The sequence below is a fragment of the Gymnoscopelus microlampas genome, assembly GCF_963454915.1.
Source record: "Gymnoscopelus microlampas genome assembly, chromosome: 20".
NCBI lineage: Eukaryota > Metazoa > Chordata > Actinopteri > Myctophiformes > Myctophidae > Gymnoscopelus > Gymnoscopelus microlampas.
In genome coordinates, this window is record NC_139957.1 from 35,015,756 (window position 1) to 35,130,400 (window position 114,645).

General features: G+C 43.0%; 3 protein-coding genes across 3 annotated transcripts; all 3 read right to left on the reverse strand.

The window, feature by feature from the left end:
• Window positions 1–2,418: 2,418 nt before the first annotated feature.
• Window positions 2,419–14,982, reverse strand: xgb (x globin; the record flags this gene model as incomplete). The annotated part of the gene is made up of 5 exons (XM_084043903.1): window positions 2,419–2,535; window positions 5,546–5,626; window positions 6,994–7,114; window positions 9,379–9,486; window positions 14,798–14,982. The coding sequence occupies 5 exons, from the start codon at window positions 14,980–14,982 to the stop codon at window positions 2,419–2,421; spliced, it is 612 nt and encodes a 203-aa protein (XP_083900029.1).
• A 19,268-nt stretch (window positions 14,983–34,250) lies between these two features.
• LOC311036108 (pleckstrin homology domain-containing family G member 3-like) lies at window positions 34,251–90,899 on the reverse strand. The gene is made up of 20 exons (XM_084044630.1): window positions 90,817–90,899; window positions 85,401–85,468; window positions 66,121–66,632; window positions 60,702–60,802; window positions 49,109–49,178; window positions 48,960–49,006; window positions 48,174–48,324; window positions 47,165–47,296; window positions 46,634–46,816; window positions 45,736–45,828; window positions 45,381–45,467; window positions 45,228–45,261; window positions 44,906–45,007; window positions 44,370–44,402; window positions 42,436–42,446; window positions 41,626–42,135; window positions 39,946–40,047; window positions 39,175–39,189; window positions 36,362–37,895; window positions 34,251–35,956 (listed from the first exon to the last, which is right to left on the reverse strand). The coding sequence occupies exons 2-20, from the start codon at window positions 85,447–85,449 to the stop codon at window positions 35,163–35,165; spliced, it is 4,560 nt and encodes a 1,519-aa protein (XP_083900756.1). The 5' UTR covers window positions 85,450–85,468; window positions 90,817–90,899; the 3' UTR covers window positions 34,251–35,162.
• A 6,100-nt stretch (window positions 90,900–96,999) lies between these two features.
• On the reverse strand, window positions 97,000–112,209 carry spint1a (serine peptidase inhibitor, Kunitz type 1 a). The gene is made up of 11 exons (XM_084043898.1): window positions 112,127–112,209; window positions 111,296–111,881; window positions 109,365–109,522; window positions 109,050–109,191; window positions 103,372–103,539; window positions 102,379–102,426; window positions 100,803–100,931; window positions 100,617–100,667; window positions 99,958–100,128; window positions 99,785–99,844; window positions 97,000–98,872 (listed from the first exon to the last, which is right to left on the reverse strand). The coding sequence occupies exons 2-11, from the start codon at window positions 111,777–111,779 to the stop codon at window positions 98,685–98,687; spliced, it is 1,599 nt and encodes a 532-aa protein (XP_083900024.1). The 5' UTR covers window positions 111,780–111,881; window positions 112,127–112,209; the 3' UTR covers window positions 97,000–98,684.
• Between the last annotated feature and the right edge of the window lie 2,436 nt (window positions 112,210–114,645).

The following is a 114,645-nucleotide window of genomic DNA, read 5'->3' on the forward strand; positions in this document are numbered from 1 at the left end:
CTAATGTATCCGGTAGGAGACACAAAGTAGAATCTTTGTGTCTCCTACCGGAAATACACCCGGGCATCAAATTATTGCGACAAAAAACTAAATATATCCATGTATTCAAGGCTTCATGGGGGTGTGCAATTAATAACTTCTCAGATTTTTGGTGTTTGCAAAAAGACTGCTTTCCATAAGCTTGTAAAAGTTGACCCTCCTTCGGTCTAGGGTGGTCATAGCTGAATGGGTAGAGAGTCCCCTTGGGAAACTGAAAGGAGGAGTTCACCCAAAAAATTATTTATTTTCTATAAATTGCACACCCCATGAAGCCTTGAATACATGGATATATTTAGTTTTTTGTCGCAATAATTTGATGCCCGGGTGTATTTCCGGTAGGAGACACAAAGATTCTACTTTGTGTCTCCTACCGGATACATTAGCCGGTAGGTAGTGATAACTGCCATTAAGCTACAAGATTGGAAGGGTTATCATACCAAAATATAAACTAGAGACATGTAGGAAGACAAAAATACAAAAACTTTACGGTCACCTTAGGTGGTACCAATTTGTGAAAATATCAGTGTTGGCCCCTGGACTATTAGCCCTATACTTTAGTTGACCGGGGTCCCCCAGGGTTCTATACTTGGTCTGCCCCTTTCTCCCCCGACACCAAATCTCTGTGCTAAAAATAGCCGATCTAGTTGAGCTTGTAGATCTGCCATTTTTTGCCAAATATTTGCCCCAGAATAGTGACTCTAGGGTTCATATGGTTAATACAATATGACTAGAATAAATGCGGTGGTTGTAGTTGGTCTACTTGCTCTTCTATTGAAGAATTTTGGGTTGAGGTTAGTCTCCTGTAGACAGACACATCTACCTACCAATATGTCTGCTGACGTCTAAATTCAATCTAGGTGCTAGAACTGGGTGGAAACTATGACTAAAACGCTAAAAATAACTATTGCTTTAGCCAATGCAAATACTTTTAAGGCGGTACTTCATACTGGGACAGAAGGACCACAATCGAAATAAGCTCTCTTTGTGTTCTTTCCTTTTGACAGATGTTTTATGTATATGCATTTAGATGTCAGCAGAGGTATTGCTTAGCCTGGAATATAGACTGAGGAGCTCGTTCAGCGTTTGCTTTTTATTATTTTCAATTAACTTATTTAGATCAGTGGTTCTCAAAAATAGCAGATATACAAGATCACAGTGCGTCACTTCGTGCAAGCTTGTACATCTGCCAAGTCTTTTAGATTTTTTTTACACATCGTCTCTTCTGCCCCCCCCCCCCCCCCCCCCCCCCCACACACACAAATTGATTTTCTGGGGGTCCCTGGCACAACATTTTCAGATGGGGGTCCGCGTGGCCAAATACATATCATTTTGGCGGTCCTTGGCACAAAAACGTTTGAGAACTACTGATTTAGAAGGCATGCGTAGAATCGGCCTCAGGTCTTGATGGGTTAAAAGCCAAGTAAAAAAAGAAAACGCAAGCAAGCTCCTCTGTCTGTATTCCAGGCTAGGTATTCGTGGGAGTAGATCCCCCGCTACGTGAGACTAGTGATTGTGTAGGAACACTACTGATTGACAAGAGGTGTCGCATGGAAGATCAAAGCGGAATATATCCTCCGTACAAACAGGCCGGCTTCATGTCTCAGCAGTAGAAATGTTGGCGCTCGCGCACAAGACCTGGGTGAGACATGAAAGTTACCGATTGCAGCTTTAACTCCCAGATGGATTTATTATTTTAAGGCAAGCTGTAAAAGCATCCCACTTAAAACCTCTGTGAAATTCAGTGTTCAGAGTTTAGGATCACTGGTTGTTTCAAATGTAAATAGGTTAACAAACTGAAGTCTGAATTAAATGGAGAAATTCTAACTAGTAGATATCCTAAAAGGCATTATTTGATTTAAGCTTATAGAATCTGCAAAATATTGAGATTAAGTATACTATATATTCTGTTTTACATTTTACAAGATGGGTACAACTACAACAGACAGTTCATCCATTTGTTGTGATTCATGTTAACAAAGAGGAATACAGAAGATGATAATTTAAGAAATAAAGTGCTTTGTTAGAAATTTACTGCAGTTTTGTTTAAATCCGAAGAACTTGCAAAAATGTGGAAAAACGTGACTCGGGGCAATTTCTGACATCTGACTTGGCTGGCAGTAACAAATGTGTCTTCAACAGGACCAATGTAGAAAACGAGGATAAATACACCACAGCAAAAACCTCAGTGTAAAGTAATAGTTACATGAACGCTGAAGATTTTCCTAATATATACTGTATAAACAACTAAGCAGCATGTGCCACATGTCCGTACTATGCTTGCTTGTAAAAAGTCTGGTGCTGTAAAGCCTAATTTGGACTAGGTTGTTCGTCTCTCGCCAAATAACTTTATTTTTGGCGAGCAACGCTTTTCCAGGGGTCTCAAAGGGCAGTGTTCTTCTTGTCTGGTCTCTTGTGAAGCGAGGCTGTGGTGTGACGGTTCCTCTCCTCCTCCTGGTATCCTTGCTTCATGTGGCTGGTCACATACAGGAACAGAGCCTGGACCAGGAAAAAAATACAGACAAGTGGGTCAAAATACAACAGTATAGTGAAAACTAGGGAGAGGAAAAAGTTTAGTTAAACAAAAAAAACACAAATGTCTTAGTTTTAGTCAACATACTAAGCCTAGTATATTGGCTGGGTATGACATTTTTAATCACTTAGAGCTGCACTCAACTTCCATGATGAAAGTTTTACCACAGAGCTAGCTTGCTCAGGTCAACCAGCAGTGGTCATACTCTACCACAGGATCAAACTTTCTCACTTTCTTATCACCTGACAGGAGGGAGTTTCCCCGGTAGGGCGTAGCGCGTGGAAGGAACACGTTATTCCAACCAGTTCCTTTCCCCTCCATCAGGCGCCCCGGCTGTCATGGGGGAGGCGGTATCCCCCAAACAAATACCCCATATTACAATACAATAAGAAACTAAACTAAAACGTATATACTAAACTAAACTAGCAAACCAACTTTAAAAATGTACTAAACTGAAATTTAAAACAAACAAAAATACAAAGACATTGAAACTATAATAACCTTATAAAGTCGAGAATCATCTGAAAGGTAAAGAGAAGTAGAGAAGACCAACCCCTGTCCCCATGTGGGTCAATCTCCCTGGACAATAGCTGTCCACTCAACTGACCAAATTACTTGATTACCTGATGATGCTGGTTTTAGCAACACTGATATGAAACAGGCATACATGGCGAGTGGACAAGATAAGCTGGAAGCAGTCAGAAGGTTCCCCGGCCAACATCGGTCCTTTTCAATTTTCTCATCCTTTCATATTACCTGGGTTGTAAGTAGCATGTCTACTAAGTTAACCCAGAGAAATCAGTTTATAAGTGTTTTTTATAGAACCTCCTGCTCTCCAACCTCAAAAGCAACAAATGGATTTTAGAAGGCATGTATTACTGTCAGAGGCCTGTTCCAAGGCAGATATTTCGAATTAATATCTATTACAGATTTTTATATATAAATATATACACACACACACCGATATATATTATAATGATTTTAAACCGATACTGAAAATAGCAGACCTACAACCTCACAACGCAATGTGAGCTTGTAAATCTGCTATTTTTTGATAATTTTGACATAAGAAATAAACAATTACCGGTATCCAAACAATAATAATTCTACATTATTATATTGGTTATTGCCACTACAGGGCTGCTACTCTATTCTGAATCTAATTCAAGATGACAGCGGGATGGTGTATTACAAAGATTCTCATTTTAAACGTACAGTTACTTAAGTACACTAAAATATGCATCTGAAAACATTTGAGATGAGAAATAATAAGAAATTATAATAATAAACGTGCTTCAGCACTGACTCACTCTCTCTCTGCCTCGAGCTAGAGCCAATCGATCCCATAGTCCGAGCGGACGGGACGGGACAGTCGGCTGACACTGTGATTGGCTGAGAGACAACCAGCCAAAACTCACCAGCAAACTTCAAAACAAAGGTCGCAAAAAAGCCACTGCAGCTGGACTTTAAGTGGTTAATTTTAATCACCTCCTATTTGATTACAATCACCTGTTTGGCACCACCATAAGATCTCTGAGATTGAATTTGGCTTTTCATTCACATATTAGATTCCTACTTTGATTGGTACAGGGTCAACCGACCACAAGAACACTGCAGCTTTTATTGCATTTTATTTAGTTAACTATGTCTGTGTGTGTACCCTATCCAATCTAGGTGGTTCTCCACATTATGCACTTACGGCCTATATACGAATAGCGTAAATAGATACATGATCTACAATCGCTTTCTGGTTATTCTGCCCGGGGCGCCGGCTCTGAGGGAAAGTGGGACATGATTTTGTTTGCCTGTTAGATATGGTTGTAATGGTCGAGAATATTAGTCAAACTTGCACATTGTCGGTAGAATATTGCTGACAGTAACGTCAGGAATGCCAGCTCATAATACTTTTAAATCTCAACACTGACTGAATATTTAGCAACTACCTGGAACACTGGAAAACACCGCAATGGGTAGCTTAATTTCATCCCAGCTATGTGCCAGTTTACTGCCTTTAAACTAGAGACCAGAGAATTTGTAGAACCAAATCACTGACTTTGTGAACCGTTGCACTAACCAAAAGCTTCTTTTCCCACAGCCATATTAGCATGAAATTGTAGGGTACACACAGGTGTTACCAAAGATAATAATTAAGTTCGGGTCAAATGTCAGGGTGCTGCTATTGTGCATGTTAGTTCACTGGAAAGACAATGCTACATTAAATTAAACAGAGCCTTAGTATCATTGGTAACACCACCTGTTAAGGAAGTAACATTGCACAACTTTTTGATGTCAAAAAGGTCTATTCAGACTCTTAAGAGAAACAGCTTTATTTTCAAGCACTGCTGCATAAATAACATTTCAGGGATCCTGGGCTGTGACATGCCAGGATGTGACATTTCTGCTTCAATGACATGTAAATTCTCACATCAATCAAGGCCATGTTGCACTGGGTTGCATCTTGACATGTCTCACGGTGACTCAACAGAACTCTGGCACAAACAATCACTGGCTGTTGATTACTACTGACATGAGGATTACACTCATGGAGCCTATTTCGCAAGGCAGAGTGGATTCCCGGAAGGAATGTCTCATGATGACAAACAGCTACACATGGGGCCCCAGATGTCAGCTAGAGCAGGGGTTCCAGAAGTTTACATGCCAAGGACCCCCAAAAAGCCATAGCCTGATGCAAAATGGCTTTTTTTCTCCACCTTTTTTTAAATGTATTTTATTTTGCATTGCGTTGTGAGCATGTACATTTAACCTTGCGTCACCAGACTTTCCCCAGTGTACAGTATATTGGCTATTTTTTATATTTTTGAAGATTTTTTAAAACATTTTTAACTTATTATTATTTATTTAGTCATTTAGTTATCATATCCCTCTCCATTCCAAATGGCCCCACTGGCGCCCCTTGGTGGCATCCAGTTTGAAAAGCTGTGAGATACTAAGGGAGATTGAAAGATGCCCTCTTACCTTCCAGGCCTCCTCCAGCTCTGGGGTCCATCTGTCTTTCAGGATAGGCTGGACGGCACAGATGAATTCTGCACCAACGTACTGAAAAATAATCGATGTACTATATGAGGAATATAGTTATTTTAGAAAATATGTCCCGAATTAACCCATTAACCCATTCAAACCGGGAATGCATCGGTGTAACCACTTTATCCATATTTTATACTTTAGCTTTTCAAAAATATCAACATTTGTGCAAATCTTTGAATACATATATTTTTTTAAACAGCATTTGTAACTCAAATCTTTCAGGGAACTGTTAGGATTTAGAAGACATTTGTAGAGTCGGAACCTCAGGTCTTAGTTTTCTGAAAAACTGTTGTTGTGTTGCTTGCTATATATCGTCTCTTTATTATGTCCAAAACTTTGACTTTTTAGGATTCAAATTCAAAAATAGCAAAAGCAGCAGATCCACAAGCTCAAAACTTGTCGCTTTGCGCCACATTTCAAGCTTGTAGATCTGCTACTTTTGATGTTTTTGTGTGACGCTGTAATGTGATCAAGTAGGGCATTAATTTACGAAAAAACACAAAAACGTAGAATATGGAAATGATTTCTAAAATTACACAGATGCTTTCCCGGATTGAAAGGTACATATAGCCAACATATAGGCTTTCCAGGTCTAAAAGGGTTAATATGTTTAATCTTTTACAGGTAGCAGGACAGCACTCCAATTCATTCAGTTTGTTTTCTAATCTAGAGTGCTACGGAACTTGGTGAGATGAAAAGTGTCTGATCCGTTCAGAGCAGTATGTGTGCTCTACTGTAGCCTACCACAAGTTTCAAATACTTGTGGAATTTCATCCAATAAGGAGAGAGAGAGACCCCATTTATCTGCTTACATTTTATAGTGTTCCAGTTCCAAATTTGTTTGTTTCATCACTTTCAATTTCACTTGTTTATCCTGTATCCTGTATGAATTCTCTCTCCTAATTGGAGGAAATTGGGAACCCAACCTGAAAATGTATTTTCTGTCCACTAAAAGAGCTTGAGAGATGGCAAGACCCCTGTTACTGAACAAACACCCCACAGCAATGATTATTATGGGAATATGAGAATCTGTTCTTTATAAGAAAGATTTCTCAAAGAAAAGAGGTTCAAAATAATTTCAGTGGAATTGGAATCTCCTGATTGGGCCAAACATCTTTATTGTTTTACACTTAGTATTTTATATTTGTTTACAAAGGGTACAGCACTTTGGTTCAACAATTGTTTTAAATGCTCTATGAATAAAGTGGATTAGATTGGATTGAAACATCAACTTACTGTAAGTGAAAGTAAAAGTTTGTGAAGTTTAGAAAGTACTTGAAAATGACATGACAAAGTTACTCAATTACAGTAAAGAGGGTGTTTGCAATTAGTTTCTTTGCACCAATGCTAATCAGTGTATAGATGAGCGGTGGTCTTACACTGTAGTATTTGGGTGGGGCGTTGTATTTATAATGGCTCCTCCCCAGGTCCACTGCCAGAACCTCCAGTCGCTCCAGCTGGTCCAGTCTGGCAACACTCTTCTCAATGAAGGACATCACCCTGAAATTAATTAACTATATGAACTGAACTGAACTATGATTAATGTATATACTCTGTCGTATGACAGAGTCAAGCTCGCAACAAGCTTGTAGATCGGCTATTTTGGAAGTGACCAATAAGCATGATAACTATAATGAACTATAATGAACTATGTCTTCACACACAGTGATAAAGGATATGTTCTGCTAACAGTGGCACCAAGCACCAAGGCCATTTTGTGGTGCCACAAAAAAAAGAAATCCCATAGAGATTTCCGAAAATATTTATATAATTTATTTTAAGCATGGAACCAAGCCATCACGACTCCTGGTGAATCATGACCATAAAACATTTGATTCTGTATCAATTTATTTTATTATAATGACGATAATAACGAACAAAAGGTTAGAGCTGCCTTGGACTCTTGCACACTCTTTCTCTTTCAAACTCACCCTTTCACTCTTTCTTTCTCTCTCTCTCTCAATAGAGCAGGGGTCTTCAACAGGGGGTCCGGGACCCCTAGGGGGTCCTCAGAGCTACTATAGGGGGTCCGCCAAATCTTTGTGTGATAGGATTTCGTTTTTTTACATAAACCACTTGAACCCTAGAATTCCTTTTCTGAGGGGAACATTACCCGAAAATAGCAGATCTACAAGCTCTCACTAGATCGGCTATTTTTGGCAAAGAGGCTATAGGTGTAGAGGGGAAAAAGAGCAGACTAAAAAAAAAAAACTTTAATCTGAAACCCAACACAATGGTATACAATATAGAGTAGGGGGTCCCTGCTTCATCTCTCTCTCAGCTAGGGGGTCCCTGGCCTGAAAACGTTGAAGACCCCTGCTATAGAGAGAGACGTATGTATGTGTGTGTGTGTGTGTGTGTGTGTGTGTGTGTGTGTGTGTGTGTGTGTGTGTGTGTGTGTGTGTGTGTGTGTGTGTGTGTGTGTGTGTGTGTGTGTGTGTGTGTGTGTGTGTGTGTGTGTGTGTGTCTGCCTGAGTAATGACACAGCAAACCTTTTACTTTGTCCCTGAGAGTATTTGAATGGCAGCTTGACCTTATCAGTACATTGGAGGGCAGCTGTAGGCTGGATGATGGCAGCCTAACATACCTTTATGTTCTCAAGCATCATTTGCACCGTTGGCCTTGTGTTGAGTGGAACACAAAGGCCGTCTGCATGTGCATGAAGTGACACGGGGTGCTTGCTTGTTGTAATGCTGCATCCACGCCAAATTGGCAAACAATAAATCCTGCACTCTGTCACACTTGCAATGATCTATTGCAGGGGTCTTCAACCTTTTCAGGCCAAGGACCCCCTAGCTGAGAGAGAAATGAAGCAGGGACCCCCTCTACATATATTGTATAAAATTGTGTTTCAGAGAAACTTTTGCTGCTCTTTTTTCCCTATACACCTATAACTCTTTGCCAAAAATAGCCGATCTACAAGCTCGGACGGATAGGGATGCAGTAATATTAACTCTAATGACAATTGTATGTTACTGTATGGTACTTTTCTCAAACCATGTTGAATTATGATTCTGTAACGTGATTTTTAATTTAGTTAAAAAATGTTACCTCTACACCGAAAATAGCCAGCTCACATTGTGAGCTTGTAGATCGGCTATGTTCGGCAAACGTTTGCCTATTTTCGCCCTCTAGGACGCTAGGGTTCATGTGGTTAAAAAAAAAGAAAAAGCTATATATTTATAGCGATGTTTTTCTGTGCTAGACCTTCATCAGGCAAACTGAAGGTCCACCACAGAAACCAAATAAATATATCATTGCATGTTTGACAGTGTGCAGGATTTTTGTTTGCAGTATTTGATTCATTTGTCCCTCTCTGCTGCAAGCTCACCTCTTATTAAATGATATGTACAATGCATCATACTGTATGTTTGTGAGTTAATTTTATGTCTGTGTTATCATGACTAAAATGGCAGCTGATATTTAGAAAGAGTTATATTAACAAAAGGATTATACATATATTTAAATACAACATTATGCTATAGCCTACCTACACTAAATAAATCTGACAATGACGATTGGCTGAGAGTCTCACAGGCAATTCTGCTCGAGAAGTACAGAAACACAAACAATATCTGAAATTTAGCTTAGGCTCCTCATTGGCTCTGCTTTGTTAAGCTGTGCCATTGTGTCCTCTCTCTCCCCCTCTTTCTCTCTCTCTCTCTCTCTCTCTGTCTGTAGTCTGTAGTCTGTGCTGTCTGTGCTGTGTTCTGCAGGACTGTGCTGAGATGTGTATGAGCTGTAGTGGGCGGGGGGAGACTGACCGCAGGCCGTGTGCCCTCAGCTCTCGGCTGGTCCTCAAGCGCTCCAGGTCCTCCACGTCTCGGAACAGGAAGAACACGTCTTTGCACTCAGGATGGGTCTCAAACAACCTGTTACCAAGACAACAGTAAGCAGACATCTGTGAGTCACTCACTGGTCATTAACAGTAGCCTAACCAAACTGACACCAACCACACACACATTCTCTGGCAACCTTTATAAAGCAGTGGTTGGTTCTCAAACCTTTTAATTTCAAGGACCCCTGTACTCTGAGAGTGTACAAATGTAACTCTCAGAGTGACATACCTGTAAGGGTCCATTTGGAACCCCCTCAAGGAACCCTGAGGGTCCCTGGACCCCACTTTGAGAACCACTGCTTTAAAGGTCTGTACCAGTGGTCTGACATGTTTAGGTCCACTGACTATGTCTCACAGTATACTTGACATTACTTTCCAAAGGATAATGTGGTTAGTTTGACCTTTGAGGAAACCACAGGATCCAATTAATTTCAGTATGGTATGAGATGTCATTTATTACGCTAATAATTGTCCAGTTCTTTATAAGCTGTGGCTCTACAAGCCATCTATGAGAGGGTCTGTGTGTGTGTGTGTGTGTGTGTGTGTGTGTGTGTGTGTGTGTGTGTGTGTGTGTGTGTGTGTGTGTGTGTGTGTGTGTGTGTGTGTGTGTGTGTGTGTGTGTGTGTGTGTGTGTGTGTGTGTGTGTGTGTCTGTCTGTCTGTCTGTCTGTCTGTCTGTCTGTCTGTCTGTCTGTCTGTCTGTCTGTCTGTCTGTCTGTCTGTCTGTCTGTCTGTCTGTCTGTCTGTCTGTCTGTCTGTCTGTCTGTCTGTCTGTCTGTCTGTCTGTCTGTCTGTCTGTCTGTCTGTCTGTCTGTCTGTCTGTCTGTCTGTCTGTCTGTATCCGGAGCTAATCTCCTAAACAGCTTGACTGATCATCATCAGTGCCAAATCTTGCATGCACGCTACCCGTAGGCCACAGAAGTAGCTCCACAACGTTGTGTTCACATAATGTTTTATACTTTTTTAAATATTGAAGTTTAATTTTTATAATGGGAGTCCAGCTGAAAACAGTTGGCAGAATATTATGGCAGCAGCAGGAATTAGGATTTCAGATGTATAATGTCCTCTGAGCTTTCATGGTTGATCGAATACAATTGTGTCATGGTACTTGAATTAGTTTTAAGTGGACACATATCCTGACTGCTTGTCATTTTCTACATTTTTGTCAATGAAGAGGAAGGCAAATTCATTGCAGGCTCAAGTGGATAAAAGTTCAGAGGCTGCTGACAACAGGAGGGTCTGTTAGCCTGTCGACCGTAGCAAACAAGCCACGTCATTATTGTTTTTGGCAATGATGTAAGAGAAGAAGGACCGTCTTCCATTTCTCAGTTTCAAATTATAAATGTGAAGTCTTTCATTATAGATGTCTGATGTCATCATAATGAACACAGAGATTTGCCTTTCTCCACCTGCGTTTAGCTTTTCAACAACTTTTTTTTCTCCTAGCATTTTAATAACTTTGGACAAAGTATAAACAAAGGTGCTATCTAAAAATACAGCCCTTAACGGGAAGAATGTCTATGTTAACGTACAACTTTGTCAAAGCTGTGACAACGGCAATGTATTGACACGGGTATGATCATTTTAATTTGATTTCATAACGGAAGAGTTACACACATGAGCACACGTGTCGACATGATGATTAGCTGTTCGCATCTCATCCAGAAGACATCCTCCCCACTGCTAATGCTTTGAATAGAGATCTGATTGTGCCCTTTTACGACACATGCCGTCTCCATCAAATTCTGCTTCTGTTCCTCATTACTGCCCTCCCCACTGTTTTATACCACCAGCTGCAATCAGCATCAGGACACAGTCAGGGAGCCTTCTCCATGCAACCCATACTCCCATTTCCACTGAGGTTTAATAATTTCTCCTGTCCCAGACACAGGAGCCCTCCTCTTTAACTCCAATCAGCCGTGTAACTACAGAGTTAACCCCGGGCGGAAAGTAACGCATTACAATTATTCTCATTACCATAATTGAGTGTGTACTTTTTTTTTTGTCTATTCTAAAATCAGCAAGTGTAGCAGAGTTGCTCAGAGCCTCTGCCTGAAAACCAAAAGCCTAATACATCTTGCCCAGGAGCTACGACTGACTCCCTACGTAGATCCCCCACAATGTGGATGGCAATCGAAGACCTCAGCAATTAAGTCTCACACTTCATTCGTTTCGGTTTCGTTGTTTCGTCCAATACATCTTCAAAATACAACTCGATTGTGTGGTTCTTTCTCCTATGAAGTAGATGTTTGATGAAGTATTGTACTTAACTACTTCAATCAGGTTGTCAGGTGTTTTAAACTTCTTTTCTTTGAGAAATCTGTCTTGTAAAGAACAAATGCTCAACACTTTGCAGAGCATCAAATCAACTAAGAGTATTGGTTGATAGGATGTTTTCATATTGAAATAGTTATGGAAAAAGTAACTGTTATTCAGTAATGAAAGAGCCACCTCCTCCAATAGAGGTGTTTGTCATTAGTTATGCTGTCATTGTAAACATATATAGCATTTACTCTTTAAGTTGTGTTGTACTCAAGCTGAGATAAAAAGGTTGATGGTGATTCTGTTTTTACTAAACAACATGTGCTGGAGGGAAACAAGAAGAGATGACATTGTCAACAGAACACATTGTTACTGAAATGGGAACCTTGTGGTTTGAGGTAGATGGCTGGTTATCAGTAACCCATCATCAACAATATATAGTACCTTTATGCAAAATGCTTCACAATTTGCATTACAATACATTCACACACCAAGTGGAGGCAACCAACAACAACCTGCTCACCGGAGCAGTTATGGGTTCAGTGTCTTGCTCAAGGAGTCGGACACTTCAACACAAATCCAAGAGAAGCTGGGGTTCAAACCAGGAACCTTCCAGTTTCATTACAACTCTCTAGAGTTTAAGTGTTAGTGGGTTTTTGGATGGATGGAGCTTGTTTGTTGAAAAGTCATTACAGAATTCCTCTTGGAATTAATTTGATGTGAAATTTGCTTTCTGAATTCTTCGTAAATCGAAATGGCTCTTGTCTTCTAAGTCCGCACACCCAACGTAAACACATACACAACACAGCGTAAACACACACAAATAACACAAAGAGACAATGCCACTTGTCATTGTGTATGTCCCTCTTGCAAACCAAAGGCACATATGCAAGCATGCGTAAAATACACATACAACATACACGCATAATTAGTGAAAGTGCCATTTTGATTGGAGCCATTAATTGTCTCTTCTCAGATGGCAGCCATGAAATGACCATGGTAGGTACAGCATGGAAGAGAATTCGTCCAAATGATTTCCTCTACCAGCATTAACATTCCAGAATGCTTGCTGTATGCAAGCTACTATGTGCTACACTGGCAGGTGAGCCAGATTAGGCCCTATAACAGTGGCATCACAGAAATGTGTGGGGGAGGGTATATTGGTATACCGGTAACTTAAATTGGCAGAAAAGGGAGGTAAAACATAATTGGCTAATCTTAATGTATAAAAACATTTATATAAAGATAAAGAAAAACATATATAACAAATATATAAAAACAGAGAAGCTAAACAATGTAGACACAGTCAAAAAAGACTGTATAAAAGTTATAGTTAAATATGGTAATGATAAATAGACTTTATTAACCGGTTAAAAGGCCCAACAGAACCTATAGCAAGTTCACACTTTTAGGTGTGATGTGATAGATATAGATAGATATGCTGGGCAGATATATCAGGAGGGGAAAACGTGGCAATAAAACAACATATAATCTAGCTTTTGTATTGAATGAGAGCAGTGCAGAGAGAAACTGTGGTTCCGTGCAGCAAGAAAGAAAGAACTGAAATAAATTATGTAGGCATAAAAAGGGCACTTTCTCCTATGACAGGCAGGTGCCCAGGAACTGGTTGGCTCCTCTGTGTGCACGTGCCTGGCCTGGGGGCCCTGGGGTGGCCTGTGTCCACAGGAGGCCCCTGTGGTTCTGGGGCTAACATGTTAAGGTCAATCTCCTTAACTGTCTCGGATTAACCCCCAGGGACATGGGCCCCCGAACGGCTTCTGAGCTGTCCGCTGTGTGCCTGGGAGTCACTCTCTCCTGGATCCACCAGCAGCAGCATAACATCTGTCTGTCCTCATTAACAACAAACACCACAGCAGCAGCAGCACCACATAATTCTTAGTATTTCCTATATTTCCAGGCGCAGGCTGGAAGACATTTCAATCAACGTCATTGATAATATGTGTTTACTCTTCATTGTTCTCCGTGCTGAATGAGACCTTAAGGTGTGTATTATGTAATATTGTTAAGATATTGTTAAGATCATGTGATGTACAGTGATGTACGAGAGAGATACAGAGACAGAGACTGTGAGACAGAGAGAGAGGGGGGGAGAGAAATGGAGAGAGATCCCTTGAAAAAACAGTGGATAAGGAGACAGAGGACTGTGGACTGGTGGTTGAAAGGGAAAATCCACCTTAAAATATAATTAATATATGTTCTTTTGTATGCAACGTATACAGGACAGGTCACTTATCATTTTTAGGTTTGGATACGTCTGTCCTGGAGCTAAAGAGCAGAGTGACGACTGTAGTGATGATGTAATTTAGAAATGGACATAAATCTTGGAGCTGCTCCATATTAATTAATAATGGTAATGGACAATCGTGACAGACCCCATGATGGTTTTACTGGGATATGACAGAACCCATGAGAATGCAAGTAATCTATGATCCCACAAAGTCAGTCTCTAATTCAGTGTGAATGGACCAACTCCAAAACATCAACGGATTTAGGCTACATCATATGTTCATATCATGATGCTCTGATTTTCCAGATCAAGGTGACAGTTATCTTTGTTTATAGACAGGCTATTGAGCTACAGTATCTGTGCAAAACTACTGATTAGAATAGTGTGATGTAAATTCAGTTTTAAGTATTCCTTTAAGGAATATGCAGTTCATTGCTTCTACAGTATGTTGTCACAATCACATTGAACCAACTGAACCAAGACTCTTCTACCCTTAACCTTAAGAGGAACCTATATCTATGCTTTAGGGCTGGAAGTGGTACAGCAGGTCACTATTAGTATGATTAACACACAGCTGAATGAATGGGACGTTTTAGTTATTACATCTTCAAGATAAACGCAATGCAGAAATACTAAAGTGTGGGCTATTTAATCTATTCTCTAGCTGATCATTTAGTTTGATCTACAAACTATAACATGTAAGCTAGCTATTGCCGCCTCGAACATGGTTAATCACATTAATTATATGAGCTTAATGCTGTTTTACCTGAAAGCGGATACTTTCTCAGATACTGAAACGTTTTTTTACTTTTCTTTTCTGTCTTATTTAATCTCACCTGACGAACATGATAATTCCAACTTTGGCGATGTCGTCCTGAATAACTTTCCATGACTCTTTGATCATGTGGATCTGGTCCTCGCTGAGATGTGCGGAGGCAGAAGCAGCAGCAGCAGCCTCAGCATCCTCCGTGTTCCGCGCTACACCACCTGGTTTGACCAGACCCGATATTGCGCAGCCCATTTTCTGCAGGATCCTCTCTCAGCGACAGGTTTATAGCAAAGCCGAATGAACCGTTTGTGTCAGATAGAGATCCTGGTGTTCCTGGCATCTGGGTTCAGCTGTGTGGATAATGTGGCTCCTCTGGTGCGGCGCATCAGGTCGTTTCCAGGCAGCTGTGGCGCGCAGACAGCGCGTTGATCTGACCAGTAACCTGTGGTACAGGAGGCGGGGCTGAGCAGTCATGGCAAAAATCAACTAATTTTATTCAGCTGTTCCAGATGAATTCTGTACAGCTCATTGATAAATCCTGAAGATGAGGTTTTATTTTTGCAAAATAATATTGCAAATAGTTTTTTACGTTTTTGGATTTGCCTATGAATTGTATTCACTGCACAGTTCCAGGATAAGTTGATGGTATAGGAACATATCCTTCTTATGTGGTGAAGGAGATAAATCATTGCTGTGTAAATAGAAGGTTCTTGGTTCAAAACCAAGGATGATTTCCCCCCCAAGTTTATCTCTAATCTTTCACTAAAGAGCATGCAAGAGCATTGATTCAGTATGAACCACAGTGGTTAAGATACAGAACTGATAAATAACTGAGACTGGGAGAGGGTAATTGGTCCAAGTCCACCTTTTGTAAGAAGGAGAAAAAATTATAAACTTAACTTAATATTTCAAATGTAGTTTTCATTTAAGTAAGAGAGGTGTTTAAACTCTTAAACTAGCATTAAAAAAAGACAAGCATGCACACAGGGAATTGAACCCAGGTCTTTCATGTCCCCCAGTCCTCGCCTCCCTCCACTGGCAACCTGTCCGCTTTAGAATTGATTTTAAGATTTTAGTGTTTGTTTTTAAAGCCCAAAATGACCTGTCCCCTCTATATTTAGCTGAATTGATCGACCCACATGTCCCAACAAGAGCCCTGAGATCGGCCAATCAATCTCTCCTGATTGTGCCCGACACACATTTCAGGACCAGAGGAGATCGTGCGTTTGCCGTGGCCGGTCCCAACCTCTGGAACGCCCTGCCTTTCCATGTTCGCTCTGCTCGGTCTCTGACGACTTTCAAATCCCTATTAAAGACTAATTTCTACTCTATTGCTTTTAATTCAATTTAATGTAAGTCCACCCTTGTAGCCTATGATCCCATGTAGGCTACTGCTTATTGTATTTTACATTTTGCTCTTTTATATATTGAAACAATGCCAGCCTATGTTATTGTGCTATGTGAAGCACTTTGGTTCGACTTTGGACGATGTAAATGTGCTATACAAATAACGTTTGATTTGTTTTGATTTGATTTCATGTCACTGGCAGCAGCACTAACCAGTTGTCTATAAGTCAAGGCCCACTGAGGGGTTTGTTATACATCTTATACTTATAGGCTACCAAGCTCATGGATACAATGTCATTGGGGAGCCAGGTGTCAATCAACTATAATCAAGGTTCTGAGAGGGGGTGGGACTAAAAAAGGAGGAAGAGGGACAGTCTGTGAGAGTGAGAGAAACAGGTCAAAACAGTGATGTTTAAGTGTTTTTTATAAGTTCAATATTCTGGTAAATTCCAGGGTGAGAATATATCAGCGTGTGACCCTGTTAAAACAAGGTTAGTGTGTTTTCAGTTGGGTTTTCACTCAGTATTTGTACCACCACCAGCTGACATTAATACTACAAGGTTAACTAACTAACTACACTAGCCTGGAGGAGAAGAGAGTGTGTTAGTGTAGTGAATATTATACAATGGGTGTGAATAACACACCTATGCGTGTGACCTTAGTCAACCTTTGACATGTCTCTGAAAATTCATGCACCTTTTCTTATTGTAAGCATAGTAGTGTACTAAATTTAGGGAACTTCACCAAGTTCGTGTCCTTTGAGTTTAGGGAACTTCAGAAAGTTCGCGTCCTCTCTTATCTTAGTCTAATCAATTAGTGTTGAGCAATTTGTGTAGAAACATTGAAATATTTGCAGAAGAACACGGTTATCTACAAGGACCAGATGTTCATCTTCCAGCAAAATCAACGGGGAGGCCATTTTGCACCCTGCAACGCACTTGAGGCTTTAGCGCTTGTGCAAGAAGAAGATGACCACGGCACATCCTGCTACCACCATGAACTTTTGCACCCCAGATCACAATACACATATAGAGAGTCTTCCTTGATTGTAATCAGTTTAAACCGTCCATTTGAGACCGCCTCAAATGGGATGTTCCACATTGAACTTGTATGTATATATATGACTGTCTGTCTTTCAATAAATTAGAACATGTTAACCTTGGACACTTGTTTGAGACTTAATGTGTTCCCGATCGATCGCTCCTCTTCTTTGCTGCTACAACTGAGACATCACCTGGTATTTTCCTATGAACTTCTCTCATCCACATCATCTGGCCAGACTTTGAATGACCTAGAGAAATAAAATCGCTACAGTTAGGCATTTCAACAGGTTTCTGAGTGAGTATGGATGCTATCTGAGTCTGAGAACTGTAATGACATGGACATTTATAGTTGAAGGACAGGGTGTTTAGTAGTGTTGTGGTGTTTTGGATAGTGTGCTTCAAGGCCCTGCTACCAAAGCTGTTACAGTAGAGGTGCTCAGGACTTGTCAGGATCTAGGTGCACACAGACAGACGGGTGGGGCACTGGGTTCTCCTGCACACAGACTGTCTGTGATGATAACACAGTGGTTCTCAACCTGTGGGTCGGGACCCCCACGGGGGTCCCCACATTTTTTTGGGTCTCCTATTGTAAAAAGGAGACCACTTTACTGCATATATAGCTGTATGAGACCATTTAGTTCCATGCTCACAATACTGTACAGCTATACAATAAGCTAACTGGGTCTTTCTGCAGAATTGATTGATTTTATTAGGATTCAGTTTCAAACAGACAATCCTGAGGATAGCCCTTAACACACTTACTATATTTCCAAAGTGGTCCTCAAGTGTAAAACAGATAAACATTACAAACGCATGGAACTAAATAAATAAATAAAATGTATATAATAAACAAAGATAACCACTCTAGTCTATAGTGTCACTTAAAATAACCCAAATGCACCTAAAACCTAATTAAACAGAACTAAAGCAATAAAACAGTCTACAATGTAGATTTCAAAATAATAACATTATTAGATGCATGCTAAATGAGAGCATGCATATAATCTTATATCTATCTATAATATATTATCATATATTCATTTTTTTGTAACCAAATTCAGTTGGTGGGCTGAAGCTCTGAAGGTCGCTGACGTCCAAGCATCATCCCAGGCGTCTAAGGTGAAGATATAGCGCTGAAAGTTTGACTACTACAAGGTTAACTAACACACTAGACTGGAGGAGAAGAGAGTGTGTGAGGCATTTCAACAGGTTTCTGAGTGAGTATGGATGCTATCTGAGTCTGAGAACTGTAATGACATTGGACATTTATAGACTTATGGCATCCATAGGACCTCTAATATAGGGATTTTGATGATCCCAAGAAAAAAAAGTGGTCCAAAGTGTGTTTTTTTCAATGTTTTATTACGCCTATGAGACCTGAGGGATGGCTGGCTGGAACGCCGGCGAGACTGTCTTTCGGAGACTGTGGAACGCTCAAATTTAGACGTAGGCCTAAGATAGAGATACCATTTGATTCTAGACAACCAATGGCCAATGGGACCAATCTTGTCATGCTACCTTGTCGGGAAGGGGGCTAAATACCTAATGATTCAAAGTTAAGACAACATTTTATATGTAAATATGTAATTTGTTTTTTTTATAATAGGGCGGAAATGTCATAATTTTTTACTGCATGCAAAACACTGCATGGTTCTTGCCCAAAACTGCATGAGATTGGCATAAAGTTGGCATGTCTGTACAGGGGAGGCTTGTCACATATATTGAGGTGACAGCTCAAGGGACCATTTGGAAAATGGTGATGGACGTTTTTCCCTCGCCAAAATGTTGTCTTAACTTTGAATCATTAGGTATGTAACCCCCTTCCCGACAAGGTAGCAAGGTTGGTCCCATTGGAAACCTGAGGTTGTCTAGAATCAAATGGTATCTCTATCTTTGGGCTACGTCTAAATTTGAGCGTTCCACAGTCTCCGAAAGACAGTCTCGCCGGCGTTCCAGCCAGCCATCCCTCAGGTCTCATAGGGGTAATAAAACGTTGAAAAAAACATACTTTGGACCACTTTTTTTTTCTTGGGATCATCAAAATCCCTATATTAGAGGTATTATTAGATGCATGCTAAATTAGAGCATGTATATAATCTTAATCATATGTACATTTTTGTGTAACCAAATTCCGTTGGTGGGCTGAAGCTCTGAAGGTCGCTGCCGTCCAAGCATCATCCCAGGTGTCTAAGGTGAAGATAGCTGAAAGTTTGAGTGAGGAGGTGAAGGCTTGCATCCAGTGGTGGAAAGTAACAAGTACATTTACTCAAGTACTGTACTTAAGTACACTTTTGAGGATATTTTACTTCCTGGCCCATTTTCAATACTTTTACTTCTACTCCACTACATCTCAGAGGCAAATATTATACTTTTACTCCACTACAATTATTTGACAGCTTTAGTTTCTAGTTACTTCACAGAAATGATTATTACATTATAAAACCTACATTAACCACTTTAGCCCTATTTTATATCTCGGCTATTTGAAAATAGCCGATCTGCAAGCTCAAATGCGACGCGTTGTGAGCTTGTAGATCTGCTATTTTCAAACATCCAGTTTCATAAGTACCACCAGGGTCAAACATTTAGGTGAGCCACGATGTAGGGCACTGCTGAGAAGGTGGTGACATGTTCACAACCAATGTCCAACTGCTTGTAGAAATGGATCTGTACAATATATTTTCTTCCTCTGTGTTCAAGCACGTGCTGCATCCCGTAAGCCTGGAGCTCCTCGCCACTGCTGTGGAGTCTGGCTCTCATGGTGAGTCACACACCCTGTAAGAATAGTATCATTGTGTAATGAGTTGTTTCACTATATTCATCTAATTAGCAGTGGTGTAAAGTAACTAAGTACATTTACCCAAGTACTGTACTTAAGTACCATTTTGAGGTATTATTACTTTACTGGAGTGTTACCAATTGTAAGTACTTTTACTTCTACTCCACTACATCTCAGAGGCAAATATTGTACTTTTTACTTCACTACAATTATTTGAAAACTTTAGTTATAGTTACTTTGTAGATTTGGATTATTATTACAAAACATACATTACCCTTCAGCCCTATATACAATTCGGCCATTTGAAAATAGCCGATCTACAAGCTTACAATGCGTCGCGATGCAACGCATTGTAAGCTTGTAGATCTGCTATTTTCAAAAGATTTTGTATACATTGTATAGATTTGAAACTTGTGAAATGGGACATTCTGCATAATGAGTACTTTTGCACTTTAAGTATATTTTGATACCAATACTTTTGTAATTTTACCCAACTGCTTAACTGTTTAACTGCTTTAGTAAATCGGAGACTCCTTCCAACCATGTCGTTCACTCATCTCTCCATCGCAGCTCATTTGTCTCAGGAGAGAACCTGTTCCCCTGTCGTCAGACTCCAGCACAGAGGTACGCCCAGTCAAGGAGAACTTTTATTACAGTGTGTAAGTGACAGCTCATGCTCATTGTCTACGAACGTTAAATCCGAAAAAATCACTAAGTTTAGAGGCCAAAATCGTCCCCCCAAAACTTTGTAGTGGAGTCATTTTTTTTTCACCATTGTGTCACTACCGAAACGTTTTTGTGTCACTACCGAAACGAAAGTTAAATTCGAAAAAATCACTAAGTGTGGAGGCCAAAATCGTCCCCCCAAAAACCTGTTAGGAGTACGTTCAGGCAATTTAGAGTTGATTGGTAGTACTTTGTAGTGGAGTCATTTTTTTTTCACCATTGTGTCACTACCGAAACGTTTTTGTGTCACTACAGAAACGAAAGTTAAATTCGAAAAAATCACGAAGTGTGGAGGCCAAAATCGTCCCCCCAAAAACCTGTTAGGAGTACGTTTCTGGCAATTTAGAGTTGATTGGTAGTACTTTGTTGTGGAGTAATTCTTTTTCACCATTGTGTCACTACCGAAACGTTTTTGTGTCACTACCGAAACGAAAGTTAAATCCGAAAAAATCACTAAGTGTGGAGGCCAAAATCGTCCCCCCAAAAACCTGTTAGGAGTACGTTTCTGGCAATTTAGAGTTGATTGGTAGTACTTTGTTGTGGAGTAATTTTTTTTCACCATTGTGTCACTACCGAAACGTTTTTGTGTCACTACCGAAACGAACGTTAAATCCGAAAAAATCACTAAGTTTAGAGGCCAAAATCGTCCCCCCAAAACTTTGTAGTGGAGTCATTTTTTTTTTCACCATTGTGTCACTACCGAAACGTTTTTGTGTCACTACCGAGACGAAAGTTAAATCCGAAAAAATCACTAAGTGTGGAGGCCAAAATCGTCCCCCCAAAAACCTGTTAGGAGTACGTTCAGGCAATTTAGAGTTGATTGGTAGTACTTTGTTGTGGAGTAATTTTTTTTCACCATTGTGTCACTACCGAAACGTTTTTGTGTCACTACCGAAACGAACTTTAAATCCGAAAAAATCACTAAGTTTAGAGGCCAAAATCGTCCCCCCAAAACTTTGTAGTGGAGTCATTTTTTTGTTCACCATTGTGTCACTACCGAAACGTTTTTGTGTCACTACCGAAACGAACGTTAAATCTGAAAAAATCACTAAGTTTAGAGGCCAAAATCGTCCCCCCAAAACTTTGTAGTGGAGTCATTTTTTTGTTCACCATTGTGTCACTACCGAAACGTTTTTGTGTCACTACCGAAACGAAAGTTAAATCCGAAAAAATCACTAAGTGTGGAGGCCAAAATCGTCCCCCCAAAAACCTGTTAGGAATACGTTCAGGCAATTTAGAGTTGATTGGTAGTACTTTGTAGTGGAGTAATTTTTTTTTTCACCATTGTGTCACTACCGAAACGTTTTTGTGTCACTACCGAGACGAAAGTTAAATTCGAAAAAATCACTAAGTGTGGAGGCCAAAATCGTCCCCCCAAAAACCTGTTAGGAGTACGTTTCAGGCAATTTAGAGTTGATTGGTAGTACTTTGTTGTGGAGTAATTTTTTTTCACCATTGTGTCACTACCGAAACGTTTTTGTGTCACTACCGAAACGAACGTTAAATCCGAAAAAATCACTAAGTTTAGAGGCCAAAATCGTCCCCCCAAAACTTTGTAGTGGAGTCATTTTTTTGTTCACCATTGTGTCACTACCGAAACGTTTTTGTGTCACTACCGAAACGAAAGTTAAATCCGAAAAAATCACTAAGTGTGGAGGCCAAAATCGTCCCCCCAAAAACCTGTTAGGAGTACGTTCAGGCAATTTAGAGTTGATTGGTAGTACTTTGTTTTGTTGTGGAGTAATTTTTTTTCACCATTGTGTCACTACCGAAACGTTTTTGTGTCACTACCGAAACAAACTTTAAATCCGAAAAAATCACTAAGTTTAGAGGCCAAAATCGTCCCCCCAAAACTTTGTAGTGGAGTCATTTTTTTGTTCACCATTGTGTCACTACCGAAACGTTTTTGTGTCACTACCGAAACGAAAGTTAAATCCGAAAAAATCACTAAGTGTGGAGGCCAAAATCGTCCCCCCAAAAACCTGTTAGTAGTACGTTCAGGCAATTTAGAGTTGATTGGTAGTACTTTGTAGTGGAGTCATTTTTTTTTTCACCATTGTGTCACTACCGAAACGTTTTTGTGTCACTACAGAAACGAAAGTTAAATTCGAAAAAATCACTAAGTGTGGAGGCCAAAATCGTCCCCCCAAAAACCTGTTAGGAGTACGTTTCAGGCAATTTAGAGTTGATTGGTAGTACTTTGTTGTGGAGTAATTTTTTTTCACCATTGTGTCACTACCGAAACGTTTTTGTGTCACTACCGAAACGAACGTTAAATCCGAAAAAATCACTAAGTTTAGAGGCCAAAATCGTCCCCCCAAAACTTTGTAGTGGAGTCATTTTTTTGTTCACCATTGTGTCACTACCGAAACGTTTTTGTGTCACTACCGAAACGAAAGTTAAATCCGAAAAAATCACTAAGATATTCTCTAAAATTCAAATGGTAGCCGATATGTCCTAAGTAGGCCGAACGTTGTAGAGTTGGAACGGAGTTTGTAGCTAAAAGTATGAAGGACTAGTTAGGGGTAAAAAAAACAGCCGAATACGTAGTGACAATAACGTCAGTGTGCTCGCTAAGTATATACTGTTAGGCACATACGTGAAATGTGTCCTCTGCACTTTAACAACCAACAGCCTCAAATCACTCTAAGATTGCCGCATTGTTGACCTGACCTGGAATCGTACCCAGGACATCCAGGACCTCTGGTTCACCAGGCAGGCCCACTAACCACTCAGCTATGGCACTCTGATTAACATCATGTCAGAAAATGAAAGGAAATAAAAGTCTGACTATACTGAGTCAGAGTCAAGCTTTACAAAATGTAAGTTGTGTAAAAGAAAGTCTGACTATACTAAGTTGTTATTTGTTTGTTTAAGTCAGGCTATACTCTACTCAGAGTCATAAGTTTACAAAATGTACTAAAGTACAGTGAACGTCTGTGCGGTTTGTCTTCATCACTGAAAATAACGTACATGTAAACAGATATAAAACTGCTGTCATGTGCAGTTGGGGTGAAGAAACACAACCATTTCACTCCTAGTAGTACCTATTTGATTTGACATCCTGACTTGCTGCTGTGGCTGAGGCTTGAACCTGTTACCTGCGGCTCACTAGTCAGTGACTCTATCCATTCACCTACAGCTGTTTCCTTGTAATCTGTGGTTCTAAAACGTTTTGTTGTCAACCCCCCAAATTGACATGTATTTGGGCAGTGGACCCCAATGTGAAAAGATGTAGTGTCAGGGCCCCCCATGAAAAAGATTTATATTTATGCTGTAACACATTTTAAAGTTATTTGTCTTGTTTGTTGTTCAAGTCAAAGCACCAGGAAGGCTGTACTTGAGAGCCATCTGTTAGCTCAATGGGTTGAGACACAGTATTCATGATCCAGAGGCCATGAGTTCAAATCCCATTGATGTCTTTCCTATGAGTCTTTCCTTTGCAGACTGGCTTACAGAAGATCAAGTGAAAACCACCAGGAAGGCTGTATTTGTCATCCAACTGTTAGCTCAATGGGTTGAGACGCAGTATACATGATCCAGAGGCCATGAGTTCAAATCCCACTGGTGTCTTTACTGTGATGCTTTCCTTTGCAGACTAACTTCTAGAAAAACAAGTTAAAAGCACCAGGAGACCTGTAACTCTCAGCCAACAGCATAGCTCAACTGGTAGAGCGTCTGTCCAACAACATGACTTGACTTCACTTGAGTGGGTTCGATTCCCACTCGAGTGAAGTTTCCCCGGTATCTTGGGGCAACGGATACATTGACTGATATCCTTAGTGATGCTTCCCTTTGCAGACTAACTTCCAGAAAACAAGTTAAAAGCACCAGGAGACCTGTAACTCTCAGCCGACAGCATAGCTCAACTGGTAGAGCGTCTGTCCAATAACATGACTTGACTTCACTTGAGTGGGTTCGATTCCCACTCGAGTGAAGTTTCCCCGGTATCTTGGGGCAACGGATAAATTGACTGATATCCTTAGTGATGCTTCCCTTTGCAGACTAACTTCCAGAAAACAAGTTAAAAGCACCAGGAGACCTGTAACTCTCAGCCGACAGCATAGCTCAACTGGTAGAGCGTCTGTCCAATGACTTGACTTCACTTGAGTGGGTTCGATTCCCACTCGAGTGAAGTTTCCCCGGTATCTTGGGGCAACGGATAAATTGACTGATATCCTTAGTGATGCTTCCCTTTGCAGACTAACTTCCAGAAAACAAGTTAAAAGCACCAAGAGACCTGTAACTCTCAGTCGACAGCATAGCTCAACTGGTAGAGCGTCTGTCCAATAACATGACTTGACTTCACTTGAGTGGGTTCGATTCCCATTCGAGTCAAGTGTCCCCGGTAACTTGGGGCAACGGATAAATTGACTGATATCCGTAGAATAACTTGTAGGAGTGTGCTGGTTCAAATCCAGTTCAACCCAGGACCAAGCGGTCCTGGGTTCGATTCCCACTAACGTAACCCTGGTAAATTGGGGCAGCGGATAAATTGACTGATATCCGTAGAATAACTTGTAGGAGTGTCCTGGTTCAAATCCAGTCACCACCTTAGTAACTGAGACCGAATCTGGCCAATTCGGTCTCAGTTACTGAGATAGATAGAGGGTGTGTAGAGTGGGCGGAGTAGAGTAGGGGTAGAGTAAAGAGGGAATGTAGTGGGAGGAGTAGGACTAGGGGGAGGATTAGGAGTAGAACTAGGGGGAGGAGTAGGACTAGGAGTAGAACTAGAGTAGGGGGCCAGAGTAGGGGGAGGAGTAGGGCCAGAGTAGGAGAATGGGTAGGGCCCAGAGTAGGGGGAGGAGTAGGGCCCAGAGTAGGAGAAGGGGGAGGGCCCAGAATAGGGGGAGGAGTAGGGCCAGAGTAGGAGAAGGGGGAGGAGTAGGGGGAGGGCCCAGAATAGGGGGAGGAGTAGGGCTAGATTAGGAGAAGGGGGAGGGCCCAGAATAGGGGGAGGAGTAGGGCTAGATTAGGAGAAGGGGGAGGGCCCAGAATAGGGGGAGGAGTAGGGCCAGAGTAGGAGAAGGGAGAGGGCCCAGAATAGGGGGAGGAGTAGGGCCAGAGTAGGGGGAGGAGTAGGGGGAGGGCCCAGAATAGGGGGAGGAGTAGGAATAGGGGCCGGAGTAGGGGGAGAGGCCGGAGGAGTGTAGGGGGGGGAGAGTAGAGGGCCATGGTTTTGGTTTCTGTATGTAGGTGGTGGAGGGAAGGTAGTTAAGGCCAACATTCCTATTTCCCTCTAGTTGTCCTCTTATTGCAAATCTCCACACACGCGATATTGCAAATCTCTAATAAAATGTCACCTCCATACAGAAACCTCTCCTGGGTCCCCTCCCACCTACTCCTCCTACTCTGGCCTACTCCTCCCCCTACTATGGGCCCTACTCCTCCCCCTATTCTGAGCCCTCCCCCAACTCCTCCCCCTATTCTGGGCCCTCCCCCTACTCCTCCCCCGACCCCTATTCTGGGCCCTACTCCTCCCCCTATTCTGGGCCCTCCCCCTTCTCCTACTCTGGCCTTACTCCTCCCCCTATTCTGGGCCCTCCCCCTTCTCCTACTCTGGCCTTACTCCTCCCCCTATTCTGGGCCCTCCCCCTACTCCTCCCCCTTCTCCTACTCTGGCCCTACTCCTCCCCCTATTCTGGGCCCTCCCCCTTCTCCTACTCTGGCCTTACTCCTCCCCCTACTCTGGGCCCTACTCCTCCCCCTACTCTGGGCCCTACCCCTTCTCCTACTCTGGCCCCCTACTCTAGTTCTACTCCTAGTCCTACTCCTCCCCCTAGTTCTACTCCTCCCCCTAGTCCTAATCCTCCCCCTAGTCCTACTCCTCCCACTACATTCCCTCTTTACTCTACCCCTACTCTACTCCGCCCACTCTACACACCCTCTATCTATCTCAGTAACTGAGACCGAATTGGCCAGATTCGGTCTCAGTTACTAAGGTGGTGACTGGATTTGAACCAGGACACTCCTACAAGTTATTCTACGGATATCAGTCAATTTATCCGCTGCCCCAATTTACCAGGGTTACGTTAGTGGGAATCGAACCCAGGACCGCTCGGTCCTGGGTTGAACTGGATTTGAACCAGCACACTCCTACAAGTTATTCTACGGATATCAGTCAATTTATCCGTTGCCCCAAGTTACCGGGGACACTTGACTCGAATGGGAATCGAACCCACTCAAGTGAAGTCAAGTCATGTTATTGGACAGACGCTCTACCAGTTGAGCTATGCTGTCGACTGAGAGTTACAGGTCTCTTGGTGCTTTTAACTTGTTTTCTGGAAGTTAGTCTGCAAAGGGAAGCATCACTAAGGATATCAGTCAATTTATCCGTTGTCCCAAGATACCGGGGAAACTTCACTCGAGTGGGAATCGAACCCACTCAAGTGAAGTCAAGTCATGTTATTGGACAGACGCTCTACCAGTTGAGCTATGCTGTCGGCTGAGAGTTACAGGTCTCCTGGTGCTTTTAACTTGTTTTCTGGAAGTTAGTCTGCAAAGGGAAGCATCACTAAGGATATCAGTCAATGTATCCGTTGCCCCAAGATACCGGGGAAACTTCACTCGAGTGGGAATCGAACCCACTCAAGTGAAGTCAAGTCATGTTGTTGGACAGACGCTCTACCAGTTGAGCTATGCTGTTGGCTGAGAGTTACAGGTCTCCTGGTGCTTTTAACTTGTTTTTCTAGAAGTTAGTCTGCAAAGGAAAGCATCACAGTAAAGACACCAGTGGGATTTGAACTCATGGCCTCTGGATCATGTATACTGCGTCTCAACCCATTGAGCTAACAGTTGGATGACAAATACAGCCTTCCTGGTGGTTTTCACTTGATCTTCTGTAAGCCAGTCTGCAAAGGAAAGACTCATAGGAAAGACATCAATGGGATTTGAACTCATGGCCTCTGGATCATGAATACTGTGTCTCAACCCATTGAGCTAACAGATGGCTCTCAAGTACAGCCTTCCTGGTGCTTTGACTTGAACAACAAACAAGACAAATAACTTTAAAATGTGTTACAGCATAAATATAAATCTTTTTCATGGGGGGCCCTGACACTACATCTTTTCACATTGGGGTCCACTGCCCAAATACATGTCAATTTGGGGGGTTGACAACAAAACGTTTTAGAACCACAGATTACAAGGAAACAGCTGTAGGTGAATGGATAGAGTCACTGACTAGTGAGCCGCAGGTAACAGGTTCAAGCCTCAGCCACAGCAGCAAGTCAGGATGTCAAATCAAATAGGTACTACTAGGAGTGAAATGGTTGTGTTTCTTCACCCCAACTGCACATGACAGCAGTTTTATATCTGTTTACATGTACGTTATTTTCAGTGATGAAGACAAACCGCACAGACGTTCACTGTACTTTAGTACATTTTGTAAACTTATGACTCTGAGTAGAGTATAGCCTGACTTAAACAAACAAATAACAACTTAGTATAGTCAGACTTTTTTTTTTACACAACTTACATTTTGTAAAGCTTGACTCTGACTCAGTATAGTCAGACTTTTGTTTCCATTCATTTTCTGACATGATATTAATCAGAGTGCCATAGCTGAGTGGTTAGTGGGCCTGCCTGGTGAACCAGAGGTCCTGGATGTCCTGGGTACAATTCCAGGTCAGGTCAACAATGTAGCAATCTTACAGTGATTTGAGGCTGTTGGTTGTTAAAGTGCAGAGGACACATTTCACGTATGTGCCTAACAGTATATACTTAGCGAGCACACTGACGTTATTGTCACTACGTATTCGGCCTGTTTTTTGACCCCTAACTAGTCCTTCATACTTTTAGCTACAAACTCCGTTCCAACTCTACAACGTTCGGCCTACTTAGGACATATCGGCTACCATTTGAATTTTAGAGAATACCTTAGAGCTTTAGAAGATGTAAAACCTCTAGAACCGTAAACCTTTAAAACCTTTTCCCCCCTGTTCTGAATTCCCATAGACGTCTTTAATATCGCGTCAAATAAGAACTGTGTTCCAAACATAAACAAATGACCCCGGCGGTTTTACTCTTATGGATATGAAGCATCAACTGACGGTGAGAAAACGCTAATGTTACTTCTGCCGAATTAGTTAAATTTGCCAGAAACTGACTTTTTCAAATATGAGTGACTGACTATCATAAACAATGCCGAGGCTCCTCCCTGACAATATCGCCGAGGCAGTTTGTTTATTTTTGGACCACAATTCTTATGAGACGATTCTATGATGACCCAATGTTATTCTCCATAGGGAAATGACTTTACAACCCAGGGGATGGACGAGTGACGTCAGCACTTCTGTACTCTGGGTTAACATGTGCATGTACAAACTGGATCCACTAGAGGGCAGTGTTGCCCTTCCACCTCGGTCCGGTATGCCTCTCAAGGAACGATCAATTATAACAATTGGGGGTCAGGCAAACGAGCTCGACCATTTCATCTTCAGGGAACAACACATATACAGTATATTATTTTATTCCCAATGTGCAATGAGGTCATTTTTGAACGTCCCATTTTAGTCCCTGAAGGGTGCAGAATGAAAGTTTTAATTGCGTCTTTGTCGGATGTCTTCTGAACGTCCAAACCTCTACATAAGGGCTTATTCTAGTCCAAATGTGGTCATCTTTTCTACGTCAAATTTAGACTAATTATAGACATCTTTACCCCAAACTTAGTTTTTGTTTAGTTGATGTTTAGTCTTCTGTTTGTCCTTTTTGAATTTGTAAGTTTTATTTGGCCTTGTTTTATGTTTTTTATGTTATTATATTGTATTGTATTGTAGCTCCCCATGTCCCCTTTCCCAAAGGACCACAATTGAAACAAGCCTACGGGCTTTCTTGTGTTTTTTATCCTTTTGAATTTTAATATTCAATAAACTAATCAAACAATCCACTTCTTCTAGGCTCGGTGCATAACTGTAATCCCCATTTCCTGTTCATTTTCCTGTAGCTTTAACATAGTTAGTAGTTAACATGCTGCTAAGCTAATCAAACAAAGCTACAGGAAAATGAACAAGATCAAATGGTTATGCCACCTTCTGAAAACTCGGAATACAGTACACAGAGGTTTACAAACAAATCACAATTCAATACACACTTATTTCCTTATCTCTTTATTCTTCTTGTGAATACACAGCTGCGCAAACAAATGTTCCACAATTACAGTATTCCACAAATATTCCATATGATTGTGGAATATTTATGGACTGGAACTAGACCCCCTGAAACGGAATCATAGGACCACAATGGAAACAAGTCCCCAGGACTTGTGTTATCCTTTTAGCCTTAACGTACCTCATGACGTTTACCTATCTGACTAATTAAGTATTCAAACAAACAGCAGATCAAGCCAGCTTTGAATTATTTTTGACAGAACAGAAGCGGGACAGCCACCTAACTCCCACAATGTTGTTCCATGCAGTCTAGCTCAAGACTGAATACAGAAGGTCATACAGAAGGACACACACAAAGCACACACAAAGCAGTCACTAGGGCTGATTAAGCTTGATCCAGAACAGAGCAGTTAACTTCTCATTTTTTTTGTACACGTCAGAATCAGAATCAGGTTTATTGTCACATCACAGGTTTACAAGGTACAAAAGTGGGTGAAATTTGTGTTTGTACATCGCCAAAATGTTGTCTTAACTTTGAATCATTAGGTATTTAGCCCCCTTCCCGACAAGGTAGCATGACAAGGTCCCATTGGAAACCTGAGGTTGTCTAATCAAATGGTATCTCTATCTTTGGGCTACGTCTAAATTTGAGCGTTCCACAGTCTCCGAAAGACAGTCTCGCCGGCGTTCCAGCCAGCCATCCTTCAGGTCTCATAGGCGTAATAAAACATTGAAAAAAAACACACTTTAGACCACTTTTTGTCTTGGGATCATCAAAATCCCTATATTAGAGGTCCTATGGATGCCAAAAATCCAAAGTAGAAAAAAGAATAATCAGTCGCGCGTGGACTCCTCCTAGGGCCTCTACTATCACAGTTGCTTTGAAAAAGGTAGAAAGCTGCTGCAGTTTTCCAACATGATGGGAGTGCTGGAGAACCCAGTACCCCCACCTGTCAGTCAGTCTGTGCCTCTTTCTTATATAATTTGACAATTTGGCCAATGTTTGACCAGTTTACACTGCAACACTACTAAACATCCTATCCTAAATGTCCAATGTCATTACAGTTCTCAGACTCAGATAGCATCCATACTCACTCAGAAACCTGTTGAAATGCCTCACACACTCTCTTCTCCTCCAGTCTAGTGTGTTAGTTAACCTTGTAGTAGTCAAACTTTCAGCGCTATCTTCACCTTAGACGCCTGGGATGATGCTTGGACGGCAGCGACCTTCAGAGCTTCAACCCACCAACTGAATTTGGTTACAAAAAAAATGTACATATGATTAAGATTATATGCATGCTCTCATTTAGCATGCATCTAATAATGTTATTCTTTTGAAATTTACATTGTAGACTGTTTTATTGCTTTAGTTCTGTTTATTTACGTTTTAGGTGAAATTGTGTTATTTTAAGTGACAATGGAGGGGTTTTCTTTGTTTATTATATACATTTTATTTATTTATTTAGTTCCATGCGTTTGCAATGTTTGCCTGTTTTACACTTGAGGATCACTACAGTAAGTGTGTTAAGTGCTATCCTCAGGATTGTGTATGTTTGAAATTGAATCCTAATAAAATCAATCAATTCTGCAGAAAGACCCAGTTAGCTTATTGTATAGCTGTACAGTATTGTGAGCATGGAACTAAATGGTCTCATACAGCTATAGATGCAGTAAAGTGGTATCCTTTTTACAATAGGCGGAAATTACATATTTGTACTGCATGCAAAAAACTGCATGGTTCTTGCCCAAAACTTTATGAGATTGGCATTTGACATGTCTGTACAGGGGAGGCTTGTAGGTATCCATGTAACCCATTTCCATTTACATATATTGAGGTGACAGCTCAAGGGACCATTTGGAAAATGGTGATGGACGTTTTTCCCTCGGCAAAATGTTGTCTTAACTTTGAATCATTAGGTATTTAGCCCCCTTCCCGACAAGGTAGCATGACAAGGTCCCATTGGAAACCTGAGGTTGTCTAATCAAATGGTATCTCTATATTTGGGCTACGTCTAAAAAGAATCCCCCCCTCAAAAAAAAATCATGTGGGGACCCCCGTGGGGGTCCCGACCCACAGGTTGAGAACCATCATCACAGACAGTCTGTGTGCAGGAGAACCCAGTGCCCCACCCGTCTGTCTGTGTGCACCTCCTAGATCCTCTGGTACAGTATGAAGTGACAAGTCCTGAGCACCTCTAATGTAACAGCTTTGGTATCAGGGCCTTGAAGCACACTATCCAAAACACCACAACACTACTAAACATAGTCCTTCAACTATACATGTCCATGTCATTACAGTTCTCAGACTCAGATAGCATCCATACTCACTCAGAAACCTGTTGAAATGCCTAACACACTCTCTTCTCCTCCAGGCTAGTGTGTTAGTTAGTTAACCTTGTAGTATGAATGTCAGCTGGTGGTGGTACAAATACTGAGTGAAAACCCAGCTGCAAGCACACTAATCTTGTTTTAACAGGGTCACACGCTGATATATCCTCACCCTGGAATTTACCAGAATATTGATCACTGTTTTGACCTGTTTCTCTCACTCTCACAGACTGTCCCTCTTCCTCCCTTTTTTAGTCCCACCCCCTCTCAGAACCTTGATTATAGTTGATTGACACCTGGCGCAAGGCCTGTTTCTTCATGATCCACCATGATTCATACTTTCTCTTGTCTCTTGTACGCTCTTCAGCAAAAGATTAGATACAGGTGCAAGAGGCTGGATGAACCTGTGACCTTGCTTGCAGGGGTTGGAATTGAACCTGCACCCCTAGTTGCCGTGTGGTATTATGCCAAAGACCACCGAGGTGTCCACCAACCATCCGCTGCCCTACGGCACCTCCACACATTTACACATGTTTCTTTTAGTGCTTTTAAGTGTTGTCTCTGGATGTTCAAAACATGTCAAGAAGCAGGAGGATTTGAACCTATGACCTTTGTATCAAGTAAATAGTGTCTTAACACAGTGACCTACAGGGACAGCACAGACAACATAGCCTGCACTGTCCCTGTTTTCTTCCTGTTTTAACTAACAACAGACAACGATACAAACAAAATATGTAAAGATATGCAGTTGAATTTATTGTATTTATTATATACAGGTATATTGTTGTTTGTTGTACTGTTGCTTGTCTGGATTGTTTATGGAGCAGTTTTGAACACAATGAAAACAAGCCTCTGGCTTTTTTTGTGATTAATTCATTTGGCTTCATAAGTGTATCAAGTTCAATAGCTCACTGTGTAAAGACACGCTTCATAAGATCTGAAGGTCCTGAGTTCAAATACTTGACCTATATTTTTTCAATACTTTTGAAAGTTTTAAACACACATTTTTCTTATGGGGCCTTATGAGTACGTGTACTTTGAAGCGTTCTCTGGTTAGTCTTCAAAAAATGCTTGGCAGTAAGGACTAGGCTACTCTTGGTAGGATTTGAACCCGGGACTTTGGGAACACACAGAGATTGTCTTAACATGGTGAGCCACCATGCTCCAATTACATAACAATCAAATACTAGCAGTCCAGTTTAATATAAAATATGATATTTGCGGTCCAGGCAGCTCATATTTGATGAGCTGCCTTGACCGCTCCGTCCAGGCCTAGATGTGCTATTTTTAGCGGCGCTAGCCGCTCTATACCTTTAGGTATAGAGCGAATCCTGCTCTATACCTGACTTTGTCCGTGTTCACCGTCAACGTTCTGATTGGTCTGACCCGTCAACGTTCTGATTGGTCAGACCCGTCAACGTTCTGATTGGTCAGACCCGTCAACTAAGTGATTGGTCAAGCTTCACGTGACACATGGCTATAAACACATTATAAACACATATCGATGACATAATGTATCAAAGGCGCCGCTACCTTCACACAGGGTGTGATTTTTGAGGAACATTCCCCCGCAGAATAGGGATAATAGGGCTTAAGTGGGTACTTCTTCCACCACTGCTGAAAAGCAAGCAAAAAACTGCAGTGGTATGATATTGTTTCTCATACCAGAGGTTAGGGGTCCAAACCTCAGACACATATTCATGTGTGCTCATTTGATTAATCAACAGTGCATGTGAACTACAGTACATGAACACATGAGTGCTGTTGCGTCATAATGAACCCTAATCATCAGTAGGTGTATATATCGAGTAGATTCTGCTATTGCCGGCTAATGTTTCCTCAGAATAGGGATGCTAGGCTTCAAGTCCATCACTTGTTCTACTGTATTGTTGCAATGTCATAGCACCATATGACAGCATAAACCTATTCCTGGCCTTCTACATGCTATATCCTGTACTCAGTAATATCGGATATCAGTAATAATCAGATCTTTCGTGACCGTTGTCTCCTTTTATAGCAACATATTCTTCTTCTTCCAATGTTCTCCGGAAGTTGGACTGATGAGTCTTCAGATCCTGTTCACTGTCACTGATAGGCTAGAGCACTGCTGCGTGTATGCAGTTAACAAGCCAATATTGATGTGATCTAAATTGATATGTGGCAGGCTACAAATGGCACTTGCAGGCATAATTGACATTTCTGCTTTTATTCGAAAATGCAGCTTCAAGTATGAAACGATAATCTATTATTTTTCTGGAATGGAAACATAAAGGGAAGCCATTGGTCAGGACTTAAATGAAGACGATCTATTCAAATATACAATTTCATAAATAACATTGAAGAAAATATACAACACATTGAGGAAAGAAAGCTCCAGTGACGTTATGAAAAGCTCTTAAGAAGCAGCGAGATGTGGGAGCCAGATAGTGCTGTAAACACACCAATTAATACTCAGCGAATGGGCAACAAACTCTTTGGTCAATGGTTCAAACTGTGAGGAGCTTTTGTAAATATGTGACGCTCTCTTGTTTATAAAGACTGCAGCAAACCTTTGTACAGAGACACATTTGTTTGTCTCCTACTAATCTCTTGTTTTCCTCCCAAATTACGTGACAGTTTGCACATCATTTCAGTGTCCACCAAGAAGTCGCCAACAGTGGGTGGCCAGCAGTGCACACAAACAAAATATAATCAAGTAAAGAATGTGGACCTATACCTTCCAAATGCCTATTGCAGTATGGAACACAACGGTGCAGACTACTGTATATGGACTATATACACATTTCTAAATAAACATTGTATAGTACAGTGTAGACAAAAACCCCAATATACAAATATTGCATTTACACATTTTCAGAGACATGCTTTCCCACCATGGCCTTGACTGATCACCCATAATATCCCTTGTATGGTACATTTGAACTGACAATGCGTTATATCACCCGGTGTCCTTTGCATTAACAAGAAATTATTGTGCAGACAGGAGAAATTTGAAAATAAAAAGTTGGAAAGAGTATTACTGGCAAAGAACTCCATGATCAGGCTGACAACATATTTGATGATAATTATTAAAAAAAAACATTTTTTACACGATTCAAGTGTTCACAAGCCAGAGCTCAAGCTCTGAAACTTCTCCCGTAAGTTCCTCACTAGGTTGCTCTCCATTTTCTTCCCTGAATTCAGTGCCGCAGAACTTTCGGCACAGTCTAGTCCATCATGGAGGAGTCTGACATTTCCTCTTGACATCAGTTCCTGCTCTCCGTGCATCCCTCCCTCCCCTTGCTTGTCTCCAGAAACCCTTTCCACTATGATGACCTTATTTTCATTATGCAGAGTGGCCTGTCCATCTATGTTGCAGGTCCTTACAGGATCTGGAAGGTTCTGCACCTCATGCAGAGGCAGAGTCCCAAGCATGTGATCCAAGGAGCTCCACCTGCACAACGGAGGCTGGGAGCCATCTTGTTCCACATGGCTACTACACGGCTGTGCCGTGCCAGATTCTGCGTAGGGAGGGTCCGCCAAAACTGTGTGGGGGTCAGGGACGCCGTTGCAGCTGGATGTGTAGTCAGCAGGGATCCACAATGACCTACTGGACATCTCTGTGCAACAGTCTGGCATCTGCTCTGGGTTAGATAAGCTAGAGCCCACTGTCGAGTGGTTGGAAGCCCCTGGGTCCAGCCTAGGGGGGGTGTATTTCGAGCGCAGCTCCTGTACATCTGGCCAATGCAAGGTCACTGACTGAAGTGGGCTGTGGGGGCTGGTAGCCAGGGGCGGACAGGGGGAAGTGACCCGAGAGCTGGCCCCAGAACTTGGGGTCTGGCCTGGGCTTGGCGAACGTAGTTCATGGATGGTCACCTGATCATAAGTGTTCAAGGGCAGTGTCAGGTTGGCTTTACCTGCATTTATACACAGAGGAAGATACAGGTTGGACACGTTTCTATTGAATGATTGTAGGGCTGCAACTAATGATTATTTCCATTATTGATTTAATCCATAATTTTGAATACTCAATTTAAATGGTAAATTAAGTACAAATTAAGCCCATTACAAGTTATATGAACACACACAAAAATGTGTAATACTGTCAGTATTGTACATCAGTCAAAACACACATTTCATGTTATACTGTACAAAGACAAGCATCTTGGTGATATTGTGAAGACTTTTTTCACTGAACCGATAATTTGATTACAAAAAAATAATTTGATTAATTTTCTGTTGATCTCGATTACTTGCTACACTGCATAAAACTGGCACCAGAAGACAGTAAACGGTAAACCTTTTGGACATAACTCACTCACACTTGTCTCTCCACTGCGTCTTCTCTTCATGCACAGCAGGCATGTTTTGGGTGCTGTGGTGATTCTCACGCTCTCGGTTCCTCTGTCTGATGACAGGCCTGTTGTTTTTGATACGTTGGCTGTATTGCCGGGCCAGCTGGAATACTTTGTTCCTCATCTTTCCCATGTCCTGTAGGATGTGCTCCTCTTCTATACCCGATCGAAGGCTAATGATCCTGGGTAGTGGAGCCCGGGAAAACCTTTCTTGGGACCCTTTGTTATTCAGCCATGAATCCCGCCCGGATTCCCCATCCCTAGCTGGGGAAGGTGCTGTAGGTGATGAGATGGAAAAATCTTCTGAAACAATGTCCATTTCTGACTCTTCCGAAATACTTAGCGATTCTTCCCTGGTCGTCACATCTGAGGTATGCGACATGTTTGGCCCCTGCTGGCTCACCCATATCATAGAATCATTTGATTGTTCCTCCACATTTTGTTGGACTTCGTGGTTCTCCTCAAAGCTACTATTCATCTCCATCTCCATCTCCTGCCAAACTTTGGCCATTTCTGAAGATGGTCTGAACACTTCATCTGCCGTAGAGGTGTCACTGACATACTGGGTCTGAGCTTTAGCCTCTGGACTTTGAGGTTCAAGTCTATGACGAGGTTCATTCTTTGGACTCTTTGGTTCAAGCCTATGATGAGGTTCAGTCTTTGGACTCTTTGGTTCAAGCCTATGATGAGGTTCAGTCTGACTCTTTTCTAACCCGGGAAGGTCAAACACAGACCAGGATGTGGGTCTGTTATGAGACGAGCCTTTCCTGTGAACCTGGACAGGCTGGTCCTGAGGAATACTATTAAGCTGTTTACTCAGGTGCCTCACAAGACCGGCTGGAATATAAGAGAGACTTTCCCTGCGCTTGATGCTGAAATCAGCATCTTGATTCTCAGCATGCTCATAGTAACTCCGGATCTTGTGAATGAGCAGGTGGTCCTGTTTGGAAAGAGTAGACCTGCGCTCCACATCAGTGGGGGGTGTTGGTCCAGGTTCCTGGGCTGGTGTTGAGGGTTCAGCATCTGAGAATTGCTGGGATTCTGGGCAAGGGCTGACCTGGATCTGTTCCTGGAGCTCCATGTGGTGGGGGGGTTCGGTGCCAGAGGACTGCCTGTCTGGTTGGGGTAGGTCCTCTGTCACTGGCATCTCCAGACGCAGCAGTCTGGTTTCAAAGTGCTCTGTGATCACACTGGCCTGGTCCAGGACAGAAGAAGGCAGAAAGCTCTTCCCATTAGAACCCACACCCTCGTCCTCCTCTGAGATCTCCCCGTTCGTCAGGATACTGCTGTCGTCCGCTTGCAGACCAGAAGATTCACTCTCTACTTCCTCTCCTCCTTCTCCAGTTCCACTTGAGCAATTCTCCTCCCTTCCTGGAGATGCAACCTCTGGCTGTTCGGGGGGCGTAGGAGTAGGGGAGACGGCAGACTGAGGACATTGGGTGCAGTCCTCCTCTGTCTGTCTGTTTTCCTCTGCGAAAGTGATCAGCTCCTCTACGTTGACCTATAGGAAGAGAATTGGTACAGGAAACCATGTTAACTGTGACATCACGATATGAAATAGACATTGTGATCAGGTAATCATGAGCGTTCTCCTTTTCCATGGAAGATAATGGACCACGTTTTATCACATGTTCTACAGCCTACGGTGTCCTCCGCAGTTAGGTTTTATGGGTCTGTTCCAAAGCATTACACCATCAAAGCACGGTAAAGTTACGACGGCATTCTGAACCCATTTCCAGTTTGATCGCTAATTATTCCTCCCTGAGCCCATTTCCGTTATCGTGGTGAATGTGGCAGTTTTAGTGCATTACACTAACATGACCGTGGTCTGCCATTAATCTAGCCTCATTTACAACTGGTGTGTGTGTGTGTGTGTGTGTGTGTGTGTGTGTGTGTGTGTGTGCGTGCGTGCGTGCGTGCGTGCGTGCGTGCGCGTGCGTGTATTGCTGAAGGAGGTCAGTTCCAAGCTGTAGGGAGGGAGCGACAATAACAACCCGTCATACTTTGTTTAGATTCAAACGCCGTCTCACTGAGCACCCTGCAGTACTAGAATATAAATAATCAGCAATTCTGATATAGGCACATATCCCTTCTCAAGCGGAGTACTACCCACAGGGCACCAGCACGGGCCAGGGAGAATTCTAATTTCCAGGTCTAAAAATACACTGCAAATACTATTGCCCAGGGTACTGTTTGATATAAATAGGCCATGCTTTAAATACTCAGGTCGAAGTCGGGGTTACCTACTCAGTAGAAGACTTCCAGGCTTAAAAAAAGAAGTTTCATCTGGTAGTCAAGACCTTTAGGCTAATAACGGCTTTCATATATTCTCAGAGTCATCATGACATAAATAACAAACTAAGGTATAATAAAGTAATTCAATGCATAGCATGCACACATGCACCTGAGGGCATGTGGGTGGATGGCTGTCCTTTTACGCAGTAATTACATGTCACATGTAACCTCAAAGCCATCAAAGCCTTTAACCCATTAAGACCGGGAACGCATCGGTGTCATTTTAGATTTTTAGCTATAACCATTATTTTATACTTTGGCTATTCAAAAATAGCAGATAGCAGGTGCCATTTGTCTTTTAAATTTGTGAATATTTGTGCAAATCTTTGAATATATACATTTTTAAACATTTGTAACTCTCTGGTCTGTCTTTCCACTGCTCTAGATGGAAAGAACACTTTACCATGCAATGCAATAATACTCCACCTGATGTGTAACACGGATTTTGATGTCTAAAAACGGCACAGTGGCGTTTTAATGAATACCTGACTGTTGGGGGCCTCCACTTTAGCTATGATGAGGTTCAGTCTTTGGACTCTTTGGTTCAAGCCTATGATGAGGTTCAGTCTGACTCTTTTCTAACCCGGGAAGGTCAAACACAGACCAGGATGTGGGTCTGTTATGAGACGAGCCTTTCCTGTGAACCTGGACATGCTGGTCCTGAGGAATACTATTAAGCTGTTTACTCGGGTGCCTCACAAGACCACCTGGAATATAAGAGAGACTTTCCCTGCGCTTGATGCTGAAATCAGCATCTTGATTCTCAGCATGCTCATAGTAACTCCGGATCTTGTGAATGAGCAGGCGGTCCTGTTTGGAAAGAGTAGAATTTGTTTTTAGATATGTATTTGGCCGCGGACCAGGGACCCTTGTTCCAGGGATATTTTGTCCGTCCGCACCCCCCGTCCGCACCCCCCTCAAAAATAGCATATCTACAAGCTTGTATATCTGCTATTTTTGGTATAGGCAAAGAAATCTAAAATGACACAGAGATGCTTTCCTGGTCTTGATGGGTTAAACCAGACTGTGTGGACATGGGTAGACATTTGAAAAGGAGACGATTTTAGATATCATTAGCTGTTTACCCATCAGGTGGAGTTTTTGCAGAATTGGTCTCTGGTCTGTCTTTCCACTGCTCTAGATGGAAAGAACACTTTACCATGCAATGCAATAATACTCCACCTGATGTGTAACACGGATTCTGATGTCTAAAAACGGCACAGTGGCGTTTTAATGAATACCTGACTGTTGGATGCCTCCACTTTAGCCTCATCGACAGGCTGCTCCTCCTGGGGAGACGTCTCCAACTGCTCTCTCTGGGTGGTCCTCAGTCCTGCAGCATCTCCGTTCTCATCACCCTGAAAGAGCAAGTCTCCAGATAAAACAGACCGTTTTCTTTTCCTTTTTTATCCTCTTAGGCAGTGGTTCTCAAAGTGGGGTCTGGGGACCGCCAGGTGTCCTTGAGGGGGTTCCCACGGAGTCCCCAGCTAAAAGATTGATAGTTAGGAATGAAATGGACCCTTATACGGGTCTGGAACTCTGAAGATTGTAAACAATATTCAGCAACAGGGATGATATTCTTTCTGTTGAAATGACATGCATTCATTTATATTCAAACACAGTAATGCTATTATGACAGTTAGTTTAAACAAAAGACTTCTCGATTAGGAATGTTCAAAAGGTATATGTGATAATGAAAGACCAAAGCATTGGCTGTTACAATGTTGGTGTAATTAGATGGCTAGTTGACTACATTAACCTTTGATGTCAAACATCACTTTCTGAGGCCACGTTAAGCCAGTTGTTCTAATGCAAATGTGGTCATTCATCCTTTCAACACCACGATCCAAATCAAATTCAGACTCGCGCGATGGAATACACTGCATTGTGAATGGGACATGGATGAAAACAAAAACTCATGCATAGGTCAGAACACGGCATGCATTGCGTAGTAAGCTCCACCGCCGAGGCAAAACAACATGTGGCCAGAAAACTCCACATGCACCAGGAATCGTGGAGTTGTTGTGTTGAACATGCAGGTTGTCATTAGCATGCTGGGAGGAGCGCTTCAGTCCATGCATTGATTATGGTGTGATCAGTCCATGCATTGATTATGGTGTGGTCAGTCCATGCATTGATTACAGTGTAAAGGTTGTTACACACCGGCGAATATAGCGAATATACGCAAAATTCGGACTCGTTCCGAATAATTAAAAGACGCTTTTTCGCTCCATGTACGGAGCCATTGACTTTATAAGGTGTGTAAGGACCTTAAACCTAAAAGTGAGTCATTCCCCCGGTGTGTAAAGACCTTAAACCTAAAAGTGAGTCATTCCACGTGCACAGCAAACGGTAGTAGTTGTTGATGGATGTTTTTGTTTTTGGGAGAGAGGGAAATGAGACGAAGAGGGAAAGTGAGATATAAGATAGAAAGGGGAAGAACGGGCTAAAAATACGAGAGAGGAGCAGGGTTCGATTTGTTAACCCCACATCACCGGTGGGGTTATGTTTTATCCCTGATTCTTGTCAAGACTGAATTAAATACACGCATTTCCTTTTGGGAAATGTAGACTGTCTGATATGTTTGATATTTATGTTGGATAATACCACAAATTAATACATTTAAATGATCTGTATTTTGGGCACATTCTAAATGTGTGAAAACGTGTCAAAATTTGTCAATCTTCTTTTTAAAACTTCCAAATTGCAAAAATAGCTGATCTATATGCTCATAATGCAATGCGATGCAGCGCTTTCTGAGCTTGTAGATGGCTATTTGTCATAGGATGAAGTATTTAGGGCTTAAGAAGTTAAGAAAATGTTCCCCCTCTTTTGATTTTTACAAATCGAACCCCGGAGAGGAGAGTTGACCATCGAGCCAGAGGAGTTGAGGAAACCAGAAGAAGGGAAACCAGCTGTGTGGCAGAGAGCCTCACCGTTGTGAAGTGAGCAGAAAGCAAAGCCCTCGCCCTATAGTGCCAGCACGAGATGGCCGCCAGCATGGAGCTGGCAAAGTCGGCTACCTGGTCGTCTCCCATCAGTAAATCCTCCTTGTTACACTCTCCCTCCTCTTTTGCCTCCTCCTTCTCCAGCTCCAACCCACCCTCGCTGGGCAAAGAGCCCAGCTTAGGGTCACTGTCGCAAGGACTCAGCTGCGCCGAAGAGTCCCTGCTGGAGCCGAGTAGATCCTCCTCCTCCTCCTCCTCCATGCAAGGCCTTTCAGAAGCCTCGGGGTCGCCTAGACTGGAGGCCAGCGTACTGACACTAGAAGCTGGCTGGAGGGAGCGCCGCTCACCCAGCAGTGCACCCTCACTGTCTGAGTGCTGTAGCGTGAAGTCACAGAGACGTGGGGTGGTGGTTATTGTGAGGCCATAGCCAGAGCGGTGCTTTTGAAGACAGATAGAATCACTAAAAAGCTTGACTTTGCATGAGGTCATATTTTCTTTCTTTGATGATTATGTGGAAAAATCTTAAAATAAGGTAATTCCGTGATGTGCCCATTTTGGGGCAAACAAATCACATCTCCATTCACAGTGCCCTGCAGACCTGAAAACTCCTCTGGTTCAGGGGAAAAACACAAAGCACAGTTCTAGTGAAGCTTAGCTTTGCACTTTCTTTTTGCAAAAGGAAATGCAGTTTGAACTGCTGAGTCAAACCTGGTTGAGCTGCACATTTCCACAACACGCTGAATGCAATCAGTTGCTTTGCAGCACATGAGGGGTCGAAAAACACAATGGAAAGCTTACCTGTAAAACGCCTGCATGATGAAGAAAGATGGAGAAGAGGGGGAGAGAAATGAAAAGAGAGTGTTGTCATGTCATATTCCACTGAAGACAACAACACAAATATAAGCTATTAATTAATAACTTGAACCTTAGCCTCCCTATTCTGGGCATGTCATAATAGAAGAACATCCGGCAAAAAATTACCACTACACGCTCGCAACCTGTGGCAAATACGACACGTTGAGAGTTTGTAGATCTGCAATTGTCGGCAAAGAAATTTGGTGCAGAGGGAAAAAAACGGCTTGGGCCACGGATGGAGCACTGGGGGACCATGTCGACAAAGTACATACGGTTTAAGTGGTTGAGTAGGATGTTCCATTAACCCTTTAAGACCTGAAGCTGATTCTACATGTCTCCTAAATCCCAACAGTTTTCTGAAAAACGTATGTTTCTGTATCAGTGGTGCTCAATCTTTTTCATTTCATGGACCCCCAAAATTATATGTATTTGGCCGTGGACCCCCATCAAAATATGTTGTTCCAGGGACCCCCAGAAGCAAAGATTTGAGTTAAAAATGTTCGCTTTAAAAATATATATATTCAAAGATTTGCACACATTTTCACGAATTAAAAAAAATTGCAGATCTACAAGCTCGTAGCGCGGCACTCGGTGCCGCGCTATGAGCTTGTATATCTGCTATTTTTGAATAGCCCAAAGTGTAAAATAATGCTTTTTAGCTCAAATCTAAAAATGACACAGTTCCAGGTCTTAATGGGTTAATGTAATTACTTGTATTCTGTTATTGTGGCCAGTGCTCTCTCGCTTTATCTAGGCATCAATCTCTCTCTCTCTCTCTCATTTTCTATCTCACTCTCTGTCTGTGTCTCCACAGGCAGTGATCGGTGTGGCAGTATTTTCTGGCGCAGCTAGGTCAAGAGGAAGTTCTTCCGATTAGATAAATACCAAAAGAGGAACATCCTTTCTGTCGAGCCGACCGTGATGCGATTAGCCAGGGCTTGATGACCGACTCCCCCTTCAAGATGGGCGAGTGGGTGGAGCGGTTGGTCAGAAGAAAACTAAATCTTCATTATTATGGGTTAAAAAAATTGATCTGGACATGGGAGCACAGCGGCGCTCTGGAGGAGAATACAGAGGTTCTCTCTTCTATAATGACCAATTAGAACATTGGTTCTCAACGTCGGGCCCGGGGACCACCAGGGGTCCAAATGGACACCTACGGGTCTGTAACTCAAGAGAGTGTACAAATGGAACCAGATGGACCCGAACGGGTCCATTTGTACACTCTCAGAGTTAAGTTAACACTGAGGATTTTACAGTGTGGATTGTGGTCTCAGATATATTTAAAAAAAGGCATCAAAATGCGGATCCGTGGCCTGATCATACGGTCCTTGAAATTCAAAAGGTTGAGAGTCAATTAATTAGATGATAGGAGAAGAGCGGGGCGGGATGCAGATCTGACAAGGAGGCAGAATTAGATGGATTGAATGTTATGGGCCTTGCGTCAATGTGACATATCAGTCACTTCATTATGGGGGAGGCTGGAGGAGCTAGCGCGTGTGCATGTGTATGCGCACCTGTGTCTTTTGATCTTTTTTGGAGGGGTCCTTGAGGCAGAACAAAAGGAGAATTGCCTTGGCGACATGGAGCGTTTTATTTTGGTGATAAACTCAGTAAGGGGCGGAGGGGGGAAACAGGTTTACTAGACCCTGGCAATACCAACTAATAGTACACTAGCAGTGAACTACCAGTACACTACCAGGCAGTATATACTATAAGTAAAGGCTACCAGTACACTACCAACTCACTACCAGTACACTGTACTTTGAAAATGTGAAACTGGACAATCAATCAGTTTACTGTTTCCTCTGACAAATAATGTCCTGCAATTATAAATCCAATAATGGGAGGAAAACATGTGTATGTACAGTACTCACGTTTAGTAGGCCTTATGATCTGCTTTGTTGGTTCTAAAAGGGTGGGGGAAAAGAATCAGAACATATGTAAATAAGTCGCAAATCATAATATGAACATGAGTCTATGGCAAAGATAATATACATAATCAGGGCTCCAGACTTTGTTTTACCACTAGGTGGAGTATTCTCTGATGAATCTTTTAGGAGCACCACTTTCGATCTCGCATCTCTAATTTCGCCATGTGATTATAGCTGAGCATTGCGAAAACAAATCAAAAAACTAAACAAAACATATGTACAAAATAAAAGATGTTCTAAACTATCTTCAATAATAATAATGATAAAATGTTCGTCAACTTTTGATCTGCTGTGTTCTGCACTCTAGTTTTCTAAATAAGGCTTAAGGGGTTAATTGTGATCAGTGCTTAACCCAAATCAATACATATGTTTTCTGGAGCCCTGATCATTCTCTATCATTCTGCGATGGAGGGAGGGAGGGAGGGAAGGAGGGGAGGAAGTGCATGTGCATGCCAGACTGACTAGGGGGTGTCTCTCACCCGATCTCCTCCGGCCATTTCGGCCCGCGAGACAAAAGTCTTCAGCTTGGCAACCCTCCGCTTTCTTCAGCCTCTCTGGACTGCAGCGGAACTTCCCTGCGTCTGGGCAGCGAGGTGACAGTATTTCACTCAAAACAGCAATTACAAAATCAGTCTATTCCAGCTAAATGGAGATGCTATGGGCTGCAGATATTCCTGGTTAATCTATGTCTCTTTTTTAAACAGAAAAGCATTCATGCTGCTTTTCGATGACGGCATCATTTTTGGTTGCTGTGGAGACAGCAGTTAAGTTTGTCCAAAAGTTACTACTTGGAATACTCACAGACAGAATTCATTTCCAGGAAGGATTCTTTTTCCTAAAAGAAAATAATAGAATAAGAAACAGAATAGAATAATAATAAAAAATATATAGAGAGATTTGTACATGATGGTGTTAATGAGATCTAATTCCTGTGAGAAGGCCACTGTTGTTTACCTTCTGTGGAACACGGGTGTGATGGTTCTCCAGAATTAGTCTTTTAATGTGATGGGCCCAGAGACGCTTCTCTTCAACAGACTTGGCCTGCAACAAAAAGGATTTGTCTGCTAGAAAGAGTCCCTTAGATACAGAGCATGCTACATGCTTACAGAGAATACCATATGGTTACAGCATGCGCACAGAGAATGCTATATTGTCTATCAATGTATCTTTGCTGCGTGAGTTTGTGTACTGTAGGTTCGCTTGTATGTCAATAAGATTACATCATCTATGTCACCCACTTAATGTTTTTCTAGTTTAAGCATGGCTATTAAACAGGCAGAGAAGTGGTGGAACCAGAGATGACATTTACCTGCACAGTGTGTGGTTGCTTGGGGTGTTTGAAGTGGAGGACACTGAACAGTAGGGGGTCCTTTGCGCCATCAAGCAGCATGAGGGTGGAGCACTGCAATTAGAATCACAACTAAACCACTTGAACCCAAACGGCCCCCATTCTGGGGGGGGGAACATTCACCAGAAATAGCAGATGTACAAGCTCGCAACGCGTTGTGATCAGCTATTTCTGGCAAAGAGATTTGGTGTAGAAGAAAACAACATAAAATCAGGCTTCAATGTTAAAGTGTCCCGACTGGAGACACATTAGAAATCAGATTTGAATCACAGTTCAAACCACCTACGTAGGAAATGTGGTTCATTAGCAAAAATTGTTTCTATGTGTTGTTGTTTTTTTGCCGTTCAGACATGATTTGGGCTACCACTGTGAACATAGCCTAATCCAAGGGTTCCCAAACCCTTCAGGCTGTGACCCCCCAAAATAATCATATTTGAACAGGGGCCACCTGACAAGCACTGGGAATTGTAGGAGATGAGGCATTAGATAAATAAAATAGCCGAGTTACAAGCTCACATTTGAGCTTGTAGATCGGCTATTTTCACAATGTTTGTTTCTTTCTTACGTAACATTTGACGATTTGGCCAATTTGGTATTAAAAATGTCTTAAAAGCCCTTAAATTGTAACTTTAGAAATACACGTATCCTCTTAAATTGTAACTTTAGAAATACACTGCAGATACACTTATCCTCTATGTTGGTTTGTTTACTGATAAGTGAGAAAACAATGTTGCATATTAAACTAATCATCTAGGGACCCCCCCCACCCCAAACAATTTGGCCCCCAGTTTGGGTACCACTGGCCTAATCAGTGAGCCCATGTTGAGGAGGACGGTGAAGGCTGTGGTTCAGGCCGTACCGAGATGTGGGTCTTGTACACGTAGTGTTCGCCTCTCTTCCTGGTAATGAGGAGCATCTTGTCGAACAGGAAGAGTGTCCGCGTGTTCTTGGCCCGCTGGACATGAAAGGTTCCCTCCAGCACCAGCTCTCCATAGGTGGTCAGATCAGGACCTTTCCAGTTGATCAGAAGAGACTGGATCTCCTGACAGACAGACAGACAGACAGACAGACAGACAGACACACAGACACACATACACAAACGAGAGAGAGATAGATGTTTTATGTGTATGAAAGAAAAATATGACAAACTTCTACATTTGGTTTAATCCTGTTTGCAGAGTATTAGTATTATACACAGATGTGTGATACTTGCACAGATTGTCTGTGATTTTAATCTTGTTGTAAATCAGAACCAGGGCTGTACAGCACCCGGTCCCCATATAGAGAAGGCGTGTGTGTGTGTGTGCGTGTGCGTGTGCGTGTGTGTGTGTGTGTGGCTTATGTGTGAATACATCTTAAGTATACATGTGTGCGTCTTACGCCAACTGACCTGTACTCTGACAGCGTGCTCGTGTTTCCTCTTCATATCGTTGATGTACCAGGCCACCCCTGTCATGGTGTCGATGGCCTCCTGAAGCACTTCATAACCTTCCTCTTCAGGGTCAAAGTGCTTGGCGATTTCCTGCGGGACAACAGAAACAGGGGCTTGATACACCACAACGAGACGCATTGGGTTTGGCACACAGACGTATTATTGCTGGACGAGAACAGATCCACTCTTGTGTAATGGAACCAGGAGAACTACCACTTGCAGTGAGCACAGAATACCTTCTGCCATTAATAGCAGATTCACAAACTCACATTGGGTCATGATAAGACCTGTTGTGAGTTTGTAGATTTGCTATTTTCACTATTTGAAACTATTAGATGAAGTAAACCCTAGATACATTTTTTCCTTTTTTGATTCTACACATTTCGCTCATAACCGCCGATCTATAAGTGCACAACGCATCGTGATTGCTTATTTTCGCCTAATGTTCACCTGACATGCCCAGAATAGGGCCACTAGGGTTCATGTTGTTATAGCGATCTACAAGCTCCCAACGTGTTGCAGTGCACAGTATATACACACAGTTTATACATTGGCTATTTTCATATAGCCAATGTATTATAGAGTGAAAACGATTAAACTGATTTAGAGTATTTACCAATCAAAAATAGGAATTGAAAACATTCCCAAAAAGATAGCCCATCCCAAATCAATGGAGGACAAAGCATTCACATTTCCACTTTTTTATTGGCACACACCAATAAACTAACGCTTATGCGTTTCGGCTCAGAGCCTTCGTCAGAGCATACTCTGATGAAGGCTCTGTTTTTTTTATAAGCACACTGGATTTTGGGTCTAGCACTCCACTGAGAAAACCCATTGTTGATGCGCAACCTCTTTTTCTTATTCTACATTTACACATTTAGCTGGGGACCCTCTGGAACGCCCTCAAGGATCGTCTGGCGGGTCCCCAGACCCCACTTTGAGAGCCACTGTACTAGAGGCCTACCTGGAGCAGCAGGTGGTATTTAAGGATCCTCTGGACTGGTTTGAGCAGGTAGGATCCCAGAGGGAGGGAGCGCTTCAGAGAGGCCTGCCTGTCCCTGAAGAACTTGGCCAGCGTTTTGCTTCTCATGCAGTCGGTCAAGGCCGCCACGGAGCTGCAGGAAGAACACAGGAACCACAGATACAAGTCAGAGACTTTGTGTGGCAAAGAACAAAATCAATTTCCAATTTTCACTTGCAAGACTATTCACACAAATAATATCCTCGCTGTGGGCCAGAAACCTTGTATGCCTAATAATAACCATAATTACTTTTCAAGAAATGGAAAAAAAAAGAAGGACCTCTGTTCCAATGGATCCGTTATTTAGTCACAAGCACTTTCCCTCTGGCATCCCTATTTTAGGCATGTCATTATAGTAGATTTTTTTAAATATATATATATATATATATATATATATATATATATATATATATATATATATATATATATATATATATATATATATATATATATATACATATACATATACATATACATATACACATACACATACACATACACATACACATACACACACACACACACATTTCCATCCATAGTCCCAATACATAAAAACAAGCAACACATTGTGATGTGTTGTGAGCTAGTAGATCGGCTTTTTCTATCTTTGTTATGTTTCATAATAAACTTGACTCATTTTATGTTTGTCTCATGTTGACTTGTATATTATATTGACAAACAAAAAAAAACGACACAAGCGAGACAATGGTTGGCCTTTTCTCTACTCACTTGGGATAGTTGGTGCAGTACTGGGTGTAGATCTCAAAGTAATGACTCTGTGAGAGACAAAAGGCAGACAGACGGATCAATAGTTCAATGGTGTTTACTTCCTGGCAGAGCAGACAGTGCTATGAATCAGTATGAGGGCGAACATTCACCTTGTCTACGAAGCATCGCGCCACGGCCACGGGGTCGTTCTCACACATGTCCAGGGACTGCAGCAGCTCACTGAGACACCAGGGAGGGTAAGAAGTAAACAAACATGAAGGATCAATAGAGAACAAGGACTGAACAGTCAGTCCACTTAAAGTAGAGGAGTACATTCAGTGTCAGATTAAATTCCACATTTGACCTATCAGCAAATTTACCACTAGAGGGCGACATGACTACTTAGACATGGCCATGCTAATGCATTTCCAAGTGTCACATTAGCAAATACAACTCAGTTAACAGGGGGGAATGATTCAATTCAAATGAGGTATGAGAATGTGGAAGGAACAAGCACTGGACTTGAGGCCGCAAGTGGACCCACAGTCTCCTTAAAGCTGCAATCAGTAACTTTTATGTCATACCCAGCATTCAAACCTGCATAAGAGACCAAATTTGTGTTACTCATTCAAGAGGCTGTCCTCGCTTGGCCAGGGGAGATATTGCACGTAAGAGCTTCAGGCAGTACTAGCTACTTGTCAGGGTCTAAATCTCCCAATGGAGGAGTAGGGAGACCACCTCCAGCCACTGCAGACGTACTGGTTATATTGTATTAACATACTCTGCCATACAGATTGGTTAAAATAACATTTTCATTAAAATAAGTTCCGGACTGCACTTTTAAAGATGAGCCTTTTTGAGGGCAACCACCCGGCCTGAGCGCTGTCAGATATTAGAATTCTATATTTATGTGTTGCTCATCCTCACTAGTCACTATAATATGCCTCACTGAATGAACAATGGCTGTTGTTTGTTGAGGGCAGACTTTCTGGAGCCTCAGGACAGAGAGCAGTTAACTATAATAAAGTGCATCATCGCTGTCGGCGGAAACGTTTATGTCCATAACAATTGCTTTTCAGGAAATGCTCTTGTTTTCATTTATTTATTCTTATTCGTATAATACTTTTCATTGGTTAAATATCTGTAAAAAACACTTTCAATCTGGCGGCCCTATTGTGGGAATATCAAAATGGGCGAAAACGTTCAAAAACAAAAACATTTTATGGCACATCTACAAGCTCACAACACGCCACATCGCGAGCTTGTTAATAGGCTATTTTCGCTACTTTTGCACGACACATCATCGACAAAACACAACATACTGTGAAACAAAAGCTGTGTATAAAATGTAAACATTACTAATCCAACAGTACGAGACAAAACATCTATCATGGTACATTCCATAGTCAACATCAAAGACTGCGTTTGTGTGGCTTGACTGACTAACAGGACAAACGTTTCAACATGCCCATGATGCAATGAAAATGTCTTGGTGCTGAGATTAATTTTGGACTGAATTTTTTTATTTTCTTAGGGAGTATGATTGCTTCGTGAGGAACTGTGGAGGGTGGGTGGGCTGTATGGGTGAGATTTACAAGTGATAACGGCAAGAGATACATTTTCCAGGTTGAACTGAAATGTTATTTCAGTCTGTGGGAACAGAAAAGGGGGTTTGACATTATTTGACAAATGTTGTACGTTTTCTTTTCATGTCTGTGTCACACTCCCAGAGGAATGAGATAGAACGGGTGACCAGGTCAAAATATGTTTACAAGTAACGCAAACAGATTGAAGGCCGTGCTGTCTATTAACTAAATTCAAACGGTCTGCCTTTTAACGCATTCTTCCCAAATAAACCCCAGAAGGATAAATGCCATTTCAATTAGCTAATATGCCATTTAGAGCTTTGCATCAGTTTTGCTAGACCGCATCTGTCTCTGGTCACCTGCGGAGTAAGAATCAGTGTTGAGCTTTTCCCCCAGCGTTGCCAGATTTTGCGAGAGAAATAAACAAGGTCTATGAAAACAAGCCCAAAAGAAGCGACTAGACCACATGAGTATCGGATATTTGAAAATAGACGACCTACAAGCTCACAACAATCTGCTATTTTCAAAGAAATATTGAAAGGTGAAACATTTTGATTATTTTTCTAGTACAGGGATCACAAAATACTTTTAGATTGGGGGGTCCGTGGACAAAGACAAATGCATATTAATCTGGGGGTCCTTGACATGAACATATTTGAGAACCACTGGTTTAAACAACAGTTAGGAAACAAGACTAAATAAGCAACTACACTTACACTAGAAACGAGCCCAAAAAAAAGGCAAACCGCAACTACCAATACTTACAAGCAACTTTACAGAAAAATAAGTCGCTCCTAATAAGCGGACATGGCAACACAGCTTTTCCCCCTTCACTGTGGGAGAACAAATGTCTCCTGCACGCCAGTAATTTGGCTCCCCCTGGGTAACTTCCTGCAAGATTGCCATGACTCAGTTGTGCTGTTTGGCAGACATGTGAAATACTGGCACACCTTCCCGGACTGCAAAAACTCGAGGTTACGAATGTAACCCCGGTTTCTTTAGAATTCGGAGTAACATACTCACTATGGGATATCAGCGCCTCCTGGCGATGAACAGAGCTACATACCATAAACTCCCGGGCCATTCATTGGCTGAGAAGGGTATGTCACGTGTCCGGTAACCCGGAACCGGGTGACGTGGCTCATCCTCTTTAACAACCGCTCTCTGCATGCAGATGTACACAAACAGGGGTGTTAGGTGAGTATGTTACTCCGAATTCTAAAGAAACCGGGGTTACATTCGTAACCTCGAGTTTCTTGTCAAATTCTCCGTAACATACTCACTATGGGATACATAAACCCCCCTGGGGCTTATAGCCATACAGAACCCTCCCAGCCCCGCACGCCCCCTAGCCGCAAGGCCCCGCCCTCATGGGCGTGACCTTTGGCCTCACGGGCGCCCCGGCCCCAAGGGCCGGGGTGCGGGATATTAGGAATAAAGAAGACCCTGACAGACCAAGTCTGCCTTATTCAGCTAATGAACAGACACGAGTCTGTCCCATAAGTGAAAACAAGGAAACAGGGCCCTCTCCCCTAGAAACCTACCAACGGTGGTTCCGAGGGGACTAGAGAGAAAGGAAGGAAGTGAAGAGAACAAAGGCAGGCTAACACAAAAACCCTGCCTAACCTCCCCCACCTTAACTAGAGGCAGCTGCTACGCCCAGAACAGCGTGCGCCACTGACGCCGCCGCCACATCCAGGCTGTAGAAGGCCGCAAAAGTCGAAGGAGACGACCAATTAGCGGCCGTGCACACCTCCTGGACCGAAACTCCTCTGGAGAGGGCCCAGGACGTAGACACACCTCTAGTAGAGTGAGCCTTCAGTCCTTCTGGAACTGGAACGCCACCACTGACATAGGCCAGCCTAATGGCATCCAAAATCCAACGAGAAAGCGATGCCTTAGCCACTGCCTTCCGCCTACCACCTGGGCCGTAGGAGACAAAAAGCTGCGACGACGACCGGCCGACAGCAGTCTTCTGGCAGTAGAGCTTCAGAGCCCTCACTGGACAGAGACAGTGCAACCGCTCATCTTCCGCCGAGGCGAAAGGAGGCGGATGAAAAGCTACCAGCTCAACCGGTGTCTGAGTCACCACTCCGTTCTTGGGAACAAACGCCATGTTGGGTTTAAGCAAGACCCTGCTGCCGTCTCCCGAGAACCTCATGCACTCCGAGCTCACTGAGAGCGCATGCATGTCGCTGACCCGTTTAGCTGTAGTCAAAGCCACCAAAAGAACCGTTTTGAGACTAACGATCTTCAGATCCACAGACTCAAAAGGCTCAAACGGTGGGAGGCAAAGTGCCTCCAACACCACCGTCAGGTCCCAGGCCGGGAAAAGGGGCCTAGAGACCGGCCTGGCTCGCCTGGCACCGTTCATAAAACGGCGCACCAGATGATGTCGGCCAACCGTTATGCCATCGAAACCTTCGTGACAAGCGGAAATGGCCGCCAGGTACACCTTCACCGTCGAGAAAGCCAGGCCCTGATTCAACTTGCCTTGCAAGAAAATGAGGATGCTGCGCACTGGTGCCTGGAAGGCCACCACCGGCGGTGACTGCTCCAGACCCCATGCCACGAACATGTTCCATCTGTCGTCGTACGCAGCCATCGTGGAGACGGCCCTCGCACCCTGGATGGTAGCCACCACCTCAGGGGGCAGGCCATACGAAGTCAAGGTCTCCCTCTCACGGGCCAAACCCACAGGTCTAGGTCCTGAGGCCGTTCGTGGTAGATGTCGCCCCCTCCCTGCTGTAGCAGGCTCCTGTACAACGGGAGGGGCCAAGGATCGGCGTAGAGGAGAGGCGTTATTTCCGACCTCCACACGCCCCACGCCGGAGCCACCAGCAGCACTGACCGACCCTGACGCCTCACCCGCTCTAAAGTCGGGGGAATCAGGTCCAGTGGCGGGAAAGCATACAGCAGCTCGTCCGGCCAGTCGTGCGCCAGGGCATCCAGGCCCAGGGAAGGGTCCCCCACCTTCACAGAGAAAAAGCGAGAGCACTTCGCGTTCTCTTTGGAGGCAAACAAGTCGACCTGTGCCCGACCGAACCTGGTCCAAATCAGGTCCGTCACCCACTGGTCGAGGGACCAATTCTCGTACCGAAGCCTGCCCCTGGACAGCAGGTCCGCCCCGCTGTTCAAGAGACCCGGTACATGCGAAGCTCGTATTGACGCGAGGCGCGAGTGGCACCAATGCGTCAATCTGCACGCCAGGCTGTCCAACACCCGGGAGCGCAAGCCCCCCTGTCTGTTGATATAGCACATGGTCGTGGTGTTGTCTGTCCTGACCATGACATGACAACCGCGGATGCGAGCCTCGAAGTATTTGAGAGCAAGATAGACCGCCATCAGCTCCAGGTAGTTGATGTGGGCCTCCCGTAGACTGAGGTCCCACACTCCCCTGGTCGAGCGGCCCTCGTGAACCGCGCCCCAGCCCGACAAGCTGGCGTCCGTGGTGATGACTTTTCGTGACGTCACAACACCTACACTGACCCCCTCGGACAGAAAAGCTGCTTGTGACCACGGTCTGAGTGCTTCCACGCACCGTGGAGGTACCAAAACCTTCAGAGAACCCATGGTGGACGGGATCCCGAGAGCCAGCATCCACCTCTGGAAAGGTCTCATGTGGAGCCTGCCCAAACGGACCAGGTGTATAGCCGAGGCCATGAGACCTGCCGCTTGCATGCACAACTTGTAGCTGACTTGACGCCCCACTTGAAAGGACCTCACACAGGCCAAAAAGCTGTCTATCCTGTCCTGGGATAGGCGTGCCATGAGCGTGTTTGAGTCCAGTAGGATCCCTATGAAAGTGGTCCGCTGGGACGGGACCAACACGCTCTTCTGGGCGTTGATGGTGAAACCCAGCGACTGCAGGTGGGAGATGGCCACCTTCGTATGTCGCGTCACCTCCTCCCTCGAGCCCGCCGCCAAAAGCCAGTCGTCGATGTAAGTCGACAGACGGATCCCCTGCTGCCTCAGTGGAGCCACCGCCGCGTCGGTGCATTTCACGAACACCCGGGGGCTCAGAGACATTCCAAAAGGGAGGACAGTGTACTCGTACACCCTCCCCTCGAAGCCGAAGCGCAGGAACTTCCTGTGCGGTGGGTAAATCGGGATGTGGAAGTAGGCATCCTTGAGATCGATGCTGGTCCACCAGTCGCCCTGGCGGACCGTCCGCAACAGCGCTGCCGTTGTCAACATTCGAAAGTTGAAAACCGTCAGATATTTGTTGAGACCCTTCAGGTTCAGAATGGGTCGTACACCCCCCCCCTTCTTTTTCACCAGAAAATATTTCGAATAAAAACCCAAACGGTTCTGGTTCGGAAGCACTTCCCTGACAGCGCCTTTGCTCAAGAGGGAGGCCACCTCCTCTCTCAAAGTGTTGGCTGCTGGACCTTTGGCCTGGGAAAACAGCACTTTGTCTGTCATTGGGGGTTTTTTGGAAAATTGCAGCCTGTAACCCTTTTGTATTGTGCGCAGCACCCAAGGATTCGGCTTGCATAATTTCCATTGCTCTACACACTGAGCGAGCGGATTGGTCGATGACGTCATCGGCCGCTCGGAATGTGTGTGCGTTGTCATGGGAACCATTGACGCTGCTACTGGTGACAGCGGTGCTAACCCCGAGGGTCCCGCTAGAGACAGTAGGGGTACTAACGGTCTGTGCTGAGGACTCGGAAGAGTCACGTGACTGGACACGGGGACCTTCCCTGACGTCAACATTCGGTTCGTCCGTCGTCGCCGCTCGCCTGTTCCCACGGAAAACAACGGCGCCGCCGATTGGACAGGCGGGGCTGTGCGCTGTAGTAACGCTGGCCTGCCTGAGGGACTCGGAGGAGTCAAGTGACCGGCCACGGGAAAATTTCCCGACGTCAGAAATAAGCCTACCTCGGCCGTCGTCTCTGCGCGGAGCGTCGACAAAGTTATCCTCTCTGTAGGAGGCGCCCTGTCGTATTCCAGCGGCAGACGAGGCCTTCTGTTTCCATGGAAACCTGTGAGGTGTGACAGCTGAGGGGTCGTCTGTCCTTCCAAAATGGCGGAGACAGAGGTCCGCTCTTTCTGACTCAAGCACTTCCGGTTCACAGTGACGTTTGATCGCTTCCTGTGAGACGGAAGGCAAAACCGCCGTGACCCTGTTCCACTGGCGCTTCGGCGCCCTCTGGCGGACAAGGGTGGCGTCGGTTTTTCTATTACCTCCAAATGATTTATTCCCTTCACATGATCCAAAACATGCACAGATGTTGTCCCAGCGATGTCTGCCGCACCGGAATTCGGGCGCCGCAGACATCGTGGGCTCATGGGATGATGACACTGATCCATTGCATGCACAGATGTTATCCCAGCAACGTCTGCCGCACCGGAATTCGGGTGCCGCAGACGTTGTGGGCTTATTGGATAACAACATTGATTCATTGCATGCACAGAGGTTACCCCAGCAATATCTGAAACACCGGGGTTCGGGCGATCCAGATATTGTGGGTTTATGTAATGAGAGCGTTGGGGCAGAGATGTCTCGGGAACGGGGACACCACTGCTCCTCTGCTCTAGGCCACGTGAAATAATGAGCGGGTTTGTAGCATTCAGCACATTTATTTTCTCCAGAAAAAAGGGTTTCACATAAACCGTGTTTTGAACACACATGTTTAGAACACACACATCTTTTTGCACACAAAAGTCCACATTTTGCACACAAAGTTTTTTCGCGCTCGTGGAGCCGTCCACGACTCTGTCCACCGAGGCCTGTAAAGCCACTGTCCTCTTCCCCAGCATGAACGGCCGAGGGGGGGGCTGAGCCGGTCTGTGCACCGGCGATAGAGTGTCACTTACCCCGCCCGCCACGGCGAGGCTTCCCGCTGTCGCGACGTGGAGGCCTGTTGGTGTTGGGTGCGGGTTGTTGGCGGGGTGGAGGTCTGGCCCGCCTGTTCCCTACCTCGCGAGCACCTTCCTTTGAGCTCGGCCGAGCTGAGGAGGAGGACCGGGAGGTGTTGGCCTGTCCACGGCGGGAAGAGGAGGAACGTCCTCTGGCCACTGGCCTTTCGTTGCGGGGCCGGGAAGATGGTGGGGGGGCTGGTTCCAGCACGCCGGCCGCTGCTTCCCGCTGTGCCTTCCTGGACTCCGTCGAGACGCGGAGGAACTCTGAGGCGCCCGCAAACAGATTATCTGGACATAAAGGGAGCGCCATAACGCTCTTTTTTGCATCGGTCACTTCTGCTCGAAACTCAGTGAGCTCGAGCCACCGAGCCCGTTCAATCGCTGCGCTGTCCGCCATGGATTTTCCGGTCCATGCTGTAGCGTGGCGAGTCACTTTTATGGTGAGCTGCTGAAGGGCTTCCAGCTCCTCAGCGTCCTCGCCCCACTTCTCCTTCAGCTCGGTCAGGCGCCGCGCGGTCGAGCCCTGGAGGATGGCCACCATGTTTAGCGCGCGAGCCGCCAGCGCCGATGACTTGTAGGCTTTTTTCACCGCCACGGAAAGTGCTTTTTCCTTCGGCACGGTGAAATGAGGCTCAGGGGTGAGGGCCACTGCCTGTCGCTGGTCCACAATGCCCTGGGCCAACACGCGGTCCATGGGGGGGCAGGCGATCAGACCCATCGCGGGAGCTCCCACTACGTCGAGAGGAAAACCCAGCCTCTTAGGCTCGGAGTGGTTCGCCCAGGTGGACATGAGGACCCTCGCGAAGCCCTTGGCGGGCGGAACCTTCCTGGACCTGGGCGCGCGCTCGTCTTGTTGGGTCAGACCCTGGTACTCATCATCAGGAGCGCTGGAGGATGCTTGCTCCTCCAGCGGACGTTCGAGGCCACATCTGGCTAAAGCCCTGTCAATAATGGCTGAAACTGGTTCCTCGCGCTTGGCGGGGTCGGATTCCAGTTCCTGCGCGGCCGGCCAGCTAGGCGCCAGGATACTGCCTGAAGACTCCATGTCGCCGTCCCGACGTGGAGTGGAGACGGCGGCCTCCTCGGGAGCCTCCTGGTAGGAGGGTAGTTCGCCCTCCTCCTCCCCCTCCTCCATGCTGCGAGCATCGTCGTCGTCGGAGTCCTCGCTGAGGTTTGCCGACGCACCGCTGTCCCGGTACGCCTGCTGTAGCAGCGGAGTCGACGGCTGGGAGGAGGGGGAGGAAGGGCCGCTGGTTGGCTGTACCTGAGTGGACCCCCCAGGCACAGCATTCGCGGCCGCTGTCGCGCTGCGTAGCACGGCTGGTGTAGCAGGCTGGTGCTGCGGGCGGCTGCTTGCGCCGCTCTGGAGCCCCGGGGCTGCTGGAGGACCCATGGTGACGCTGGGACGCACGAGGATGCCTGCACCGCTCACATTCCCCGGGCCGGAGTCGGTTGGAACCCTGGTCGGGGACGGGGCGTCGCCTCTCCCCTCATGGAACTCTTGCGCCCTGGCTAGGCGGCAGTCGAGATGGAGCCTTGAGAAGAGGGCGCAGTCCTCACAGCGTCCCTGTGCCTTCGGATAATGCCTCGCTGCATAGGCATGGTGTAGGCCGAGGCAGGCGATGCAGAAGCCATGGGGGTCATCTCCGGCGATGAGACGACGGCAGACCTGCAAACCGCAGGCGCGTGGAGTCTCCATCGTTGGTGCTAGCGTCGAGTGGAGAGAAGCTAACGCTAAGCTAGTTAGCCTGTAGCTAAGCTAGTTAGCCTGTAGCTAGGCTAAAAGCCGGCCGGCTTGTCACCGTGCTAGCACGTGGAAAAACTTTTGAGAGAAAAGCTTGGAAAGTAGAAGATAGAGCCGCGGGAGCGGAACGAGAAATAACTTTTTTTTTTTTTTTTTTTACACACGGAGGAAACCCGTAGGTCGGTACAGGTACCACCTTGGTGGGCTAGAGTTGTATTCTGTCCGTTTTTAAGGTAATTCAAAAGATATCGTTCTGGTATGTCTGTTAAGCTGTATTCATCTGCCATGCAGAGAAGCGAAAGAGGATGAGCCACGTCACGAGAGCGGCTTTAAGCCGGTTCCGGGTTACCGGACACGTGACATACCCTTCTCAGCCAATGAATGGCCCGGGAGTTTATGGTATGTAGCTCTGTTCATCGCCAGGAGGCGCTGATATCCCATAGTGAGTATGTTACGGAGAATTTGACAAGAAACCAAAAGGCACCCACACAATGCAATTAAACTGACTCCCTATTTGCTGTTTGGCTGTGCTTGTGTGTTTCGCTGTGTTTCGTGGGTGTGTTTTTTACAGTTTTGTGGTGTGTGTCTTGTTGTGTTTATGTGTATGCACAAAAAGACAATACGACCGTACTCCCACATTGCAATGTAATATAATGTAACATCATGCTGCTGCAGAGCCAAGACCACAAACTTGGAACTCCGCGATTAGGCTCTGTGTTACAAAATCTATATATCCCACTGGCACTTAGTGTTCTAGGCAGTTAACATCTCATTAAAAGCAACAACAGTCATATCTTTCATGCTTGGAATTTAGGACTGGCCTTGGCACTGTGAGGGAGGCTTCTTACCGTGAAGAGAGAGGAATGTTATGTGCGTTTTGGCACGTTGCTTGGTCAGCAATTAGCACTTTCAGTCGCAGACATAACACAGGACGACTAAAGGCAAAGCTTGCTGCTCTGTACTAATATTGACATTTCTTTTCATCTCACAAATCTCATACATCACATTAAATGCCCAATCCAGAATGTTATTGAACATATATTATATATACGGTTTATTTGCACATACTTAAGTGTAGTGAAGTTATGGCTTGACATGGGCCATTCCTCATAACTTTGCCCCGGTTAGAATAATGTACACCCACACGAATATACAATAGAATACTGTGTACATCCTCATGAGAGACAGTGCTACTGCAGATGTCAGGATCTGAACTGAGCCATTATAATATGAGACTTAATTGTTTTGTGATCCCAGTGTGTTGTATTAGTTTCATTGCTACTCGTCTGCTTAAAAGAGAGTGTAATTATTTGTGTGTTTCATTTTAGCGCCGCTAGCGGCAGGGCTTTGGATGGCAATGTCGGTCGGTCTGATAGTCAGCCAAAATAGTCACCTACACTACAACAAAGGTCATGTTAAAAAGGTCATATTGACAAAAGTCATATCTCCTCAATGACCATGCAATGCCTGGTTTGACTGTAGCAACTATAGTACATAAAGGCATTCAGGTGAATGCTACACTGCTACGGTATAGCATTCACCTGAAACAATTAGTAGGGCCTCATGCTGTGTTCACACTAGTGGTAAACACAGCATGACAGGCAAGTTACAGGTAAGTCCTTTTCAATGGAAGCCAGTGACATGAAGTTAGACGCAGGTCACTGTATGACAGGTGCAGTTGAGCTGGCTTCAACCTTTTTTTCAGCGCTGACGCCCAACACTTGTCGCTCCATGAGGTGTTGCTGAGCTGACTTCAACTTTGTTGCAGCACTCCAATGACGCAGTGTAGCGTCAATCAATCATTATGTTTTTGTTTCACCATTTCCACTGCCCTCTTCTCTCCACTCAATTCCCTGCTCTGTTCTGTAGAAGGAAAAAAGCTCATTCTTTCCATTAACCCATTCCCTGTGCTATTTAATCCTATCTTTTTCATTTACAGCGTGGCTCAAACACCACTTCAATTGCGACTCTGCAGCAAGGTAGCTGGCCACGTATGGTTGTTTTGTAGCTTTTGTCACCACTACTGTGAACGTAGTATCAGGTGGTAGAACCGCTGTCTTGGAAGTACGGAAGGTTCTCGCATCGATCCCCAGCTCGTCCTGGCTTTGTGTCAAAGTTTCCTTCAGCAATTCACTGAACCCCAACGGCTCCCAATGAGTCGGTTGGTGCCTTGCATGGTTGCCTTCGCCATCGGTGTGTGAATGTAACGCACATTGTAAAGTGTTTTGGATAACGGCATTATAGAAATGCACACCACTTCAGCTAACCACTTTCACCCTGGTATCCCTGTTTTGGCCATGTCATTATAGGTGAAACTTAAAAAAATCTTAAAGATTTTCAAAAATGGCAAAAAATAGCAGATCTACAAGCTCAAAATCGTAACACATTGTGGGCTTGTAGATCGGCAATTTGTTTGCATGACACCGCCATAAGACTGTATAAAATAGGGTTGCAGTGGTTAATTTTAGTTGCGGTTAGTATGAGTTCTTATAACTAATAGGAACATGTAATAGGAACTACTATGTAAAACATTGTGCAAGATTGTGTATGTTCATGCGCACGTACCTGTTGAATTCATAGATGTCTTCTATGTTTCCAAATAAGGCACACACCTGCTCTGGCTGTATGGGAAGATTCCCCACATCAATGATGTGAGCCAAGTAGTCCTGATGGGAAAACACAAAGTATGCATTTAGATAAAGGTCAAAATGTTCCTGTATTTCGGTACTGCCTGTTGTTATTTCTGCTACAATGTTAAGGAACCAAATCCAACAGTATTTGTTACAATTCATAATAGAGATGTAACAAATACTTGAATTTTGACTCATGCACTGGTTCTTGTGCATATTTGCAATTCCAGATTCTTGCCAGCAGAGGGAGTGCATGTATTGAGAAAACCAAAACTATGGCTCTCTCCCCTGTTAATGTTTTGGTGTGAGATCTGTTCAAAATATCACATACCTATCACATGACATTGTGTTTGTACAACCAGCCATGGCAGTGGAGAGACTGCAGTTCATGCTGAGAGATGTGCAGCTCATGAAAAAGTCCATAGTTTTGTTTTGTTTTCTTGTCAGGAATTCTGTGAATTCTTCGTCAAAAGCGATCACTAATCTATTGGCGATGTGATCTTTAAAGTGATCCTTTTAAGGATTTTTCCATTGACTGGGAGCCAGTCTGGCAGTGCCTCTGTTGAACCCAGACTAAAAACATTAACCACAGTCTGCCCCGCTTCCAAAACCCAACTCCCTATGGACCTGGACCAGAGGGCTATTCTGAAGAAGGGGAGAACAAATACAACACAGGCACTGTGGCCATTCTGGCCATATACATGCCACTATTGAGAAGACCCTCCCCACCACACCCACCCACCCACTCCAGCCCCTTTATCCAATTACACACTTATGTGCCATACAAATAACTTTAACCAGATACTCAGAGGGGCAAAATGACAGGGGACGAACACACAGGCAGAGACTAAACATTCAGCACCAGTAAACAACTGTGTACACACACCCAGACTCCCAGTGATGTGGTACACATATTGCAAACAGACAGAGATACTGACGCACACGCGCGCACACACACACACACACACACACACACACACACACACACACACACACACACACACACACACACACACACACACACACACACACACACACACACACACACACACACACACACACACACACACACACACACACACACACAGAACTAAAGCATTCCACTGTAGTGACAGTAATGCTGACTGGCATTCAGCAGGGCGTCTCATAGGCTCCTGTAGTCAGAGTCCTCTATAGTGTTAATACCATACACGCACGCACGCACGGCCATTGAGGCCCTGATACAAACTCACTGTGCTGCTTTCATGAATGACAGCCAGTGCAGTGGAAAAGTTCCATTGTGTGGTATCCCGTAAATCAGTGATCAGTGACTGATAAGGGTCCATTCGGTTCCATTTGTACACTCTCAGAGTTACAGACTGTTTAGAATCCATGTGGAATTGGGGACCCCCGTGGAACCCCTTCACGGACCCCTTGGGGTCCCGGGACCCCGTGTCGAGAACCAGTGGTGTCAATAGCACTGCTACTAGCTACTAGCCTGGCATTGGCCAGACTGATAACGTGGATTCACTCTCACGTTCCTCCCAGGTATCAGTCTGGACTTCGGGCCATAGGGAGAGAGTATGAGAAATCAGAAAATGATCGGGCCAATCAGTGACTGCGTTTCAACTGCTGTCTGTACAACAATGAAAAGCATCAAAATCATTTTCTGATTTCTCATACTCGCTCCCTCGACTGATACAGAGCAGGAACGTGAGAGTGAATCCACATTATCAGTCTGGCCAATGCCAGGCTAAATAGTGACCTACGAGGAGGATTGGCTACATTATGACAGCGCTTTGCCTTTGTGTCACTGTTACAGTGGTGGAAAAAGCACTCACATGTTTTACTTGAGTTAATACCATCATGTAGAAATACTCCATTACAAGTAAAAGTCCAGTATTAAAAATGCACATCAAAATATACTTAAAGTTTCAAAAGTAAAACTACTCATTGTGCAGAATGTCCCATTTCACAAGTTTTCGAATGTATGCACATCTTTTGAAAATAGCAGATCTACAAGCTCAAGCTTGTAGATCTGCTATTTTCAAATGGCCGAAATGTATATAGGGCAGAAGTGGTAAATGTATGTTTTGTAATAATAATCCAAATCTACAAAGTAACTAGTATCTTACGTTTTCAAATAATTGTAGTGGGGTAAAAGTACAATATTTGCCTCTGAGATGTAGTGGGGTAGAAGTACCAGTACTGAAAATTGGAAAATACTCCAGTAAAGTAAAAAATACTGCTTAAGTACAGTACTTGAGTAAATGTACTTATGGTAGTTACTTTCCACCACTGCTGTTACAGGATACTAGAAGTGGCCACATCAAAAACAAGTGTGTTCGAAATCACCCGAGGAATGTTACGCTACGGGGGCTCATCTCTGGACGCACAGAGCGCCTCCCTACATTCTTGTTCCTAGAATGTGGGCTATGGACACTCTGGGTGTGTCCAGGCCAGGTGTTGACGTGGATGTAGCCTCGAGGGACCAGCTGAGTCACACAGCTGTTCTTGGCTCACTGACCCGTCATGATCAATAGACAAGGACATAAACGCCAGGCGGGACACAGTGGATCCAAAAAAGCAAGTGGTTCTCAAACTTTTTGCATGTCAAGAACCCCCAAGTTAATATGCATTTGGCCGCAGACCTTCCATCTGAAAATATTTTGTGCCAGGGACCCCCCATACAAGATTTGGGTTGTTAAAATGTTTCAGATTTTTTTTTTGGGGGCGGGGGGGGGGGAATTGCTGTTTGGTTTTGATGCCATCTTAAAGGAACATTTTGGACTAAGGTTTTCTTACCTTTTCTATGATGTTATATCTTAGGATGAATGGTACAGTAGAAAAATGTCATAACTCCATCCCGAGTCCGCCACAGCTTAAAATGTGCGCGGATAGGCCTTGCGTTAGATCGCATATTTTAAGTTTTTTTTTTTTTTTTTGAGATCTGACGTTCATAGTGACAGAACACTGTAAAAAAAAAACAGAAGTCTCGCTAGACGAGATTTCAATCTCGAGATTTCAATCTCGTCTAGCGAGACTTTTTTTTTTTTTTTTTTTTGTTGCATAGTGTTCTGTCACTATGAACGTCAGATCTCACAAAAAAAGAAAGAAAAAAAGCTATTAAAATAAGCTTTTTAAGCTGTGGCGGAGCCGGGATGGAGTTATGATATTTTTCTACTGCAACATTCATCCTAAGATATCATAACATCATAGAAAAGGTAAGAAAACCTTAGTCCAAAATTCTCCTTTAACTAGGGTTCGGATCCTTTAGGATTTTAACGATTCCGGTTCCTTAACGATCTCCTCTTAACAGTCCGATCCTTAAAGCTCCTTACACACCGGAGGCGATTTTTTCATGCGAATAATACGTTTTTTTTAAAAACCTTATAAAGTCAATGCAAGCTTCCATGGAGCGAAAAAGCGAAGCAAAAAAGCGTCTTTTAATTATTCGGGACGAGTCCGAATTTTGCGTATATTCGCATAATCGCCGGTGTGTAATGACCTTAACAGTTCCTTTTAACGATTCCTATAGGCCTAGGGGGTTCCAAATGGACCCCAACAAGTCTGTAACTCTGAGAGTGTACAAATGGAACCAAATGGACCCGTAAGAGTTATGGTGGTCCTTGACATTTTTAAGTTTGAGAACCACTGGTATTGTAATTGTGTAGTAGACGTGAAGTCCACATGCCAGCTCTGACAGTGTGATAAAAACGGTTCTAGAAACGGTTCCAAATGTGATGGAACCGATTCCGATTCCTCCGGTTCCGAATCCCAAAACTAATCTTAACCTTTGTTGCGGGAACCCCCTGGGGGTCCCTGGACCCCACTTTGAGAACCACTGATCTAAAGGCAGTTCAGAAGGACAGCTGGCTGTGAGTTCAGTTCACCGCAGCACGGCAAATCCGTTTACTGGAGGACAACACCAAAATCAAAAGAGTCCACTTTCACACGTCTTTGCCCAATTTAAATCCTAGTCTGAATTAATGAAACATATGGAATCCATTTGAGTCAATTACTAGTTGGACATACTTTATAGAGGCTACTGGACTAAGCTATATTCCCACACTGTAGCGTATGGAAAAACCAGTTGCTATGTGCTCTTTCTCCAGTCGGCGTCAAGATGGACGTGTTTGTGTTGGCCGAGAGACCCAGAGGGATCAGGCTGGTGTGGGACCTATAGAGCCACAGCCAGACAGGGCAGGGGGCTCCTGCTCCTGTTACTGACATGGTTTGAAGTCCTGAGGAAGTTCTGGGAGTGTCAGTGTCAGGAGCACATCATTACTCAGACTCCAGCGAGGGCAGTGCCCCCGCCCCCCACCCCCCCATCCCAACCTCCACCCCGGGCGGCCCACCCGCCGCACCTCCTGGACGCCAGCGCAGTCAATCACAGAGACAAGGTGAGGACAGGTGCTGGCTAGCATACCACGCCAGTCTGCCACAAAGCTGCCTCACGTGTTTAAGACATTAACATCAATAGAGGCTGTTGGAAAGTGGAGTGCTCCTGTTTCTCTGTGAAGAAAGGACATGGAAGATGAATGTCCAGATATACGGAGGAAAACGGAGCTGATCGCTCCCTCTGGAAGTACTTTAGAGACTACAAAAAGCTAGGAGATGCGATGATAGATCAGCGGGCTGCCGTGCCGGGGAATCCATCCCACGGCCCATGTCGCGCACTGCTGTAGCTCACGGCTCAGAGATGCACAGAGGTTTTTGCTATCTTTAAGCAAAGATCACAGAGCCCAAGATTGTTGCGTTCAAAGACCTGCTTTGTGTCTCGGTTCTGACTGTGTTTGAACTCCAGACGTTGAGCAGTAGAGGCCAAGATTCCAGGCTCTCTAAGATGTAAGCTTTAACTGTAACGTAAATATACGGAATGATTTATACACAACACCACAGTCGGACCATAAAAACGTGATCTGAAACAACAACAAAACGATACATAACACAACTGTCAGATAATGCACACACGTTTCTGTTGTAGAACACAGGAAATCGAACCGGATTCTGGAAAAACAATCAAGTGGGTATTTTATGGGTGCAGGGCCCATTTATGGCCACAAACACTCTCTCGGAACACAGTAGACTATTTGCTCTCAACAACCGTTAAGACCCGTTCCTTTTTCGTCTCCTAGCTGAGAAAATCCAGTAAATCACAAAAAAAAGAGACTTTCAGAACAGACATGAAGTCATAGCTTCATACCAATCCAAGTGAAACACACTTGGAAATCCCGTAAAGTTGCACTTTCTGCAGTTTTTGACGGTTGGCTCAGAGTGAATACTTGGCTAAAGGTGAAGGAACTGAAATGCATTTGTTGGAATGGAAACTTCATGCTAAGCTTCGGCTGCCATAAAACATCACATCCACTAACCTCCACGATGCTGCGAAGGTCCCGCACGTACATGCGCTCCGTCTCTATGATCTCCATGACGACCCGGTCCGAGTATGTCAGCTTTGGGTTGGGCGCCATGGCGTCTGCCACAACAGGCGATGCATTGTTGTTCCACTGCAAGCGTATCACCCTGGGCTCCAGCTGATCTCCCCACTGAGGGCCCCTCGAACCCCCGACGACGGGGCTCCGGTCCGCCGCCTGCTCTCCAGAGCCTTCGGCCGGGCTCAGCTCCAGGTCTATGTCGTCCTCGCTGGGTATGGGCGGGGTGGACGAGGAGGGGAGAGCCGCCGTGCTGCCAAAGAGGCTGTGTCCGTCCCTGGATGAGTCGGAGGACAGCGTGGACACGAGGCTCACCGGACGCTCGCCTTCGCCGCCGCTGCCACCACCGGGGGGCTCCACACACAGCCGGCCATAACAGTCCGGCCCCAGCAGGTCCACACCTGCCTGGTCATGTTCACTGGCGGAGAGGGGAGAGCACAGCCGAGGAGATTCTGGAGGAGGGCGAGAAGAACAGGGGAGAAAGAAGGAGGTGGAGGTCAGTGTTTCTCAAACGTTTTAATCTCAAGGACTCACAGTTTGGTATGCATTAGGCCACGGACCCCCATAACTCAAGAGAGCTCTCAGAGTTACAGATGTGTAAGGGTCCATTGGGCTCCTGACTATCAATAATTGAGCTGGGGACCCTGTGGGACCCTCTCAAGGACACCTGGGCTTCCCCAGACCCCACTTTAAGAACCACTGGCGGAGGTAAGTGGCGAGTTACTCTGATAGAATGAATTCGATACTCACTTGGATATTAGGCTCAAAAATGTCTAAATTGGAAACAACGGAGTCATTGTGCGGGGACGACTTCAGATCAATATAATTCAAACATACGTAGTAATTCAGTGAGTTACTACACTGACTCCCAGCTGTAGAGCGCAGCCAGTAGTTTACTGTAAAAGGCCTTGTTCAAATCATTACTGACATGGCCTAATTACGACGCTGCACATTCTGTGGAAAACCCAGCCATTTCCTTTTTTCGCTCCACTGACTGGTGAAGGCTTAACCTTAGAAAAACAGAGGGAGGGGAGCTGATGAGAAAAAAAGAGGGCAGGGGGACCAGGGCTTTTGTTTATATGTCTTTTTATTGGCCAACGTCTGAAATCAAGAGAAATGGAATCCATATACTATTTCACATCCTTCCTGGCCAGATGGGAAATTTTTCCCGCATAAACGTTCCCCAAATATATGAAGTCATTGCGGTATGACATCGGAGCGGTCGGTGGGCCACTGTGCATAGAGCTTGATTTCCTTAAATATTTGAAAGGTCTAGGGGTCAAAACCATTTCGCAAAGTCTAAAGAAAAGGATTTTTTGTCGTGCAATTCATCTTCAGACTAATAAATAAGGCTCTTAGAGACACCATCATTAGGTGATTTTTTTTTTTTTGCCTACGTCAAGTCTGCGATTATTGCCAAGTGGAGAATACGATCGGGTTGATAAGCCTAATTCATGCTCTGTTGCACAATGCAGTGTCACAAGTCGGATATAGCAGACCTCCACAACGCGTCACGGCGCGTTGTGAGCTTGTAGGTCTGCTATTTTCAGCTTAGATCTACTATTCTTTAAGTGCACCACGGTCGTACGATAACGTACGAGTCAGGCTGTGGCGTGTGGCCTGCAGACAGAATATGTCATGATGGGCATGTTTGGAACAGGTTCTCTTACAGCACAGTGCGGCAGTGATGACAAATTGTAAACTTAATGATTAAGGCGGTAGTTATGTACTGTACGTCACTGGCAGACACGAAACAGCAACAACACAGGCCTGTTGCTGCAGAGATAAGCACACACTGCCTTAGGAAGCATGATCCTCATCCAACAACATAACATATCATATATCAGCTAATGTAAATAATGAACCAAACTTTCCAGGATGAGGGAAAAGAAAAAGTCTAAGGTTAAATATTAGTAAAGACCTGTTTCTAATAGAGAAATAAACAGGATCAAACTTCCTCTCTATTCATGAGTGCGCCCACACACACACACACACACACACACACACACACACACACACACACACACACACACACACACACACACACACACACACACACACACACACACACACACACACACACACACACACACACACACACACACACACACACACACACACACACACACACACACACACACACACACTCTTCCCTCCCGGCATCTTCAAACTTTCCATGAGTCAGTTCTGAGCTCACTTCATTCTGTACCGCTTGGCCCACAGTCCACAACAATCCAGTGTGATCTGCAACAACAGCGTTCCCATGCCAAGCCTCTCGGAGGGCAGCGGATGAGCTGGCAGGCCGAGTGACCACTTGAGAAACACAGGGTTAAAGCTCCATGACAAACCGTGGGTTTGGCCTGGTGCCAGCAGGAAGGGAGTGTAGTGGGAAGCGGCTGTACTCGCTCACTCACTCACTCACACCACTGCGGGAGTTAGAATGAGGACGCTGTTTTCCCTCACTACTACTCCCGTCTTGTCTTTGCTTTTGGTTTTGAGTCGTTCTGAGTCAGCCATTTCGAAGCTCTTTCGCTCTATTCCTCCCACTCCTCTCCTCCAGCTCCACTTGAAAAAGATGCTGTGAGTGGGTAGCACTAAAAGACCATGGGCCAGCAAATGTACTGTAACCAGATTCACGTTAGCCAAGTTTCAGTCTGAGTGCACCGGTGCAGTTCACATCTCTCGGTTTGAGCTTGAGAAGTTTGGACAGACAGACAGACAGACGCGCCTATACGATTATTCTGGAGTTTCTACGCTTTATATACTGTACACACTGCCATACTTAATAAACTTCAGATTTTATTACTTAGTATTGCTGCTACATTTCAACTCATATTTCACCAGTTTTTTTGTTTACCGGTACTTTTTTTATATCTTGTTTATTGTTTTTATTAGAGTTATCACAGTCTGACAGAGCATGTCAGACCAACATTTCACTGTGCACATACTTTCTTCTTGAATCTTGACTCTTGACCTACCAAACTGATAGTAGCTGCGTGGTCACAGCTAAAAACAAGACTTGACGAACAAACTGTACTGTGCTAAAGCATGAACAATTCTACTGTTGGAAACCATGCCTTATCCAGATGTACGTATGACTTACTAAAAGTAAACACTTACTAAAAGTAAACACTTACTGTAAGCCACACCAGCAGCTCTGCCACACTGCTTTGAGGACCCACTTAAAGCTGCAATCCCTACGTTTCATGTCGTACCTATATGAACCCCATCTCCCATTTCATCTCCAGCCATTCTATCGCTCTGCCAGGACAGAATCCCTGCTTGGCCAGGGGATATATTGTGCCTATGAGCTTCTGGCAGTACTACTTGTCAACCAGGTGTACTACCCAACACCAGGGTCAAAATGTCTCAATGGAACAGAGGAGATAGTCCACCTCCAACCACTGCAGATGTACTAGCTGTATTAACATGCTATACAGGTTTATTAAAATGCTGTATTGCAGATTGCAGCTTTAAGTCACAGTTCTATTCAGGCTACACTGTAGCCCAGGCTTACACCACACCAACGCCCGCTTCTGTCGGCGTGTCAACTGTGTTTTCAATGTTTTTAATGCCAACATTGCCTTGTTTTCAGTGTTGAGTCTACATGGCCCATTGCCCCACATTCCATCGTCGACCTCTACTCATCATAATTTGTCACTTGCTCAGGTGAGAATGTCAGTGCAAATGTGTGGAACCCCCCCCCCCACACACCCCCCCCCCCGCTGGTCTGAACGCACCACACACACACACCGCTCACACAGACCGCTAGTGTGAGCGCAGCACTGTACCAGTCCACTGAGTAGCTTTGTTGAAACAGGCATTGTGGAGGAATGCAAATGACCTTGTAAACATGTGGGTGGCTGATAAGCGGAGGGCTAGCTGGCCCGCTGCGACGCAGGGCCAAGTGTTTCCATCCTGCTGCACTTTATCTGGACAAAGAGGGTGAACCTCATGATCAGCTCCAAGTCTGAATCTGTGTTGCCATGTCTGCTTATTATAAGCGACTTGTATTTCTGTAAAGTTGCTTGTAAATATTGATAGTTGCGGGTTGCGTTTTTTGGGGCTTGTTTCTAAAGTGTAGTTGCTTATTTGGGCTTTCTTCCTAAATGTTGTTTAAACCAGTGGTTCTCAAACATTTTCATGTCAAGGACCCCCAAATGAATATGCAATTGTGCAGAGACAGATCTGAAAAGATTTTGTGCCAGGGACCGCCATACAAGATGTGTGTATTTAAAATGTTTCCGAAATATTACAAATGTGTCAATCTTTTTCTAGATTTTTTTGAAAATAGCAGATCTGTAACCTCACACATCTGTGAGCTTGTAGATCGGCTATTTTCAAATAGTTGTGTGTGTGTGTGCGCTCATATGGCCCGTAGTCGCTTCTTTTGGGCTTGTTCTCATAGATCTGGCAAGTCTGAATCCTCATACTGTATAGCAGTGATTCCCAAACAATGGGCTCAGGACCCTACATATCCCTTGTTTTATATGTTTCCTACAAAACAAATGTTTAATTATTACTTCAAAAGATTTTCACAAATGTTCAAAAGATGTACAAGCTGTACAAGCTTGCAAAAATGTACAAGCTCACAAGCCGTCGCATCGCAAAACAGCTATCTTTTACTATTAAACAGGGCTTAAGTCACACATGGGCAACTGGCGGCCCCCACCTTCACTTAATGCAGCCCCGCAGGTTAATATCGGAATACTGATATATTATTGATTTCAGCTGTTGCAATTCCAAACATGTAAACCTGACCCGCTTTAATTACTTCAGTCTATATTAGTAGCTTAAAAAAATCTATTGTCTTTTTAATGTCCAATGTATTTGTATTTAACATCATAAAGTTAACATAAGTATAACTAAATGCATTTGAAATTAAGTAAAAAGTTACTTTTCAGGATTTAAAAAAATGGCAAAAAATGATCAGGATTCCAATTCAAAAATAGCAAAAATAGCAGATCTACAAGCTCAAATTTGAGCTTGTAGATCGGCTATTTTTGCTACTTTTGTGTGACAAAGAATGGCGGCCAAAAAAAGTTCAAATACAGAGATAAGAGGTGTCTGCCCAACGATATGCAATGTGGCCCTCTGCAGTGAGTGTGGAAATATAGTGGCCCTCAGCATCATCAAAGTTGCCCACCCCTGGCATAAGTGGTTCATTAATAATGTATAACATTTGGGTCCCGGGAAGACCCAAACGAGACCCAAAAGATTTCTCTTTTGGGTCTCGAGCTAAAACGTTTGGGAAACACTGCTGCATAGCCATTTACCAACAGAGAAGAAGAAGTATGTTGTTGTTCCCCTCTAGTCTACACCAAATCTTTTAGCCTGAAAATAGTGGATCTACAAGCTCACAATGCGCCGCAACACGGTTTGTAAGCTTGTACATCTTTTTTTGCAGACATTTTTGCCAAATGTTCACCACCCCAGAATAGGGATGCTACGGTTGATGTTGTGGAAAACATTCCATTCGGACAACAAGCAGATGTGTTGCCCGGTGCCACTTAGCCCTGTCAGCATCTGCCAACAGTTATCCCTGATCCCCGAGGGATCCGCTGGCACTGCCCTGTTCATTACATTGAACCCCCCCCCCCACCCAAAACGTTGCTTTAAACCCAAGCATAACATTCTGCCACGCTCAAACAACATTCCATTTACTGACAACACTTTTAAATTGGATTAATTAGTAATAATCAGGGCGCCCCGCTAGCTGGGCGGTTAGGCCGCATCCCACATGGAAGTAGTAAATGCTCCAAGCACCCAGTCTCTGGTTTGATTCCTGGCTGGTCAGACCGTAACTCCAACTCTACCCTACTTTCTTTTCCCCCCATTTCTTTATAAAACAATGCATTATTTTGGGGCATAAAATGCCCCAAAATAAGATTTAAAAGACCCATTTTATACTTTGTGATATGGCAGTGTCAAGCTAAAATAGCCCATCTACTCACATCACATTGTGACATGTTGTGATCTTGTAGATCTGTTATTTTAGCAATTTTTGCAAATCTTGTGTTCATGTTCGCCTATATCTCCTTAAAAAAATCTCAATATTTAAAGGACCCAGTTCCATTAGAGAAACGTCATCTCTCATCCAGTCTACCGATGCCATGGGTTTTTGCCAATAAGCATAAAGAACAGCTGCTCTGCTGTCTTTCTACCAGTGTAGGGAAGAGAGAACAAATGACTTCAAGCCAATACATGTGTCTTGCTGCTCATAGTCAAAACAGAACATCTCCTCACAGGTGCATACATTCTTAGCGTGCCTCAGAGTCGTGCACACACCCTACCATTTCATCTCACAGGTTTCAAAAGGGTGATGACCGCGTGTCAAACCCATAATCGGTGCCTTTTAACACTTTAAATGGGAGATATTTGGGCAATGCACAAAACGCCACGCACATCACAGGAGAGTTGCTAAGCAACGACGGCAAAGCAGACAGCTGATGTACAGGAGAGGGTAGTGGTGGAAGTACTCTGATTTCTTACTTAAGTAAAAGTAGCAATACCACAATATAAAAATACTATGAGCTTGCAGATTGGCTACTTTCAAAGTACAAAATAGGGCGTAAGTGGTTAATGCTGAATTTGTATTCATAATCTGAATCTGCAAAGTAACTCTTACTAAAGATGTCAAATAACTGTTGTGGAGTAAAACAGGTTTTTTTAAATGGCCACTGAGGTGTAGTGGAGAAGAAGTTTAAAGAAAATGGAAATACTTAAGTAAATGTACCTCAAATGTGTTCTTAAGTACAGCTCCGAGTTAATGTACTTAGTTACTTTCCACCACTGATATGTTTTTATCTCCATGCAGATAGATGGGACATGTGTGGGCAAGAACCAGTACACGTGAGGACGGATGGTGACCCAATGCATCTATGCCTTGTTGCAATGGTAGAGAGGATAAAGGTGCAAAATACTCTTAAGAGTGGGTGACAGTCACTGTCTGACATAGATTTTCGAAACTTTCCATAATCCTTTGGAAGTGCGGATTTGCAAGAATATTTGCATTTATTTATGAATAGCTCCTGGTCCTTCCTTCTCAGCCCGTCTATCCCTACAAGTGCTGCAGGAGAGTTTGGAAAGGAAATGTTCATGAGAGCTACTAAGTACATGTTCCAAAATACTAAAATATCATCCATAGCCAAGTTGTGGATTCAAATGTCCACAAACCACAATTTCAGGCAAACACAACACCCCTATTTGTTTCAACCCAGCATGTAATCATTAACTCAAAAACATAACCATTAACCAAGTCAAGGTGAGGGAGATAGTATAGTATTTAGAGACTACACGTCAGACACCACATTAACCTCAATAACTCAACAACAGAGCTTTGAAAGTCAACTTTTTATACTATATAGTGTAACAGCTTAAATGCTTATAGGATAAGCTTCATATTGTATGAATGATGTTGCTAAAAGAAAAAAAACATGTTAGAAATTCCAGACAGTATTCCCTCTCAACCCCTCATTGCAATTCCTCAAATTCCAGCTTGCCGCCTGTTAAGCGCAGGTTAACATTACAGACAAAGGCATGTTAACGCTACAAGCAGGACCTCTGCTTCTTCTCTTTGTTGCTTCCCCGAATCCACGAGCCCCTGGGAAGTGGTTGGCTTTAATGGAGCGTTGCTATAGGCTACTGCAGTGATTCCCAAATAATGGGACGGGACCCATTTTTGGGTCACAGACTCTGCTTTTATGGGTCGAGAGTAAGTATCCCTTTTATTTTACATTTCCTACAACATTTTATTATTTCAAAACATTTTCAGAAAAAATAAAATGAATCTCAAATATTTTTCAAAAGAATTACTGAAATGTAAAAGGTTCTATGAAATGAAAAAAACAACAACTGCAAATACTTTTAGTGGTTAATTCATATATGTATTCTTGTAAGGTTGGGTCCCAGGCTACTGCGACACTTCCGGCGCCCGACCGGAAGTGTCGCAAAAGTGCGACTTACGGTGGAGTGCATAGTGTTCTAACACTAAACACACTAAAAAAAAAAAAAAGCTATTAAAATACGCGATTTAGAGCAAGGACCATAGGCGCGTTTTTTTAACTGCGGCGGAACCGTTATGGAGTTATGACATTTCTGTACTGTACCACTCGATATCATATCATATAAGAAAGGTAGGAAACCCGTCGGGCGAAATTCTCCTTTAACTGTGCGATCAATGTAGTTTTCCAAACGAAATGGTGTCAAGTAATCTGATTTATTAGACCCCAAAGTCTGGAAGCATTCTCTCTCAATGGGGAAACATGTCAGCGTGAGGAATAGCCTGGGTGATTTAGTGTGAACGCTTCAGTCTCAGGGTAGAAGGATAGAGCTGTGTTTTCATAGCCGACGGCAGGTAAGACGTTCACCCACAGAAGGGGGGTGGGGGTGGGGGCTTGATGATGTAAAGTCTAGGATTGTTTCCATTCCAGGCTCGAGTTATCCGACAACTGACAACACAGACGGCTGATATATTCGTCTGACGATGACATCATGGTTATATGCAGCGTGTTCCCTAATAAGGCAGTGGCAGCAGAGGTATAGAAACGGAGGCTCTGAAATGAACACCTCTCAGCACCTACTTATTAGTCTCTCTCTCGGAGGCAACAGTTCCTTGTAAATGACAGTGATTTCTATCATAGACTGCCTATTAGGCGTTTGTGTGTCATGGATACAAAAGACTTCCTGTCTGTATTATGGAAAAATGTATAACCCATGTAATGACGATATTTGCATGTCTTAGGCAATGACAGGAGAGTAGCAAATACATAACTATATTCCTCCACCGTCACGTTCTTTGGAATACAAAAAGACACCTCATTTCCTGTGAGGAAGTAAGTGTTCCCCCCACTGCAATGCACTTTTTACCACCCTGAGTTGTTCCTCTGTGTCTCAGCTGCAGTTAGTCCAATAATGCTGGATGCTAATAATGCTTATACTGTAACAAATAGGCTACAGTGTGCTTCTCAAACTTTTTAATATCAAGGACCACCAGTTTGGCATGCATCAGTCAGTGGTCACTGGTTCCCAAACTTTTTAGCTCGAGACCCAAAAGAGAAATTAGACATTTGCCCGAGACCCAAACTAGTGAAAATAGCAGATCTCACTCACAACGTGGCACGAAGCGACGCGTTGTGAGCTTGTAGATCTATTTTCTGCTATTTTCACTTCCCGTCTTTCAATACTTTTTAAATGTTTTTTTTTATTTATTTATGGAAATGATTTGATTTATTTAAGTTTATTCATGAAATACTTTTGAAATATGTTGGAATTCAATTAATTGATGAAAAGTGTAAAAATAGATTGGGGGGGGGGGGGGGGGGGGGGTGGAAAACACAAAAAGGGGACATTTACTCGCGACCCATAAAAACTGCTCCACGAAACCCCCCAGAACTCTCAGAGTTCCAGATATGTAAAGTGGTCCATTCGGTTCCTAACTATCGATCATTTAGCTAGGGACCCCCTGGAACCCCCTAAAGGACCCGCCTGGGGGTCCCCAGACACCACTTTTTTTTAGAAACACTGGGCTACACGACGTAGGTCACATATTACACCAGTGTTGGCTGCTCTACACTGGCAGTGTTTACCCATTGAATGTAGAATCGATTTTTTAAATCCTTTTAAGCACCTATAGCACTACACAGCCTGGCCTCTACATCTCACTGCATCCACTTGCCAATGTGAGATCTGTCCCAAAAACTCTAGACTCAAAACTAAGGGTGCTCAAGCTTTTGCAGTGGCTGCTCCAACTCCCTGAAACCATCTGACCGTAGTTTAAAAAAACGCAGTCAGTTGACTATTATAAGCACTTTGTTTTATGATGTTTGTTTTTCCTTCTATGTGGGTTTTAATGTTTTTTATATTGTTTTTTTTTTTTTTACTTTTATTCTTCTTTATGTATGTGATGTGTTTTCTCATTGTACAGCACCTTGTAACTATTTTTTGAAAAGCGCTTTCTAATTAAAGTTTACTTACTTACTTCTCTGACAAAACCATAAGCCACAACACGTAGCCACAGTATGACGTTCAGTGTGGGTTGCAACACACATGTTGTTGTTGCGAATAACGTCTAACCGATCAGTTCATGCAAACTAGATTCAGATGCTGATGCAAACTCTACTCCTCATGTCTGCCCAGGTAAAATAGCTGGCATGGGACAGTTTTATTATCGCCACGCTCTCAACGGCATGGAAACATAAAAATTGCAGCATAATAAAGTATACTTAGGCAAAACACAATACCAATTTAGATTTAGTGAGAAACATGACACAACTTAAGGTGTATTGGCAACAATAACACAAGTCACGTTCAAAAACAGCACCGTAGGAATGGTTTAAAAGAATGACTTCTCTCTCTTGTCACCAAGTATAAATGATAATGCTTATGCTATGATTAGACTGGCAGCCAAAATCACATTTTTGACCAATCCAGATCTGAATCAGGTTGGTTTTAGCAAGTCTGATCAGCAGAAAACAACACGGAAACTGATCTTTGTGAATCAAATTTCTACCACATTCCTAGCCTTGTTCAGACTGCATAAAACCAAACCGACTCCAATGTCCAATCTGGTAGGAAATCAGATTTAGGCTGCCAGTCTGAACAAGGCCTAATGTGTCTCTCTGGCCCTACCTTAACCCATTATGACCTGAGGCTGATTCTACAAATGTCTTCCAAATCGGTTTAAAACATCCAAAACAGTTTTCTGAAAAATCTGACAGATGTTTTCCTGGTTTTAAAGGGTTAAAACCGGGAAAGCAATGATGAAATTATTCCACCCTGCTAAGAAGCTTGATAGAACATGAGGTGAGAACTTCCAGTCAACCTCTATGAGTCCTCCTCTCTGACCTCAATGTTGTTCAACTCATCTCCAATCTTGCCAATCACTGTGATTCAATGTTTAATAATGATGGAAAGTACCAGTAGATGACTAGATGTGCTGTCCTCATACCTGGTACGAGGCACACCCATATGACTCTCCTCTACCTGCAGTTACTAGTTAGCACCCGATCTCACACCTGCTCGTGCATCAGCAACAGCACATTTCTAAACTATACAGCATTTCCTTTCTGATACCTTTTTTGATACCGATCATATCCCACGGGGGAATTTCAGTTTTCAGCTGAGTGCTGGGCACAGAGGAATGCAGAGGGGGGAGCAGTTATGGATTAAGTGTCTTGCTCAGGGACACTTCGACCCAATGCTGAGAGCTGGAATCGTACCTGGGACCTCCAGGACCTCCAGAGTCCTAGGCGGGCTCGCTAACCATTCATGTATGGAAAAAAGCTGGATTTGATGATTCACCATCACCAGCGTCTGTTTGTTTGTCACAGTGATAACAGGTTTTGACCGAGTTGGATCAAACTTGGAGTTGGGTTTAGTTCAAGGCCTACACTTTTGTTTTTGTCACAAATCAGTCAAAAGATTAAGGTCACACAAGACAATGTCAAAGTTTAACCACTTTGAACCTGACGTTCCTATTCTGGGCATGTCATTACAGGAAAAAAACATTCTAAGATCTTTAACAAATTACGCAAATTTCGAAACATTCCAAAATAGCTGACAACATCGCATGGGGCATGCGATGTCATGCGGCTACTTTCGCTATTCGTCGCACAACAAAGTAAACAGGCTCATGTGGTTAACCCTATGCTTATGCATAGCGTGTGGCTTTGGTGCAGCATCTCTAGTTCTACTGAGGGTCCTTTGTTTTCCAAGCAAATAAGGGTCAAGGTTAGAGGAACCAACGCGCCTACGACAACATCTACCATGCAAAGCTCCGGTGGTACATAGAATAGTGAGTGTATTTCCTCTCTAAACACTGGGCGAGTGACAGCAGACAGGAGAGGCCAGTCTGAAGCTCCATTCATACTTCATCGCACAACGGTGTCGTGCAGCGAAAATAGGAGACGTACAACCTCGAAACGTGCATGGACGTGATGCGTTGTGAGCTTGTAGTTTTCACCGAGCGACACAGTCGTGCGACGGAGCATAAACTAGGCTTGAAACACACCACCACTGCCATTCTGAGTGTGCTTATTTGAATCCAAGACATAATTCCTTTTCCAGCGTGGACACCAGTGGTGGAAAAAGTCCTGCATTTTTTTACTTAAGTAAAAGTATCAATACTGCAATGTTTTACAAGTAAAAGTCCGGAATTCAAAATTTACTTGAGTAAAAGTACAAAAGTATTGGTATCAAAATGTACTTAAAGTACAAAAAGTATAAAGTACTCATTATGCAAAATGTCCCATTTCACAAGTTTTGAAATGTATAAAATAATAATAAAAATCTTTTGAAAATAGCAGATTGTAGACAATTTTCAAATGGCCGAAATGTATATAGGGCTGAAGTGGTCAATGTAACATTAATAATCAAAATCTACAAAGTAACTAAAGTTTTCAAATAATTGTAGTGGAGTAAAAGTACAATATTTGCCTCTGAGATGTAGTGAAGTAGTAAGTAAAAGTACAGAAAATTGGAAATACTCCAGTAAAATAAAAGTACCAAAAAAATGTACTTAAATACAGTACTTGAGTACATGTACTGTACTTAGTTACTTTCCACCACTGGTGGACACGAACCACAGCGATAAACGACTGCAGCTTGTACGGACTCGGAGGAAGGGGAGACCTAACCCTACAGCGACGACAAGCCTTTACCTGCCTTGCACTTTCACCCTACAGGGTACATGTTCGCCTATTCACGCTGACTCATGAATCAAAAGGTCATATTGCACTATACAGCTCACAGTGAGTCACATCTAAGAGACGACACCATTGTGTTGCGTCCTGCCCACCAGACACTGGCTTGATGTTACAATAATGATGAATATATGCCTGGGAACAATAAAAGACTCTTACACCTTGTTGACTCACAACATTAATAATGTTTGGTCAACAGAGATGCCATGCAGCATGCATCATTGCTGTGCATGGCACGCAAAGGCCCTCCTGATAACCCACTGCTGTTCACTTCAGACACAAAACCAATTCTACAAGACATTACTGGGAATGATGTGTCTACAACACAAACACTAGTCTCTTCATCAGGATTTATGTCTCCAATAAAAACGCTCTCTAGTGTACACTTCCCTGACAGACAAAATGAAATAAAATGAAATAAAATCACGTCACCGGGACATTCCTGGCGTCCATGCATCTGGTTCTCTTTACTGTGTGCTTTCTCACAGAGTCACCATCTTGTGGAGATTCCCCACCACCAGCCATAAACACAACTTTCTCCTTCCACATTAAAGCCCTGATTTATACTTTGTCGCATGACGGTGTCGCATGGATGAAATAGCAATAGCCGATCTAAAAACTAGCGACGGGTCACCTCGTACTGTAAATTACGCATTAATGCAAACAAGAAGCTGGAAATCCTAGCCTCTAATTGGCTGATGGTAATTGGCACTTTCTTGTGTGTTATTGCCATTCACGTAGCAGGCCAAGCGGGGGATGGGGTGGGCGGACTGGGGGCGCTTCTCGCAGCTTATCAAAGCAGCAGTCAAAATCAGCTCACTCATCATCTCAGAGCCAAGGGGACCGGCGTTAAACTGTTTTCCTTAGGGATAAAGAAGGAATCATGTTTTGCACCACATCTCAATAAAGCTTTCCTGATTCCCTCAAGATCTCTTTTGAACTTCCTTCACCGCATACACCCACCCCCACTGGCTCTCGACACCTCCCCACCCGCGGAGGTTGATTTAGGATGGAGAGAGGGAGGGAGAGAGAGAGAGGGAGGTCCAAATTGAACTGAATTTAAATTGAATTGAGAGAAAGAGAGCGAGAGAGAGCAAGAGAGAGAGAGAGACAGACAGACAGACAGACAGAGAGAGAGAGAAAGAGAGGTGAGGTGGGGGCAGTCTGTAGTTTATCCCCTTGGGAAAGGCTCCGGTGAATGGCTGCCCTGCAGGAGTGCAGGAGGCACATGCACAGAGGGAGACCCAGAGGATTAGGGTTCGAGTCTCTGCAGACCATTATCACGCAGCGTGAAACACAACAATAAGGACAACAACTGATGCCCCCCACCGCCCCTACAGGCAGTGGAGGATGAGCCCCCCACCGCCCCTACAGGCAGTGGAGGATGAGGCATTTTGAAAGTTACTGCTTCAGACAACTCTGTGACTGGAGTTTGTTTTAGCGACACCTCCCTTTGACCTTGCGAGAACCTTTATATACGATGTTAAACCACTTAAACCCTAACAACCCTATTCTGGGGGCGAGCATTCACCGAAAATAGCCAATCGACAAGCTCACAACACTTGTAGATTGGCTGTTTTCGAGAGATTGATGTTGAGGGAAGAAATTGGATGATCAAGTTTAGAGCCCTGGGGGACTCCGGTCAACTAGTCTATGGGGTTTAAGTGGTTAATAGTTAACATGAAGGTCAGTAAATAAACCACTGTGGACAAACAGGGACTAAGCACACATACATGTTCGACTTGCATTCCACACAGACAGACAAGGTCAAAATATTGTGCTGGGAAGTTTGGGGGGAAATTCCTCTGTTCAAAAGTGAAAGTACAGTATGATTGATGTGGTTTAAAATTGCAACTCAAATTATTGGATTTGGTTAAACAAGCACACAGCATTTTTGTTAGATCTGTGTCATATGAATGTAAAACTGGACCATATACTGTACATCACACTCATTTTTAAATCGTTAAATTGCATGATCAGCCTGAGCGGAAATTAACCTAAATTTGATGCTAAAATGATTGTTTAGACATAAGTGTAGCCATGGGTTTGGTGTGATTAAGGTCAGGGTAAGTGTCTGGGAGCTCAATGAGATTGTGTGACCTCCAGCAGGATTGGAGCTTGTAGAAATTGGTTATCAGTTGAGTTCAGAAGCCATGACCTAAAAGTTTCCCTGTGAATTACTATAGTGGCTGCTGAACTGTAATCTAAATCTTATCATAAAACATAGACATGACAGAATATGTTTAAGCACCAGGAAGATTGTAGGACTCAAACTTGTAATTTACACTGATAAAAGACCAGATTTGATGAAGGGGAAAATATATTTTTTTAATTTTTTTACACCTTTCAAAGAAGATGAGTCAATCACTGCAATAAAGACAGGTTCGGGATCCCTCCGAAAGTACCTGTAAAGATAAAGCTACTCAAAAGGCTCACTTTTAATCCTGTGAACTTCTTTTGTGCCCTGCCCCCGGATCTGAAAGCTTCCTGCCGGGCCCACTGACCTCAGTCCATAGGCATGTGATGATCCACTTAAGGAAGGTCCACCATTCAACACCCCCCCCCCCCCCCCCCACCAAGAGCCCTCCAGGAACCATACAGCCCCCTGTCAGACCTGGGTCTGTTCCACACTCCCACTTCCTCAGGACAACAGACACACACACACACACACACACACACACACACACACACACACACACACACACACACACACACACACACACACACACACACACACACACACACACACACACACACACACACACACACACACACGTGTTTGCGCGCGCACACCACACACACCATCTGGGGCCTGATGGAGTCCTTAGGTGCGAGTCCATTGTAGACTTTACCACCAGCCCGACAGTCCACATCCATGCGACATTCCTGTTAGCACCTCTCTGGAGGGTCCACATGCACTGGTGGATGGACTGACAGCTGTGTGGAGGGCAGATGCCATAAGGGACACTGCCATCACCACACATCATGAAGCTTCTATTCATATTTACTGTGATAGGAGGAGGAGGTTGCGGAGATACAACTCCATCATCCTGCCTTCTTTTAACAAACTTTATAAATCCTTTTCATACAATAGCAGGTGTGGAGCAGAGCTAAAAGGACTCTGAAGGACAAATATCACCCCAGCAATCTACTTTTTTTTGCCAATACGGACAGGCAAGTGCCTGCGATGTCACAAGGTCACCACGAAGAGACAGAGCGAGAGTTTTTTTTCTCTCCCCCCTGAGGCTATCAGAACCCTGAACAAAGACAAAACAAAAACAGCCAGGTCAAATCCGCTCAAAAGAGAGCATACACTGTCTTTCTCTTTGGGACATGTCACACCAACATTTCGCTGCTTGTACTTGTATAAGTGAGTGACAAATAAACCGCTTTGAAACTTTGAATCTTGAATCTCACCAGCAACGTCATGCAGAACAGTGTTCAGACAGTAAATAAACATGCTTCTTTCACAGAGGAGACATATGTGTTGTTCTTTATGTGCCTTAACACTTAAGCTTCCACTGCAATGCAGAGGTTTAGCGCCTATAACATACATTTGGTGTATACCATCATGGTAAATTGTGTTAACACATTGCATAACACTTGACTGCGTGTAAACAGTTACGCAACCAGCTAGGAATGAGTTTTATAGATTCAAATGAGATTCTGAGAGGCCATCTGACAGCAGCCTGTAACTAATGTGTTTAATCCACTGGAAGACTTCAATGGGAGGAATGCCATTGTACAAGGCAGTAAAATCATTTACATTGAAATAAACGGCTTTTGTGGGGAGGTGCAGGAGTCGGGGGGGCGAACAATGAAATGAAATACAGTGACAGTAGTTCTGTATAAATTCCACATTATTACAATATACACAGATCTACCCAAACATATGCAGAACCCGGTAGGCTAGAGGTACAAATATCCAACCAACGTTTTTCTACAGCATCTCTTTAAAGCAGCCAGTGACTAAAGCTACCCGGAAGTGGTTTTCAAACTTTTTTGTGCACAAGGCACACCAACTAGTCAAAATCTCAAAGTCTCAAGTCAATGTATACATAGCGAAAATAGCAGATCTACAAGCGTACAATGCGTCGCATTGTAGATCTGCTATTTTGGGATTTTTTTGTGAGGAAAAAAATAAAATCGTCACCCAAAATAGGGACGCCAGGTTTAAAGTGCTTATATGTTTTTTTTAGGGTAAAATAACAAATACCTTTTCGTATAGTTGTACATAACATAGGCCTAATGATCATGTGTCCCACGGCACACCTGGGCTCGTGTTGTGCCTCGACACACCGTTTGGGAAGCACCGTTACAGACCATTAAGCAGTGGAGGCGTTGCAGTGTGTGTGTGTGTGTGTGTGTGTGGGGGGGTGCTCCGGTTAACAAGCTCACTCAGGGGTGCAACCATCCCTGAATCCACAACCCCTCCATGCCCAGTGGTCTGGAAAAGCTGCAGTCAATGGGGATGATCCATCCATCCCACAGGACCCTCTTTAAAGCTGTACATTCTGCAGACACAGACACATTCCATGCCCAGGGTTAAGTAGGTCAGAGGGAGCCCGTATCTATCTGCTGTGTGTTTATGTGAGCAGCAGCACGGTGCCCCGGTCCGCCTCAGGTTTTGCTGGTGGTGAATGGGTGAAGACTGGGACGGATGTCAGCTTTTGACACATCGCAGCAGAACATGTATCATAGTTGTGGGGTTTCAGAGGATAATTATGGTCGCACTGGTTTGCCAAGAAGCGGCTATGATCAACAAAACAAACGTTGTAAACCAGAGGACGCTAAAATCTAAAATGACACAGATGCTTTCCCGGTTTTAATGGGTTAATACCAATTTAGCAGATTCATATTTAGAGTAAAGTAAAAATGAAAAGGCTATGAACATGGCTTTCAATGAGGTAGGTATAAAAAGGGAGGAAAAAACAAAAAATCTTCATGTATGATTCTACATTAACCTAGGTCAGGTGAGTGCATCAGGTACCAGCGCTAAAATGTTTACATCGTGCCAACCTTCATGTAACGCACGTGCCATTACAAGCCTCACGTAAGCCCCCTGGGTTCTGTTTCAATGGAGTGGTCACTTCATAAACCCTCGGGCTCTTGTGACTCCCTGAAGTGAACTAGATAAGTCTCTTTATTGTTTACCTTGACACAGAGCTGAGGCTTCCTCTTAACGCGTGCATTCCTCCTGACTACATCAAATCACCGCCTCATGTGGACACAGCATTCCAGCTGTCCTGAGAGTTTAAAGCTGCATTCCATAACTCTTTTTTTAGTGAATGAAACTTTACTTTGACCAATCTGTTGACCAATTTGGTCTCCCTGCTCTTCTATTGAGACATTTAGAAGTTCCACTTCTGGTACGACCAGAAGTGGAACTTCCTGGTGGTCAAAATGCAATATCTCTCCTGAGCAAGATCAGACATGCTCTATTAGCTCAGTGGTAGAAATTTGTGCACTCCTACAGGATACCCGGCTTTGAATCCCGGGTAGGACATTCATCTTACAGATTGCAGCTTTAACCAACACCCACCCAACTGGTCCACAAACAAACCAATCCAAAAATGTCTCAGCTGCAAGCGGGTCTTCTTCAGTAAAGAGATGTTAGGTGGTTTGAGTTTGGAAACGAGCTGTGAAAACATGCAGTCTGAGAAGCTATGCGACCTTTTGACGGACGGAGAAACACAAATCTTCACGAGGGCGGCACACGTTTCCCCCCCAGCCAACGGCCTCTTTTGGCCACGGCTGAACCAAAGGGACGGGCGGAAAAGAAAAAGGGAACCATTGACACATCGGTATTCTCCAGCCAAAGTGGAAGTCAAGCGCCAAATGTGTTCAGTAGAGAGAAGGGCCAGAGAGAGAGAGAGAGAGAGAGAGAGAGAGAGAGAGGAAGGGGTGGTGGTGGTGGGGGTAGAGAGGCACAATGTAGACATGCAGATACAAAGAGGCACTGTGTCAATGCTGCAGTGGACTCTGACACTGAAGATAATGAACAGTGAAATAATATGTAATTTGAGCGAGTGCCCCCCAGCGTACAGGGAGTTGTTGCACGATGGATTTGTTGGGGATTCCAACACTTTTCTGTTTTTATGTCTGGGTACACTGAGGTTTCAGCTGTGTAAAGTAAGGGAGGGGGAGGGGGGGTGGGGGGCTGGCCCACTTCCACAGCCACACAAAGAGCCTCTCTACCAGCCTAGAAGACCGTAGGAGGGACGTTCCACTGCTCTCCGCTTCTTCCCCTTAAAGAAACGCTGGATTTCCTCTGTACTCCCACTTCCAGCACGTTTCCACTTACCTCTGCTGCACTTCAGCTGCTGGAATCAACATGCTGGCCACTTTTATAGCTCATATACGTCCAAGCAAACAGTTCCATCCATGAGAAAGAACTCGCCAAAGATAATGTGTTAATGTGTGTTAATGCATGTCTGGCCGTTTCTCAGGTGTACTTGGTAAAGGACCACAGCAAGAGGCATGACTGTGTCCATAATCTGTAAGATAAGGGTCTCTTACCTTCCCCCATTGGGCGCTGGTGGAGAGCACGGTGCGACTCCTCTGGCATGGCACTCTGGCCTCTGGAGCTGACGGGACAAAAACAAACATTAAGCGTTGAACAACACTTTGGCACTTCCATATCAGAGTTTACTGTACATACATTGCAGCAATATTGATCTTTCACACATATGAGTTGCGAAAGCGCTGTCACAGAAACAATGCCGCTAGTTAATAATAAAACCTATTATTATTATTAGAGGCGAGTCACAGTTCTCATGCCTTGTGCGTCATACGTTTAGGAGAGCCTTAAAAGTCCAATGCTTTCCTCAAAGCCCCCCCCCCCCCCATTCCCTGAAGTGAAGTTTAACTATCCAGGTCTTATCTGCATTGAAATGGGAAATTCTTCCCATTCCACTGCTTGCATAGCTACTCGCTAGCTTGTGCTGCCAGCCAGACAAATGCCGACACATAGGACCCTGGAGCCATAGGCGGTAGGCGTTTGAGACTGATCAAACCAGTGGAAGACAGTTGTGAATTTAATTACATGAGATCAATTAAAAGACCGCTACACTTAACCACTTTCAACCTGGTGTCTCTATCTTGGGCATGTCTTTATAGGCCAAAAAATATTTGAATAGAAAAATTAGTAGATCTACAAGCTAACAATGTGTTGCAACGCGACACGTTGATGAAGGATCACTGAAATGCAACAGCTGTCCTCACAACAGTGAATGAATCCAAGAATCCCTGTAACTTTGCGCAACAATTAGATGAAATAACATGTGCTATATTAAAATGCTTGGCATATAATAAAAACAGATTCCATAAGACTAAATCAAACATAGATAAGAACATGTATTATGTAACAGCCTAACACTTTCAGCAATTAATTTTGCGTTACATCAAACGAATTTTCTCATCATCGACCTTTCAGCGAAGGCTGAAAATGAGTTTAAAAGTTCATGCTCATCGGCTGCCTGGCACTGTCTGGCAGGCTTCTTATCTCCGCGTCCAGCCAGTGTCACAGCAGAGCAAACCAAAGCGCTCACACGTCTGTCACGTTTTTTTTCTCCCTCTCTGGCCTCTTTACAGCAAATGAACACAGAGGACTGTGCCTGAGAACTTGTCTCCTGTGATTCCAAGTGAGCCTACAGCCTTTCAAACAGTCCCATACTCGGGCCAGGCACATCAGAGGAGCGGGAATTCTTGGCGGATTAGGGACGCGGGCATTGTTCCCGAGTGCACCGCTGGCCACTGTCCCGAGCCGACAGCCAGCCCAGTCCTGGACAGTGGTGGAAAGTAACTAAGTGTATTTATTACTCAAGTACTGTATTTGAGTACAATTTTGAGGTACTTTTACTTTACTTGAGTATTCCCATTTATTTATACTTTATACTTTATATTTCTTCTCCACTACATTTCAGAGGCAAATGTTGCATTGTACTTTTTACTCCACAACAAGTTACTTTGCAGATTTAGATTATCAATACAAAACATACATTTACCACAAATTGGTATTTTCTACTTTGGATATTCGAAAATAGCCAATCTATAAGGTCACAAAGCGTCGCATCACGACGTGAAAAGGTTTGATTACTTTTGAAAAATGTAAGTACTTTTACTTTGGTACTTATATTCTCATGCCAATGCCATCGTACTTAAGTAAATCTGAGTACTTCTTCTGGTCTCAGACTCCAGGCCGATCCAAGCTCTCTGCCAAGGGGAGGTTTGTCAATTAAGATGCACAGGAAGAGCAAAGGCGGGGGAGGGGGGTGGGGGGCACTGACAGGGCTGGATGGATGTGCACGTCATGATCACTGAGCTGGTTGCCTGCAGCTGTGGACCGCACCAGAGGATGTGCGCTAAGTCAGGAGGCTCAAGTAGCCAAGGAACACAGTTATTATCATTTATCCATCTTAAACATGGGCCTAACTTGAGACACCATCGGTTTTCTCATTGCAACATCAAAAGAAAAAAATACACAGTGAAATCCAGAGTGTTAATTTAACTCTGGGAGAATTTACACTCTCAGCATTAATTTAACACTCCGAATTTTACTCTGAAGGGAAAATTATGTTGTGAGCCAACTGAGCCGGAGTCTTTCTTGGGCTCAGTCAATGAAGAACTACTAGAATGACATTCTTACACACTGAAGCCTTCCCCAATTCTCCAAGTGGGGCCCATTGATTTCCAAGTGGTTTGCGGAGAGCCTGTACACACAGTGGGGAGGGTGTTGAGGTCAAAGGGCATGCTTTGAACTAGTCAAATCCCCACAACTATCCCCGCTGAATACCCAGACCAGAACTATTCTATTATCTCTCTGGACAGTGAGTGGCCAGGCGAGAAACAAGAGTTCTCAAAGGGTCGACAGTTCCTCAATCACTGATGTTATTGTTGGTTGACAAATGCCTCTTACTTCCGACCTTGCAATTTGTAGGTCACTCTGCACTGAATTGTTAATTGTAAATGTAAATGTATCTTTTTTCCTCGTGGTTTAAATAAAAGCACATTCATCTATGGCCGAGTAAACAGCCTTGTCCAGAGAAGTTAGCTACTTAAGCCCTACTATAATACAATAATATGAACCCCACTCCTTTGGGGATTTGTTTGGCACTTTACTACATTTGCACATGTGAAATTTAACCCGTCCTAGCTATTAGGAGCGTTGGGCTAGCACCCAGGGAGCAGTTAAAGGGTTAAGTGTCTTGCTCAGGGACACTTCACTTCAACACAGACCAGGGGCCGGGCGGTGAGACCTTCTGTTTCCTCTATCCATTCAGCTATGGCCGCTATACAGTTCATTGCACGGCGAATAGCAAAAATAGCCAATTTACCAGCTCACAATGTGTCACATCTTGATGCGCTGTGAGCTTGTAGAGCTGCATTTTTTGCCATTTTGGACAATTTCCACCTATAATGACATGCCCAAAGTTATTAGGGATGCCAGGTTTTAAGTGGTTAAAGATTTGTGAAAATGTCTTACTGCACGGACCCAGCAGAATATAGTAGAATAACGTTAAACATGTGGACAGAATTCGACAATTCTAACTCATTATCCCTCATCTCCAGTTTGCTGAGCAATGGCAATTCCAAAATCAGTGTTTTCCTAAGGAGGAGAGGGAAGCAGCAAGGTTATGTTCAAAAGTCCTAAAGAAAACACTGCGATACAGGCTGACATTCATGTGGAGTAGTCGGCCACCTGTGCTGGAGCCAGCAGCCCCTTCCACCCAAATGGAGAGCATTTTGTTTCCCACCACAGCTGATGATTACGTTAGCCGCAACATGAACCTCCCGTATGGGAATGGACCTCCTTAATAGATGACAGATGTTACAAGAGCCAATCTTCTGGTTGTTAAACTAAAGACCTGCAATGCATCACTTCTCCTGTGTCCCTATATCAGATGAGCAGATAAACTTTTCCTTGTTCCTCTAAACCGTCTGGATTAAAGCTGATCCAGGCGACGTCTCTGAACTGTGAATTCCGACAGAGAGCTTTTGTTTCAAAACAACAACAAGCTGATGATTAAGGAGGACAGATGTTGGTCAAGCTATCGGACTCATGAAAACGCTGAGGAAATTCAAGGTTGAGTCATCGCCACCACAAATGTGTGAAAAAAGCCTCACCCCTGACACACACACACACACACACGCACACGCACACACACGCGCGCGCGCAGTCGCTCACACACACACACACAATTGTATTACTATACTTGTGAGGACATCAAGATTTTAGGACGGCAATTGTATAAATGCTATTTTAACCCTACCCCAGCATAAAGCCAGAGTTATACTTAGTTGCGCCGACGATCTTAAAAATAGCAGATCTTCAAGCTTATCCGCGACATGTTGTGCGCTTACAGATAAAGTTATCATAAATCATAAATCAAGTGTAAAAACTCCAACCTTAATCTTTTCACTCGTGGGTACATTCGTTTCTCACAAGAATAGTAACACAAGTACACACACAGGCATTGTTAAATGAGGTCCTTGGGGAGTGATGACTATCTGGATAGTTTTTCACCGTTGGTAGTCCATCAAGGAAGTGAAACCATGAAGTGGGTCCTCTCCTCACTCACTGCTCCATGCAGACAGCAGAAAGTGAGAGTTGTGCTCCTGGGCAGACAGACATCATGCCACTCTGTCTCTGTCTCTCCAGGAAGGGTTACAGGGGGCACAGACAGGACAGGAAGGATATGACATCATATGGCCAAATATATACCAAGTGTGCTGCCAATTGACATTATTTGAATTTGAACCCTGAGAATTGTTATTGTCCTGCCGGTGTCTCCAGAGAAAATTGCGAAACTGCTTTAAAAAAAAAAAACTAAACAAACAAACACAAAAAATATTATTGTGCAAGATTTTTTCTTTTTTTTTCTTGCCAGAGGCTATGGCTATTTGGGGGACTTTGGCATGGAAATGTTTAGGAACCCCGGTTCTAGCCGACTCGTCCAGTCACCCACACTTTTAGAGAGAATCTCTCACACACACACACACACACAGAGACACGCACACAAATTACCAACGTTAACTTGAGTGGAAGCAGCTGATGAACCGTTAAATAGGAGTTAAAAATACCCAAGAGAAATTGTGCTCTCCATCTCTCTCTCACACCCACCACATGACATTGTCTTTGCCCATGCATGCATGCATGCACCGTCTACCCCAACAAGACCCGGTGGGGTAATTCGGGGAAAATACGACCGAAGCCTCACGGGACTTCTTCCAACTACACATGGTGGTGTGGCATTTCGTCAGGACCCCATCAGTCAGCAGGGACCCTCTGAAAGTGCGAAATAAAAGAAAGCCAACATGCGAATGGCAGGCAGAGGTCCGAGGGTCTGCAGACAGAGAGCCTTTATTATTTCAACGGGGGCCATGTTTATACTGCATGACCTCCTTCGTACCCTCTTACCCCTGAACTACCCCAGTAGAAAATACCCTCTGACAAACAGCCTTTCTCTTGGTGCCTTCTTTCCCACATTACTCCTGCAGTTTGTCCCTGACATTGGGGCCTTTTTAAGTGACTAACAGCTTCTCATTCACTGGGGAAAACAATAAACCAGCCGCTCTCTCTCTGTTTCAATCAAATCCACACGGCCCCTTAGAATAGCACTGCCCAAAACCGGTGACACTTCCCACAAGACAAGACAACAACATATGAGTTTAGTCATTTTAGCCTCACAATTGCATTTTCTACCTAGATGGGGCGATCTTAAGCAGTCCTTTCCTGTCTGGATACCAGAGAGCTGTGAAGACAAACAGAGCCGTACCCGCATAGTGCACACGTATGTACGTGCACCCCGGCCAAAACGGTCCTAATGGCAGTATAATTATTTCCCGCTGTGGCAGAGAACGCAGGGTAATTTTCACCTCACCACCAACGACCTGCAGCCATAGATTTAAGACTACGGCATGTTGGAATGCATACCTGGCAAGTGAAAATCGCCACCATAATTGAGTAACGACAAGTGAAGACTTCACCGTCCAATAGAATGTGCGCGGTACAGAACGAGTGGCTGAGTGGTCCTCCATTATCTGCTGAAATGTGAGGAGGGGAAAGGAGATGGAGGCTGGTTTAAAATTAGAGGGCAAATTTTCAGAAATAGATCTGGCACGTGTCCACTTAAAGGTGCATTACGTGGCGTTTGCCTTCATGTCAAGTTTGAGGCTTGTCTGTCAACATTGGGAACAAACACTCACTCTGACCTCCATAGAGGCTCTAGAGTGCACAAACATAACCCCTTAAACCCCATTTTCCACAATAGCAAAAAATACCCGACACATACAAGTGTCACACGTGTCTCAGTGCGACACATTGTGAGCATGTAGATCAGCTATTTTTGCAATTCTTTTAACATTATTGCAGATGTTAGCCCATAATGACATGCCCGAAATAGGGACACCAGGTTGAAAGTGGTTAAGTGTGTACACATTAAAGCAGAAACTCAAACAAAACCAATGTCTTTCCAGCTTTGTTTATCTTTGATGTTGACCTCTAACCCTGCCAGTGTAATCCTAGCTGTAACTTGTAAAAAGTTGTAACTTCAGGGTCATGTGTGCAAAGTCACATGAGGGAATTTCTTCTTCTTTTTTATTTTTTTACATGGTGGATAATGAGATCCCTGTGCTTTGATGCTGGGGTCAATAAAAATGTCATGAAGTATTCTGAATTGCAATATATTACATAGAGAATTACATTATTCCTTCATATAAAATTACACGCAAACTAACAATTTGCAACCACATTTTTTTCAACCCATTAAAACTGGGAGAGCATCTGTGTCATTTTAGATTTTTGTGTTGGCTATTCAAAAATAGCAGATATACAAGCTCACATACATCTGCTATTTTTGAAAAATCTTGAAAGTGTGAGAACTACTGATTTAGAAGGAATTTGCAGAATCTTAATGGGTTAAACACTGGCACTTTAGGCCAGTTGCCAATCTAAAAGATAACACGTTTCTGAATGTATCTGCAGGTGCAATTATTGAATTGGGACACTCCATGCAGTCTGCAGCCAAGACAGAGTCTGTCTGCTCATCAACAACTACAGTGAGACTGGGAGCAGACTGGCAGAGGAGTTGCAGCATACCAAAGACCACACTGTAAAAAAAACATGTGTTTATTTAACTCTGAGAGTCTACAAATGGACCCGTTGCAGCGTTAAGTTAACACTCAGGATTTCACTGTGTAATTTGAAGCAGTAAGTGTGCCAACTCTGCGTCTCTCGCCTCTCGCAGAGCCAAGACACAATTGAGCCGCTTCCTCCCCACCCAGACCACCTGGAAGAGAGCTGTGTTCCATCTGGGAAGGTTTGACTGAACTGCACTTAAGATGTAATTGTCTGAAAATGTCAACTGATGATCTAGATATTATTGTCTGAAAGGTCAAAATGATGGGCTTAGACGTTATTGTCCGAAGGGTCAAATTATGGACTTAGGTGTTATTGTCTGACGGGTCAAAATGCAGTCGACTGACTGCACCAATTGTTTCTCAATGGATTGGGAAATTCACTGACCAAGGAACAGCCTAAATTTAGAGCATTACCCTTTCTAGCGGGTATGCTCATCAGAAAATAAACATAGGTCTGCTATGTGAAGTATGGGGAGGGAAGAAGAAGATGGCACATCCAAAATTGGAAATGGCAAAAGATTCAGGTTGCATCACATAGTGTCAAAACAGCACATGTTATTGATGTCTCGCATGTACAGTCTGCTCTCCAAGCTCAACCAGGAGAACTTGACTCCCTAAAAGTCAGCAGATGCCAGTGCAGCTGATCAAAGTTCACTCAACAGAGAGTGTTTTCTTTCAGAGAACAAACATCACTTATCAGCCTGAAACTCATGGCCCTGCCAGAGACTCTTTTAACCCCGGTGATGACTTTAAAAGACAACTATGAGAGGGAATGTGGGGTGTGTTTTTTTTTTTTATTCCTAAACAAGAACTGAAATCTGCACCCCAAGATATAAGCCACTGGCAGCCACTGGCCATGCAAATGACCACAAAGCACAGCACAGGGCTTTTGGGAGAGGTGGTCCTGGGAATGAGGAGGTCCCAGCCTGGGAAGCCAGGGAATGAGAAGAACGCACAAGGATGGGAACTCTGAAAGGAGTCCCATGGGCTCAATGACAACAATGTCAATTAGAAATGGAGATGTATCATGTGACATCTTTAAACCTCTATCCATCACAGATGTTTTCTTTCACTTTGTCGTTTTCTTTGACATGTGAACAGATGTGGAGACAGTGGGTCAATTCAACTTATTTCATTTCACCACTAAACTAATCCACACGCGCAAGCAGCGATTAGAACTGTGCAAAGTGAGAGAACTGAGTTAAAAGTACATAATGTAGTTAACCCCCCCCCCCCACCCCCCAAAAAAAGACAGTCTTAACCAGTAGTTCTCAAAGGGGGTCCGCTGGGAGGGGGGGTTCCAGGGGGTCCCCACCCAGCTAAATGTGTTAATACAGCACCACAATCATTTGAACCACTTTATCCGTGTATATGTTGGCGATTCAAAAAATAGCAGATGTACAAGCTCACAGCGCTGCAAGCTTGTACATCTGCTATTTTTTGGATCTTTTTTTTTTAAGATATTGAAAATGTTTGGAAGACTTTTTTTTGTACACATATATTTGTACACATATATATATATATGTATATATATATTAAATACATTTGGGGGGTCCTGGAGCTTGACACGAAAAAGTTTGGTAACTACTGTTTTCTACTGCTGAAGAAACCCCCCCAACCAAACATCATCATATAAACACACTTTCTTTAGTTCCCAGCAGAAGCGCACTAACTTACCTAAAATCCCCAAGATCCCGTCCCCCCCGTTCCCAAAGATCTCACACAGTATAGTTTAGTTCTTCTTCGTGTAGGTTCCGTCTGGTCAAACAGATTGAGCTTTTACTCCGTTAAGTTGCTTCATTAGTTTCACATAGTTGTTGTAAAGTCTCCCAGACACGCAGATCTCACTGGATAATATCATCAGCTTCGTAGGTAGCGTTCCAGAACATCCGCACGCACGCAACGCTTCAGCACAAGTGAAGTGATGGACAAAGACCGCCTACTTCTGAGGAGGACGCGCAGCCCTGTGCGCAACAGAGCCAATGTAGCCTTTAGTGTTGTTAGAGTGGATTGGATACAGACCCAGTGGTGGAAAAAGTATACTCACATGTGTTACTTAATTATTAAAGTATCAATGCTGCAATGTAGAAATACTCTGTTACAAGTAAAAGTCCGGAAAGAAAAAATGTACTTGAGTTAAAGTACAAAAGTATTGGTATCAAAATGTACTTAAAGTAGGCCTACCAGTAGAAAGTACTCATTGAGCAGAATATCCCATTTCACAACTTTTCAAATGTATAAAATGTATACAAAATATTTTGTAAAAAAAAAAAAAAAAGCAGATCTACAAGCTCACAGCATGTTGCGATTATAAAATATGGCTAAAGTGGTTAATGTATGTTTTATAATGTAATCATTTATATCTGCAACTAGTAACTAAAGTTTTCAAATAATTGTAGTGGAGTAAAAGTATAATATTTGCGTCTGAGAGTGAAAAGTGGAGTGAAAGTACTGAAAACTGTACTTGTAAGTACTTGAGTACATTTACGTAGTTACTTTCCACCACTGCCATAGTGGCTACTGTTACAATTTGACTTGCAACAAGTAGGCTAGTCAACACTCAATACACATCATAAAAACAAATCTATTTATATAAATAGACTATACACACTCATTGGCTACAGGCAGCAGGCATAATAAAGGTTGCAATCAGCTTTTTGATTTATTGGACACTTTATTAGTCAGAAATGTAAACAGCTCCGTCAGCACGTGGTACAGTCAGACATTAAGGCTAAAAGGATAACACAAAAAGTCCTGGGGACTTAATTGTTTCCATTGTGGTCCGTCCTATGTAGCCTATTCAATTCATCAATGCAAGAGCCCATCAGTCCTTTGTTAATGTGTGTGCAATAGAAACAAACTAGTCGCTTGGTCAAAAACCTAACAGCCGTGGGAGCTAATCACAAATAGGGTTAGTTAGGGTAGGGGTTCTCAAACGTTTTCATGTCAAGGACCCCCAAATTGACACTTATTACCCCGCGGACCCCCATTTGAAAAGATAAGCCAGGGACGGGACCCCAATAAGAGGAGGTTTTTACGGCTCTAGCAGTGATTCTCAACCATTTTAATTTCAAGGACCCCCAGTTTGACATGCATTAGGCTACGGACCCCAATTTAATGGCATTTATACCTCTGGGACCCCAATTCATATTGTAAAATCAATGTTAATTTAACTCTGAGAGTGTACAAATGGACCCTTTGGGGTCCATTTGGTTCCATTTGTACACTCTCAGAGATCCAGACCCATAAGAGTCCATTTGGTTCCTGTCCATCATTTAGCTGGGGACCCCCTGGAACCCCCTCAAGTACCCCTGGGGGTCCCCGGACCCCACTTTGAGAACCAATGAGTTAGGGTATGTCTGATTTGGTCCTTCTAGGAAAAGTGTTGTCGGCTATTGCTACAGCTTCACTGCTTGTAGGAGTTAAAATGCATTATTGATAATTTAGTGCCAATTGGTCTTTTGGTAAAGCTTAACAATATTTTCCAAGCCCATTTTGCTAACCATGTGGTTGCCAAACCAATCAAGCAACAATGAATCAAACAATTAAAACAAAACAATAATTGCAATGAAAGTTAAACGTATGAATAAAACATGTTCGAACCTCTTAAACCTTCTCGAGAAAAGATGTCTCCTATTGGCTATCTGCAGATGGATTGTGTTGGCATCAAAAGTCATGTTGTCATCAGGATGAATGGCTTTCTGTCCTTAAAGAATGTTTCGGCTAAAGTCTATAAGCATCTCTTTTGTTTTAGACACAGAGTTACAATTATGACTCAAAGTCATCACACTATTTGATGACATGGTCCAGATTGGACCATGATTGATGGCTCACCTCATGGTCCTGGAGGAGACTGACAATCATCAAATCATCAGCAAACTTAATTGAGATTGTATTAATCTTGATTCAATCAAATTGGTTTACTTTACTTCTCCAGTACAATTGCTTTGGAAAGTTTGCCATTTTGTCCTGTTTTTCTGACATTCAGTAAAACATTTACATGGGATGCAATATCCTAAACTTGTTTATTTATTCATGTATTTTAACATGCTCTCCTTTGAGTACACACAACCTGACAGGCTTGTGAACCAACGTAACAAATTGTCATTCTAACCAATTGTACATTTATGAGGGGCAGGTCAGTTAAAAGGGCAACTCACAAAAAGCTTGAGTGAATCAATTGGGTTGATGCTAATTTATGACTTGCTGATTGAATAGGAAAGGATGCCTTTTGCTCTACGCCCTGCCTCTGTCTTTTGTGATCATCTCAAGTGATGGAGAGAACAATATGCTCGTCTGTTTGGTGGAATTATGCATGTAAGGACCACATAATATTGAGGTCTGAAAGACTGTCCTGCTGGCTGCAGTAGCCTACAAAATCTCTCATACATGTCTGCTAGGCTGCGTCTAAAACACATAGAAAGGGGACATTTTTCACAGATGTGTACCATATCAATCGTTTTACTAATTGTATATATTGAGTGTAAGAGAACTGCAAATCTAGACAGCCTTGAATTCATGGCGTCTATTTTCGGTCGTGTGGCTGCATGCATTTCTAGTGCAGAGGTAGTAAACCTATGTCTCCCTCTGCTGGTAACAAATGGGAATGTCAGTGTTCTGTTTTCATTTGGTTGGTGCCCCTGAATGAATGAATGAAGACTTGTCTGATACTTTGTTACTTGTCCATTGATTTCGTTTAGTTTTCTGAGAAAGGAAAACAGCATGTTCATTATATTCCTTTTCCAAACATAAATCATTGATTGATACTTTTTTTTATCAGAGGTGTTGCATTCTTCATACATTGATGCAAGGCTAATTCATGTCTACATGATGATAAACTTACTCAGGTTTTGCCTTTCTGATTGAGCTATAAAACATTTAAAACATACTGTGGCAAGGGCCAAACTCACTACTAGCTATATCTATATTATCACTTATTGTACTAGGTACAATGTAACACTTGATGGAAAAACACACATTCAGTGAATATTCTTTTTATTTAGCAGTCCTCATGGAACATAAAAACACTATGTACAAAGGCGTAAATGTTTCAAATGTTAAGATGACATCTTAATAAAGGAATCATTTACCCGTCTTATGTCGCGAGTCTAACTGTTCAACATGTTTCATTAAAAATAAACATCCAAACTAAAATACTTCCTCAAAATTCAAACACTATGTACACAATGGTCCAACAAGTCACATTCAATTGAGTAAAATGTGATAGAAACAAACTGTGTGAAAAGTGACAGTAGCAAGACATTGGGAAGTTAAAACTGAAAACAACCTTACATTTAAGTATTTAAACACTTTATTCTAAGTGACCAAATAACCATTTTTTTTTCTTTAGTAAAAATGTACACACAGACTTTGGGGTCAAATAGATATTCTGTAGCATTTACAAGATCCCTAGTGTTAACCTAGACTTACTGTACTGTGTAGAACACATTCTAACCCCATTGTGGTGTGATTCTGCTATGAAGCTGAAAATACACTCATCGCATGGACTGACTCTGCTTATATGTACACATAATGCAACTGAAAAATAAAGTAGTTATGTTCACAAATACAAACTCAAAGCAGGTACATAATAAGTGAACACAGGCATCCAGTGGCATTTCACTGTAACCACGTAAGCCCTATTTAAAATAATATCAAACATTTTCAAAACAATCGTCTCTTCTTCACTTTTTCCCCCTTATATTACAGAAATAGTGGGTCTACACACTCACACAATGCGTTGCGATGCGACACATTGTATGCTTGTAGATCTATCCATTTTAAAAAACTTTCTTTTTTATTTTTATGATCGCCTGTAATGACATCACCAAAATAGGGAAGCCAGGGTTAAAGTGGTTATAATAAATGACCATATCATCCTTTTTGACATGTGGCAGTCTATGGAAGAATGGACCTATCTTACAAAAGTGAGAACACCAACATCAGAACATTATTTTGATGAAGTATGTTAAGTTTTATGTTATTTTGCTTTAATATATTTTTTAGAGGCATCAGACTACAATAAGAGAAATTATATAAGAAATCCTAATAAAGTAAGAGTGACAAAGGACCCAATTGTCAAAAAGGATCGTATGGCGTCCCTTCACACACATGCCATTACCCTGAGTACTGAGTTATTGACCAACAACACTTCTGACAGACCACTGTGATGAGATCGGTGCCATTCCACAGTTTTTGAGGATTCCAAAAGCATACACGCTGGTTTAAAAACAGATTTGTGTTAAAATGATAAAGCAGATCAGAACCATCTTCCCCCTTTAGCTAACTCCACGAAACCATCTGTCATTTTAGATTTTAGTCAAGATTAAAAAAAAACAAGTTCAAACATAGCAGATATACAAGCTCACAGCACGTAACTTAGTGCCACGCTGCGAGCTTGTACATCTGCTATTTTTGAACATTTTTGAAAAATCTTTTGAATCACGAAAAAGTTTAGAAACTAACGATTTAGAAGGTATTTGTAGGATCGGCCTCAGGTTTTAATGGGCTAACCTTCAAATATGAGAGGTGAACATTGTTGTCTTTTTCCCCACCCTGGAATCCGTTACTGAGATATTGAGTTCATACGACACCCTTAACTGAGAGCGTTCAGAGGTCAGGGGTTAAGGGCCATGGAGGCGATGGGAGGGAGGGAGGGAGGGGTCAGATGGGCTTGGTGGTGCTGTTGTAGACCAGGCGCTCCGTGTCCTCCATGGTGGTGACCTGGGAGCCGTTCATGGCCACTCGCTGGTGCTGTGGCTGCCTCTTCTTTCCCTTCAGGAAGCAGTAGGCCAAAACACAGAGCAGGATGAGGATCGCCAGTCCCAGGACAGCGGCTGCTACTATGATACCTGATGGGGGAAAAAAACATATTTTGATCAACTCAGTCATACATACAGTACGGTATATACATGTATGATGTACACGATGCATTGGCCGCTGCTGTTCATTGGAGCAATGCGTCAACGTGGTTGCCATATTGGCAGGGGCTAGCCGCACCTTCTAATGCACGGCTAGCATTAGGAGGCATACATACAATAGACGCTTCTATTGGAGCAGCAGGTCTCTCCACAGTTCAAATCACCATAACATGCTGAATTCTCAAATGATTTTCAAGCACTTTGGTTTGTTACAAATGCCAGACATTTAGTTAATGGACACTTGGTTAAAATAATAATAAGAAAAATTCATACCAAAACACAATATTTTATGTAGATAGCAACAGTAATGGTTAAGCACACGGTGGCACTTTAGTTTGCACGGATTGGTCATGTACTGCCATATTAGCCCTTCTGGTCACAGTTATCACTCATCAGTTATCAACCTCTCAGTCCTCACCCAGGGCAAATAAAGGACGATACGTGTCAAAGGTTTTTTTATAGATGAAAACCCACCTCAGGCCAACTAAAAGTCTATATTATTGTCAACATCAAAACAAAAATTAAGGGAGTAATTGTGTCATTAAGTATGTATGTTTAGTAAAAACTTAAATTGGTGGTTTGGTTAGCAAAAAATGTCAAGTTTAGATGGACAACTGCAGATCAATATACCATCTGCTGCATTCAGTGCCTCAATGCAATGTGAAAAAGGAGAACTGGTTCCATAGCAGTACCTCTGACCAACAATGACCCACAGCACGTAAAAGCTCATGGAGCAGAAAATGACTTTTAAAAGAGTCATTGTTAAGATGTCACTTAAAGAAAACCATTCTAGAGAGACAATAGCCTCATTTTCCAGAGTTATGGTGTCATGAAATTAATTACCCAGCTCACTGCTAGACTCTTGGCGTTCAAACTCCTCCTTTCTTGCAAATATGTCCTTTTCTAAAAATCAAGGATATAAAAACAAATTAGATTCAGGAAATTCAACTTCAGTCACATAAACAAATGTAATTTGAAATTTTACAGATTTTTATGATGTCTAGAAGTCAACCCACGTGTTACTCCTCTGCAGATTTTCAAACATGACGCCTCATCCTCAAATCGGTTCTCGTTGCCTCTGCAGCCTCCGTAGTTGAAGCGGAAGCATTTTTGATCAATGGGGTTGTAGTACCACTTCGTCACACTGTCCCTGCAGCTACCTGTGTGTGGCGGATCTGTGCAGCGAACTGTTGGGAAGAGAAACATTTAACTACTTACAACCTGGTGTCCCTATTTTGGCCTATATGCTTAATATATACATGTTGTAAGCCAGTGTTGCACAGCTAAAACAGCAGATCATAAGCTCACAACACGTTGCAGCTTGTTGTGAGCTCGTAGATCTGTTATTCGCGTCATATGATGATGTCAGACTTAAGTGGGTCATGTTAATTTCTTATTTATACAGCCAAGGAAGGAACATTGGAGCGCCACACAACACTAAAATGTACATTCATACACCGTACATAAATACATACATGCTAAAGAAGGATGGGGGATTATTAAGGCTAAAAGAATGCTAAGGATAATAGATATCAAAGGTTTGGACTTTAATCTATCCAAAGATTTTGCACTTATAATTTCACCTCGGTCTCTCAGTCGAAGTGATAGACAATCATAAATAGTACAGATGTAAAACACATATTTCAATCTTAAAGAAGAACATTTTCAAATTCACCTTTCTGCTCGTCCACTGGAATTTGCAGCAGAATTCTAAAGTTGGTGTTCACTGATGAAGGCATGAGAAACAGAAGTTAGGTTAGACAAGTCTTTCAAGGAAACATTTTCATCACTATCACAGCATCTACGATAGCAGAGTGAACCAGTATGAAAATGAAGCTTAGTTTGCATAGAAACTGCTCACAGTCTTTGCACTTTGCCTCGTCTGAACCGTCGGCGCATTGTGGGACCTGGTCACACTCCAGACTCTTGTCCAGACAGCAGCCGCTGGCGCAGGTGAACTGTTCTGCAGTGCATGGAGTCCCACATTGTTCTGTAACACAGAAACAGTGTTGTGGATGGTTATGATTAGGGGCATAACAGTTAATGAAACGAATTAATTTAATCGATTACAAAAAAAAATCTACAATGTAATATCGATTAACCCATTAAGACCATGAACACATCTGTGTAACCACTTAATTATTTTATACTTTGGCTATTCAAAATTAGCAGATATACAAGCTCATAGCGCAGTACTGAGTGCTGCTCTATGAGCTTGTAGATCTGCAATTTTTGAAAAATCTTGAAAATGTGTGCAAATCTTTGAATATATATTTTCTTCACTCTTTGCTTCTGGGGGTCCCTGCAACAAAATATTTTGAGATGGGGCCAGGGGTCCGCGGCCAAATACATATAATTTTGGGGGTCTTTGACATGAAAAAGTTTGAGCACCACTGATATAGTAACATACGTTTTTCAGAAAACTGTCAGGATTTAGAAGACATTTGTAGAATCAGCCTCAGGTCTTAAAGGGTTAATAATCTATCCCTATTTTGGGCATGTAATGTTTTTAATGTTTAAAAAGAAAATATAAAAATATATAAATAATAATGAAACAAGCTACAAGCTTATAGAGCTGTTATTTTCACTATTGTGCAATAAAGTATAAAATAACACTTAAGTCGTTAATTGATTCATTGATATATACATATATAAAAAATATGCTTCTAGATTAGCCGTACAAGTAATCGATAGAATAATCTCTAAGAATATAATCAATAGTTGCAGCCCTACAAGGTGGAACTTTTGTCAATTTAGCACATTCCATACACACATTTAAAGCCACAATCCGGGACTTAATAAATAAAACATTTTAACCAATAACTGGTATTGTATGATAATACAATATAACTAGTACATCTGCAGTGGCAGGAGCCTGTCTCCCTACACTTCCATTGAAGACATTTAGTGACTAGGGTTAGGATCCAATTTCAACGATTGCCTCTTAACGGTCTCTGATTCCTTAACGGTTCCCTTTAACGATTCCTATATATTAAAAAATATATATTTAATTTAGACTTTCATTACATTTTTTGGATAAAGACAAATTCAATCATACATACGGTATCACATACATATTATTGTAGTGGTTCTCAAAGTGAGGTCTAGGGACCCCCTGGGTTACTTAAGGGGGTTCCAAATGGACCCTTACGGGTCTGTAACTCTGAGAGTGTACAACTGGAACCAAATGGACCCTTACGGGTCAATTTGGTTCCATTTGTACACTCTCGGAGTTATGGCGGTCCTTGGAATTAAAACGTTTGAGAACCACCGACAGTGTAATAAACCGCCGGTTCCGGAAACGGTTCCAAATGTGATGGAACCGATTCCGGTTCCTCACCGGATCCCAGCCCCATCTGTGACCATTATGCCCGCCAACCACTCGGCCGCCCTGATCACCATTTGCATGCAATCATTTACCAACAGTCACCACCTACCTTTGCCTGCAGGTACCAATCCTCTTCCAGTTTTCTCGCCTCCTTTTTCTGAAACAGAACACAGCACAACATCAAATAAAGTTCTTTACTCAGCAGTTCTAAATTTACCGTCTCCATTATGAATACATATTCTATAAAACAGGAATATACTGCAGAGACATTTTTATCCTGACTTGTCCAGCTATTGGTTGATTCACTGTAATATCAGTGACGTAGGATTTTAAGATGTTACCACTGCTACATCCATTATAATTCACTCTGGATGAGAACATAAGCACAAATGGAAACTGTAAAATGTACTGTAGAAAATGACCCTAAATGCTAAACTGTTGTGGTTTAACATTAGCCCCTCCCATAGATAATCCAACAGAAACATTTTAGTCAAATAAATACTTAGAAATGTGTAAACCTGACTTCAAACTACAATATGCTCATAACCAGTGGTGGAAAGTAACTAAATACGTGTACTCAAGAACTGTACTTACTGTAAGTACAATTTTGAGGTACTTTTACTTTACTAGACTAATTCCAATTTTCAATACCTTTACTTCTACTCCACTACATCTCAAAAGACAAATATTGTACTTTTACTCCACTACAATTATTAGAAAATTTTAGTTACTAGTTACTTTGTAGATTTTGATTATTATAAAACATACATTAACCAGTTCAGCCCTATTTAAACTATTTGACAATAGCAAAGCTCACAGCTTGTAGATCAGCCATTTTCAAATATTTGTATACATTTTAGACATAATGATAACTTGTGAAATGGAACATTTTAACCCTAACCCTAACTTTTGTACTTTTACTCAAGTCAATTTTGAATACCAGACTTTTACTTGTAGTAGAGTAGAGTGTTTCTACAGTGCAGTATTGATACTTTTACATAAGTAAAACATGTGAGTACTTTTTCCACCACTGCCCATAACTAAGTCCAGTATAAGAAGATGAGAGAGAGAGAGTGAGTCAAGGGGTTGTTGGATGACGTACCGGAGCCAGAGCAGGCTCCGACACACTCTTGGTTGGACAGGTAGTTGTTGCGGTTGTGTCTGCAGCCTCCAAAGTTGAACTGTTCACACTTCTCTGAGGCAGCGTTGTAATGCCACCGAGGGAAGGAACCGCGACACGGTCCAATCTTCTTTGGAGCCATACAGTGGTCTGAGGGGAGGAACATCATCACATTCACATTTCTGGTGGTGGACCATATTATAGTGCAGTGGTTCTCAACCACCAGGGGGGGGGGGGGGGGGGGGGGGGGGGCTTTTAAGACCTTTTTAATACAAAAAAAAAGAGAGTAACCATCAAACTATACTACAAAAACTGGGGGGGGGGGGGGGCAGTATAACAGAACCACTGTCATAGTGTATTATGTCACACTCCCATCAACAATCTTGCATTTATTCTAAGTCTGAGAGTCTAGCGACAAAGTCACCAATAAACTTATCTCTAATTGCATTGACTTTAAGTATTTTTGGGAGTTTAGTTTACAAAAAGTAGTCTTAAGTAATTAGCAGTGTGAATTCAAATGGGTAAAGCGCTAAAATACACACACAAAATAAAAGTGTATGTATATTTTTGGAAATTCCCCTTTAGCAGACTGAACCACACATAGGCTAGATATTGTACTTGAGTAAACTTAAGGCTGCAAACAACACAGATTATTGTGACCTGTCCTAGACATTAATAATAATTTAGCTGGTTAGAACAATTTTATTTTGTCATAGTATGAGCTGAATCACAAGCACTTTAGAAACCAGACTACTTTTGACTAGTCCAAAAATAGATCTGTCTAATGTTTGATAGCAGGTTGTGTGACGTTGTGTGGCACTTCAGTTTGTCCCTATGTGGTGACAGACACACATGATTGCACAACTTACAAGGAAGTGGTGTCTCTCTTGAGTAACACTGACGTGTTTATAGATGAACCAGTTATGCTTCCATGATGTGGTTGTTGATGATGATGCATGTTGGCAAGAAGCACTATTGTGTTTTATCTGAGTCAGTTCATGATAATTAAAATAGTAAAAGCAACCACAAAGCTGCACTGTATTTTTCACAGTTTGCGTATTGTATGTTGGCGACCCCAAGTGGCAGAGAGAGTTATCCGTTTTGATACATGTACCACTGGTCGTAGCAGACCACTGAATATCATTGCAATAAATGTAAAGCATTTTAACCACGGACAGGTGATTTTTCTTTGCTTTTTTTGCTTCAATTCTTTATGATTTAGATTGCAAAAGATATTTTGTTTTAAAATCTTGCATAGTTCAGCATTAAAGCAAAAATGTTGACTATAAAAGCTGAAAGCTACTTTAGGGTCTGCTTATTAGATTCGATATAAAAGATGGAGTGGCAGCTACACAAAAAGATATAAATAAAACAACACTCAGGATATTAATAGGGCTGGTATGACTGAATTAAAGAGAAGCCTCTCATTCATTAAGCATGGAGCTGTTGGGTATGTAGCCTCAAGCCCCTAAAACTTGCACGTAAGTAATGTATTTAGGTGCAAATTTACAGAGACCGACATCTGGGGTCACTGCTGTGCCTTTGGCCCGTTCCATTGAATCACATTCCTAACACCACTCAGGCTTGTTAATGGCTAACTGAACGCAATGAATGGTTAAAAAGTCTTTCTTCCTTTTCCCCCAGACTACTAGATAGGCTTTCATTCAACCAGCAACATCTAAAGGATGGGCCTGACGTATTCAAAATACAGGATAGAAGATCATTGTTATGTGTATTAATCAGTGTTGAAGACTATCATGACAGTGACTACTGACTACAGTCCTTGTGTTTGTGAAACCCGAGCTGAAACCAGACCAACAGGTTTTGTGGAGTCAGGGGTGGAGAGAGGGACTGGGAGCATGGCAGGGCGGAAAGACAGAACTTCACAGAAGAGAATCACAACCGCTGCTTCTAGTGAAACACAACTGGCAGGTCTAACAAAAAAACGCCATGTTTTTCCTGGGAATTCCATCTCCATCCATTTTATTCCATGTGCCTACTGCATAACAACGTCAGAGCCTCAGTAAAAATCATGATTCTGCTTTCAGTTGGATAGACCAAACGAAGACAAAGACAAGCAAAATGACCAAATATGTCACAGTTCTGCAGTCATTTGCCTCAACGCTTTCCTGCTCATAGTGAGATGGGTTTGTCTGGCATGTTACTGTAATAGTACGATTAATTTCCCAATCTTGATGGCATTTCGACATTCAGCCCACTGGAAACAAATGGAGCAGGCTTTGACCTGTCTCTCTCATCACTACCAACACGGAAGGGCTTGTGTTCTTGATGTAACAGATGCAAATGATACCGGAACAGTTAACCACACAAACCTTAGCATCCCTATTCTGGCCTGGGCATGTGAAAGTGAAAATTTGGTGAAAATTGTACATCCGCTATTTTCTGTAAAGACATGTGTAGAGGCAAATATAGAACCCTGGGGACCCTGGTCAATGAACTATATAGGTAGTGGTCTAAATGATATTTTAACACAAAGAGCGTACTGAAGAGGGGTTTTAAAGCCAAAACATCTGTGTTACATTATAATTCCACATTGTACTGAATACATGTAATATAAATGATTTGGAGAGTTGAGAGTACAGACTTACACAACATTTACAATGCATGCATTAGATTTGTATCCATGTATGTAAATGACTGTATAACTAGCATCCATAGTTTCCTATCAGTCCAATCAACCAGGCTCTTGCAGACATCTTGTCCACATTCTGCAGAAGACATCTGCTAATCTGCACACTTTTTTTCAAGGGGATTTTAAAGGAAAAAAGCCAACGGTACCGGGATTCGCTTTTAGTGGGCTTTGACTCTCCTCAAAAGGAATTCATCGAATCGTTTCCACTCCAAACAGTTTGTCGCGATGGCTGATGCCGTCATAAACTCAGCGCAGTCAGAATGAGATGACTGAAGGCACTGGGTTCTAGGTAGCCGACACCGAAATCAAAGCAACAAAAAGGGATCGCAACCCCCGAGGTTCGGCTCCTTGTCTGGTGAACAGTTAGGTGATCTTTTTTTTTTTTTTTTACCTACCTATAGAAATGGGTGTGCTAACTTAACAGATACAAACAGCTAAGTTAAAAACATCCTTCTTCATAAAGTTATCTTCTGCTTCAAAAAGGTGGAAGGCAAAAAAAATATATACATACTTTATTGAGCCCAGTGGGGAAATTCCTCCTTGCATTTCAAACTACTTAAACTATATATACTTTAGTTGAGCGGAGTCCCCCCAGGGGTCGATACCAGAACCGCTCCTTTTCCCCCGGTCTACAACAAAATCACTTCACCAAAAATGGCTGATCTTCAAGCTCACATGTTGTTGCAACAGGACGCCAGGATACATGTGGTTGACCCATCCTAACTATTAGGAGCAGTGTGCACTGCAGCCAGCTCTAAGGCAGTGCCTTGCACAAGGTCACGGAAAGAAGTATGTTCCCAACATGCATGTCTATTGGTGTAGCAGGAAACCTACATGAATAAGGGCAGAATAAAGGCCTAGGACCTTCCTGGCCTACATCCACACACTAAACTATTTTCAAACGTAGCGTCCATGCTAATCTGGTGTTTTGAGCACTTAAAACAGAGACATTACAAAGCACTGCTGACCCCATTTTGGTGTGAAATCTCCTCATTGTATTTTAAATGGAGTCTTTTGAAAACATTCTTTGAATGTACAAGCTTTGTGTGACTAAAAGTACTGTTTCATGGATGTTGTTCTGAAATGGCTGTCCAATTTATGATTGCACAACATGTTCCTTGCATGAATCCACCATTGTAACATTAAGCATCAACATGTTGTGCCTCTCTCTCTCTCTCCCGCTCTCTCCACACACATTTCATGAGAAAATGGGTGAGACGTGAGTCTGTTCTGATCTTACAGTGGCGACAATAGATTTAAATCAATTACCCTAATTGAATAGGCGTAGTCTAAATAAACAATACATAAATCTTCCGAGTTGGTGAGGCAACAGTGCTAACCACTGAGCCTCTGTGCAACCCCTAAACCAGTGGCTTCCAAACACTGGGTCGGGCCCCATGTTTCTCCCGGACCCATCTTATGGGTCATTTACTCACGAGTAAATACTGTAAGTAAATAAAATAAAAAAATCTGCTGAATTTCATACATTTTCCGAAAGAAATCAAAGAAATTCCATAAATGTAATACACTTTAAGTAGAGAAAATAGCAGATCTACAAGCTCAACATGTTGTGAGCTTGTAGATTGGCTATTTTCACTAGTTTGTGTCCCGGGGAGACATCAAATTTCTCTTTGGGGTCTTGAGCTATTAAGTTTGGGGACCACTGCCCTAAACCCTTCTAAATGGGCTGTCCCATACACACGTCATTACACTGCATCTTAAACTGACAGATAAGACAAGACATATGGGTATCATGACTCTTCAGAAATGTCACCAAATACCAAATAAACATGACTCATGTTTGTACTTGGCAGTGAGTCAGTATGAGTCCACAGCCGAAGCAGAACTACCCCCCATAGAAATCATTATCAAATACTTTCTTTCTATCCATATTTACCTTCTTTCTTTCTATGCATAAATACCTTCTTTCTATCCATATTTCTGTTCTGTATCTCTAAGTAAATAAAGTCCTTTTGCACACCTTGTAGAAAGGAACGAACAGCCAACATAGAAAAGAGGAAAAAGTCCTGCACTCTGTCTTCACTTAAAGCTAAATGTATTTGAAGAAGCAATGTTTTGGTCAAAATAAACTTGTATCCTGTGAGTCTAGGCAGTGTGCAGAACCGTTTCCTCTTCTCTATATCTTGTATCTATAAAATCTTTAAAAAAAGAGAACTTTAGAAACGACAGACCAGGCTGATATTTCCGGTGTGAGAAATGCTGTTGTATGGTTTTCAGATGACATGACAGACTGATGTTTCTCACCCAGCAAACAAACAAACAAACAAACAAACAAACAAACAGGTAAAAGTAATCTTGTCAGAATCACTCTACTTGACAGTACAACTGTAGAACTGTGTGTTTTCTTTCACTTAAAGGGGTATTTCACTTTAAAACTACTCTGGCTTTTTGGTCCCCTTTAGTTCTTGTTGAGGTATTTGTCACTGTGTGTGTACATTAGCAAATAAGTGAATTTTGGCCCCTGCATTTACCGATCCAAACTATTAGCAGCAGTCAGTGCCATTAACAGTTAGGGAAAAGTTAGGGGTTAAGTGTCTTGCTCAGGACACTTGAGCAAGACACTGCCAGCTCTAAGGCCCCCTTAGAGTTGGCAAAAAATAATTGTTCAAATAGCCGATCTACGAGCTCACAATGTGTCGCTGTAGATCAGCTATTCATATTTTAAAATGTTTTTCAAGATAGTAAAATATGGCTTATAAGTTAAGGGATAAGGGGTAAGGCGGTGTGCAAGATAGGGCTCTTAGCGTCAGGACACTTCGACACAGACTGGGCCCCATAATATCGGTAATATCACGCTGTGGTCGTAGCGTTGAGAATTAATTTAAATGCAGTTTTATGTCATTATAATTTTGTAACAGTCATTTTTAATACCGATAAAATATGCTGGCTGGCTATTGGCTCACTCAGATTCCTAATAAATCTACATTGGTCCTAGAAAACCAACAATCAATCCCCTAGGCCTAGGGCCTAGAGTAGCTCTACTCACCATCAGACTGTTCAGGCGTTAGGACCAAGACTGTGATCTGAGTTGAATCCGATTGGCCGCTGGAATCGGTGACAGTCAACTTGAACTTGTACACTCCAGAGGTGAGATTGGACACGATGACTTGGTCATCAAAGTTGGTTGTCTGTGTGTGGCACGGAAAGAAACGCCTTCATAAAGCAGTACAAACCACCAGGATTTGAACAAAGTCACAAAAGTATTATAGTCACAAAACAAACAAAACACATGCAACACAAAGAAGGGCTATGGCTGTATTTTACACCATAATTCCTCTGACGTCATTGTATCTTTGCCCACCTCCACGACAGCGAAAGGGTTTCCAGACACTTGCTGCCACAGGAAGGACACGATCTTGTGGTCGTCTTTGCTCTGGATGCCATTGAGCGTCACGCTGTCCTGAGGCTGCACCACCTGGTCCTGACCGCCGTTGGCCTCGGGCGGCTGGTCATTCGCATCTGGAACGACACCACAACAACGGATTCAATGTACATAACACACGCACGGGCGACAAAATGAGGAGAAAGTAGTTGTCAGTAGGGTTGGGATGCGGAACCGGAGGGAATCGGATGCAACATTGAGGAACCGGAATCGGTTCCAATTACATTTGGAACCGCTTCCGGAACCGGGTTTTATCACACTGTCAGAGCTGGCATGTGGACTTAACGTCTGCTATACAATTACAATACCGGTAGTTCTCAAACTTTTACATTTCAAGGACCACCATAACTCTGAGAGTGTATGAAGCCTTGAATCCATGGATTCTTTTTTGTTTTTGTCGCATTCCTAAGCTAATAATTTGATTCCTGTCTCCTACCGGCTAATGTAGCCAGTAGGAGACACAAAGTACATTATTTGTGTCTCCTCAAATTATTGTCTTACGAATGCCACAAAAACAAAAATAAATCCATGAAATCAAGGCTTCATGGGGTAATTTATAGAAAATAAGTCATTTTTTTGGGTGAACTCCTCCTTTAAAGGGTACCTTTAAGGAAATCTGACCGTTAAAATCCTAAAGGATCCCAAGTCTAGTTGTCAGATAGGAATCAATTGTGGCTACAAGCAGTCGTTTGACATATTCAGCCAACACAAGAGCACCGTTTTCAAATCAGGTTCATCATGTGGCTGAAATGTTTTGTGTCTATTCAGCATTCACCGTGTTGTCGGTACCAGAGGCAAAACACTAGGCTTGGAGGAGCCACCAGCTCTCACAGGATATGGGTTTGTATAGAAAACAGAAACCTAAGCCTGTGACAGGACGGAGCCATAATGAAATCTGTGCATGTGCCAACATGCAGCGAGGGAGCATTCTCCCATCCGCCAGGGGCCTAAATAACAACAGATTAGAAGCCTGACTTTGAACCACCCATGCCGCAAAACAATCACTTTATACTTGGGTCACACACTCACACTACAAAACTGAGGTCTAATTGCTCATGAGTAAATGGCTAAAATAAAATCCTTCAGTAGGCCTTTTAAACACTACAATATAAAACTCTTGAGAAGCGTACAAATGGAACCAAGTGGAACTTGCAGGTCCATTAGGTTCCATTTGTACGCTCTCAGGAGGATACAGGAATTGTGGACACCTAAACAGTGTGGGCAGCTCAATGTTAAATTGGCTATTTTAACCCATTAAAACCGGGAAAGGATCGGTTTCATTTAAAATTTTAGCTATAGATATATATATAGCAACATACGTTTTTCAAAAAACTCTAAGGATTTAGAACAGTGGTTCTCAAGAATAGCAGATCTACAAGCTCACAGCGCATCACTTCATGCTGCGCTGCGAGCTTGTATATCTGCTATTTTTGAACATTTTTCAAAAGTGTTTGAACATTTTTGAATAATTGTGCTTTTTAAACACAAATCTTCTCTTCTGGGCGGGGGTCCCTGGCATAAAAATGTTCAGATGGGGGGGGTCCTTTGCACAAAAAGGTTTGAGTACCACTGATTCAATGAGAAAGCATTTGTAGAATCTGCCTAAAAAAAGTGTTTTAAATGAACAATAACATTACTGTGTATAAGATTATTGTCCTCAGCCAGGTGACTGTCATACACAGAGTCAAGGATGTAGCTGATGGAGCCCTTCTTCTAAGGTCTAAAATAAATCATCCCTTCTACTTGGCTCTAGTTTCTAAGGTCTAGGTCTAATCCATCCCTTCTTCTAAGATCTAGTTGCAGGTCTAAATCGTGGGGTTTTAAATCAAACAAACAATAAGGACATTTACTGTGTATATGATTCGCGTCCTCGGCCAGGTGACTGTCATACACAGTGTCCAGGATGTAGCTGATGTATCCCTTCTTCCTGACGAATCTGCAGGCGTATTTGCCATTGTAGAGGCAGTCGAAGATGAAGCAGGACCTGACGGTGGTGGTCTCCGTCATCTCCTCCCCCGGCGGACCGCCGCTGCCCTCCATGAAGGCCACGTTGCAGCGGGGGTCCAGGCAGCAGGCGCGCACGCAGTCCTTGTAGCGCCCGACCGGCGGCTTGGCGATGAACGTCGCCCCGGCCTTCACCGACTCGTCGGCGTCCAGGATGAAGTCCTCGCGGCCCCGCTTGAACTTGGCCAGACACTGCTCCCCGAAGCCCTCCTGGTCCTGGCCGTGCGTGGAGACGCACAGCAGACCGAACAACAACAACACCACCACCTGGAGACGGAGAAGACCACCGAACCCAAACAGTCCACTTTTTGGGACCTGGAGGAGAGTCATTGTTGAGAATTGTATTTAAAAACTCCAAAATAAATAAATTAAATTTAAATTTAAAAAAAAAAAGAATCCTCCACACCACAGATAAATCCGATCTTGGTTGACCTGTTGGGAAGAGAGATGGATGTTTAAGTTAGATGGAATGTTATTATAAATAACACACTACTACAGAGAGAGAGGCTAGTCTAGGCCGCTAGTCTCAGTCTAGTTGCGCTTTTCTTTTCTCCTCAAATCATTACTGAAGGTGAAGTGAAGAAACGTTCAATTTATGGTCTTTCACAGAGGTTGTCTTCCTTCCCGTTTGATCTCCGACAAGGAAAAGGAGCCTTAATTATCCAGAAAACACTTACCGGGTTGTTCTTCTACGCAAAAACCGAGCCAAATCTTTCCATTATTCTCAGGTGAGTCACTCCTTTACCTGCGAAAAGAAACACAGGAAGTGAAATAGTACTCCAGTCAGTCACTGAGGAGGCGTGTAGAGACGACACTCCCTCCCAACGACACTCATTACGACACACAGTATCGACAGTGGGTGGAAAGTAAACAGAGTACATTTACTCAAGTACTGATAAGTAACATTTTCAGTTTTTTTTTTACTTTGCTGGAGTATTTCCAATCTTCAGTACTTTTACTTCTACTCCACTACATCTCAGAGGCAAATATTATACTGTTACTTACTCCACTACAATTATATGAAAACTTTAGTTACTAGTTACATTTCGGCCATTTGAAAATAGCAGATATACAAGCTCACAATGCGTTGCATGCAACGCATTGTGAGCTTGTAGATCTGCTATTTTTAATATATTTATATGTGTATTTTTATACATTTTATACATTTGAAACCTTGTGAAATCATTGGACATTCTGCATAATGAGTACTTTCTACTTTTGGTACCTACAATTTTGATGCCAATACCTTTGTACTTTTACTCAAGTACATTTTTTATTCCAGACTTTTACTTGTAACAGAGTATACAAGTACAACATTGCAGTATTGATACTTTTACTTAAGTAATAAATGTGAGTACTTTTTGGTTTTCTACCACTTCACGTGGCTCATTTGAAAGACTTCTCCAGGATTACATTTTGTACTGGCCCACTCAAAGTGCTGTTATCATGAAATAATCTAAAGAGGTAAAATGAAAATGCCTAGCAAGGCCTTTTATGGGCTATGGCTGCTATGCATCAAACTGTTATAAAATAGGTTATGTATAATCAATCACAGTTCATATCATTATATTTGCTGCATACTTTTGATTGGGGGATGGCTGAGAAATGTATAGAATTATAGAATGAAGTTGATTATAGATTAATGTGCTGCCAAGACGATTTTCATTTTAATCCACAAGAGGGCAGTATATTCATATAATATTTAAAGGACGACTTCACCCTTTTCAACCTTATCCTCATACAATTGGTCCTCACTAATGCTCATTATAAGATGATACATTTTTATTTTTTTCCCCCTACTTGGTCTGTGTCTCATAGGAGGGCTGTCTCATAGGAGGGCTGTGGACAGTTCAGAAACCCACCTACCAGTGGCAGATTCTTTTTTTCAAACAAGATTAAAAAATATGTATTTTTATTAAGGTGAGAACAATGGCTTCCATTATAGCATGTTAACTTTCCAGGAATAGAAAGCCTGCCGTTTCTATTAGCTTGGATTCCACATTGATGATGTCACTGGTTTGATTGATTGATTGATTGATTGAATATTTTATTAGGCAAAAAAATGTAAAAAAAACACATTTACATTTAAAATACTTTGTCTAACAGGTCCGTTCATAAAAGTCCTTGCGGACTTGTTTCCAATGAGGGCCTGGTAGGCGGGTTTCTCTGAGCCACAGAGTGAATAGACAAAAATTGTACCATATTATAATGAGCATTAGTGAGGACCAATATAAAGATACGTTGAAAATGGGTGAGGGTGTCCTTTAAGGGAATCTTTATTAGGCAATGTATTCCTGAAGATAAAAAAAAGTGCTCTCATAAGGACCACCCTCAGCAAATCTCAACCTTTATAATTTCAAGCACCACCAATTTGATATGCATAAGGTCACTTTACTGTCTATGTGCTGTAGTTGTAGAGATTAAAATAGCCATACTTGTTCTATATTTTAGTTAGCTGGGGACCCCCTGTAACCCCCTCAAGGACCCCTGGGGGTCCCCAGACCCCACATGGGAACCAAACTGCTCTATGCCATAGTAGAGACTGATTTGCAGAGTCATCAAGTTATGTGATGAGTCATAAAGTAACAACTCCATCCATCCTCCTGTAAATAGCCAGAGAGCATGAGAAACAAATAAATAAACCCATCCCTTACTTTAGAGTGAAGAGAGAGTGGATTTGTTCTCTAAGTATACAGCCTCTTGAAATATGCCAGTAGACAAACACGTGAACAGTGAATAAGCATCATAGATAAGGGAAAAAAACAAATAATACCTTCTAGCATATAAGATAGATCCAGTTTATCAGCACAGTTAATGTCTCCATTTGTAACTCTGAGAGTGCACAAATGCAAATCCAAATACATTTGTACACTTTCAGAGTTAAATTACAATTTAGGCATTTAGCAGATGCTCTCATTCAGAGCAACGTACAATTGTGGAATCAGAGTAAATGGCATGAACCCTAGTCAACAAATGATGTGAATAATCATATTTACATAATTTGTTCATACATAAGTAGAGTGCAAAGAGAACAATGTAGTGCTTCAAAGTAACTAGGATACCAGGCAAACATCAAAACTAACATCTGAGATAGCATTCTTAACATGTGAGGTCAATCAAAACAAATCTAAAGAACAAAAACATGTGAACAAGTAGTAGTATACTAGTATCTATCAAAAAAGGTGACAAGAAGGGA

Coding starts and splice junctions, on each gene's coding strand:
- spint1a (XM_084043898.1), bottom strand. CDS start 111,779: ATGACTCTCCTCCAGGTCCCAAAAAGTGGACTGTTTGGGTTCGGTGGT. Junction 103,540..109,049: donor AACGCCTGAACAGTCTGATG/GTGAGTAGAGCT, acceptor TCCTCCCCTCAG/ACCACTGTATGGCTCCAAAG. Junction 100,932..102,378: donor ATTGGTACCTGCAGGCAAAG/GTAGGTGGTGAC, acceptor TCTGTGTTACAG/AACAATGTGGGACTCCATGC.
- LOC311036108 (XM_084044630.1), bottom strand. CDS start 85,449: ATGCCAGAGGAGTCGCACCGTGCTCTCCACCAGCGCCCAATGGGGGAA. Junction 45,262..45,380: donor ACACCCGTGTTCCACAGAAG/GTAAACAACAGT, acceptor ATTTTCTTTTAG/GAAAAAGAATCCTTCCTGGA. Junction 40,048..41,625: donor TTTCTGCTCACTTCACAACG/GTGAGGCTCTCT, acceptor TTGCTCTTTCAG/GGTGATGAGAACGGAGATGC.